At 40.6% G+C, this 143,425-nt stretch overlaps 7 protein-coding genes across 12 annotated transcripts; 4 read left to right on the plus strand and 3 right to left on the minus strand.

Moving 5' to 3' along the window:
• The first annotated feature begins 456 nt into the window (after positions 1–456).
• hacd1 (3-hydroxyacyl-CoA dehydratase 1) lies at positions 457–13,740 on the plus strand. Its single transcript, XM_040043837.1, has 7 exons — positions 457–669; positions 4,109–4,226; positions 5,305–5,323; positions 5,439–5,527; positions 5,786–5,907; positions 10,671–10,849; positions 12,366–13,740. The coding sequence occupies exons 1-7, from the start codon at positions 551–553 to the stop codon at positions 12,446–12,448; spliced, it is 729 nt and encodes a 242-aa protein (XP_039899771.1). The 5' UTR covers positions 457–550; the 3' UTR covers positions 12,449–13,740.
• A 152-nt stretch (positions 13,741–13,892) lies between these two features.
• Positions 13,893–57,540, minus strand: LOC120741123 (collectin-12-like). Its single transcript, XM_040043802.1, has 10 exons — positions 57,242–57,540; positions 56,208–56,258; positions 27,610–27,732; positions 18,271–18,357; positions 17,117–18,160; positions 16,496–16,993; positions 15,638–15,774; positions 15,441–15,550; positions 14,741–14,886; positions 13,893–14,636 (listed from the first exon to the last, which is right to left on the minus strand). Exons 1-10 carry the CDS (start codon positions 57,246–57,248, stop codon positions 14,617–14,619), a joined length of 2,223 nt encoding a protein of 740 aa, XP_039899736.1. The 5' UTR covers positions 57,249–57,540; the 3' UTR covers positions 13,893–14,616.
• A 4,927-nt stretch (positions 57,541–62,467) lies between these two features.
• LOC120741131 (clusterin-like protein 1) lies at positions 62,468–66,772 on the plus strand. Of its 3 annotated transcripts, none has more exons than XM_040043821.1 (8): positions 62,468–62,844; positions 63,502–63,603; positions 63,702–63,850; positions 64,275–64,445; positions 64,540–64,990; positions 65,081–65,209; positions 65,671–65,885; positions 66,026–66,772. In XM_040043821.1, exons 2-8 carry the CDS (start codon positions 63,513–63,515, stop codon positions 66,233–66,235), a joined length of 1,416 nt encoding a protein of 471 aa, XP_039899755.1. In that variant the 5' UTR covers positions 62,468–62,844; positions 63,502–63,512; the 3' UTR covers positions 66,236–66,772. The 3 variants fall into 3 exon arrangements, with proteins under 3 accessions (XP_039899755.1, XP_039899756.1, XP_039899754.1); XM_040043822.1 differs by lacking the exon at positions 62,468–62,844 and having other exon boundaries at positions 63,262–63,603; positions 66,026–66,206; positions 66,531–66,772; XM_040043820.1 differs by lacking the exon at positions 62,468–62,844 and having other exon boundaries at positions 63,262–63,603.
• Positions 66,773–66,905: 133 nt separating this feature from the next.
• tyms (thymidylate synthetase) lies at positions 66,906–70,084 on the plus strand. The gene is made up of 7 exons (XM_040043825.1): positions 66,906–67,447; positions 67,737–67,810; positions 67,902–68,076; positions 68,519–68,620; positions 68,711–68,886; positions 68,988–69,059; positions 69,149–70,084. The coding sequence occupies exons 1-7, from the start codon at positions 67,207–67,209 to the stop codon at positions 69,284–69,286; spliced, it is 978 nt and encodes a 325-aa protein (XP_039899759.1). The 5' UTR covers positions 66,906–67,206; the 3' UTR covers positions 69,287–70,084.
• enosf1 (enolase superfamily member 1) lies at positions 67,723–74,958 on the minus strand. Its single transcript, XM_040043819.1, has 16 exons — positions 74,749–74,958; positions 74,542–74,644; positions 73,059–73,174; positions 72,542–72,628; positions 72,426–72,452; positions 72,268–72,340; positions 72,124–72,162; positions 71,923–72,005; positions 71,716–71,838; positions 71,508–71,642; positions 71,149–71,190; positions 70,938–71,067; positions 70,694–70,793; positions 70,528–70,609; positions 69,124–70,422; positions 67,723–67,816 (listed from the first exon to the last, which is right to left on the minus strand). The coding sequence occupies exons 1-15, from the start codon at positions 74,932–74,934 to the stop codon at positions 70,330–70,332; spliced, it is 1,419 nt and encodes a 472-aa protein (XP_039899753.1). The 5' UTR covers positions 74,935–74,958; the 3' UTR covers positions 67,723–67,816; positions 69,124–70,329.
• A 47-nt stretch (positions 74,959–75,005) lies between these two features.
• On the minus strand, positions 75,006–98,213 carry LOC120741129 (tyrosine-protein kinase yes-like). Its single transcript, XM_040043818.1, has 12 exons — positions 97,592–98,213; positions 87,132–87,435; positions 85,236–85,335; positions 84,607–84,705; positions 84,250–84,353; positions 82,327–82,476; positions 81,653–81,808; positions 81,062–81,241; positions 80,394–80,470; positions 79,922–80,075; positions 78,298–78,429; positions 75,006–76,303 (listed from the first exon to the last, which is right to left on the minus strand). The coding sequence occupies exons 2-12, from the start codon at positions 87,424–87,426 to the stop codon at positions 76,095–76,097; spliced, it is 1,656 nt and encodes a 551-aa protein (XP_039899752.1). The 5' UTR covers positions 87,427–87,435; positions 97,592–98,213; the 3' UTR covers positions 75,006–76,094.
• Positions 98,214–107,058: 8,845 nt separating this feature from the next.
• LOC120741139 (glucagon family neuropeptides-like) lies at positions 107,059–112,708 on the plus strand. 4 transcript variants are annotated; one of them, XM_040043834.1, is made up of 7 exons: positions 107,060–107,376; positions 107,610–107,714; positions 108,273–108,407; positions 109,092–109,196; positions 110,007–110,141; positions 110,707–110,827; positions 112,237–112,708. In XM_040043834.1, exons 2-7 carry the CDS (start codon positions 107,617–107,619, stop codon positions 112,243–112,245), a joined length of 603 nt encoding a protein of 200 aa, XP_039899768.1. In that variant the 5' UTR covers positions 107,060–107,376; positions 107,610–107,616; the 3' UTR covers positions 112,246–112,708. The 4 variants fall into 4 exon arrangements, with proteins under 4 accessions (XP_039899766.1, XP_039899767.1, XP_039899768.1 ...); XM_040043832.1 differs by having other exon boundaries at positions 107,059–107,376; positions 110,707–112,708; XM_040043833.1 differs by lacking the exon at positions 109,092–109,196 and having other exon boundaries at positions 107,059–107,376; positions 110,707–112,708.
• Positions 112,709–143,425: the final 30,717 nt, after the last annotated feature.

Here is a 143,425-nt window from a genome sequence, read left to right on the forward strand (position 1 = left end):
CGGACTTATATTTTTCATAGGTTTTCCTATATTTTCACAGGTTTTACAGCTTTTTCTACTGATAAACACTTTGGCCATGGCCATTTACAACACATTTATAATTACATTATCTATGTCTGCAATTTTACACCTTTACTTCTTGCAGTTTAAGTCCAAACAATCATCCTGACAGGTCTTTTTCATTTGCTACAACATTTCTTCATCGTGTAGAAAAACTGAGACATACTGATGAAATTGCTCTTCTTTGTCTTATGTGATGTTATCTAATTTATAAAAGTTATACCTAAACTTGTTCACGCTGAGCTGAAGATTGGGGTGAAAATGAGCCTGAATTTCTATAGTTGCACCAACTGAGCCGTGACAAGCCGGCTTTATTTCACTAGTCTTTGCCTCACCGGCAGGCCACGCACTTGTTGCACTAGTCCCGCGAGAGGGGGATCCATGGGCGGATAGCTAGATAGATGGATGGATGGATAACCCCGCTGCTCCCCTCCCTACTAGCCCCAGCTGTCAGCTCCCTTCCTGACTTCCCCACCCTGCCCCCGGTACCATGGCGTCCAGCGAGGAGGACGGCACGGTTGAGGAGAAGGAAAACAACAACAAAAAGAGAACGAAAAGCACCCTCGCTACCGCATGGCTCACTTTCTACAACATCGCCATGACCGCCGGGTACGTGCGTTATTCCGCCCCTGTCGCCTATTAATAAGAAAAGCAGTGAAGTTATAGCCGCTCCCTAAAAAACCGTAAGCGTGTGTTGCTGTTTATAGGACTGCGTCTCCGCCGAAAGTGCCTGTTCAGCTCGCTTGGATTTAGCAGTTCGTCGTCGTAATTGAGTTTGAGCAAGCGTTAGCGGTCAGTTTGGTAGTTTCTACGAAGAAACGAGCGACCGTTATTTGTCTCGAGTGTTGGAAAATGAATGAATGGTGTTTGGTGAAAGTGGCAGGCTGGCGCAACAGCCGTGTCCAAATAGGGCTGGCTGCATGGTGTCAGCGTCAAGGCCCACAGTGCGTCCGACAGTTGCAGTGATAAGTATAGCCGGACCGCGCTGACACTGGAGCTCAGGTCTGGGACAGTGAAGTGCTCAATGGGCACATTTTTAATAACAACAACGTTTGTGTGAAGAGAGCTTCCGGTGTTGTGATAAAGGACAAACACATGAGAACTTGAGAATAGCGGAGGTGTCGGGGTCACTGGATCAGTGGTGACTAAGCGCTTCCAGTTTGGCGCATGGCCTCAGGTACTGATCACTTTAATAATAATAATAATAATTATAACACGAAATAAAACAAGAATATATTTGTGCACATCGTTGTGACTCTGTCCAACTTAGTAACTTGTTTTTCATGTGTTAGTCAAAGATAAGTAAAATTGCAGCTGTCCAAATCTACTTGGCCCTATGTGGAAAACATTATATACAACCCCTCCTCCCTCTATTATCCTCTTGATACATTATGAATTAACTGTGAATAACCCCATTTAAAAAAGAAAATCTGAGTTCAGTTTCACTACACAAACTCAGGCCTGATTACTGCTAGATGTGTTGGATCAATAAATCACTTAACTATAAGCTGTCTGACAAAGGGAAATAGGCTAAAAGATCTCAGATAGCAACGAGTAAAGCCACAATCTACAGAAACGACTGACAAACAAAGCAATTGACATCCATCAGTCTGGGATACAAAGTAATTTCTAAGGCCTTCGGCGTGAGAGCCATTATACGCAAATGGAGAAAACTTGAAACAGTTGCAAACCTTCCCAGTAGAGGTCGGCCTACCAACATTACTCTAAGAGCGCACAAGTGACTCATCCATTAGGTCACAAAAGAACCCAAAACATCTACAGAACTGCAGGCATCACTTCAGTTAGGGTCAGAGTTCACGACTGAACAATAACAAAGAGGCTGGTCAAAAATGGCATCCATGGGAGAGTTCAAGGAGAAAACCACTGATGACAAAGAAAGGCTCATCTTGCCTAAAGTAACAGTGCTTTGCATAAAAAGAACATCATAGTAACAGGTGGTGGTAGTGTGATGGTCTGGTGCTGCTCTGTTGTTTCAGCACCAGGACGACTTGGTGTAATTGATGCTTTCTATTAGAAAATCCAGAATGAGAATCTCCAACCATTAGTTCATGGCTGGAAGCTCAAGCACCCTCGGGTTATACAGCAGAAAAATGATCCTGGTTTTGGTGTGGTCTAGTCAAAGCCTGAACTGAAATCAGTTTGAGATAGTTTGGGATCATTATGATACACGGTTTAGGGTCCAGTTACTTTTTCACATAGGGCCGAGCAGATTTGGATAGCTTTTCCCCCTCGTAATAAATAAAATTTCATCATTTAAAAACTGTATTTTGCATCTTCTCTGTGTTTCTTTGTCTAATATTAAAATTTGTGACAAATATGCAAAAAATAGGAAGTCGGGAAATGGGGTGAATTCTTTTTCACAGCACTGGTGTTGGTCTAGAACGTTACAGCTGGTGCGTCCTCAGTGAAAGGTGCATGACATCAGGGAAAGACGTGTACACACAAACATAGGTTTTCCTTATGAGGACATTTAGCGACAATATGCATTAAGAAAGCTTCACTTGTGCTCCGCTTATCAGTATGAGATCCTTTTTATAAATCAACTTAAATGGACTCACTGGTGGCTATAAACAGCTGAGTGAGGATGCTTCTTGGCTGCTCATCCTATCTACTGTGCAGGATTTTTTAAAGTTTTTTTATATAACATTGCAGCTGGATTTATTTTTGATAATATGTTGTTGTTGTTTTTTTAACATGCACATGCAAGACTTGTGAGTTCTTAGAGGTTTTTTATTCAGAACTATTATTAGAACATGTATTATTAGAGCTATTGTGTTCTACAGTTGTCTCATTCCTAAATTAACAAAAAACAAAGCTCATTAAAGTGTGTATCCTGTTTGTTTTTTGTTTTTGTTTTTTTAAATGCCCTAACCCTTGACTGAATTCAAAGATTTAATCCAATATTTTTTTAGATGTTTTTCTTTATTCCAAATTTTATTTGTCGTGGAAAATCTTCTACTCCCTCACATCAGAAAGGAGCCAGTTGGGGTGGTTTGAGCATCTGGCTAGGATGCTTGCTGGTCCTGGTCGAGCTGTTGGAGTCTTGTCCAACTGGGAGGATGCCCTGGGGCAGACTCAGAACATGCAAGGAGAGAAGGGATCAATCAAAGGGACAATCCTGTTTTTCTGTGGTTTTACTTACACATAGAGTAAAGCTGGTGTGTTGCAGAGAGAGTTTGTAGCTGCTGCTATCTTTTAATATTTCACTGAAAGTGCAGTTACAATTGCCTGATGTAAAATGCTGAAGCTTTGGTTTGCTTTCTCAAGCTATTCCATTTTGCCCTCTTTATTATTTTGATTTTAGTTGCCAGTTTGTTTATTCCAGTGCTCACTTTATGTATGGATAACTGTCTGATACATGTATACTTATAAACATAATGTAAATTTGTCTACCATCAGAAATTGTGGCATAGCTGTTGAACTGTGGTTGTGGCCTAGTGAAAAACACAAACAGACCAGTTTTATGACAATGTTAGGTTTTTCGTATTTGTCTGGTGTCTCAGTGGAATAAACAGGTAACACCAGATAAATAGAGGCAGTAATGTCTGTCTGTTACAGAATACCTTTGAAGAAAAGTATTTATTTTACTTTATTACATGACATAGTGATTGATATAGTGAAAAGCAGCATTTAGTGAGAGAATTTTTATCAGCTTTGTAGCCCAGTATGTCAGCATGTACTGGGAATTCCTTGGTTTCAGTGACAAGGTTAGAAAATGTTAATAATTTGTTTTAGTTTCATTCAGTATTTATGTTGTTTAAATTCCTAAGTTTATTTCCTTTAAATTTACATCTCAAATGTGTTATTATAAGTTTCCTGTTCTATTCATATGTTCATCCTCCCTTTGATGTTATTATGAGGTGACTAAATGACTTAAATTAGATTTAAAAGATTAGATTTCCAGTTGTGTCACAGTTATTTTTGTTTGTTTGTTTCCATTGCAGAAAAATGTCTGTCCTTTACACCAATTTTCTCCTTTCACATTTCAGTTGCACTGAGCGGTTGTGTGATTTTTGTTTGTCTGCAGGTGGCTGGTTTTGGCCATGGCAATGACACGCTTCTACATACAGAAAGGCACACACAAGGGTCTGTACAGAAGTATAGCAAGGACACTCAAGTTTTTCCAGACCTTTGCATTAGTTGAGGTAAGACTTTTAAGTCTTAGAGACTGTGTGGAAAAAAAAAAAAAAGAATTTTGGCCTGAAAATTGAAGAAAATGCATAACTTTATAGTTAATGGCCAGCAGGGGGCAACAGGTTGTAAAAAGCTATCGGTCAGTATATAAGTCTATGAGAAAACAACCATACTACTCAATTTTTTTTTTAATGACCTACTTAAACATTTATATCTTGATTTTTATGGTTGTAATCATCAGTTTTAAGGCTTGTCAACAGGGATATTAAGACCGATGCTAGCTCTGATGTTAATATTTGGTTATTTTGATATTTCAATTGATATTTTATACATTAACGGATTACTCTAACAGTTGTTATATGCAGTTATTTATTTGTTCACACTTGTTGTTGCGTTTGTGGCGTTCAAAAAGGGAAGATGGCCCCCTGGTGGACAAACTATGAAATGACAACATCCTTAAGATAATTGAAGGGTGTTTCTCACTATTTTTTTTTTTTGCTTTAAAATTTCTCTGTTATAAATGCCAGTAAAGATAGATTAGTAAGTAGCTTATTTTGGCTGATAATATTATCCTGCCAATAAATCAGCTGAGCTATAATAAATAGACAATAGAGGAGGAGGGTGTATCTTTATTGTCCCAATAGAGCAGGGTATGCTTGAGGGTGTAGCTTAATTGTCCTTGACAAATAGCTACCTAATAGGTGTGCAGTGTTCTTTTTTATATAATGGCAAGTGTATTTTGTCGTAAGCCTGTTTTTCGCTAGCCAAAACTATCATCCCAGTAGGATGAACGTTAGTGAAGGATGCACTTTGCTAACAATGTTTTAGCTGGACAGTTTACCATCTTTTGTTCAAAGATGTTCTTGTCTGGTTTTAAATAGCCGAAATAGCAAATGGAAAGTTTCAGAATTAGTCCACAGACCATTGGGTGACACAATGGTGCCATGTCCATCTTTGATTTACAGTCTATAGCGTTTCCTGTCACAAGTGGGACTTTAGTGAATTAGTGAATTTAAAAAACAAATACTTTTTTCTTAGACTTTAACAAGACAGTCATTTTTACTGCTGTTTGTGTTGCTTGTCTTACAGGTGGGACATTGTGCCATTGGTATGTGACAATTTACATGAAAATATTTGGCTAATTTGTACAGATTCAGATAAATTCCCTCATCTGGCCATGTATTTATTGGTGATTTTTGTTTCTTACTTTGACTGTGTTGCAGGAATCGTGAGGACTTCTGTGATTGTAACTGGGGTTCAAGTGTGTTCGCGGATTTTTATGGTTTGGTTCATCACCAACAGCATCAGACAGGTGACTTTTATGATAAACCGCAACTCCGTGACTTTTTACAATTTATCAGTCTTTAGTTGACAGATTTCACCACAGTACTCTTAACCTCCACACACTGTATGTATTGTCACAACTATTCTGGAACACAGTCTGTCCAGTTGCTTTTTTTCCCCCACATAAAAATCGTACTTTTCTCATCTTTTTGCCTGTAAGAGCTGCACCTGTCAGGTTTGAAGCTTCTTTTAACTCTTTATTTTTTGCCATTTTCCTGACTTAAAGATCCAGAGTGAAGAAAGCGTAATCCTATTTCTGGTTGTGTGGACGATGACAGAGATTACCAGATATTCCTACTACACATTCAAACTGCTCAACCACCTGCCGTACTTCATCAAATGGGCCAGGTGGAGACACCGTTAGCTGGGGCTGGGATGAGTTTGAATTGTCTTTCCTGTTTCGGGACACTGTCTGAGCATGTCGGCCTAATCCGGTGAATTCACCTCTGGCATGCTTCCCTCGCCTTGTAGAGCCGCGCGTGTATTAAGTATCTGTCGTCTAATACAAAGAGGAGTAGCATGTGTGTGTTTATTGATTAGCACCTCATTAGCCATTCTGTTTGTGGTCAGTGAACTAACCACTAACACAGCACTCTGAGGAAACAGGAAAAGGTGAAATGCTTGTTTATCTTTTGGTTTTAACTTCTCCCTAAAACATAAAGAATTTCTGAATAAGTTTAGTTAGTTGCTGAAAGAGGCTGAAACCAGGCATTTTTTGTGAAAGAAATATTCTCAGCTGTAGTGAAATATAATACCCGTCTTGTGTTGAAGGCAGAGTACTTGTGATGTGTCGTTCTGGCCTCGAAGCAGCTCACCTGAAACTGTAGTTGTTAGTAGAAACGTGAGCCGCCCCCGCTGAAGGCTGTCCAGCGCGCAGGCTCGGCATCTTAATTTTATTTATTCTTTCTGCTTCGCTGTGTCACGTGATTCTTCAGGCGGTCCATCTAATGCCAGCCACTCTTTTGTTTCTGCTCTGGATTCTTGTGCTCTTGAATGGCACCCTTCGCCTCCCCGCCCCCACCCTTCACGTCTTTCTTTAAGCACGGAGGAGACGACAGGCCCCTGGCAAGGGGCTCATGTTCAGCTGCTCCTGTTTTTAAGACCATCTGTTTTGGTCACGGAATGTTCACCCAACATTTCTCTCATCCGCTGAGACGCTCCCCCGAGCCTTTGCTGTGGTCCCCACTAAATACAGGAACTCTATAGTCCTGAGTCATGGCATATCATTTGGTCCTGGAGAGAGCTGCCATCATAGGAAGAGGCATGCTGTCTCACTGTTATTTGGGGCGGTGACGAGAAATTAAGTTGGTACTTTGTGATTAACTTAGTTGTGTGCAGGAGTTCTACCGTTGGTTTTTCAAGAACACAGTGTTTCCTTGCTGCTGGGTCTTCTTCCTCTTTTCTCCCATTATCCAAAGGAGTTCTGCAGGGCTCCACATTAGGTCCATTGCTCTTTTCTCTTTACATAAAGAACCTTTGTGATAATTTATCAAATGCTGCTTTCCATCTTTATGCAGATGATACAATTATCTGTTGTTCATCTCCTTCAGTAGCACAAACCCTATAATTCTGCAGTCTGCCTTTGATGTTGTTCAGTCCCATTTAACTCAACTTAAGTTGGTGTTAAATCCAGAGAAATCCAAGTTCATGTTATTCTCAAATGGCAAAGAGTTGTTAGCTACGTCTCCTAAGAGACATAGACTTTGTATATTCGCAGACTCTCCCATTAGCTGATCTTTATCTATAAATCTTTGCTTGGGCTAGTTCCCTCTTATTTATGTGTTTATATGTGTAAAAACCACAACCAGTGCAGCCTTCATTCTCACAATTTAATACAATTGATTGTCCCAAAATTCAGAACAGAATTGGGGAAAAAGGCTTTGAAATACGTTGCCCCTGCTTGCTGGAATAATCTGCAGAAGGAACTGAAATTATCGAGAGAATAACTCTTTTACTTGGTGTAATTGTTTTTAATGTCGCTCTTAATTTGATCTGTTTTTGTATATTTTTCACATGTTCGTATGGGATATTGTATTTTTTTATGTTATATACTTATATACATGTATTTTGACTTTTGTTGCCATGATGTCAGGTCTCTCTTGGAAATGAGATTTTTAATCTCATTGAGATTTTACCTGGATAAATAAAGGACTATTAAGTAATAAAATACAAACAGCCTCTTTCTTAGGCACTAATATCTTTTTTTTCTCAATTTCCAATATATTATGACCAATTTGTCACCACATATTGATGTGGTTACTATTTTTTTTTCCTGTGCATAGATTTAATGTCAGTGTTGTTAAAAAAATCCTCGCACTTTTTCAGTTCTTAATTACTATATCATCACTACTGCAGCCTCTTCCTGATTGGCTGCTTTGCTTCATAAGGTCACAGTTCTGTATACGGTATGCAACTGAAGTTGTAATTAGACGGCATAGAATACATTTTTATTGCTATGAAGATGATACCCAGCTTTATTGATACATGAAGCCAGATGAAACACTCTGACTTAAACACATAAAGACTGATGACCTCTGATTTCCTGCTTCCAAATTCATAAAAACCTGAGGTTATTGTACTCTGTTCTAAAAATCTTAGAAATATCTTAGAAAAAAACAGATGTTTACTCTGGATGCTGTTAGCTTGACCTCTAATAACACTGTGAGGAATCTTGGAGTCGTTTTTGAACAGGATATGTCCTTCACTGAGCATATTAAAGAAATATGAAGGACTGCTTTGTTTCATCTGCACAACATCTCTAAAATTAGAAACGTCCCGTCTCAGAGTAGCGCTAAAAAGCTAGTTCATGCATTTATTACTTCTAGGCTGGACAATTGTAATTCGTTATTATCAGGCTGTCCGAAAAACTCCCTGATACAAAATCAGAATTGGACTACCTTATTAATTGCTTTGAATCTGAAATTTACATTTATTTCAGATAACCTGTTAACAGGCCCCAAAGATAAGTACATTACAGAGATTGATTCATTATTTAATTAATGTATTTTTGTGTTGTGTATCCATGTACATTTTCTGGTGATGGATTCAGTCCTACTGAGCGTGGACAGTGTCGGCATTGAACAGATTTCTTGGGCTGTTCCTTTCTCTTTAATATACCCCAAAGTATTGCATGTTATTTAAGTCTGATGATATCCTTCTCCACTTTAAAGTTTTCCTTTTTCACCTCCTGTAGAGAAAACAGACATTTGTGTGATTTGAGGCGTGAGCGTTGTTTGTATCGTTTCCATATTTCTCTTCTGCCAAGCTTCATCTTGTCTGCCAGTGTTTGCACCATATGTTCCTGTGGATATACCGAATCTATACATTTGTTCATTCCAGCAACTTTTTATTTCAGGACTACTTTCTGGGTGCAGTTCAGTCCATATATGCTGGACCATATTGGAGCCCAACAAATTTGTCTTGGCCTTGTTTGACCATAGAACATGCTCCCAGTAATCGTCAGACTTTGATGATGTTTAACGTTGTTTAAAGTTGACCTGTTAGCCTTTCCTTATTTTCTGCCAGATACATGTTTCAAACTGTTTCAAACAAGCAATTTAGGAAGCTTTTCTCTTCTTGGTTCTTTATGAGAGGGGATATCCCTGATTTGCCTCTGACTGTGAGTGCAGCAGCCCCACCCTCATGCTGCTTAAACTGCTGTTTGTGAGGGGAACCCAATCAGAAGAAAGTTGGTTAAAAGAATTGCTTAAGAGGTAAAATGACTTATTTGCTATTTTGGTGGATAAACTGGAAGTCCTACTATAAGATAAACAACAACTGTGAGCCATGCAAAGCTAGAAACAAAAATGTGGAGCATAAGAGGTCTTTAATCGTTAATCTTGCAATTTTGAGTTGATTTTAGTTGATTAGTCATATTGCATCATTTTCCATCTTTGTGAAATCTCATATGTTTCTTGCACAATTGTTTTGACAATTCCCTCATGTAATTCTAGGATGCAGATAGACACAGCCCATCCAACAAAGAGAACATTTCTGGTGCTTAGATTGTCAAACATCAGATTTAATCAGGACTGTTTTAGTAATAAGTAGTTTTAAGCGTTTAGCAGTGATTGCAGGTATATTCAGGTATATTGCCAGTGAGCTTGAAACAATGCAGTTTTTGAAATTTTATTTAAGATTATTTATTGGAGAGGTTTAACTGACTTCTCTTGTATACCCTCTGTTCTTTGATGACCAGTCTAACCACTAAAATTGAACCTAGTCTTTCTTATTCTTGTCTTTTGAGTTGCTTTAAAGAACTTCAATTGGTTTCTTTTATTTACTATAAATCAGATCTGTGGGAATTCATGCAGTGTATTCCCACATATTTGTGTGGGCTTTCTAATCTTAGAAAATTGGATTCAGTTCAATATTTTGGTCATTTTTGTTTGGTAATGTGCCCACTGCAAACAAACAGTGAGGCAAAAGATGCTGTGTTCCTGGTTGTTCTTAACATACCAGTTCACAAATTATAGTTTGGGAACATTAAAGTCTCAGATGTCAGAAGGTTTTTGCACACATGCCAGTTCAGTGGACCAATGTAATTATGCCTTCAGTTGCAAAACTGTGCACTGGCATGAAATAAGGTGAGGAGCTGCTGGAAAGTAATAATGCATATTTTATATCCAGCAGGCAATGAAACATTATTGTAACAACAAATCAGCTTATTATTTAATGCTGGAATCTGATCTTATTCTTGACTTTCTCTCAATTTAAATGAACTGCATGAACAAAAAGGTTGAAATTTTTTTTTAAACTTTTGCATGTGAACAGCATGAAAGTGTAAAAAGAAAATGATACCTTGGAGTTATCCAGAGCCAAAATCACTCAGAGTTCCTGAAGATGGAAAAAATGTGAAAATATTACTTTTTTACAATGTGCTGCTTGACCACCATATCTCTGGAATACCTCGAGGGAAGTTTTATGTCCACAACTCAAGGCAGCTTTTGTTACAGTGTCTGGCCCCTGTGTCAGTCATCTTCCTGTGTTTTCAATATGCATGTGAGTGTATTAACATCCTCTGACTGTCAACTGTCCCAACTGTGTGAGTGCTAAAGTGATCACGCTGCTGGATTTGAAGACATCCATCCTGCTCTTTCTTCTTCCCACAGATACAACCTCTTCATTGTCTTGTACCCGGTGGGAGTCGTTGGTGAGCTGCTCACCATTTATGCTGCGCTGCCGTTCGTACGCAGGTCTGGAATGTACTCCATGAGGCTCCCAAACAAGTATAACGTGTCGTTTGACTACTACTACTGCCTCATCATCGTCATGCTGTCCTACATCCCATGTAAGAAGCAAATTTCATGCCTACATTGTGCACTTTCAGTTTTGGCATGTAGGTCAGAATCCTGCATGATTTTTAAACTGTATTTTCTCCTGTTGCGGTACAAATAATTCTGCCTGTTCTGCTCAAAAGCAGCTTTTCTGTCCTGTGGTGCAATGTTTGGTGGCATTTTATAATTTGAATAGAATCATCTGTTGTGGTATATCCAATTTTATTTGGAATATACTGTGTGTTCACATGTCGTACATAATTTTAAATATAAAGATTGTTTTTCATAACACAGCTGTCAATGACTCCCTGAAGTCTAGAATCCATAGACATCACCAGATGTTGTTTTCTCTCATTGATTTGTGATGCTACCTTCAGTTGCTGGTTTTTGTCTTTCTGCATTCATTTAATAACTATTGATCTGAGATTGGGTGACTGACTTGGCCACTGAAGAATATCCCTTTTCTTGGGCTTGTGAAACTCTTGGATTGCTTTTGCAGTTTGCTTTGGCTTGTTCTCAATTTGCACAGTGAAGCTCTGTCTGATCGGTTTTGCAGTATTTGGCTGAATCTGAGCAGAGAGTGTAGTCCTGTACACTTATTATTCACAGCGCTGTCACAAGTCACAGATTAGATTTAAATTTTAATCTAGTCCAATCTGGTCTTCTCATTCATGATTATAACAAGTGGGTTGCAACTTGTTGTAAACTCTGTGTTTCCATCCATGAAGCCATCTCTTGTTCATCGACTTTGATAATACTCCTACCTTCTCCACACTCTTGACTGAGCTCAGTGTTGTAAAGGGTTTTTCTTAACCATGGAAATAATTCTGCGATCATCCCCGTTTAGTTGTTTCTTGTGGTCTTCTGGACCTTTTGATGTTAATGAGCTAACCAATTCATTTATTCTTTTTAAGAATTAACCACATTCTTGATTCGGCCACAAGTTTTTGCTGTCTCACTAATGATGGCCTACTTCACTCCCACTGACATGTCTTTGGTCCTCAGGTTGAGAGTTCCAGTGAAAAGATACCGAATGCAAGTTCAACACCTGGAAGCAACTCCAGGTCTCTTGCCTGCATAATTTGTCATGAAATGATGGGAGGGAGTAAGACTCACGTGTTCATTTACTTTTGAGCCCCTGAAAACATACTGCACTGTATGAAAACGGCTGTAACTGCTCAACAGTTCATGCAAAATGCGTGTCAAATCCTTTGAATTAAAGCTGAAATTTTTTACTTAAATCCGATGTTGATTATTTGATACAAAACGACAAAAATTGCCTTTGTTCAAAAATATACGGACCAAATGTCATGGAAAATATGGAAAAGTTGTCAGCTGTAATAGGCTCCAGGCTTTGCCAGACCACCCCAGTGGCTTATGTCTGTGAATGCATGTCTTCCCACTGTGCTGCTTCTTATTCAGAATTGAGACCAAGTTGAGAGTTGTGAATTTGTATTTCACTCTAACTTGCTTTCGTTTGTGTTCATCATAGTCACAGTCACCCTGAACACGTTCTCGTCTTTCTCGCAGTGTTTCCTCAGCTCTACTTCCACATGCTGCGGCAGAGAAGAAGGATGCTTCACGGGGAGGTCATAGTGGAGAAGGACGACTAGACGAGCACCACCTCCCACCTTCATTTGAGCCAGCCTGCCCTCCACTTCACCCTCACCTCCACCACCGCTTCATCTTCATCTCTGTCTCACCTTTTAGCACCATCAGCCATTACATTCTTCATTGCACGGGACCTAAAGAACCACACAGCTGACGATGGTTACCACCCAGTGACAATCAGTAATAACGACAAAGCCACGGAGTAAAACCACAGTAGTAATACCACATCTGGAGTGTTTCTTTGCAGGATTCATTCCTATCTGAATGGTAATATTGGAAACATGTTTACAGTCCCAGTGTTGCTGGAGCTAGAGACAGAAGCCTGTGGCGTCACATCTCAGCACTCAGAGATCACGAGTCCTTTATTCACCCACCAGCCTTACTGCATCTTGTTGCACTGAAGCATCGCAGCCTGAGAGAAACGAGCACTGAGCCACAACACTGCACCCCGAAGAAGGAAGAGCCAAATGAGGGGGAGGGGGGTGTTAAATTAGTCGCCTCAATTAAATTCATCATTCAGCCCATGCAATTGGCAGATTAAGTGTATATTAAGTATTTCATATATAAAATAAGCTTTCAAAGCGAGATTATTCATACCTCAACAATAAATCTACATTTGGACAATATGCTGCTTCTTGTGTGTATGTGTGTAACCCTATGTGTAAACGATGCAATGTGAAATGAGCAGTTAACCCTAATCATATTTCTTAACAGTAATTTATTCGCATACTGTGAGCAAGCACAGCTCCGACTTAACATTGTGTCCGCTTGGCTCAGCTCGTGCTTTCTTTTATGTTGTTCTGATGTTTACTATGTCAAATTAATTTACAAGAGTGCATCTTAAACCAAATTCGAGTCTTCACAAAAGTAGTAACTTCTTTTTTTCTCTATAGGCCGCTGTAGGTATGAGACTACGATTCAAATTTATGTGAGCACTTCAGTCTTCAGTCTCTGTCTTGTTTGTTTTTGAAAATATCCGGTGTCTACATCGATTGGACAGTAGTTAGACTCCCTCCTACCAAAGGTGCTATTGTGAGATCATTTTAGTCTTCTGTGCAGCTGAAGGAGTGACTGTGATTGGAGATGACCTAAAGCAGGAAATCAGGATGTGAAATGACTGAGAGGAAATGTTAGCGAAGAACTGCATAGCCCATGGTTATCAAAGAAAAAAACCTTTTTGCTTGTAATCTGGGTTAGTGGGAAAACAATAAAAGAAAGTTATTTAAGGGAAAAAAAACTATAAAAATGTGAAAATACCTTTTTGTGCAAATTCAATAAACTAAATTCTACAGTACTGAAGAGTTTTGTGATGAACTTCACTCTGGATCTAGAACTCTGAGCCACTGAGTACAACCACCCTGTGGATTTTATCTGTTTATTCGTGAGTTATTCCTTCATTTCTTTCATAGTTCTTTGTTTTGCAGGAAAATACCCAAGTGCAGAAAATGCATGAAGGATCCACAGTTTTATTCATGAACATATTTATGTATGTAATAGCAGAAAGTAAATCATACATAAAGTCTTACTCTGTAAATTCGTTTACTAAAACTCAAGCTGATTGTGGCATTTTTCTAAGTTTATACGTGAGTACTATATTTTTTATTTCCTACTCGTGTTATATAGATGGTCATGAGGTTAGATAACAGTTTCAAGATAGCATATCAGCGACATTATGTTTTTTGCGCATCATTTTGCACACCTTATTCCTTTTTTTTCTTTTTTCTTTTGGAATTATATAAAGAGAAGCATTACCAAAGTCCATTTGGCTTCATAGATTTCATATTTTCCTACAAAAATTGCATAATGAAATATACATTCAGATATTCGGTTGTACATTGAGTACTGTTCTATAAAATGTATTCCAAAAAAATATAAAAATATTTATATATATATATATAAATCAGTTGATTTGGTTATTAAAAAACAGATTCTCTTCCTATCTTGGTCACCCTGCTGTATTGCACTCCTGGTAATGTTGGACTGGCTTTACTTTGGAGGAGAAAGGCATCTCATCAGCACTGGAGAGATGTTTACTGTTGCAGCCGTGGGCTCATTTCAAAATTGTCCCTTTGCTCTCTCCATACGGACTGTCCCATGTGCTGCGTCAGTTGGACCAGTGCCACACGGGTGCAGTCTAGCTGCTCACTGTGCACTCAGACTGAACACGTCACTATGATCCAGGTGATCTTGCTGAGGGAAAGAAAGAAAAGAAAAGGGATCAGCATTAAGGTAGTGAGCAAAATATGATTACAATTACTGTGGAGCGAAAACGGGCAAGACAGATGATGACGCACAGGTCTCCATTTCCTTCTCGCAGATGTAGCTTATGAGATCTTCACAGGAGAAATCGTTCCATAGCGCCTCGTGGGTGAGACCCGCGCAGTCTTCTCCTTCTTCATGGCCGTGGCCCCAGTTGTCGGGCTGACCTGGCTTCCATTTCCTGCAGGCGAACAACAGAGGGCGATCACATGTTAGATTTACTGTGTTTGATCTAAGAGCCTAGGAGAAAAGCAAATAAAATAAATCGCATCCAACAATTTTCCATTGAATATGCCTTTATTTTCGGTGGTTAGATCTGAAGGCAGATCCCTGTGGTTAACTTTTCTCAGTAACGCTGCATTAAACTTTTTCACTGTTCGTCTCATTGTTCTGTTTGCAGTTTTGTACACTTTAGTGTTTATCTCACTGTTCCCAAAAAGCAGTGAAATGCTCTCACTGGACGTGCTTCTATAAACAATGTTAGAATGAATTTGAATGTGTTTCTTTTGTTTAAATAGGCAGCAACGAGGCTTGAGCACTGGAGGTCTACATTCAACTCCGTGCAATCACAAACTTTTCATAAGATTTTCACAGGGTTTTCAAAGTTTATTTTGTAATGTTTCATGTAACTGAAAACCTACAGTTGTTATTATTGTTGGCATTTTTATTGGAAAGAAGTTCTTCTCTGAAACAAATATCCCTCCTGAGCATTTCCTAATTTACTGTAATACTGACGTGAAAGCAGGTTCAGTCCCATCCAGCCAGCGCCACGTGTGCTCCTCTTCCCTGTCGGTCAGACCCATCCAGAAGTAGCCTTTGCCAAAGATCTGCCTCTTCAGCCATTTCTGAGGTCACACGAGGACAGAAAGAAAACTCAGTCAAAACTCACAAATACTAGAGAGCAATGTCAGATTACAAGATGTGCGACTCACCTGTTCCTCCATGTCGTTGATGATTAATAATGAACCAGACATTGATTCACAGGTTGTCTTTGCATGATCAAAGCTCTGCAGGTCTTTGGAGAAAAAATAGCACTTGTCTTTGTAGTTTAGCCATTCCGCAGGGCATCCTGCAAGATATTGAAAAAGCATTGTACAATTTGTTTTTTTCTAAAGTGATGTGAGATGAAGAAAAAAAAAAAGCTCAGTTTAGCAGAAAGTACCACAAACCTGGCTCTGCCTAGCATTCCTGTAAAACATGTAGTTTTAACCACATAGTTATATATCTATATCTATCAAGAAAAAGTATGAAGAGACAGCAAACTAGACCACTCTAGTTGAGTCCCAGAATAAAAATACAGAGCTGTAAAGGAATGTAACAGGTCTCCTGTGACTAAATTGGCTAGTATGCGAGAGGCTAGTTGGTGCTTTTTTAGCCTTTAGACCACAGGTGTCGAAATCCAGGCCCAAGGGCCGGTGTCCTGCAGGTTTTAGATGTGTCCTTGATCCAACACAGCTGATTTAAATGGCTAAATTACCAACATGTCTTCAAGTTCTCCAGAAGTCTGGTAATGAACTAATCATTTGATTCAGGTGTGTTGAAACAGGGTTATATCTAAAACCTGCAGGACACCTGCCCTCGAGGCCTGGAGTTCGACACCCCTTGCAGACCCTAGTTAGCTACACTAACTAGCTGCTAGCAGTAGCTTTATATTTTGCATGGAGGCATGAAAATTGGTAACAAGCTAAACATGATACTAATATGGTGATATTTTAGTTACCAACCAAAGTAAATATATGCTATCTGACTAAGTCAAAATAATCATTCTGAAACTGATTATGAAGTCATACCTGGAGCCCATATGGTAGGACCCACTGCCTCATCCTGCAGAGACACAGGTCCAAAAGGAACTGCAGGGACCCGGATTGGTAGTCCTGGTTGTCCGGGTGGTCCTACTGGCCCTGAGGGCCCTACTGGTCCTGGCAGTCCCCTTGGTCCTTGCTCTCCAGGTGGTCCAATTGGGCCACGGATACCTGGTGGGCCCTGTACACCCTGAGGACCAGGTTGTCCATCTCTTCCAGGCAAACCAGCACTACCTGGTTCTCCTTTAGTACCAGGTGGTCCAGCTCTGCCTCCTGACCCTCTAGGGCCCTTTGACCCGGGGCTGCCAGGTATGCCTGGGAGACCCTTTAACCCTGGAAGGCCCGGTGGTCCTGGACTACCCTGCTCTCCTCTAGGTCCTCGGATCCCAGGAGCTCCCTTGTCTCCTTTCTCTCCCTTCTGGCCTGACTGACCAGGTAGTCCCTGAGGTCCTTTGTCCCCTCTTGGCCCTCTGGGACCAGGGGGACCTGAAACAAAAGAACATTCTCTAACTTTCTCAATTTAATCTTAGCAAGAAAGTTAAAATAAAATGTAAAATTTATAACACGCATTGATTCATATAATAAATTTTGCAGGCACACTTCTCATACCCTTTAAAATAGTAAAGTTGGTTATTAGTTGTGAATGCTTGGTGTCCACCAGCTTCATCTCCTCCATGACAATAGAGAGGCTTGTGACCTCCTTGTCCATACGCGCTGCCAGCTCTTCCTGCTGTGACCTCAGACTCGTTGCGTCTGTCCTCACGTCAGCCAAGCTGTTGTTGAGGTGTAGCAGGAAGTCTGAATGACGGCCAACTGTCTCTGAACAAGTGCGTAAATCATTCAGGTTTAGATTGATTGCACCAAGAAGCTGTGTGGTGAAGCTGATGTTGCCGGTCACACGATCAATACTCTGCTCCGACTCATCCAGTCGCACCTCTAGGCGGTCAAACTTTGTAGATGTGAGGTTGCCGAAGTCCCTCTGCTGATCCATGATCTCTCTCAGAGTCTGGTCATGAACCTCTGCCAGGCTGCTGGTGTTCTGGAGCTGGTTAGCAATAAAAGTGAGCTGTGTCCCCACATCCTCCAGGCTGTCATTGTTGGACTTAGCTAGAGCTGAGGTATTACTGGCCAAGATCTGCAGGTTTTCCACTTTGCTACGAAGCCACTCTGTATCAGAGCGGGTCTGTCGGGTGTTCTGTTCAAGGCTCTGAAAGTCATTGCGCATCTTATGAATAGCCTGGCTGGTGTCATCGACTGAGCGTTGCAGAGCAGCAATGAGGCCTCTCTGCTGGTCCTGAGTGAGGTTGAGACTGCTAATGCTGAGCAGCGCCTGATTTTGGAGTTTTACCTGCTGTTGGAGTTCTCTTTGCAACCTAGCTGTGTCTTCCTGTAGACCCCCAATGATGCTGCCGTACGACTGCAGACTGCCATTTACAGAGCGCAAGGTGGCTGTGTTAATGTTCAGCAGTCCTTGAATGGAGCCCTGGCTGCTCTGGATGTCTGAGCCAATGTTCTGCAGCTGATTCAGCTTAACTTGATCACTGCGGATGCGCTCTTCCACCGCAGACAGCTGCCTCTGGAGGGTCCAGATGTTGTTCTTAAAAGCCTGGATCTCTGTGGTGGTATTCTCCGACTTCTCTCCGGTCTGATCATCTGAAGATGCAGATTTGTACAGTAAATGATAAAAAAAAAAAAAATGTCGATGATTTACTGTAGCTTTTAGTTACAGCTTTTGACTTCAACGTGTGAGCCTAGATACATACCTAGCTTTTTCAAATCAGTCTCAACAGCAATGATCTTTCCTCCATAGTTTGCAATACCTTCAGACACACTGTCAACTCTTTGCACCACTGTAAAGAAAACAGGGCAGGCAAGACAAAGGTTAGCTTCACAGGCTCTGTCTTTCATTAACAGACAAAACAGGTATGACAGAACTGCCTGCAACCACAGACACCGTATATAAATGGGATCAGAGAGGAAACCAATTAAAGTCTCTGACATACACTATAGGGGAGATGTGTCCACATCTCTTGGAGGCATGTAATAATGACAAACCCTGAGTAATGTAATCCCTTCGGTTACACCAGATTCAGACGTAAAGTGATATGGAGTTGCTGTGCATTGAAAAGGAAAAAGGCATTAATAAAGAGCGAGAGAGAGGGAGGAAGACACGCTGATTCAGCAATGATGGTGTGGGTGGTCACTGACCAATGCTTAGATGTTAGGTGCATAGGAGGACATTGCAGAGGGCCTTAGGGGACAGGAAGTGACCTGAGGGGGGGGGGCTTCAGTAAACAAGCGGATCAAAGATGACCAGTGGAGACAGACTCTGTGGCAGGGAGGCTCTTCACGCCCCCACAGGCGACACAGGCATTCATTTCCTCTGGAATGTGTCTGGGATTCCAGGGATGCATCCCGCTTCTACCTCCAGTCTCACCAGGGGGACACATCCTGTAAGTGGGAACAGCATTGGCTCCTCTGCTGTGAAGCTGCATCTGAACTGTTTACTTCAGGATAACGGCTGAATCCAAGGGGTTTAATTATTGACCAGAAACTAAATATATCTTTTCCCCTGAATGGGAGCAAGCATCAAAATGCTTTAGATTAATGTTAGCATGAAGTGTGTCTCTGTTTAGTTTTGAATATTTTTTAAAAAAGATGTACAGACTAAACTAGGACGTACAACTTTTTAATTGGTGAGTTCTAGAAATCGTGGTAGGCTGATTTTGTGGTTTGAACTGAGTTACAATAGCTGTTTTCATCTGTTTTCAGATTGTATGCTAAAAAAAACGTCTGGAAATTTAATTCTGAAAATGTTTCCCATCTTTGGCTTTTTAACCCTCTCCAAAACCCACCTAAACTTGTTTCTGGGAATAAGCAAACCAGTAAAACTGTCTTGCGATGCAACTGTACCACATAATTTTTTAGTTATGAATCTAAAAGGTCAGTTGGATAGGAAATACTGCACACACAGAAAATTAAATGTAACGCATTTCCAGTAACCAGATGTACAATGAAGCTTCACAAACACCTAAAAAAAGCATATAAACTTTAAGCTCTGCAGACCTATCATAATCTACACCTATGGCACATTGTTTCATTAGCACACACACACACACACACACACACACACACACACACACACACACACACTAACCTCGAAACTAAAGCTAAACATGAGCAGAAGCTTCTGGAACTTTTCCACATGTTCTGTTCATGGGCTGGCCTCGGGAGAGGATCATTGCATCACACAGTGGTAAAATTAACCATAAAACACACATGCAAAAAGCTGAAATTACAACAAGGCTGCAGAGTAAAGCATTATTTTGCCTCATAGGCCCAAATGTTGTAGAAATGAGCTGTTTTGTACTCAGTTTGAACTCTTTCCAAGATTTTGTGTGGACGGGTTCTGAAACTGTGTGTCGGCTCTGTCCGGGCTGTCTTGTAAAATCAAACTCTCTTATGCAACTTTTTAATGAAGTGAGTGAACTCCAGGGTGGGATTGCGCTGAATCTAAGAAGGCCAGCACATTAGCTAAAAGGACAGCGACAGTTTAGCATTAGCTGTCAACTGCAGTAAATTTCACTAGTTAAAACAGGTAGAACAGGAAACAAAAAACACATCTGCATAGGGACTCTGTCTGCAGCAGAAATGATGAATTGATCACTGAAATGTTTTTTGCTCATGAACCGAAAGTTATTTAAAGTTAATTTATAGAGAAATGTCAGTATTTCACTCTTTGGTGTTTTATGCTTGGAATTCAGAAAGAGAGTCGCAGGCTTCTGGTCCTTTTTCTTTGAGGAAAATTAATGGGACGTGAACCCATGAGCTCTGAGAATAACCTCATTTTGCTTTTGGTCCTGTCAATTGAGAAAACAAGCTGCAGGAGAAAAGAGTGGGGTCACTGCCTCCCAATTACACTTCTGTGATTAAACTGCATCAGAACAAAAGAGCCACATACAGGACGTTTCTGTGGGTCAGTGATGGAGGACAGAGAGAGACACACAAGTTTATTGCGTAGAAGACTCTGGGTCTCACTACATAACCATCTGGAGCTGGGAGTGTGTTTAGGCTGAGCTGTGGTTCCCTTGACAGAGGAGTGCTTCAGTGCCAGTAAAAACCCAGTTTCAGTGGGTTCTGCTGGAGTTGCACTGAGTTCACTCACTTCTCATCTGGGATCAATTAGGCCTGCCTGAAAACATGCAGCGAGGAACAAGAAAGACCGGCTGAGCTCACAGCGTAAGGGGACATCATTGTTCGTGTACTCAAGGCACACAGATAAGCCCCGAACATGTTAACTTCACGCCATTTTCACCAATTGAAAATAAGACGGGGACATAGAGCAGTCACATATGGGAATGTTTAAGACAATTATAGCAGGAACATTCAGAGTTCAATCCTCCAAAAGACGGCGGGACTGCTTCCCGACCTGGAAAAAATTAGAAAAAAAAAAGCCAACCAGGAAGTTCAGCTCCACAAAGCCTGAAGAACTTCTCCGGAGGTGTGAGCTTTGGGGGAGTTGGTAAAATAAACTGAGAGAAGGTTGCGGGGTGGAGAGAGAAAAGAGAGAAGGCAGACAGACAGTCAGATGAAGTTGAAATTTAAAGGGTACTTTCACCCAAATTACATGGACAAATACTGTACATGCTCACGACTGATGTTTGTAGTCATGCATACCATGGCTACTTCACCTGTCCCTCCTGCACTTTCTTGCTCATTGTGTCAGATGTTTAGTTACTCCTCGGCCTCCTTTAGCAGTAATGATACTTGTAACAAATGTAGCATATTTGCAGCTCTGGAGGCCAGGATTACTGAATTGGAGACTCTGCTTCGCACCCTTCATTCACCCGTAGCTAGCCAGGCCCCTGTAGCTGGTGCAGCCGAAGATAGCGTAGGCCCTGCTAGGCTTTCCCCGGCAGACCCCAAGCAGCTGGGGAAAGAGGGCGGCTGGGTAACGGTGAGGAGGAAGCATAGTCCTAAACAGAAGCCCCAGGGACACCCGTTTTTCCCCACTCGGCGACACACCCGCCGGGGGTCAAACTCTGGTAATTGGTGATTCTGTTCTCAGACATGTGAAGCTAGAGACACCGGCAACCATAGTCAATTGTCTTCCAGGGGCCAGAGCAGGCGACATTGAAGGAAATTTAAAACTGCTGCCTAAGGGTAAACGTAAATTCAGTAAAATCATAATTCACGTCGGCAGTAATGACACCCGGTTACGCCAATCGGAGGTCACTAAAATCAATATTGAATCGGTGTGCAACTTTGCCAAAACAATGTCGGACTCTGTAGTTTTCTCTGGTCCCTCCCCAATCAGACCAGGAGTGACATGTTTAGCCGCATGTTCTCCTTAAATTGCTGGCTGTCTGATGTGGTGTCCCAGAAACGATGTGGGCTTCATAGATAATTGGCAAACCTTCTGGCCTATTAATTAACGAAAGACCAAGACAGACTTTTAATTCATTTGAAAGCCTGATGCTTAGCCTCGTCCACCCCAGCTGTAAAACTCAGAAACCAGTCTTACTTGTTATCATCTATCGTCCACCTGGGCCTTACACAGAGTTTCTCTCTGATTTCTCAGACTTTTTATCTGATTTAGTTCTCAGCTCAGATAAAATAATTATTGTGGGTGATTTTAACATCCATGTAGATGCTAAGAATGACAGCCTCAACATGGCATTTAATCTGTTATTAGACTCAATTGGCTTCTCTCAAAATGTAAAAGAACCCACCCACCACTTTAATCACACTCTAGATCTTGTTTTAACATATGGCATAGAAACTGAACATTTAACAGTGTTTCCTGAAAACCCTCTCCTGTCTGATCATTTCCTGATAACATTTACATTTACAATAATTGATTACACAGCAGTGGAGAGTAGACTTTATCACAGTAGATGTCTTTCAGAAAGCGCTGTAACTAAGTTTAAGAATGTAATCCACCCACTGTTATCATCTTCAATGCCCTGTACCAACACAGAGCAGAGCAGCTATCTGAACGCTACTCCAACAGAGGTCGATTATCTTGTTAATAATTTTACCTCCTCACTACGTACGACTCTGGATACTGTAGCTCCTGTGAAAACTAAGGTCTCTAATCAGAAGTACCTGACTCCATGGTATAATTCTCAAACAAGTACCCTAAAGCAGATGACTCGTAAGCTGGAGAGGAAATGGCGTGTCACAAATTTAGAGGATCATCATTTAGCCTGGAGAAATAGTTTGTTGCTTTATAAGAAAGTCCTCCGGAAAGCCAGAACATCTTACTATTCATCACTGATTGAAGAAAATAAGAACAACCCCAGGTTTCTCTTCAGCTCTGTAGCCAGGCTGACAAAAAGTCAGAGCTCTATTGAGCCAACCATCCCTTTAACGTTAACCAGTAATGACTTCATGAACTTCTTCACAAATAAAATTTTTATCATTAGAGAAAAAATTACCAGTAATCATCCCACAGATGTAATATCGTCTACAGCTACTCTTAGTACCATTGATGTTAAGTTAGACTCTTTTTCTCCAGTTGATCTTTCTGAGTTAACTTCAATAATTACTTTCTCCAAACCATCAACGTGTCTTTTAGACCCCATTCCTACAAAACTGCTCAAAGAAGTCCTGCCATTAATTAATTCTTTGATCTTAAATATGATCAACCTATCTCTAATAATCGGCTATGTACCACAGGCCTTCAAGGTGGCTGTAGTTAAACCTTTACTCAAAAAGCCATCTCTAGACCCAGCAGTCTTAGCTAATTATAGGCCAATCTCCAACTTTCCTTTCATATCAAACATCCTTGAAAGAGTAGTTGTCAAACAGCTATCAGATCATCTGTAGAGGAATGGCTTATCTGAAGAGTTTCAGTCAGGTTTCAGAGCTCATCACAGCACAGAAACAGCTTTAGTGAAGATTACAAATGATCTTCTTATGGCCTCTGACAGTGGACTCATCTCTGTGCTTGTCCTGCTAGACCTTAGTGCTGCGTTCGATACTGTTGACCATAATATCCTATTAGAGCGATTAGAACATGCTGTAGGTATTACAGGTACTGCACTGCAGTGGTTTGTATCATATCTATCTAATAGACTCCAATTTGTACATGTAAATGGAGAGTCCTCTTCACACACTGAGGTTAATTATGGAGTTCCACAGGGTTCAGTGCTAGGACCAATTCTGTTTACACTATACATGCTTCCCCTAGGCAGCATCATTAGAAGACATAGCATAATTTTTCACTGCTATGCAGATGACACCCAGCTCTATCTATCCATAAAGCATATAATAAGGGCTGGACCAGGTGACCCTGAATCCTCCCTTAGTTATGCTGCTATAGACGTAGGCTGCCGGGGGATTCCCATGATGCATTGAGTTTTTCCTTTCCAGTCACCTTTCTCACTCAATATGTGTTAATCGACCTCTCTGCATTGAATCATATCTGTTATTAACCTCTGTCTCTCTTCCACAGCATGTCTTTATCCTGTTTTCCTTCTCTCACCCCAACCGGTCGCAGCAGATGGCCCCGCCCCTCCCTGAGCCTGGTTCTGTCGGAGGTTTCTTCCTGTTAAAAGGGAGTTTTTCCTTCCCACTGTCGCCAAAGTGCTTGCTCATAGGGGTTCATATGATTGTTGGATTTTTCTCTGTATCTATTATTGTGCGATCTACTGTACAATATAAAACGCCTTGAGGCGACTTTTGTTGTGATTTGGCGCTATATAAATAAAATTGAATTGAATTGAATACTGTATAGTTTTAGCCAATAATGTGGGGCTTATACTAAAAAGTGAGTAAAATTTAATTTCAGTCAGAACTCATATGGACAAAAGAGGCTTGTGATTTCCATTAGCATTACATTTATATTTGGTAGCATTGCTCTGTTTAGGGACACCCTCCTGTGTCCATACATGGAAAGCTAGAAGCAGGAAGTGCTAACAGCGACAACAGATATGCCATTGATTAAGTCAGACAGAGAATTACAGAAAGGGGGTTGCAGAGAGGCTTGCATAAGCACAGTGGCATGCCTGACCGAACAAGATTTGTGGTACTCAAGACCATGAAATTGAAATGAAATTGAAATTAATTTGACTAAGATTACTTTATGTTTATGACAGTTACTGAAAAACACTGGCAAGAAGCACTATAAAAAAATGAAAATGACATTGGTTCAATGAAGTGACTTCATTGAACCAACAACCAGAATCTCACAAACAGAGATCTGTCAGCACAAGGAAATTGAAACAAAGACAGTGTTTGCCGAAAGGTAAAGAAAGAAAATCCAATTTTGGAGAAAAAACACATATTATGACAATGACAATGTTTCGAATTGCTTGTTGAAGCAACCAATGGATATTAGTACAGTATAGTACTGTGGAAAAGTCTTCAGCTACCCATTATTTCTTTAGATATTTCTTTAACAGCATCTTGAGCAATATTTTTCAGAGGAATTTTAGGACTACTGGAGGACAAAAAACCTAAAAAAAAAACACCCACAGTATCTACATGAACAGTATGCAAAAGTTACATCAGTTACATCTGGCCCTTCAGTTGATCCATCAACGGTTTGCTGAAGCCTCATCAGAAATGGTCTCAGTGGAAGGGTGGCTGTCAAACAGCCATTGGTAAGGAAGGGAAACAGAGAGAAAAGACTGAGGTCTGCCAAATTACACAAGAACTGGATTGAAAATCAGTGGCAACAGGTCTTATGGAATGATGAATCCAAATGTAAATTTTTTGGTTTAAATCATCAGTATATACAGAGGAGATCAGGAGAGAGTGTGTTACTGTTACAGTCATATACTATCAGTCATGGCTAGGGATGGGTACCGGTTCTGACATAAACGGTAGTAACCACACCTTTGTCTGAATGTCCTATGAACATTACCTGTCTTGTTCTCATGTTGTTGCTAAGGATTGTCTCATTGCACTGAAGTCACACTGGGTTAAATATTTACACTTGGGTTTTAAGGGGTATTTTTTTTTACGGGTTGTACGGAAGCCCCAAACGCAATTTCATTGTTCTTTGACAATGACAATAAATAAATACTTGACTACTTGACTTGACTTGAAAAGCAGCGCACATTTCGGTGCTTTATTTTGGTGCTTTTTTTTCGTGAGCTGTGATACACTTTAGATTCTAGCCAATCATTTTACGTTTCCGAGGATAGTAGGCGGGTCCAGGTTCGTACGTTCTTTTAGAGCAGAGCTACAGATTAAAAATGCGAAGCGGTCAAAGTCTGGCTGTACTTCACAGCAAAATATGCAAACTCAGCAGCCTGCAACAAGTGCTTTAAGCTGATACTGTGATACTGTCAAAGGAGGTAACACCTCAAATCCGATGAAACACCTGGCAACGCATAGGGTTTTTTTTAAAAGCCGCAAAATGCGCTGTATTTGATAGCTTGCTGCGAGACCTCACAACGTGCACATCTACTGCGGGTGTGGTGCCTGTTATCGGACGCGGAGTTAGCAACATCCCCCAAAAACCCGAAGAGGAGAGTCCTGGCCCGTAGCCCTGCCATTGTAGCAGAAATGATGACGGATGATGATGGCAGCAGCAGCCGTTCTTCTCTGCATGAGTAGCTTAATGTTGTTCGTGTGTAATTTACGTTGAGTAGGCTAACCACGTTATTACCTTGATGCATGTAAGGTGAACTAGCAAACATCATCATAGCTACATGCGGCTGTCTTCTTGTTTGATGGCAGATACTCCCTTCACCCTGGCCAAAAAGGCTAAAATGACCAAAGAAAAAGTGGAAAACAGTTAAACATGAGAGGTTTTTGGACAAAGTTTGTGTTTTTTCCATTGTTTAAGCACTGCTTCCAGCCAAGAGTGATACCATATATGCCCCATAGCGGCAGAAAAGGCTAGCATTGTTATCCTTTTACAAAAAAACAGCTGAACACAAGAGGTTTTTGGACCAATTTTTGCGTTCTCCATTCTTTAAGCACCGGTTTGAGCACCGTTTAAGCACCGGCACCGTTTCAAAAGTACCGGTTTGGCACCGGTATCGGATAAAACCTAAACGATACCCATCCCTAGTGATGGATTAGCCTCCCCGTAACCTAGATCTCAACATTATTAAAGCAGGTGGGATCGTCTTGACAACAAACAATACAAAAGGCAGAAACATTGAAAGTAGAGCTTTGGATGTCCTTCAAGAAGTCTGCAAAACTATTCCTGAAGACGACTTAAAGAAATGACAAGAAAGCTGATTAAGAGAGTTCAGGCTATGTTGAAGAATAAAGATGGTCACACTAAATATTGACTTTCAAGCTCATTTTTGTTTTATATACTGTGTATGTTTGTACATTTATATATGTTTTGATTTCTATATGCACCTATTTCCTGTTTTCCTATCAAAATATAAAGGAATGGGGATTGGATAAAGCCTTTCACAGTACTGTATCATCTTCTCTGGCTATTTTCCGTTTCCATTCACAATATATAGAGTATTTGGAGTCAACCCCGCATGTGAAATGCACTGCCAGGCATATTTGTTTTGTTAGCTGTTTCTCTTGAGTTCAATCACTGTTTGTTTTTGGTGACTTCATATTTACACATGAAGGTGAAATCTCTCACGTGACTCTGCAAGAAAGTAAACACGCATTTTTTTAAAATCTAAAACTCCTTGAGTAATGTTTTTGGGGTTTTTTGGCGGGGGGGGGGGGGGGATTTGGTTTAACAGGGCGTTTATCTGTAACAGGAAATGTAGAGAGAGTAAATTGAGGGTAAAACTGCTAAGTTTTCCTCGTGGATGTGGCAGAAGTGTTGTCATACTTTCCATTACTGAAACATTGAATAATGACAATGAAGCATTGCAAAAGAACATTCATGTCATACTTGAGCATGCTGAAGTCCACTCAAGGGACAGAGAGCTGTTTGCCTCACGCACAGGAGGTCTCATACGGTCATGAAACAGTGAAGCTCTTGGCAGCACAAAGAGAAAACTAATGATATGTTTGGATGGTTACTCCATCAACATAATGTAAGTGAATCATTTCAACATTTCAGAAAACAACGGGCGTCATTGTGGAAGTGTTTGCCATCCTCTAATTTATTCTGTTAGATTACAGTGATAGTGGAAAGGAGCGTGGCGGGCAGCTTGTTTTACCTTTATATCCAAGTATAGCAACAGCGATGGTGAGGAGTGTACACAGCACATAGAGCAGAGCTATGGAGGTCTTCAGTGCCCATTCATTCTTACACTTCGTGCACTGGGTGCCCTCCTGGATTCCTGTGTAAAAACATGAAAGAATACCAAATGAGTCAATACACTTTGCTTCCTATGGAGCATTTTTCTGAATCAGAAATGCCTAAAGTGTGTAGGTGGAGTTTGGTGTTCGCTAAGGACTCCAGGAGGCCCACATCTGGATAAACAGCACTGGAGACTACATTAAAGAGGCCAGCTCTTCCCTCGGGGGTCCTGGTGGAGAAGCGACACAAAAACAATCCCCCCCACTGACTTGTTTAGACTCAGCGACATGCTTATTTTCCTGAACTTAGTCTTCTCTCAGCAAACTGCCTCTCTTTCAGTCGCCTTGTGTGAAAAGATTTCTTCCCAGAGAAACGGAGGCAAACGGTGTGTAGGTTTTTTTTTTTTAATGCAGTGTCAGGACTGTGGAATGAAATTAGGGGCCCTTAGCGTGTGGGGACACTTTTGGAATATTCCTTTTCAAGGATATTTTTCATGACAGATGAGTGGTGAGCTCTACAGTGCTGACGGGAACACAGCTGCATTTCATTTTCAGTTCAGGCAGTGTGTGTGTGTGTGTGTGTGTGTAAAGGTTGGGAATGTAGTGTGTGAGTGTGTGTGAATTTTGTGTTTTTTTTGGGGGGGGGGTATTTGCTTTTCATGTACCTGGAATAAAATTTTTTATAAAGGAATACAAGATATATTCAGATTAACAGGAGCCAGTCAGTTCCCATCATACGTGGACCTGTAAAGTGCAAGAATCACTTAGTGCCAAAGGTTTAACCACACATTGCGCTCGAGTGTGTTTTATATGGTGAGGTAATTCTTAAATAAACTAAAAATCCAGCGCCGATTGGATCCTCAGTGTCCCACTGGGAGTTTCGATGCCAAAGTTAACAACATCATTTATTCTTATTGGTGTGAAGGGATTTTTTGTAAGATCACTGATTGTTAGACCTCAGTCAAAGACCGTGTCAAGTTGGAGAGGAGGTGGAACACCTGGTCAACCTCAACAGGAGATTTACTGTAAAGAGTACAAGCAAGTGATGGATGAAACTGAAAAAGGGGGTTCTAGATGTAATCGTTCCATGCGATTGATTCTGTGCAAACTCAAATGACACCACCATTACCTCACTGACCAGCAAGAAGACCTACTTTACTTCATATGCCTTAAGGTGCACTCAGTGTATCGGGCCAGTACCCACACTGTTAAAAGCATGTCTTCAGTGGAGGTAAACCAACAAATCAGCCAAGCTGTTTTAACCTGTTGTAGAGTTTGGGATGTTCGCGGTAGATCTTTTGGATCCCGATGGTTGCAAATTGGGAGGTCCATGAATTGGACTTGACTGGAATTTGTCAACTATTACAAACCTTTGGGTTCTGGCATTTATGATGATGTAATGATACAATGACACATGCCACCTACCAAAAAATTGCCACCCCCAGTGGCCCTTAATGAAGGCCTCCCCTAGCAGGACCCCTTCCCACTGCAAAATCTGCTCAGGAAAGGTTTGAGGGACGGATCAAAGAAGCCAAGTATTCATACAGCCTCCACATTTCCCACATCACAATGTACTCACATAGCACTGAGGCCTCACGTAGCAACCTACAGCAACCAGGATCCACTGCCAACATCCTGGTACCTAATACCAGAGAACACCCACAGAGATTTCCTTTCTGAGTCAGGGCTGTTTAGGCAGTACAAGGTGACTTATACATTAAAAAGTAAGAGGCTGACTGGTGTATGACTTATCATACATTGTCATTTCAACCATGTACAGTGGTACAGTACAGAGTGAAACGAGACAGCATTCCTCTGAGATCCTGGTGTTACACATGACATGCCCCGCAGGGGACATGGGAGAAAAAAAAAATTAGGGAGAAAAAAAAAAAAATTAAGACGGATTTTTGCGAGATCTCGCAAAAGTATTGCGAGATCTCGCAATAGTTTTAGCCGCATTCTTCGGAGGCCGCCAGCTTGAAGCCGACCGGGAGGTCGAGGCACGATGTGCCGGGAAAGCGGTGTTCCTCCCGGCTGTAGTAGGTCTCGACCTCCCGTTAGCTTCGAGCTAGTGGGTGTCAGATCTCCAAAAACGTCGGAGCACTTTTGCAAATATGTGATGGTCGTTGTAAACCGAGGCAGGGGTATTTGACGTTTACACAACTACATTCACAGCCTCAAAATATCTTAAAAAGTGTTTTTGTGAACCCGCATAAAGAGTAATATTAACACTAAGTAGCTGCCGCCATTGTTGGACTTTTGCGAGATTCTCGCAAAAGTCCGTCTTAATTTTTTTTTTTCTCCCTAATTTTTTTTTTCTCCCATGTCCCCTGCGGGGCTCCGTATCTGTCTGATTTCATGCGGTAGCTTTTGGATTTTTTTTTTGCAGGAAACGATACAGGTGAGAACAATTAGTCTGAATAAAATCAGTGAAGTTGCATCATAGTAAAACTGCTAACACAGAAGAGTCTGTAAATGTGAAGCAAACGATAGAGATTTGGCAGTTTTTAAAATGCTTTTGTTCCTGATCCAAACTTTACTCTCTCAACTTAAACAGAGAAGATTTATGTTTTCAACTCAAAACTGTACTATAAAAAAAATGGCCTTGAGCATTTGTTTCCAACGATGACAACACAGAAGCCCATAAATCTTATCAAAGTGTTTCAAAGCAAGACGTTTTTAAGCAAAATCAGTAACTTGTGACTCTCGTCTTGCCAAAATATTCACTTCTTTTCATTCTGTGGCCACAGAAAGATTAGGAAAGTGTGACATGAGTCAAAGAAATGAGAGAAAACTGTGGAAACTGCAGTACTCAGGCAGGTTAAGAGCCTTATTTGCCTTCTTATGTGTATTAACAGGTTTTCATGCCTGAAACATGTTAATCTTTTCAAAAACACAGGTCCAGTTCAGGGCACGGAGCGAAAGTGATTACCGCATCAGGAGTTACCAAAGTCTTTCCTCGGCTTGGTTTAACTGTAAGCAGAGAAGTGCACTCTGGGAATATGGCCATGATAAATGATTGCCTTTTCTGAATCATTCATAACTGCTGGCATGTTTGAAGTGTCAGCTCGTGCAAACTTCCCCAATGAAGTGAGCACATCAGTTCATCAGCTCACAGTAATCAAAGTGCTGCTGTTCCAATCCAAACAAGCTGACAGTGTTTACAAATCTGCTGCGCTGAAATGATACCAAAACACTTTGTAAGTGTATGAACTATTGCACAGGCTAAACTCTTTTCCATCTCAGTGCACCCCTGATTGATGAGCTTCAGATGCTCCGTGGATTAAGTGGAGAATTTCAAATTTGACAGCTGCCGTGACACAAAACACGTGGCAAACATCACAATAGGAAAGGAGAGACTTCGGTTCCACAGCTAATTTACAAGAACAAAGAGAAAAGACATCAGATGGAAAAGCTTAAACCTGAGTGTCCACACATGAGTGGACTGTCCAGTTCAGAGGTCATAGCGTGCCTGCTGATTATTTTCCAGTGGGTCACTTCCTGGATAATCGGCTTGTTTTTTTCTTTTTATTTGTGTGTCAACTGTCCATCTTTTTTTACAGCTGGATTCCATAAACGTGAATCATCAGCACAGGACAAACTAAAGCAGATACACTTCTAACTGGCTTGTGTTGACTCAGTAGCAGAAGCTACATTACCCTCAGGGCTAGAAGTAAAATCTTTCACTTTCCTAAGAACTCAGAGATTTCACATTTGACAACCACAGTTTTTTTTTTAGTTCAACCCAACCAAATGGCCAACGTGCAACTGAGACAAAATTACAAGTTTACCTTGTGACAGGCTATGTTTAATGTGAAACACAAATCCTACCATCAGTATCCACTTTCCCTCCAAAGGCTATGACTACATTGGCCAGCTGCAACATCACCACCAAGGTGTGTCCACCATAACATATCTAGTTTCTATTGTCACAGTTTCCATTGGGTCTGCACATAAATTGGTCACATTGCACGCCAGCTCTGTGTCCTCAGAGGTCATGGCCACTTTGCACACTTTATGAGATCAGGACAATTTGAAGAAGCATTTAATTGGATAATTCCAAATAAATGCAAGGACAAGTTTCTTATTAATTAAAGAGCTCCGCTTTCTTTCATTTATTTTCTCTGAAGATAATGCGTGTGTTGTCTTACTGTTGCAAGCAAATAAAACCAGCTGTTCACCTCACAGCAGCTCTTTGTGAAGTTTTCTGAGGCATACCGCTCCTTGAATCGAGGTAGATGTTAGGGTTTTTACAATAGTCAAATCAAGGACAAGAAAACTCGGTTTCCTTTAGAAAAGGCATTGTTTTGTTAACTACAAATAACTGCCTGGAGGCATTTTTGCAATGGTCACAAGTGACAAAACAAAAAGGACTGTGTATGCTAAGTATGTGGCAATCTGATATTTGGATCAGATATTAATACTGATACCGATACTGATCTAAAGGCTGGATCAGATAACGATTACATATCGATATTTCTGACTGATATCGGTGATGATATCTGATCCAGGTATCGATCAGATATTGCTAGTCTATTCAGTTCAGTTTGATGGTTTTGTGTTTAATTAATCATGGGACAGCGACAGCCAGTAACAGACCTAATATAGCGCGATAGAAGCTGTGTATATAGTCTGTACATAGCCCAACCATCAAGGCAAAAAGCCACCCTCCATGGGTTCTTTTGGGGTCTTATTCCTGATTTAAAAAAAAAACAAAACGGAATTGTTGATTTTTGCTCCACAATATTGAAAGATCTTGCAATTTAGCGTAAAAGGTTTCCTAAAGACAAAGAGTCATATCCACACTTTACCCAAATGAATAAAGTCTAAAGTATAACAACTGTCTGTTTGTGTGACAAGCAGACACAGGGAAATGAGTCAGTCACTACAAACAAGCTTTCACACGTTCTCAAATGTCTGACACACTAACACAGCCCAGATGCACGAAACCTAACAAATAAATAAAATATGGAGAGGTTTGCAGCTCAGCAAGCTTGTCTGTGCATGTAGTCGGATCAGACCTGATAAATAGAAAAGTTTCTGGAGTGACAAATTTCTCAGTATGAGAGGAAGATGAACTTTCACGAGACAGTGGAAAAACACCACGAGCGTCAGGCTCCTTGACCACAGTTTACCATCAGAGACTCCTTTAGTTTGGTTCCTCATCATTAAAGCGGACACCAGTTCGTCATCTTTCCCACTCGCCTACACAGTTAGACGCAGTCGGATCATACTGACCACAACCACAAAAACAACCATCGGCCAGGATGCTCAGACCACAGGCTGACACCAACACTTTTACTGCTCATAGCAAAATATAAAGAATGGTGCTCCAAACACAAAGGGCCTTACCAAAACAGGAAAAATACACTAGTGGGTTTTCAATGAGAAAGGATTCCCTTTGTCATCCTGTATGTTTCCAACAAAGTCATCCATTGTTTCTGTAAAACCTCTGAATTGGAACAATGTCCAGACAGTGTCCACCTTGGTGATAAAAAAATGTATCCAAGCCTGCATCTTTCATCAGCCTCATTTCCTGAAACAAAGGATTACACAAACATCGTCTTTTTCATCTCAACATGGGCTCTGAAATGACAAAATAATGTCCAGGAGGCCACAGCTGATGCATGTGCCTTGTTCATTAAAACACCATGTTTATTTACTGTAAATAGCAGCAGGGACGCTATAGTAACGGCTGAGAACACAAAGCTGTGAGCTGAGGTCACACAAACTGTGATTTGGATCCCTGCCTTGCTTAACATGCTCTCAAGCCCTTTCCAGGAACCAGAGTGCAGATCTACTCCAAAAGGGTAATCAGTGAATTATACCTGGCACCAAAGACAAAGAAAGGAGTTCAAGACAAACTTCAGCTTCAGTGGAAGAAGCCTTCAAAGAAAAAAGGAGTTTTTTCACAAGACTGCATAGAGTCCTGCGAAAAACTAAGTGCATCCTTACTTCTTCCAAAGGAATTAAGAGGACAGTCAAATACACTTGATTAACATATCATCTGTAAGTGTGACCACCTCAATAAAAGCAAAGGTTTTGGCAGTTTGCTGGAAATTGTGGTGAAGATAAAGACTGAGCCTCAAATGGAGCTCTGGCTGAGGTGTCTGAGATTGAAATGGGGAGTTGGTGGGTTGCACGAAGGAGAGTCTGAAAGGGAGAATGATGGAGAGCACAGATTTTAAACCATGTAAAGCATAGGCTGATTGGCTCAAAGAAGGCAGGCAAGAAGATGATTAGACTAGAGCAATGATGTCAGTACTGAGATTGACAGCATGGGAAAGCAGTAGACGTGTAAAGAACAGAAAAGCAGCTTACGCAGAAGCTTCATATTCTACAGGCCTCAGTTAGCATGTTAAATGTTAAGGTTCATAAAGATACAACTAGAAAAGACAAAGCAAGGGCAGTTTATTTGGAAGGGGTGCCAGGAGAATATGGCATCACAGGTTAGTTTTGCAAAGCTGCATCTGTACACACCACAAGACCTCTAAAACAACAGATTTAATGGATTAACTCTTAGTTTAGGACAATGCATCAGTTTGTTAAAGGACATAAATACACACTAACCAATGTATATCTATGAGTACAATATTGCTTCTGCTAGTTAAAAGTTTGCATGGACACCAGTGGATGTTGGATAAATTCAAACTTAAATGACAAAGCCATTTCTCAAGAGTGTTTTCACTACCAACTTTTTATATACAGATGCTTGTTCAAGCTCCATGGTCGTTATATTTTAAACACACCGCTAACTAAGACAATTCACTCCTTTTCCACACACACACACACACACACACACACACACACACACACACACACACACACACACACACACACACATGATTTCAATTTACTGATGAGCCATGAAAAACTGTAAAGTATTTTTCACTGCGTGCCAATACGTGTGTTTCCTGTTTTTTTTGTTTCTTCTAATCTGCCCTTCATTACTCAAACAGAAATAAGATGTTTTACAAGATCTCTGATACACTGTAATCTAAGCCAAGTTGTTTTACAGTCAGGAGGGAGATGATGGCCCAATGAATGAGTCATGCACTGCTCAGATTTCTCAGTGGCAAAGTGAGGGGGCCTGGACTGAATCATGTGTGTAATGTGTGTTTGTGTGTGTGTGTGTGTGTGCACGCGCTAACAAGTGCACTGGTGCATGACTTTCAGCTTTTGTAGCCATAACTGACTTTCAGGTACGTATAGCTGCAGAAGAATCCCTGCTTGATGTACATACTTGCATATAAACAAATCAGCTTTAAACAGTTGCCTTCAACTTTGGAGATTTTGGAGGGGTTTGATGAGCTACCAAACAAAAGAATATTCACAAAAAAGCTTTTTTTCCTTTTGTTTCTACACCTAATACCACACTGTTAAAGGCACAGAGAACACCTTATGTCCTCCAACATGTCCACTGTGCGTACTTTGAGGCTTTACCTGCCAATGATGCAATCAGAGGAAGTGCAGAATTAGGGCCAAAGGGTTGTGAGTTCATGGGATGGCTCTGGGGCCCAGCAGGAAACCAACACCATCCCAGCTTCATGTGTGGCCTGATTTAGGCTCCATCTCTTTTATTACATGTGATGGAAACCATACGGGAAAGGCGCTCACAGTTGTCAGTGACTGGGTGAACAGCAAAAGGAGAAGTAAAGACAATGAGGACAAGGCCAACGCTTCGTCACGGGAGGCTGAAATTGGAGAAAAGGTGAAATGTGAGGGAAAAAAGAGCAAGAGAGAGAGTGAGAGAGGAGGCAGATGATTTAAAGATTTGAGAGGTGGAGAGAAAGCACTGATGGATGGCCTTTAAAAGCCAATAAATCCATGTTAGATTCAATCACCATGAGCCAAGAACCTCTCAGGGACCATGACACCGGCCACATCATCCACGTAAAAACTGGAGGAGAGGGGAAAAAGTGGTGCCTTTGTGGCAGGATATCGCTCACTGAGCTTTGTTTCACATCTAACCAAAAACACTGTCAAAATATGAGGCAACCAAGATTACATCACCCAGCAGCTCTCTGAGGCTCCATCAGTCTGTTGCCTCACCATGGGGGTGTGACAGGGAACTATTTTTTTCCACATAATCATCTAATTCATCTGTCAGACCTGCTCTTATGCAGAGACGTATTTAAAAGGAAACAGACACGATGCATTTTGCTGATAGCTAGTTGTATTTTGGCTTAATATGAGAAAAATACCAATAACATCAAGTCCACGCTTTTGAGAGAAAACATTTCAGTTTCAGAAAATGTCTCAATGTTTCTGAAAGAAACGTGTCTCAAGGGACTGCGAGACAGAATGAAAAGCAGAATCAATTCATGCAGCTGAAATGATTGATTTTCTGGCCATTTGGTGGCAGCTGAAAACAATAAAATCTGAAATTATCCAATTTGAAAGTTGCTATGTAGAAGTGTTTACACACTCGACGGACACGGAATAAGAGCATTGGTGCTCAACAATCTACTTTGATCTTTACCTTCTCCCGAAAGTCACACTCAAAGAAAGTGAAAAATTGATGGTTGCTCAGTAATTGCAATGAATTTTTTCCACTTTTGGCAACCAAAAGCAAGTAGTTGCAGCAATCGGCTGGAGTTTATACACACAAACAGATGGGCAACATGTTGTAAGTATAGTTAAGGTCAGTCTGCACCAAATAATGCAACTTGTCTGTGAGATATCGTTGTGCAACAGGAGACTCGACTTGACTAGTTGCATTCTTGTTATATTCCTGTAAAGGCAAAAAGATCCATGCCGTTTTGTAGTTAAATGTATGCAACTATTTGTGGTGGGATTTTTGAATTACTGCTGTATGTACACAACAACAGATTTACAATCAATGGCAAAAATTGTGTGATATTTGCTGATTGATCACAAGCAGATTCCATGCAATTTCCAATTTGACCCCATTTAATCACAAACTGATTGCAGACTTTTAGCCATTTTATCGCCATCTTCATGCATGCAAGACAGTGACTGAATACGAGTGGTTGCAGATCTGGTCCCTGTTTTTGAAGCAACCATTCTAAAGGCAATGAGAAGTCAGTTTTGCAATCATTTTGGTTGTGCCAAGGTCTCCACCCACTGTTTTTCTTTTAAGTGACATTAGCATTAGCCGCTAAATGGTCATCAGTGTTCACTAGATAGAAACTCACCTTGTGTGGTTGCTACTTTGGTTGTTGGCTTGGTTTAATACAGCTTAATAACAGCAATATCTGGAGTAATGCTTTGCATGTTTAACACGGTCGGCATTTGAATATATTCAATATTAGTCAAATTGGAGATTTCACTAAATGCTTGTCTGATATTTTAGGACGGCTGTCCCTATGAAACAGATTTCAGCTCAACTTTATTGCTGCTTCTTTTTCTTTTATTGCAAGTTCTTTACAGAGCAAGAGCCACATTTGGATTAAAAAAACTGTACAAGAGCTTATGAGTGGCAACAGTGTTTGCTTGTTCTACCTCCGTCTGCCTGATGATGAGTGTCTAGTGAGGTCATAGACTACGTATACAAGATTAATGTCACCCACTGGTTAGTACAGAACTTGATATTTTAAAACCTGATGTCACAAGCAAGAGGTGGATCTAAAGAAAGCAGAATACCGCTGTACACTTATATGGTAGAACTTGCCAATGACCAGGTAGGTCTTCCCTAAATTATACCCTCCTTTGTTGTTTATTTAACCCTAGAAGAGGCCATAATTACCAAAATGAACATCGTGCTCTATTCTGTGAGACTTAAAATCAGAGATTGAGATGATAAAATCCTCAGGAAAGGGTTTCCCCAGGTCATAGATGAAGTGAGCAGTGATTTTCCATCAAACTCCCAGAGAAGCCCCCCTGCTGGCTATTAAAAGGAATGCAGTTTTAAGACTTCCCTTTCAGACCCAGTCTTACAAGCGTATAGAGGTAAAAGGCATCAAAATCCCTGCTGAAGCTGAGTTTATTATTATAAGTGACTTCTCTGCCAGTACATATAGACTAATTTATAATCCAAAAATACTCATTAGTGCAACTTCAGTGCAAAAGTAAGCTCATTCACTCAACAGAGCTTAAAAAATGAGCATGCCAAACTGGTCTTTACCCATCCTACGATAATGATGCCTCACCAACTGATAGTAAAGGTAGAGAAATAAACACTTCCAAAATGTTTTCAGATGAGCTGCGGTCAGACAGGCACGCAGGCTGCGGCACCATCCACGGCCTCTCCTACTCACCCCCTCCCACGAACCCAGAGGCCCCACTCAGCTCTGCAGAGACTCAGCACTCGCTGCAGTTACACAAACAGGTTGTCTTTCCAGAAATTTCATCAACAATGGAGTGGGGAGTGGGTATGGACTTACTCGGCTCCAGGATTTGGGGCCCACGGAGTGACTTGGGTTCTAGTTACAAAGCAAAACATCAGAGCTTAAGCACTCCAAACACTGCAACTCACTAGTAAGTTTTATGAGTGTGTGTCTGTGTGTGTGGCCCACTGGTTAATGATCATCACATTAGCATCCAGAATTTGATAGCCTTCCTACGCTCAACTTTGAAAGAAATACAACACGATCAGCAAAAAGAGGAGCGACTTCAAAGTATGAATGCAGGAAAGCAGGACAAGAATAACACAGGAATCACTTTATTCAGCGAAAGATTCAAAGGCTGTCTGTGTTCAGTCAGCTGCCATTCAGCTGTCAGAAGTGAAGCAATTAATATCACCATGAAGCATTTATTTCTGCATCATATTCCCTTTTGCAATAGAGGGAAAACTGAGAATCTGTTATTCACTTTCAGTCAGCATTTTCCATTTTGATGGAAGTTTGTAGATCTGAGTTGCCCTCAGCTGCAAAGACTAGGAACTCAATTTCTGCCTGCAAAATCCTCATCGATCAATGCTGAGGTCCCCTGCTGGCTGATTCAGGTGCCACTCAAAACCCCACTACAAAGACCCTCCGTGCTGACGGAGCGCTGGCAAGCACTTCAAAGAAAAATACACAGCTAAATGTCACGAGTCTGAGAAAAACCGAAATAAAATAAATAACACAATGGTGTTCCTCTCATGAGCAGCTGGGATAATAAACCACGACATGGTATTTGTGGCATGCCCTGGTGGTTTTTGTGGACAGAGTTTTTGGCATGGGATATAAAAGCATCTTACACAGCACATTTACTACTTTAATACGTCTATATATTTAAATCTACTCTCTCTTTTTTAACTATGTATTCTCTTTGTTGTTTAGATATGATACATTTACTTGATATCAAAACATACATGTTTATATGAAACTTAATATTATTATAAACAATGCAGGTTCCTAAATCATCAAAAATCAGCTTTGCAAATATTTCATGAGGAAAAAAGCAAATTTAGACCCAAAGGATGCACACAAAGAGAGTTACACTAAAAATGTCATAAGAACAAAACTCCACAGGGCATTAAAACAAATTAAGCTGCAACCTTCACAGCCTTACTGTGGCTTAAAGATGCGATTCCTCTAATGGGCACTAGATGCCCTCTTTCAGAGAAGAGTCAAAAAATATTTGGAATAAATCTTTTCTTCAAAGTAGAAGAAGAATTTGTGCCATTGTGCTGTGGCTGCTCATCCCACCTTAATGATAACGGTAATAACAACAACGGGAAAGTGAATTACACTCCACACAAAATACTAAAAAAATAACCCAAAACAACTATGTTGTTTATATCAGACATTATGATGTCACATTGCCTAGCAACCGCACACAGCTGGCTAAAATAATTCGTTTTTATGCATGTCTAACACCCTTTTAAAGCATCATTTGTATTTAGCAACAGTTACATTTAATTTATATTAGCAAAACTTTAATTATACAAGCACGCCATCAGGTTGCTTGGCAACCATCCATCAATGGGCTAAAAATATTCAGTTCTTTTTTTGCCTTCAAAGAAAATCTGAAAGCATTCTCAAAGCATTTAATTTCATGACAGTAACATCACATTTAGCAAGGGAGTTCAAATATCTTAGGATTTTATTCATGAGGAAGTTGCGGCAACAAAATGAAGAGAGAGCTGAGCTAAAAGGCAAAGCTTTCGATTAATCAGATGATCCCAATCCTCACCTGTGATCATCAAGTCTGGGTAATTACTGAAAGAAGGCTGTGAATACAAGTGGCCAAAATGAGTTTCCTCTGTGGTGTTTCTCAGCCTGGTGAAGGCCTGGTGAAGAGATGAAACATCTGGAGGGATCTCTGAGTAAACCCACTATGCCCCACTATTCCTGCATGTTGACAGGAGCCTGTTGACATGGCATTTGGTTAGGATGCCACAAGGCTCTTGGGTGCCTCCCATTGTAGGAGGCCCCAGAATATATATCCAACACCCACATGAGAGATTATATATCTCATCTAGCCAGGAAACACTTCTGGATTACCCAGGACTAACTGGAAGGTTTTTTTAAGGGAGAAGGACATCTGGAACACCAAACGTTTGCCTGTTGCTTGTTTTTTCATTTCATGGCCAGCAGCACAAACAGGTTGAACAATACTGCAGCATGTGCAAGCAGCAGTATTAAAAATAGGTGATAGAGTAATAAATAAATGCGCTGCAGCACAATAACATTAACCAGTGCATAACACAGCTTAACAGACAGCTAAAAATAATCACCATGATGTTGTGCTTTATGTTCATCCACCTATAAATGCACTGAACTACACTTCCTTTTCTGCTGGGGCACTGACAGACCAAACTTTAAAGGACTGAATTCTGGACACTTGACAGAAACTGCATTTGAGGGAAAATCTCTCTGGGACAGTTTTATTACATACATAAGCCATGCTCATCACCACACTGGCCACATCCACCACTGACTTCACCATACGTACAGAGGACAGGTTTTAATTGACACATGTCATGCTTCCTCTCCTGCTGGACTCAGATTTTCTATCCAGATGGTTTCTGCTTGCAGCCACTAGTGTAGCTTGTGGGTAACGTCTGTATAACATTATGGTCATCGTGGAAGAAGCTGGTCTGTGATTGTAGGGTTTTGTGTAACTAGAATCTCTATCATTTAACAGTGGCTTTGAGGGAACATGGGGGGGCTGTAAAATATAAGCTGATCTGTGGTCTGTGTATTGTCAGGTGGTTAGAGTTTAAAGGAACTTCCATTGTTTTAATTCAGAAGCAGATGGTACAGTTTGACTTGCATGCAAGTGAGTGTGTCATGTAGTTGATGGTTATGTTATCTTTTAGTTTAATATATTTTAAACTAGTATTACAATTATATTAAGCAGTATCTGAGGACAAAAGAATACCTGATCAAAATATGAATTTCCCAAATGGAAAACTCACAATTACAATCACATATGTGAACTTCTCACCACAACAGTTAATTTATAAGAGAAAGAGAAAACCACAAGCTGAATGATCAATTACATGGTTGTACACTTTTACTCCAAAGCCTGACAAAGCTCCAAAGTCAACATTTCAAAGAGGAGCCGGTCTAAGAACTGATAGTTTGCTATGAGAAGTGGAAATGGAATGGAAATGCCTTCTGTTAATGCTGCTTCGTGAGTGTTGGGGTGTCTTCTGGGTGGCCTGCAACATCTGTGGTCGGATGCTGGTGTGTGGTATGTCAATCCGAATGACAGCAAGCCATCCTGGTCAGGAGGAAGAGCTACTTTTTTTCTGCTGAACCCTGTTTAGACAGACACACTCCAGACATGAGGGTGGCACTCTTTTAATTCTGAGTAGCCTGCAGTTATGACGAAACATCACGAGGCAGGAGGAGCTGTCTGACATCTGGGCGATACTATTTGCTGAATGCAGTAATCAACACCAGACAATGGTTTTAAATTGCTTGACAAAACTGTTTGTTTAGAGCAATTAAGAAGAAGTGCTGCGAGGAATGTCTACTCTGTAGGATAAAGGAACCGATCCCCAGGAACCAAAGTGTCTATTTTATTACTCCAAACAGTAAAATGTGATGACCAAAAGCAATTTATAATCAACCTACCTAATCATTTAATCTTTTTGAGTTCCAGCAGCAGACAATGCTAATGCTTCCAGGGTTTTGAGTGTCATCCATTCTTTTAAACTAAGCCTATTATTCTTTTCCCTTTTCTCTGTTTTGCCTGCTAGCAATGGGTTGGACCTCCCTTTACGTTCAGATTGGCTCAGATTCAACAAGGTGCTGGAAACATTCCTCAGAGTTTTTGGATCATGTTAACATGATTGCATCACACAGTTGTTGCAGATTTGTCAGCTGCACATCCATGATGTGAATTTTCTGTTTTACCAAATCTGTGCTGGACTGAATTGACTGCCTGGTAATTAGATGACTGTGGAGACCATCTAAGTACAGTGAATTCATTGTCATGTTTAAGAAACCAGTTTGAGATAATCTGAGCTTTATGACATGGCATTATACCTCGATGGAAGCAGCTATCACAAGATGGATACACTGTGATCACACAATAATGGACATGGCCAGCAACAATGCTCAGTTGGTACTAAGGGGTAGAAAGTGAGCCAATATGATGACATTACCACCAGCAGCCTGAACCGCAGATAAAAAGTAGGATAAGTTCCAATCCTGGGTGAACTGTAGCCTCAATTTGCTGTTCTAAACTGACAGGAGCAGTGCCTGGCATGGTCTTCTGCTGCTGTAGCCCATTTGTCTTCAAAGTTCAACATGTCATGCATTCTTCTGCATATCTTGGTTGTATATTGTTGTATTGTTACCATCAGCTTGAAGAAAGTTTGTCATTTGCCTCTGAACTGATATCAACAACACATTTTTGTCCACTGAACTTCTTCTCACTGGATGATTTTAATTTTTAATTTTTTTACTATTACACTGGTCAATGTTGGCTAAATTTTCACATATTATATACAAATGCTTTCACCCTCAGGTTTCAGACTGCTCTAAAGACTTTCCTGCTCTCGATCTGTATTATCTTAAAGAGATGTTGAGCCTCAATATGGCCACACGGTATGACTTTAAGCGGGCAAGCTCTACCCACCTGTTTGACTCATAGTGTGTCCTGAAGCTGAAACTGAAGCTGAGTACTCAACAAGTTTTGAAGTTGACCAAAAGTGCAGTTTTCCGTTTTGTAGGAAAGTTAAATTTGCTAAATCCTTCAACATATGACACATGACATTGATATTATTTCTTTTCTGTGCACTAAACAGCTACAAGTAAACATTTGTTTTTTGCCTCACCACTTGACAGAGGAGTCTTTCATCCAGCAAGCCCTTTATGCATAAACCCTTGGTCTATGCTTGCAGACACTGTCCAGCTGCAAGTAACATTACATTTCCCTCATGTACTGGTCTTAGACAGTATTTTATACATGCTTGTGATTGCAATGCGAGGTGCAGACAATCAGCAAAAATCTAGAGAGCTAAAACATCTTGTTTCGGACAATTGGATAAACTGAGGGGCTGCATCAAGGTATACAACACTTAAGCCAAATGTAAGATAATTAAGGGTTATTTTAAACTTTAAATCATGCGAGGATACTCCAGAATCCAAGAATGAAAATACAGAAATGAAAATCGGCATAATAGGTCTACTTTCAAGGAAATGAAAACAAGTTCAGAGGACTTTAGTTGGTACACAGCAAAATCTCCAGTGTTAAATTAACACTGGAGATTTTGCTGTGTAGCAGCAAGAGATGATTTGGATGAATTTATTAGTCTCTGTAGAGACTGCTTGGCTGGACTTAGAGGGGAACTGGCACTCCTTTCATACTGCGATACAAACGTCAAATATTCAACACAAAAAGCATACATGAGTAATATATACTCAGTGTCTACCAGCTACACCAGTATAGCACTCAGCAATGCCTGTATAATTGAGCTAACACCTGTCTGTCAAGCCAAAGGGAAGATTACAATCTTCCTAAGTTTAGAATATTAGGTGGATGTACTGCGTGGGGTTGCAATAAATTGCGTAGATGTTAAATTCAATTCAGACATGAGCTGGAGATCCTTGAAGCAGCAGCAGTCCTGAGAATTAACAGGTCAAGTCTGGATTCAACTTGCTTTTGAAGCACCCATTTCAAGTAGGATGTGGAAAATCTGAAGGATCTTAAATACAATTATTTGATGATTTGGTGATAAAAATTCACCTGCTGAAAGAGGCCCATCGCCTGCTGCCATGAAGGTCTGTAACAATACATAGATAGGCAGCATGTGTCAAACTCAAGGTTTCCAAGCAGAATGTGACTCAGAGCATCAACCCACCTCCACCAGTTTGCCATCTTCCCATCCAGCAATTATCTCAGCTCACACATCAGGATGTCAATGTGATTTTATATCAGAACAGACCATCTTCTTCCACTGGTCCATTGAGTATTTGTGCTGTTTCTCTTTTGGTGGGGTTTCCATCATAGTCAGCAAGTATCTTGAAGGTTCGCCATTTTTACTGATTCAGACAGATCATCTTCAATAGTTGACAGTTCGAATGACTCTTCAGTGGAAAGGTGGAAATCTAGAAGCCATTCTTAAAGTAGAGAGATGGGAAGAAAAGGCTGAGGTTTGCCAAATTACACTAGAACTGGACAGAAAATCAGTGCCAAAATGTTTTATTGAGTGATGAATCCAGTGATTGAGGAGGAGCTCAGGAAAGAAGTACAACACAGCATTTACAGCCATCTGTAAAACATGGTGGAGGTCCTGTCATATTTTGGGGTTGCATTTCAGCCATTGGCGATCTTGCCAAAAATTGACTGAATTACGAACACAGAAAAGTAATGTCAAATTTTGATCCACCACGAAATACCATCTGGAAAGTGTCTGATTGGCAACAGCTCCATTTTTTAACATGACAATGATCCCAAACCCACTGCCAATACAGTAAAAGCAAACCTGGATCGAAAAACACACAATGGAGCACTATCAGTCATGGACTGAGCAAAAGGGAGCCAGCATCCAAAGAAGAGCTTTGAATGTCCTTCAAGAAGCCTGGAGAACTTTTCCTGAAGACGACTTAAAGAAATGACAAGAAGACTCACCTAAAAGAGTTCAGACTGTGCTGAAGAATTAAGATGGTCATACCAAATATTATAAAAACGCCTTTTTTGCCTTACATTCTATGTTTTCACAGGTTTCAATTTCCCATTTTTTCTGTCAAAATATGAAGAAATGAGGGGACAGCTCAAGACTTTTTCACAGTACTACAAACATCATTTCTGCACACTCAGAGACATACCTAGATTGGCTTTGTTTTCAACGAAGCCAATCTAAGTGCACTCAACTGTATCAGCTGTGTGATCTGTAGAATAACAGAAAACGCACTGCAGCATATAGCACACACCATACATCCATAATGTATTCAAAGATGCATGCATGATAAGCATTTGGCAAAGGTGCCAGAAAATGAATTTAGTGAATTCCATCTGTCTGCAGTCTTCTTCACACATGGAAAATGTGAAAGCCATTATGGATCTGACAGGGCTTTGGAGCTGAACACTGTTCCTCTCTGCTTCAACTCCCTTTTGCAAACCAGGAAGCTGTGGGTTGATCTTGGCACCCTTCACGGTCATTTCTCCCTCCTTTCATTAACATTTTGGACTGAGAGTAAGAGCTTTAGGGGGCTTTATTACTTACACTAAAAGAGGAGAAATTAGAATTCCCAAATTCCTTGTAAAAGTGTGCCTGTGTGTTCTGCTGCCGGAGGTGCTGGAGAAATCTTAGTGTTTGTGGACACAGGGGACTGGAGCACATAAAACAGTTTGTAGTGCAAAAGTGAGATATTGTGTGTTATTCTAGGAGTGAAATCACATATGCACAGACAAATGCACACACACGCACACGAAAGGGAATACGAATGTAAAACCTTATGTACAAGTACGGCTCTTGCAGAACAAAGAACTGCAGCATGCCAAATTTTAACATAAGTCTTTTCACTGGAGGCGTTATAGGAACACACAGGTGTTTTGGAAAGCCTTCTCTCTGCGCTTTTTTATTTAATTACAAAATTTGTGACTCAGACCCTCAGTATAAATACCCCTTAAAGGCACAGAAAACAGGCCGTGCTGGACTCCAGAGACCCTCCCTTGACATCTGCGTATGGGTCACCTCAAGGACACCAGGCTTATTATGGTGTGTGAGAGCTGGAGCTAGGGGAACACGGTGGGGTTTGCTGCTTTTCCTCACTCTTAAAGGTGAGTCAGAAAAGTCACTGACACTCAGATGATCACAGTCCAGATTGAAAATAGCAGCTAACTACCCGCACATGTGTTGCTCTGGCAAAAACATCACAGAATGACGCCTGCACTTTATATCCAATGCACTGAGTCATGTTACTGCTGTTTTATTCAAGCTAATGAAGGTGCAACAGAGAGAGAAAGAGGAGGTGGAACAAGAGTTTACAGGATCTCTTGGAACCAATTGTTATTTCTAGAAAAAGATATTCAAGACGCTTTTTGAGGGTACTGTGACCTTAATCACAGTTCAGGGGATCAACTGATGAGGCAGGTCAACCAAAGTCTGACCAGCTTAGTCAAAACCGAATATATGTATTGCATTTACAGACCCCAGAGGGCCAAATCTGCAATTAGAGGGAATCTGACCCATTTTCAGCACAGAAGCGACATATCAATACATAACACAAGGTGCAATAAGGTCCTTTAGTTATGTTAAAAAAGGAATTGAGCCCAATTAATATTTAGAAATAAAAACAGCAAACAAAACACAGAGATCACTATTTCACTATCACTGTGGTAAGCTACTAAGGTGTCAGAAAAGCACATCAAGTTCAATCAAAGCAACTTCCAATTCAACATCTGTTGAATGTAATTGCAGTTACTCTCTGTTTTAGCTCTCTTTTGGTTTCCATCAGTACTTGAGGCTGCTGGCCCTTGAGCTCTCTGACTCATTCTATATTCCTCAGCTAGATCCTGACTTTGTAGGTTGTTGCTGGGCACTAAGCTAGCACTAGATCAAATGAGTTTTGCGGCATTAAAACAGCTGCTTAATGAAAAAGTGGCAGGCTCTACAACCTAAATGCATGAGGCTGGATCGGTGCTTGCTTTCATGTTCTTTACACCAAATTCTGACTCGACCATCTGAAAGTTGCAGCACAATTCAAAACTCGTCAGACCTGCCAAAGCTTTTCCAATGTTTTGTTTATGAATTGTGGCCTCAGTTTCCTGTTCTTAGCAGACAGGAGTGACACCTGATGTGGTCTTCTGCTGCTGTAGCCCATCTGCTTACACTGGTGTAAACAGGTGTGGTTATTTGATTGTTTGAGTTACTGTCGCCTTCCTATCAAGCCATCTAGTCATTCTCCTCTGACCTCTTTCATTAAGACGCTCATTGGATAGTTTCTCTTTGTCAGACCGCTCTGGTTGTGCAGGAAAATCCCAGCAGATCAGCAGTTTCTGAAATAGTCAGACCATGCTGTCTGGCACAAGTCACTTAAATCACCTTTCTTCCTGATTCTCAGTTTAAACTTCAGCAGTTATTTTGAATGCTTTCAGTTGCTGCCATGTGATTGGCTGATTAGATATTTGAGTTAACAAGATGACCTGTGAGTGCACATCCTTGTGTAGTCCTGCTAATAAGATGTTTATTAAGATGTAATATCAGTAGTTGAAGAGGTAGTTGAAATGTGACTAATTTAAAATGATTTTTTAACACTTAAATCATTTAAAAACAATCAAGTTCTTTTTTGTAAAATCCTATTCTGAAAGTAGGTAGAACGTATACTGGTGTAGCAGTGGAGTATAAGTAGCATAAAACTGACATACTCAGTTGTGGCATGTGTGTAAATGCACTGCTGTCTTGAGAAAATGTACTGTTGAAAGCTCAAGGCAAAAGAAAAATGATGTGTTCATAAAATTCCTCTGTGGTTGGCTGCCATTCCCTCTTTCAGCTGCTTTTCTTCAAATTCAGATGGTTCAGTGAGTTTCCAGGTTGAAAGGTTTGAATCATAACAGAGATAAGATGAAGTGTAAATGTCAGAGAGTGGATTTGTAGAAAAAAACTACAGCAATTTTTTTTTTCATTTTACTTTGCGCTTTTATTTCAAAAAGGTGCGCGTGTGTTACAGACAAACGGTCCAGATGGATCTCATACTGTCACAACTCCCACCCCTTCTATTATCTACTACCATCACATACTAACAAACCCTTATCTCCAGACACAGAGCTCCTCTCATTCTTCTCCAAACACATCCATCCTCTTTCTGCGCTTCACTTTCAACCAGCTGCATCACCTCCACCCTCCTCCCTTTTTTCCTCCAGCACCCGCTGTTCTCGCCGCTTAGTCAGCATTAAGTGTTATCCCTCCTCCCGTCTGTCCTGTGGTATGAGTTTCTCCCTAAACCAGATACAAGGAAATCCCTTACCCTGGTCTATAAATCATCTCTCTGTTTACACCCTCCTCTCCCTGCACAAAGAAAATGAGAAGAAATGCAACAGAGATCCAATTCTGTTTTAAAAGTCACTGGCTGACATTTGACTTTAAAAAAAAAATCACATTATACGGGATTATTTATGGATTTTGTTTTGGGAGTCATAATTTGTAGCATCTGCCTTCATTTTTCTTGCCCTTAGAACATAGGTGTCAAACTCTGGCCCGCGAAGCCATACCAAATTACTATCAGAGCTGGCCTACTGGTATTATACAGCTAATATATATATTGTTTAGTATTAAGCTTTGCTTGTTCCATATTCAGTTTTTTAGCAAAACGTGTTTGAGTCCATAAGAAAAGATTCATTCTTATATCTGGAGGAATAAATATATTTCAATAAATATTAACGTTAGCCCGCGACTTTGTTCCAGTTTTGAATTTTGGCCCACTGTGTATTTGAGTTTGACACCCCTGCCTTAGAACAATACAAACACTTCATTCTCACCTTCTTGTCACGACAGGAATTTCTCTCTGAAAGCTTTTCAAGCTTTCGGGGCAATCCGGGACTTTTAAAATAACTTGAAAACTTTCATGTATAAACACATAAAGAAGTGAGGCTACCCCACTTAAAATAATGATGAAGAATGAGCTAAATTAGCCAACAAACAGCATCAGTGTTACTGCATATCACAATTAGTCATAAACAGGTAGCAAAAATCATGTGAATTAGAATTCAATTCAATTCAATTTTATCGCCAAATCACAACAACAGTCGCATCAAGGCGCTTTATATGTTAAGGTAGACCCTACAATAATACATAGAGATAAAAACCCAACAATCACATGACCCCCTATTAGCAAGCACTTTGGTGACAGTGGAAAGGAAAAACTCCCTTTTAACAGGAAGAAACCTCCAGCAGAACCAAGCTCAGGGAGCTGCGGTCATCTGCCACAACTGGTTGGGGGGAGATTTAAACTCTCAAAAATGTTTTCTATTTTAATACTGAGCCAGTCTGCCTCCAGTCTGGGATATGAAATCTGGAATTTAAAATGAGTGATTTCACATCTGTGAAGTCAAAGCTGGCTTTAAAACACAGGCCAATACTGACTTCCTGATTTTTACTAGACAAGCCCTTGAAAGTCAAAGAAAAGCCCAGTGTTTTATAGCTTGGTTTTCCCACTCTAAGTAAGTAGTTTCCCATCTTTGTCTTCTCTCTACAGCAGGTGTTAGCACACTGCATGCTTGACAACGCACTTAACCTGCTTGAGTAGTTTTTGGTCTTTCAGAAGCTGAAGGAACACAGTAAACACACTCTTTTTTTGTTTGATTTACTAATCATTTAAACTAAATGAACTTAAACAGCATACAAAAAAAACAAATGTTGAAACTAAGAAGTTGTTTTGTTTCTTGAAAAAAGTATAGGCCTACTCATGATCTTCATGGCAGAAATACACTGTAAAAATAGTTGTGATGGTCACGTTTTCTTCAAACAACAGCTGCTGTAGTTTTAAAAGTGAAGTGTTTTCACTCGGGCTTGATTTAGATTTCTGCAGCGTGACAGTTTGGAGCCAACTTTCTTCTACTTTTCATGTTGTAATGCACCAAATGTTTTAGTGGGTCACAGGTCTGGATTGCAGGCCAGTTTAGCACCTGGACTCTAACAATGGAGTCATGCACTGGAATAAGGCCAGAATGTTGTTTGGCACAGCCATTCCCTGAAAAATATGTTGTTCAGATACATATGTTGCTTCAAAGTTTGTATACACTCATTTTATTAGGTACACCTTGCTAGTACTGAGTTGGACCTGCTTTTGTCTTCATGGCACAGATTCAACAAGGCGCTGAAAACATGCTTCAGAGATTTTGGTCCATATTGACATGATAGCATCACACATATGCCGCTGATTTTTTGGCTGCACATCCATGATGTGAACCTCCTGTTTCTATCCGCAAGTTTTCTGCTCCTTATGAGATACTAAATACACCATTATGTTCACCAGCTAGTGTCTGCTGGTATTTCAGAGCTGTGCAGGTAGTTTCATTGCTCGAAACAGTTGCCTTCTTCAAAACAGAAGCAAACAGTCATTTAATCCATGTAGTGTGAATGTGGAATTTTGGCAACAGGAAAAAAAAACACTGAAAACTGGTGAGCTGGTGATCATCATATGAGAGAAAATGCAAACATTATGGCAATAAAAAGAAAAGCACAGGGAAAGTCAAACACAGATGCTCACCCACACACATAATAAATGTTTGCAAAGGCAAGCTGACTCTAAAGTATCAAAGCCAAAGGAAAAATCTGAAAGTGGTATGGCAGACAATGAAAAAACATTAAGACTTCATAAAAGTATTAAGTGATCAAAAGCTGCCACGTCATTTTGAAACAGAACTAAGAAGCAGAATCTGAGAATCCCACAACACAACCCTGCAAAAGAGGAGAAACCACAGCAAAGTTCATAAAATTCCCCATCAGACATTCTGACAAATGCACTGCAAAGTATCACATGACAGTATATATTAAATGTGTCAAGCACCCATGTTAACATAGGACGTCTGATACCCTGCTAACCAGGATGGATGAGGTGTTATTAAGACTACAGCTAAAGGTGGCTGAGAAGCCAGGGGATACTCTGCCAGAGAAACCCACCGAACTGAACCGAGCCCTGCCCATGCTGACACAGCTGCTTCCAGGCAAAGATACCCCGACACCATGCTCAGCCAGGAACGTTCTGGGCCTTTGCTGGAGAAACCATAACAAGTGCAGGAAATGGATTAGTGCATTCTGGGTTCCACACCGGCCACAAACCTCCTGAGCCTGGCCTCTCCAAACCCACATGCGTGGGAACAGGAGTCACAGCAGCACAGGGCGTATGACCCCCATCCAGATATCAGTGCTTGTCCCAAGAGGATGTCCTCCCTTTTTTTTTATCCTCAACTTGTGGAGGAAGTCTTGCATTTTACGCTTTGTTGTATTAACTTTGCACACTGTTTCATGTAATTCTACCTCTTTCATCGATATACTGTGCTGCTGGGATAAAACTCATTGTACGTGACTATATCACAATGTATTGTAGTGCAGTTACATTCTGTCAGAGTTTGTTATTGCTACAACATAACCTAAAGATAATGTTTCAAAATCATTTCCACTGTTTTGTATGTTTCCTTACGCCGTTTCCAGTTGGTGCTATTTAGGTGGTAACCAACAAAAGGCTGCAGTTCCCTCAATGACCACTTGAGGCTGCTTCCAAAAACTAATCAGTCCTACTGACTGTCATGCTAAGATGCCCAATTTTATACATGCAATAATGTTTACAGTCTGATATAGTTCTGGTCTCTATATATAATAATTCACTCATTAATTATTATAATTAGTAATAATTAGTAATTATTAATTACTCATTAATTCACTCATTTAAACTGGTTCAAATTATCCATAGTTAACTTTTTTCTTGAGGGAAACTTAATTATGATACCTGCTAATTAATAAATGTCTGGTTCTGTGAGATACAAATATATACAAGAAGTCTAGTCATGAAAACTAGAGCACAGACTTCTTGGGCAACAATGCTTTATCAGCATCAACTTGGCAGTCAAAGCAGCCACGTTGTTAAAATGCATACCTTTAAGGCTAGATGCAACAGGTGAATAAAAAATCCATACACTTGCTACAGAGAACATATTCAATTCAATTCAGTCTTATTTATATCGTTTCATATCACAAAAGCAGGTAAAGATAAAGATGCTACAATAGTACAGAAAAAAAATCTAAAATCAAATAAACCCCTTTGAGTAGGCACTTGGCGAGAGTGGGAAGGAAAAACTCCCTTTTAACAGGAAGAAACCTCAAGCAGAACCAGGCTCAGAGAGGGGCGGTCCTTTCTGTATCCAACTGAAAGAAGATGGTTTTTCTACCCCTGCTAATGTGCTTGGCATATTAACACAGGAGTTTTCAAGGCTTCAAGTCTGAAGAGCTGCAGTATTTGGCACTTGCACAGGTTGTTGTTAGTTATTTACAAGGTAACTACAAGGTAACTTTTTAGAAATATGAAGTAAACTCTTTCATCTACAATAGATGGAAGCTTTGTGACAAGGTGGCTCTTTCTCTGTTCTTCTTTCTCTTTGTTTTCACAATTGCATGTTTTTTTGTGTGACTTGAAGGTTCATGCTTTGAATCAGGCCAAGGGCAGCTGCTGACTTCCATTGACCGATGATTATACTAGTCCTAATGGGGCTGTGAGAGTTCAGCCAAAGCTCAGGTAGATTTTGTTTTTGTTCTGATGGCCTTCTTGTGTCAGCCCCCCACAGTAAAATAAATACGTTTAAACCTTGAGCACTGTGAAAGCAATTCCGGCCCAGCTTCAGCTTGGCAGGGAGGGAGATGGGATCACCATATGAATTTACTTTGAGTATGCGCTGATAACTGTGTGTGTGTGTGTGCCTGAGTGGTGTACATTTACACTTGTATACAAGCGAGTGGAAAATGCATGTCTATATTTGTATTTGTGTAAATATACATGACATATCCATGCCTTATGGATGATGCTTAAGTAAAGAAAAGAATTAGAAACAGCTCACTCTGTTTAAAAAGTGTATGTCTGTGCTTGCAAGTGTGTATCTTTGTATAAAGCCGACTTCTTACTTTGCACGTCAGCAAAAGCACAAACATCACCAAATGTACTTTTAAAGATATTTCAGCATGTGGTCACTTCCCATTACTGGTTCACATGTGTTCATATTACACATTGCACTTTTTAATGCAAACCTTATATACTTATATGCAGAAAAGAGGGAGCCCGGACTTTGCTGGTTTGTATATGAATTGCAGCCAAAACAGTGAAGAAAGTGAATGAAACCAGTGTCGAGTTTCCTTACAGTTATATATCTGCACTTTATCACAAAACCGAGGTGAACACATCAAATCCTGGAATTTCAGGAATTGGACGAGCGCTTCATAAACAACCATCTGGAAAGATGAAGCCAAAAATTAAACCATGTGGAATTTTACTGGTTATCTTTTCTATTGCTTCCTTGATAGAGAGAGAAAAGAAAATCACACAAGTAAGTGGTCCCCTTGGTCCTTTATCCTACAGTTGTGCAGCGGACTGCATTCAAAAGCATTCTTTACAATTAACTCAAAGCATGGACAATTTATTTTAAGACTAATTTCTTCAACCAGCACGGGCGTGAAACATCTTGTTCTAATCATGTTTGATTTCTTATGCAACAAGAAATATCGCTTCTACCCAGAAATATGGAGCCACCAGCCACCTCTCATGCATTCATTCACAAATGCTAATGGGTCTCGACATATGGAAAGCATGATCTACCTGCTGACAGCTGCTCATTCCTCACATCTCTATGTTTCACGTCTCCCTAAGATGATTTTCTTTGCGTTCAGGAATTTTATGGGAGCCCGTCGCTCTCTGCAAAAACTTCTGGAGCACTTTGGGAATTGGCCAGTAGCAATGCAAAGTATGTGAAATGTGTATATGAAAGGATGCCAAAGCCCACTCGTATTATAGGTGTCGTTTCTTGTTCACAGTGACTTTGAAAAACCAGCGGGTTTGAGTGTTCTTTCTTTCCCGTGTTAACTCGCCCCGTGTTATTTTTTTTAAGCTCAGTGGCGACTTTATAAACTGGGCAGATATTCACACAACATTCACAGCTTTGACATGTCACGACAGTTTAAACACTATCAGTCTCCCGGGAGACCGCAGTGAATTAAAGCAAAACATGCAGGGAGGAAATAACTGTTTGTTCCCTTCTGTGAACTGACATTATAGCACTAATAGTGGTAGAATGAGGGCTCGGGAGGGTTTGCATGAATGCGGTTCTATTGCACAACAAAGGCTCTGGAGGGGTGAAGCAGACCCCCGGAGCCGGCCCCTCAGAACAGCTGCCGTGTCCCAGCAGGACCAATTTCACTCAGAAGTTCAGCAGCTTTCTTGTCCTACTCATCCACATGTCAAAAGTTCATTTGAATAAAGTTAAAAGTGAGCTGGATTTGACTTCCCCACCCCACCCTCCCCACGGCTCTCTACTGTAATATATGAGCGGGGACTTGCACGCGCTCACAGAGAAAGACAAACAGGATGCTTCTACTCGGGTGACTGGGATGAAAGGGACCGTGTGCTTGGACGCAGCTTGAATTCGTCTCCGCTGGTCCTGAGTTAGACAGCGTAGCCCGCTGCCTCCTTTTCACTCTCACGGACTTCGGCCAAACTGTGTGTGAATGAGTCATACTCCAGTAACACCCTGAATACAGCGACTCTGAGACTCCTGATCGCAATTCGATGAGCAGTTATGGGGCATGTGCTCATGCCTGCAGTGAGAATAATAATGATAATGCTCTTTAGCGTGTGTGACAGAGAGTTGGTCCCTTGGTTTGGTTTTTAAGCATTATCCAAAAGCATGAATAGCGAATATGCTGAAGCAGTGAACCCAACAGCACATCAGCAGCAAGTACAGAAAAACAACTGAAAGCAGATCCTGTTTTTAAAAAAGTGCTTGTGATGGAGAGACTGTACATCATTAAACATATATTATGTATGGGCAAGAGTGGAAAAAATGCATTACTGGAGCAGAGTGGATGGTATTAAAGCTGGCTTTGAGGGAAAACACTGAGCAGAGGTGTTGTGTAAAACACTCAATTTGCCCAAATTACTAAAAATTAGGATGCATTAGTCATGGGAACTATTTGTTTGGCAGAAAAACACTTCAAAACTGCAGAGAGTCACAAGGATACTTTCCCCGAAGCTACTGCTGACTTTCACAATCATTACAGAATGTAGTGCAGTGATAAGTGGAAATGGACTGCCTGTTGTTACAGAGAGCAATCTTTAGAGGGCAAGAATAGTCTGCGTTAAACACTTAGTGTGTCGGGAAACTGAAATTTCAGCAATTTGTAACCAAATTTTATAAGACAGAGGGTGACAGTGATGGATTAACTTCAGTAGGATACCAGCTTTGATGTATTTAGACTGTAGACTGGTAAAAACCTTCTGGATAGTCAGCTGCTGTTCCTCTGTTTGCTTTTGGGTTACAACCGCATCGGTGGTCATAACAGCTGGAGGACATATCGTGGAAACAAGATCCTGCTGCAACAGCTCAACTGGATGTTCTGCTTTGTCGTCTAGTTTTTCACTGTTTACTTTCATGTATTTTAATCTCTATTCAGCCTTTTTAGTTACTGTAAGATGTTGCAAGTCTGATCACTAATGACTTTTGCTTTAAAGTGGATCTATTGTGCTTTTGCTTATTAGCTGTGACTAAAGTTTTAAATAATGAGGTCAGACTGTATTGAAGTAATTCCTCTGAGCCTAAGATTCAGGCTTCAGACTGATCCAAATGATCCAAATCTCAGGCACACAGCTCTGACTGTGAGCATAGAAACCCCACCCACATGGTATTTAAACCATCTGTTTTTCAGGGGCAGCCAATCAGCACAAAGTTGGCTTAAAGGGAAAGAAGCTAAAAGAAGAAGCTTGCTTCAGACAGTGAATAAGTTGCAGGTATGTACCAGAGCCCAGCATGAAAATAAAAGAGTGTGTAAGTCATGTAAAGCTTCTCTTGCAGAGTGGAAATGAGGATAAAAGGGGCCTTCAAATAATTCATAATGTATAGATCTGTAAAGAAAGCCTCTGTAAACTGGGCAAAAAAAACCATATGTTGCCTGTGCATGAACACACTTCTATACACACACAAAAATGCATGTACCACAACAGACGGACATGCATTGACTACAGTCTGAGTTTGAGTAGCCACATTTTTGAGGTTCTCAGCATGTTTGTGTGAGTCAACATGTTTAAGTGACTCGGTTTAAGTGGATAAAGGGGAGGTTTTGAAACTTCTTGATCTGGAGAGCTCTGTCGGCAGTCGTTGAGCCTGCGGCAAGCTGGACCTCACAGACTGTCAGCCACATTTATGTTCAGCCTAAAATCCTGCCATCAGAGGCAAAACCATTAGCGATGACTATCGGGACAGATGAGGTTCAGGCAGCCAGCTGTCTGTCCTGACATAGAATGATTCAATTAGAGCAACATGCTTGTAAATATCCAGGTAATTGTAGGTATGCAGCAACAGAAAGAGAGAAGGAGTTGGGCCCACACACTAAGGCCCTTTAATTCATGGCTTTTTATTCACACAAAAAAGGAGTTTTGTGATTAAAAAGAAGAAAAGGTCACGTCTCACTCACCGAACCTCTTGTATCCAAAAGACTGTACTTCCTCCTCGTCTGCAAAGTCGTCTGCGTGACATAATCAGAAACATATGACATAAATAGGTCACACAACTAGGGGTACACTGTATCTGAGACAGTTGTTAGGACTCCATAAATAACATAAAAGTGATAGAGACACTACCGGGCTGCTGCGTAGAGTCAAAAATGTATAAAGGATGAGGATTTGTATGAGGATTTATGCTAGAGATAATAGAGTATCATCTCCTCTGTGTATGTGTGAGTGTGAGTTTAGAGATAGGAGGTCCACAGAACTGTAAAAACCACAGGCTGCGGTTTCTCTGGGTTGTTGACAGTAAACCCTAATTACACTGCTACACTGCACTGAAGACTGGAGCGGAGCACAGAGAACATCACTGGTAATGGTTAACAGATGGGGCCAGGAGGAGGGTGACATGGGTAAGGGGGAGTGATGGGGGAGCCAGGGAGGGATGACTTTCACGAAGGGGGGGCGTTTAGACTAGATCAGGAGCCACTGTTGCATAGTGGATCACACATTCCTGAGTGCTAATTCCCCTCCAGTTCACTCTACATGAGGAAGATGCTGATGAATTAGAACGCCTGCAGATTGTTGTCTTTAATCGGCTACTTGTTGGAGTTTAAGCACAAACACAGCAGTCAGTGATGAAGCTCTGCAGGTGGTGCTCACTGGTCATCATCAGTCATACCCTTCTCTTTCTCATGCTTAAAATCAAGTGCATCTAAAGCCTCTCTTTTCTCTCGTTTGTTAGATCTGGGCTTTTTTTAAATTCTCACATTATCAGTTTAGCAGCCAAATTGCGCAAACATTATTTGGTGTTTTAATTCTTTCAATAGGATGAAACTGGTGGTGGAAAAAACTGCATTTTACAACTTCTGCTGCGCAGTAGCGTAATGTCATCCAGATGTGCGCACTCGCAGAACACAAAGAAACACTTACATGTTAAATCAATGCAATATTTGAATGAAAGTAAAGGTCTTGCACTTTTTTTTCTGCAGCAACAGTTACGTACCTTTCATGGCGTTTTATCACTCGTTGAGAACTGTAGAAGAGATGAGGACCGCTGTCACTTTATGCGCATCTCACCATCCAGTGCAGAAGTGTAAACTTGTTCCAACACACTATAATTAAAGGATTTTTTTTAAAGCTACAAGTCTGCATTGACTTTCATGACTCTCAGTTTAAATTCCCATCGTTTCTGCTTTCTTGCTCGCTGTGGCTCAGAAGAGTGTTTGCGGGAGAGCTCAGATGATCCCAGAGCGCTGAGCTAAAGGAGAGTTGAGCTGAGACTTAGACCAGTGTTAAGTTACACAAAGCAGCAAGTTGTGTTTCCGGTGGTCCTTTCAGAATAAATTGTAGTCGCCCCACCTCTTTTCCACCCCTTAAACCACAGAAAATACAACCTATTTCAGGAAGATGAAATAGATGCCTAATAGATGAAGATGCCTTTCACATAATTTGTTCCCATTTCTTCTTTCTATGAAAAAATACCAAACATATCTCAGTTTATCAAATATAACAATGCAAATGATCAAAAGATATTACTGAAAACCTGGCACCTCTTGTCAAGTCGTAGCCCTAAATTCTATCTACAGGATAGGATTTCGCATGGCACTCGTTCCAAACAAGCTGCTGATGCAATAAAAGCATATCTGAATTAAAAACACACACAATAGAACACTCTCTGCCGGGCACTGGCTTTCCTACAGCTCGAACCTCAACATTATTGAAGCAGTGTCGGATCATCCTAAGCAGGGAACAGAACAAAAGGCAGCCAACATTTTCCTGAAGCCTGCTTAAAGAAATTACAAGAAGCCCTGCCTAAGAGAGTTCAGGCTGTGTTTATAAAAAAAAAAAAAAAAAAGATCACACTAAATATTGACTTTTCACCTTTTTGCACAAGCTGTGTTTCTGCCTTATACTGTATTTCCATGTGTGTATATATTTTTCAACAAGTAACTGCACATATTTTCCTAGTAAAATATAAAGATATGAAGGATGCCTCGGGTCTTTTGCACAGTTCTTGGTTTCAAGACATCAGAAAAAAACTTCTGTGTCAAGCTCAAAATCTTTGCTTTGACACATTTAGGGGGAAAGCAAAGCATTTGTAACAACATATAGATGACATTTTCTGCCCTCTCTTTTAGATTTTCTAAGCGCTTTTAAGGTATCTAAATTTAATTTAGGCACGCTTTTATTGTGAAAGCTAAGATACTTCATTTCCGGCACTGGACTCAATTTCTGCATAACTTTCAACATAACTTGACAACCAAACTTGTTACTACATCTGTGCTGCACAGCCTTTCAAAACAGTTACGGTCCCCGGCCCTCCTGCTGAGCCTCCTCCTGTGGGGACAGAGGAGGTGCGGACTGCTTTCAGCACTACAGACCGCGAGACGTCGCCCGACGCTGCAGTAATCCAGCCGGAGATGAGATTAGGTTACAGGGGGTTGATAGCAATCTCGTCCCCCGGGTAAAAATCTGGTACCCATTAGAGATAATTTCAAAGGTTGGAGAAGGTGGAGGGGAGCACCGCGACATTTCTGCCCAGTTTCTGTTTTGCATATTTAGGCTCATATCTCATGTCCTTCAAGGATTTAAAAATCATTTTAATATCAGCCTCCCTGCGGTAATAGATTAAACATGCTGTTTGGTGACGTGTTATCATCTGATTTATCACGGCAGCCCCACAATCCTGCAAAACACCGCAGAGTATTTTCCATTGCTTCCACAGAACAGGAGAGAATCCTGCAGGAAAAAATAGCAGGCATACAAAAACTAAAATCAAAAACTTATAGATTCAAGAAAAAGTCTTACGGCTGCGTGAGAGCTGTACTTCAAAGGTATAAAAAAAAGTTTGCATGTTCCAGCTGCATGCATAAATTAGTGAAAAACTATAACTATGCATTTTTATTGCCACGATGTCTAAATGAGCTCTGTTTGATAAAGCACAATAACATCCTCATGACAACATGGCTATATAGATGGTTGCACTTCCTCTAGAAATAACTTATTTTGCTGAGAAGTGTCCGCTGTTTATCCATATTAGACTGTAAGGTTCACTGGGCGCCATTTTTCTTTAACTCTTCCAGGTGTTGTGATAATTCCTGGACACTTCCTGTATCCACAGTCTTCAGATCACTGATCAAACACAGAGCTCCAGCTGCATCCTCCCAGACTAACAAGGAACATCAAAGAAATGAGACAGGCCCACTCTTGCATCTTCACAGTCCAGGTTAGTGTCACTGGGTTACATGATGCTAATCTTTTTACACTCGTTCACTTCATGCCAGTAAATTTTCCAGAAACGGATGCAGACAACATCAAGTGTCTCAGCACTGGAATCCTCTGGGCTTGGAAGGAAAGCAGCACACATGTCCAGCTCAGATCTGTTTGTTCTTCTTTCTTTGGATAACACAGCCTTCTAACTCTGGCTCAGCACTAATAGCTTGAGTTTGACCCAGTGTGCCACATAACATACTTCAGACCAAGTTGAGATGATCAAGCAACTAATTACTTGTTTTACTAAAGGCTTCAAAACTGTTATTTTACTGTCGGCTATGATTGGAGCAGCAGGCTAGTATTGGGGCGCAGAGAGAGATCGTGGTGAGCTAATAAAAAGCAGCTGAGGGTCAGGTAGCTTACTACCAAGCTCCTGCTGGTCCTTATTCAGGGGTTGGGACCTCATTTGCTGGGTCAAGGCTTTCTGCAGTGGGTTCAGATTAGCAGGAGATTTAGAAAGCATACAGGAATTCCACATTTGCCACGGTGCCGCCATGTAGTGATTAGAAAAATGGCAACTCAAATCATTCAATTGCTGCAGGAGAGATTCACTGTTGGCAGACTAGAGAAAGTACTTTTCCATAGACTGCTGAGATAGTTTAATAACTTTTTAGTTTATTAAAACTGTACCTTAACATAACCGTTCATGCCCTAAAAAAAGAAAGAAAATTTTGATCACTTGGGGGCAGCAGTGACAAGCTCTAAAAAATGATGAATTCTTACTGTAAAATCCTGTTTTTAAAAATAGTCTTAAATCTTCCGCAGCTTAACTTACCAACAGGATTTTAAAATGCAACCACTATGACTTTATGCCTGAAAAAGAGATATAAAAATAAGGTGAAAGAGGGCTGGGCTGTACTTTTATGTAATACCACATTGTACCACAAGAGGGGGCAGTGAGTCAATGTAACCTTTATCCAACTAGTAAATGATTAAACATTTTTATTTAGAATGGCAGCCTGCAAATTCCAAAGCATCTTAAATAAATATATATACTTTAAAAAAAAAAGAAGCAGCTGCAAACATCTGGAAAAATTTAAACAAACTCATTAGACCAACACTGCCTCCTGGTAGTAAAGTTTTCAGTTAAAGTTTTTAAGATTAATTAAAAAATAGTGTCTTTAATACAGCTCCAGGTGTGCGGCTGGAATTTTCCATCAGGATCCTGAGTCTACCTGGTATCGCCCCTGGGCAGGGCCATCTTCTCCTCTGCAGTTCTACAAACCTGGAGCTGATTGCAGGCAATCAAGCCAGAGTGATTTAGGCCTCACGCTGACGTTCATTCACCGCCAGTTCATCATCAACTCATGTTGGTAGCCAGCTTACATGGTTCAGGCGCTCCTTGTGATTTTACTCTGCTAACCTTGTTTTCTTGTGACACAGTTCCAGGACTCACCTTGACTCAAACCTCAAGCTTAAGCTCCTCTTTTGGACTCAGGAATCCTGAGTCCAAAAGATTTCAAAGATTGGGTAAGGTATCCTGAGTCAGGATACCTTACCCAATCTTTGAAATCACTCTGTGCCTCATCTGCCTGCCCTTCCGCTATTGCACATCATCAGAAACCTTCAGATCTCAGGTCAGCCATCCCACACCGTCCAGCTCACTCTGGATTCACGTCACCCCTCCCTCATTGCTTACTCACTCCACCTGCAAGTAAGAAAAGTTGTAAAACATACTAACCATCTACAGAGCTCCTCTCCACTACCCTTCCCTAATTCAGTTGTCCTCTCTCCTCAGTGTGACTGCTAAACTGCTACGTTCCAGTGTACATCAATTCCCCCCTCTCAATCCATGTCAAGCTAGCCACGTAAACTAGGCCTCGCCACGTCAAGTCCTGTGTTTTATTGCCTCTGTCCTTATCATATTTTGAGTTTAACCAATAAACATCGTAAAACGTTCTGCTGTCTCTGCTCTGGGTTCCTACACAGTCCAGTTTTTGGACCAAGCTTTCGGTCTTATGACACACTATTTCTAAGTATGATGACTTCCAGGATCAGATAGTTTCCAGTTTTCTCTGTGTGGATTTACAAGGCCCTGCTTGGACAAATGCCCACCTATATTTGCGATCTGCTCACATGGAGGAGTACTGTTTCTTATAGCCTGCGTTCAAGCGATCTTCTTCTGCTCAATGTTCCATTTGCCAGAACTGAACTGGGAAAGAGGGCTTTTACCTATGCTGCCCCTTTTACATGGAACATGATGCAAAAAGACTGGAAGATAGCAGATCTTATTTCATTAAATGCTTTTAAGTCCAAATTGAGAGAGCCAGAGAAAAATGTTTTATAAAATGTAATTGTTATTTATAACATGTATGTAACTTTGTAATTTTAACATGTTGTCGCCTCTTGGCCAGGACTCCCTTGAAAAAGAGGTTTTTAATCTCAATGGGACTTTTCCTGGTAAAATAAAGGTTAAATAAAAAAATACAGTCACAATATCATTCTCCATAACCGGAAGAGTTTCAGACAGAGTGCCAGAAAGCTTTGTAGCTGTTCTGGTTACTCATGATGACAGATGGGTTTCAGTAAGACACAAGAGCCTAAAGGATTACATGCAGTTTCTTTTGGCTGTTTATCACCAGCTAGTACATTTACAGCACAGGTAACCATATCACAAGGCATACAGCTGTATTACGTGAAGTTGAAATGACAGTGCACATTGTAGAGTCAGGGTTCTTATCGATCTAAACCATATTTCGTGTTCCCTGGACTGGATTATACAGCTGTCTTCTACTGATTTTTTTTTGATACCCTACAGAAATGAATGGCTGCCTGGAATGGTAGAAAAACGGAAAACAAGCAACATAAACTGAAAGTCTACACAGTTTGTTGTTAAAGCTTAAACTAAGAGCAGCCGTATATCCTCTTTTCAGTTACCCTGTTTTGTGTACAGTGTGCACGTGTGCATGTGCAGTCCTCCTGCTCCTGTTGTGGCCTGCAGTGCAGAGCTTAACCCATGATTGAGACCATGCCAGTGTGTGTGCCAATTCTCTGCAGGGGGCTCAGGCTTACTGTCAGTCTGATAGAGATTAAAGCATAAAGTTTTACCTAAGGAGGGCTCTGGACTATGTTAGAGACCATTAAGTGCGTGAGACAGACAAACAACTGAGCACGTTATATTTACAGAGCATTAAAGTTGATCTGCAGGTATGCAGCGCGCATAAGGCTTAATAACCAATAATGCAAACACACTAATAGGATCTGTACTGCTGAGTAGATCCATAAAAATAGAACAATCCTCGGAGGAACCAGACTGTGTCAGTCTCATCCTTCCATAAGCACAAGCTGCTGCTTTTTTTTTTTCGGGAGTCGGATATTTTCAGAGCTCTCAAGGTAAAAGCTTGTTCTACATTTCTTCGGTTTGTGTTTTGCACAGAATGGCACAGTTGCAGTGCAACAGCAGGCTTGGATGAGATATTGGAGGAGACTTGCAATACAGCTGTTGTTTTTTTTAAACTAGATATTTTAAATGTTTGCAACCTGGAAGACATCTTACTCTGTGTTCACTGAAGGTTAATGGGAATAATTTGCATTGATAAGATGCCATAAACTAAATAAATATGCAGTATTCAGAGCAAAAACACACAGTTATGGTTGTTTCCTGTTATTTACTATTTACTTGCTGTTGCTTTCAGCTTATTTAAGAAAAAAATTGTGTAGTAATTTGAGGTTTTGTTGTGTACATTTTTTGGATATTCACCTTTATGTATAATTCATCTGCACTTTATGGTAGTAAGCCATCATATTTCCTAATGTGATACTAATGAACAAATCCAAAAAGATTAACTGACAGCTGCCTTAGTGGATCTGTTCAGCTCATCATGTTTATTGGTTTGACATTGATTTCATATTGGATACTAATGAACTGACATTTTATCCACTCCCCTTCATCCTGTAAATATTATATATAAATTTGCTTGTGAGCTGGCACCACCATGTGGTCGTTGTTTCTTTTTGCTAGAAAAAAAAAATTCTTCTCCTGTTCTGAAGCTTGAGGCAGGATGTGGAGGTTTCTTGCTCAGATTCTCTTCATCGCTGAAGTCATGCTCTGTGCCGCCGACTCTCCTCCGATCAGCGAGGAAACACTGAAAAGTAAGGCCTTCGCTGACAGAAAAGAAAAGCGAAAAACAAGACACCAGTGATTACTGTTGCAGAGCTTAAAGTATTGTGTGTTCCATGGGTGTGTGCAGGGCTTTCCGCAGCGGGAGAGCAGTATGTTGATGAGGAACTAAAGGAAACTTTGCTCGGAGTGAAGCAGGTGAAGGAAATGATGGAGAAGAAAGAAGAGAAGCACAGGCACCTGATGGATGCACTGAGGCACAGCAGTGATAAGAAGAAGGTGAATTCTGTTCGTTTTGCACTGTGCTGATCGTCCAGTTTCAAAAATCCTGCACAGCATTTGTGGCTGGTTAAGATGTACCCGCAATTAAAACCGTGTTTAAACGGTTTCATGCCAGTCCTTGTGCATTTTTCTGAAACCCACCACATATTTTCTGCTTCACAAAGACAAAGTCACATGGAGAGACCTCAAAGCAGACAGTGAAAAATGAGTGTGGGAGTGCAGCTGGTTAAGTGAGTCTGGGGTGTAGTTTTACTACAGTCAGGATAAATTAACTGTCTCGAGATTATTATATTTTCTGAGTGTTTTCAGAACGCAGGGCAGGGCAGAGTGCCGGAGCCTCAGACTTCATCTTATCCTCTGTGGTTTATTAAAAGGGAATGTATCTGTGACAGAGTTTTCTGTTTTTTGGGTTGGGTTTTAGGGGGTGATGCAGCTGGCCAAAGAAACACAGCAAAAAGTCGAGGAAGCCGAACAACAATGTCAAGATTTAACCAAATCTTCCTTTGGGGAGTGCCGACCATGTTTGGAAGATTCTTGTAAGGCCTTCTATACATCTACGTGTCGCCGCGGCTTCGCCTCTTTCTCGTTCAAGGTTTGACTTCAGCACATTCCAACAAAAGGAATCTCTTTAGGACTGATGTTTAAGGTGCAAACATATCTCTGTGAATCTCTCTCCCTCCCTTCAGGTAGAGGAGTTTTTCAGGAAAATGGCCACTAAGTTGGAAGATGCCGAGCAGGTCCACAATAAAAATCAGGAGAATTCAGGTGAAAATGTCGCAGCTGAAAAGCAGGTCACAGAGGACAAATCCAATATGGAGCTGCTGCAGGCTGAAGCATCGTTCAGCGACCTGTTGTCAAACATCAGCCTTTTGTACAACCAGAGCATTGGTCTGGCCAAGAAGATGCAACCCGTGTTTGGTCACGCCTTTCTAGAAACCTTTGCCACTGAGCTGCAGTCCAGCACACTTTCGACCAGAGGGTCAAGCTCTGGCTTCCTTGGGTCGGTGGGTTTGGAGCACGTTCTTCACTCAGTGCTTGACTTTGGGAAGAGCGTGCTGGAAGGCTTCAGTGCCCCAGTGGCTGATTTGTTTGAGGAAATAAAAGAAGCTGAAGAGTACGTTCAGCAATCAAGTCGAGGTATCTGATGCACAACGCTGCACTCTTAAATGTGTGTGTTTGTAGACAATGGTTGTTTGTGTGTAACATAATTCATGTCCACCTACAAAGATACAGGCTTGTTTTCTGCAATGGGACCGCTGCAGAGCAGATATATGTGCAGAAGACTCCGCAGACAAGCATCAGAGTGCTGGAAGCTTCAAGACCTGTGTGAGACATGCAGGGATTATCTGTTAAAGGGTAAATCCAGATTTATTTTGCCGCTCTTCCCACACAGACACATATAAACAGTTTAAAACTGGTTTTATTTGACGTTAAAAAGAAGGAAAACTATGGAAAACAAAAAATGTCTGTCACAATTTCCTAGAGTCTCAATGCCACATAGCTTGTTGGGTCTGGAAAACTGTCCAAACCCAACAATATGGTCAGATTAAAATGATTTAGCAGACATAAAAACAGAACATTCACATCTGAGAAATGGGAATCAACTTGTTTAGGGCATTTTTGAGGCTTTACTTAAATGGTTAATTCGTTGTTAAAATAGTTGTTGATTAATTTTCTCTTGACTGAGAGGATTTTTAAAAATGGTTTTAACGCTTTTTAGATAGATGCTTAAAATTCTTTCATCAGGAATAATGCAAAAAAAAAAAAAAAGTCCTTTAGTTCAACATGAACATCTGGATTTCTGCCTCCTCGTACAGCATGCCCCAGTGTGCAGCAGTTGCACTCTGAGATGGAGGAGATGTACATGCTGCTGAACGCCTCCCGTCAGCAGTATGACGGCAGGCTGCAGCTGGTCCACAGACACACAGCAGACACTCAGATGTGGCTCAGCAGCATGCATGACAAGTATGGCTGGGTCAGCCAGCTGTCCAACAGCACAGTGGACCCACACAGCATCTTCAGTGTGATATTGGTATGTGGCTAGTGATGCTGCATCTGTAGACATTATCTTTGCTGTATAAATTGGGAAGCTTTTATTAAGGTTGCAACAAGCCAAGGTTGCAATTTTGAGTCAGACGGCTACTTTCATTTTCATCTCTTTTCATCTTTTAGGTGAGTCCACAGCAACAGATAAAGAATAACAAGCCTAAAGCAGACAGCAGTGTCACTGTCTCCATAATGGATTCAGCCCCAGTAACCATACTGGTCCCAGCAGATCTGGAGGTGGATGACCCTGCTTTCATCCAAAATGTTGCTCAAGAGGCTCTGACACTATATAAACGGAAGATAAAAGGTATTGATCCCACGATTGTGGTCCCTTAGTGCAGTATTTGGCTACCAGCATCACCTGGCAGAGTTCAAAATTGAATTTAACCCAGATGAACTGCAATCATTTGAAAGCGCTTTACACTGCGATCGCTACAGATTGGATAGTATGTTGCAATCCAAGATGATAATGTGACTAGAAAAACAATCATACATTCCTCTTTTTATTGACTTGTTTAAAAAGATTAATTGGATCCACATGAAATCAATCTCTAATTACATTATATTTTTTGTTTTTTAATGGTCTGTACACTTACATAATGTAAAACTTAATAGTTTTTTTTCTGCACAGGAATGGAGTAATGTGATCACACCACCATGGGAACAGTTTCTTTATGCAGAGTGAAGAGTCCAGGACATTCAGGTTTTCTCGTGCACAATTAAGCTGATCTGTATAATACTTGAAAATGCACCGCATAGACCTCTAAACCTTCATATGCACAGTTTATGTTGTTCTTATTTATGTATTTTGATGCTTAGATTTTTAAACGTCTACGCAATAAAACAGTGTACACTCCTCAACCTCTATTTTGTTTGTTATTTATGTCACGAGTACTTTTGAATTTAGTTTTTGAATCGTACTTCATAGTATGTTTTGTTTACAGTTTTAACTAAATGCAAACCGTGGTTTGCATCTCGTAAATCTGTAAGAACAGTGAAGGGGTGACTTTTGTTCGTATGCATTTCTCTTATCAATTCATAGTTTTCAATCACGTGATCGACTCACTAATTTGGCGGTAAAGGGGCGCAGTGGTGTTTTGCCCACGTGAACCTTGCTTTGTTGCACATGCGGAAGAGGTCCATATAAGAAAAATCTTCTCCTTCTATGATTGGCCGTTCTATCGCTGTACCCAGAACAGCCAACCAGAGAAGCAGTTTGACTGGGAGCGCAACAAAATGCAAAAAGTGAGCGGGAGTTCTTCAGTTGATTCTGAGGCTGGAAACACTGAAACAGTTTATTTACAAAAATGCCCGCAACTTCTGAAATACACGTCGGGGAGCTGCCGAAGCAGGGCAGCTGTGAGAAAGAGGAAAAGCAGCGGCTGACGACGGCGGCCGAGAAGCAGAAAAACTCTGGATTTTTCTGTGATGAACAAGGATATCTGAGTCTGGTGGGGCACATCTTGGAGAACGGCCGCTTAAAGGGGGACCGAACCAACACTGGAGTCCTGTCCCTGTTTGGCGCTCAAGTCAGATACAGCCTGAGAGGTACAGTTTACAGCTAGCATGGCATTGTATCTGTGTGTTAAAAGTACTGAAAACAGAAGGACTGCATGAAGTAATATGAAAAAGTCTTCCTAAAACAAAGTAATCTGCACCTTTTAGTCTGCTAACCACTGTAATTGACTTACAAGTATAAAGTGGCATAACATTAAAATATAAAATAAAGGTAGTCGTTGCATAAATACCTATCTGCAAATGACAGCTGCTTCCTACTTCCTCAGCAACATCACGTAACGTTTTTTTTTTTGTTTTTTTTTTGCGCAATCTTTCACAGACCAGTTTCCCCTGTTGACAACAAAGAGAGTGTTCTGGAGAGGGATCCTTGAGGAGCTGCTGTGGTTCATCAGGGTGAGCCTGGCAGGAAAACAAAAGAAACACAAGTCAATGAAAATCTTGCCAGTGTATAAATTAGATCTGATATTTTTGCAATCTGTCACAGGGATCAACAAATTCCAAGGAGCTGTCAGAAAAAGGAGTGAAGATCTGGGATGCCAACGGGTCTCGGGACTTCCTGGACAACCTTGGGTTCACTGACAGAGAAGAGGGTGACTTAGGACCTGTGTATGGTTTCCAGTGGAGGCACTTTGGTGCAGAATACACAGACATGCATGCAGGTACAGTTTTCACCCAGTTGAATGAAGCTGTGAAGTCATTTGTCAGGATCAGATCTGCTCACCAAACTGTAGCCATGCATATAATTTTTCCTTTATTTGTCCATATTTTTATCCCAGTAGAAGAAAAGCAATGCAGGTTTGTTTGTGGTTGGTGCAGCAGCTATACAAGTAACTGTCTGAATTACTACATATAACTGGAAGTGCATGAGGAAACATCCACCTTTGGACTTTATAGTTAATTTGTTCACTCAAAGGTATTTGAGGGCCACCCTTTATTTAGTCATTCTGAATATTTCATAAAGATGCACAGAAATTCTGTAAAACATACAGCAGGCTGTGGGTTTTTACAGGTGTTATCTTATATGGAAATGCTGCTGTAAATGAAAATCATTTGTAGAGATGTCAAGTTTTCATGTTTTTTCCTGGTTTCATCTTTGGACAGATTACACAGGACAAGGTGTTGACCAGCTGCAGAAAGTCATTGACACCATCAAAACGAATCCAGAGGACCGGCGCATCATCATGTGTGCCTGGAACCCCAAAGGTGAGGCCAACGGAGACCTTTTGCTTTAAGTCGCATTTGGTGAAGAATTATACAGAAGGTAAATCTTTGTCGTGTCTTGTGGTGTTGCAGACCTTCCTAGGATGGCGCTGCCCCCCTGCCACGCACTCTGCCAGTTCTACGTGTGCGACGGCGAGCTGTCGTGTCAGCTGTACCAGCGCTCATCTGATATGGGATTAGGGGTGCCTTTCAACATCGCCAGCTATTCACTTCTTACCTACATGATTGCACACATTACAGGACTCAAAGTATGGCCAGTGCATTCTTGTCATATTTGATACCTGTTTGGTCCAGCAGTGTCCCCTCTATCGCATCACCTGATATGTATTTTTTTAATCTGTCCATTCAGCCGGGCGACTTTGTTCACACCCTGGGAGATGCTCATGTTTACCTCAACCATACTGAACCTCTCAAAGGGCAGGTGGGTTAGTTAAATGTGCTTCTTGCATGTCTCATTGCTTTTTTTTATAAAATTTCAAACTTACACGTTTGTTTGTGTTTCATGTGCAGCTTCAGCGAGAGATCCGACCATTCCCCAAACTGAGGATCCTGAGAAAAGTGGAGAAAATCGATGATTTCCGCACGGAGGACTTTGAGATCTACGACTACAACCCACATCCCACAATCAAAATGAAGATGGCTGTGTAAACTCAAGTCACAACGTTGTTATGAATGAACAGTATGCTCTCCACTGTAATGTATGCCTGCTTCACTCATGCTAAAAGTTCAGTTTTTTTCTGTCTGATTTGGGTGAACTCTCTTTTAAGCCTTAAGCACTTCAAAGTGTTTTTTTCCTCTCTCTTCAAGTTCTTTGTTTTGCGTTTTAAATGAATAATTATCTAAGTCTGTAAATAAAGATGTTAACTTTGTCAGCTTGAGCGCAATCTAGTTGTACATTCAGTACAAAATATGACACTGGTGGGTAAGTGGAGAGTTTGCTTTGATTTTTAGTTTATTTAAAGAGTTTGAAGATGCCAGTTGTGACTTTGCAAGACGTCACAAAAGTTAAAAGATATGTTCATATATCCTAATAAAGGACGGGTTTACCAATTAAAACTAAGTAAAGGGTGTCACATACAGTGAGCCCAGGTTGCCTACTTTACAGCTTTGTCCACAAGCCTTTAATTTCATGTATTTGCAACTTCCTATATGCTAACTGATGAACTGGAGTTGTACACCCATGAACTGTTTGGCTTAAACAGGGTAGCAGCCTTCAGATATCTTGTTAATGGGTTTCTGCTGCAAAGCACTGCATAGGAGGGAAATTCTTCAGAAGACAGAATTTAGAGGATTTACATGACAAGTGCTTATGAAGGAAAGATGACCACAATCTGATTACTTAAGAGGACAAGGTTTACAGCTTGACTTGTAATTTTTCAAGTTTCATTAATATAGTTCTATTTCACAGCAGCAGTTTTCTCACAGCACTTTACATTATAAAGGAAAGACCAAAGAGTATTAAAAAAAAATCAAATGATTCACTAAAACTTGGCACTTTGATCAGTAAGAAGAAAAATATTCTATTTAACAGAAAAAGAGCTCTGGAGAAAGTTAATTTCAGTTCCCCAGGCTTTCTGAAAGACTTTTTCTTTGGACATTTTCAGTCCAGTCCTTTTATGTGACAATTTCAGAATGTTTATTCCCCTCCAATGTTTGTACTGTACAAATGTAAAATGTTTAAAATACAGTCCCTATTTCTGTATTTCCTGTTTCCATATGTCTCCTTCAGGGTACTCATGTCGGTTCACAGATTCCTCCAGCATCTCACAAGAATAGCCTGGATCCTGAAATCAAAGAGCAGAACGATCTATACCAGCAGCTGTAAACAACGCAAAGTTTTGTTTTGTTTTTCAGAGTAATGCAGATTGACTTCCTAATCAGTTTCTTGCCTTCGGTGGCATATAGTGGGCGTCTTGAATCACTACAGGACTAGTGAAGTGCTCGTGGAGGTGGTCTACATATTCACACATTCTGGGGGGAAAACAAATCAAAAAGTCAGTGTTTGGTTATAATCACTGAGATCAAACTGTTGATAAAAATAAACGCTGCTCCTACCGGTTCCTGAGATCCGCAGACACGCAGATGTAATCAAACAGAATCAGATGCTGGACGAGCTCACAGAGCCCGACTCCACCGGCATGAGGACACACAGGCACTGAGAAAGAAGAAACGCAAACCCACGAGTTTCCTCTGTGTAGGCAGTATTTGTCTAATAACCTTTGACGGCCTTTGGCAACTTTTGAAAAAACATGCCTTGGGGATCTGTATGATTCATGATTGTTATTCCTTGAACTTTTACCTTGGAACTTGTAAGCCATCAGCAGCACGGCCAGGTTCTCGTTGACACTGCCCAGCCTACAGCTGTCTATCTGGACAAACTGCAGTGCAGAGGCCTGCAGGAACTGCTTAAACATCACCCTGTTGTGACACTGGAGAGAAAACTCAACTCAACTCAACTAAAAATATAACCCATCAAAGATATGCTTGTTGGAACAGACCTGAGCTCTGACCTGCTCGCCTGTTGCCACTCCAATCCCCAGTGGAGCCAATGCCTGCAACAAGAAAGTTGTTTATCACTCAACAGCCCTGGATGGATGACTGAATGTACCTAAGAGACAGAAAAAGGGTCCTGTTCTTGTGTTTATTGTTACCCTTAATATTATTCATTAGAAATCAATGATACAACCATATAGAGGTTTAAAACGACTGCCAAGGGATGCAAAATAGCCACAGAAAGACATAAAATGTATCTGATGGTTGCTTTGTTTTGATGATTTTTCAACCTTTCTGTTGTCCCGTATACTTACTGTATCACAGAAATGCCTTTCATACACATAAACAAGCTGAAAACTAGAAATTATTCTCTTACCTTGGAAATAGCAGCATGACCCAGGATGTCATCTGGAGACGTGGGCTCCTCGATCCAAAGGGGTTTGACCTCAGCCAGTCTGGACACCCAACTTATGGCCTCGGCTACGTCCCATCTCTGGTTGGCGTCGATCATCTAACAGAAACATAAACCCCTTTGGTATAATTTCCTAATGCCATTACACATGCAGGTGCAAGAACAGGCTTACCAATGTGCTGCTGGGTCCAATCATTTTCCTTATGAGGCGGCACCGGCGTATGTCGTCCTCTAGATCAGCGCCAACCTTCACCTTAAATCTGGTCCATCCGCTTTTAAGAGCATCCGAGCAGAGCTTAACAGAAACATGACTGTCATTGTAGTTAGTAGTATGCCTAACTAGGCACACTGTTTGCTGAGCGATTTATACAACAGAGACCTGCTTGAGCTGCTGGTCTGAGTATCCGAGCCAAGCACAGGAGGTGGTATATGCAGGATAACCCTCTTTCAGCATCTGATCCTCTGATAGAAAAAAGATATGTACTGAATTCAATTGTGTTTAAATGGAATAAATTGTCCTTTTATGGTGGCTGAAAGGGCTCTGGTTGGTTTCTAAAGAGGCAGTAATTAGTGTGCTCACCTCTCTGCTTCTTGCCCTCCTGTGCTTTCACAAGTATGTCTAAGAAAAGAATGAAGACAGAAGGAGTGTGACACAGCGTTTTGGTAACACTGCATTTCTCAAACTGTACTGGACACACTCAATGACGTCGAAAACCAGTCTCACCCAGAGCTTCTTCCTCTGTAAGCACATCAGTGATGTATCTGAAGTCGATGCACGACACAATCTGCTTCGGGTCCTGAATTGACAAATATATAGCATGATATTTCCCTTGTGATTACATCCCGGACATAAATCGGTGGAGTAAATTATCTCTGACTCACCATGTCCACGAGCAGCTTCCACAGCGGCTGTGGAAAAAGTCTGTGAGCCATGATGTGTCATGCTTTATGAAAGAAACAAAGTTTTACTTATTAAGCTTCATCTGAGATTTCCCCACCTTGCCTTCAGCTCTTGCCCAGAGGTCCCACACAGCATTCAGGACTGCAGCAGTGGCCAGGTGGATCACTCCTTTCTCTGGGCCTAACTGTACCAGACGAGAGTCATAATTACATCTAGCAAAACTGGAGAGTACACCGCCGTTTGTTAATAGACACATTTTTCATCATGCATTTATTAACTAGGTCTCTTTTTATAGTTAATTATTGTTGGAGGCTTTTTTGGCATGAAAAAACAAGCATACATTATTCAACAACACTGGCAAAGCCACCAGTCTGAATAAGCTGTCTCGTATGGATACAAAAGTGTGGGCACCGCTAGATAAATGACATATTTTATAAATATAAAATATGTCATTTAACATTTATTCAATAATCATATTGATATTAACCCATAAGTGTTAAACACCGAGTGAATATCAGCAGATTCCATCAGTCAAGTGAAACTGATATTAGCTTGAAATCTAAAGAAATGACTGTAATCTGGTCATGTTTGTTATGTTATGTTTGTACTCTCACCCATCTCATCTGGCCATCACTGGTCAGGAGGCGGTAAAATCCACGGAAGTTACTCACAATCTCCTGCAAAGATTTGCCGATAACTAGTCCTGCAAGGGCCTTGACAGCGCACAGCACTGTGGGGTTTCAACCAGCAACAAAAACAAAGAAAAACTGGATGAAGATCCAAACTTCAACAAAGATCTATAATTTTAATAAACCTCATTTAAACAGATACAGGGACTGTGGAGTCTGAGATGACAGCCCTGCAACAGCCAAGTTATGATGTTCGGTGTTTTGTCCAGTTTATCTCCCTGTTGCTCTGTGCCACCCTACACAAAGGCGTCTCGCTCATAAGCCTGCACTCTTTGATATCCACTGTGACTAATTGAGGGTGAGTGGGAAGAGAAGAGAACAGAGAGAGACAGAGTAACAGTTACACTATGTTAGACAGAGATGAATAATTACTAATGAATATTTTTCAGTTTCAACAGTAGTTTCCTGTTTTATTTTGATAGTCTCTTGCCTTGACAATATTTTCTGTTGCTGCAGCGTCAAGAGGACTTGAGTCATGAACTCAAGTCCTCTTGATGCTTTATAACCAGCTACTTTGCACGTACAGCGAGTGAAAGCATTGGGTGAACCGAATCAGGCGAAATTAAATTGAGCTATTAGAACTGAGTCGACTCATATTGATCAGAGAGTTAAAACAACAAGTAAAATAAACTTAGATTAACCTGAAAGGAACTAATATAGGTTAAGCGGTAGTTGATACAAATCAGGATTTAAAACCAAACCTGGGAAGGGGGAGAAATATATCTTTGTTTTGCTTTTGTTTGTTTGTTTTTTATCTTCTTGTTTTATTTAAGATAACTAATGCCATATATACACACCATATACACATTTTTATAGTCAATCCTCATGTATTTACTGTGTGCATATTAACTAGTAATCCATCCTTATTCCAGCATCTATGAACCACCATACATGTTATAAATGTTATCGTTTTTGTCATGTTCATATCATGTCAGTATTCTCTGTAATGTAACTGAAATCCATTGACTAAAACTACCACACGATGGCAGTGCAGGGCTTGGAAATTAAAAAGAGAAAAATCATCCAAGATCGGACATTTTCTCTGCAACTTTTTAATCATTAAGGAGCATGTAGGCCATAGAAACACCGACAATAAACCATAATGTGGCTGATTTCTGCATTGTTAATGTTTTTTTTAAACAATTTGGTGGTGTAAGTTATGAGACGTTGTATTCATGTAAAAATCTACATCGCAGTTGTAATTTTGCTCAATAAAAAAACAGCAGCGTTTTCACATTTACTCTATATAGCTGAGATTTTTTTCCCCTACCGAAAACCTTTTGATAAAATTCACACTGTTCAAGAGCCAGAAATTCCGAGCTCACTGCGTGCACTTGAATGCAACAGCAAGTTTGTTGTGGTGGCTTCGTCAAAGTGGGTCTTTAAGGCCGCCCCGCGTGGATCTTACCGATCTCGGTGCCTTTTCCCAACGTGAACGTGAGGCCGAAACCTTTGAGGCCGCTGTCCGTGTCGAGGACCACATAGGCGGCCGAGTAGTCCGGGTCGGTGTGCTGCAGCGTGGACATGAGAGGGGGGGGAAGGTCTCATTCTTGTGACTGTGTCTGTGAATGCGAACATGCACGCGCGTGGAGAACGAGCTGCACAAACTTCTTACCATCGCGTCTGAGCCGTGCTGCTCCAGGGACGTCGGGAACCTCACATCCCTCACTCTCAAATTAACAATTTTGTGCGACATCTCTGCGCACAGATTAAGTCTGTCATGTGATCGAAGCGGTTTCTGCTGTTGTGACCTCTGTAAACTTACCCCACCCACTTCACCGTGTCGTGCCGGTTTAAACATTAAAGATGAGGCTTAAAGAGACAAATCAAAGCGTCTGGTCTCTAAGTGAATAATAAAAATATAAAAATACACTGTGTAAAATCGCGTTTTATTGTACAAATTCCCCAGGTGAGTCTCCACCCACAACCTGCCTCCCCGGTAAACTTTGCAGTCTTGTCAATTTTATCAATAATCATACAAAATGAGGAGTTTATAAAGCCCTTCATTACAAGCTCGGTCATCAACTGGCATTAATAACAATATAATACTGTCCTGTCGAGTCCATACAGGAGCAAAGAGAAGAGCTATCATACACATCACTGCCATACAAACAACAGTTTTTGCAGAGTCACCATAAAACACGAGAGTCTGAGTTTCATCCCATCCCTGTTTAAACCGTTAAATAGACCCAGTGACACACTATACAAACGTCTTTCATGTAAGCATGTCTCTGCAGCGATTACAGTGGGATTATAGTAACCGGGGCAGTGAGGGACACAAAGAATTATGGCATTGTAATCACAAAGTCTCTTCTGGAGGATGATGGACAGCGAGGGGAAGTCTTCAAATGAAGCTTTAAATCAATGTCCGTGAGATTATAAATTCTAGGAACATATTTGTTTTTTTTAATAAAAGACAGAGTTTATCACAATCTTAATCATGTCTACTGCAACTGATGACGTGAATAAAGATAAGCCGTGTGGAATTTGGACCATCAACCTCACCCTGAGAATGTCTCCCTGTTAGGAAAATATATTATTTCTTATCAACAATTAATCATTATGTTGCATAATTTATTGTTACAGCACAAATTTGGAGGCAAATGAGTGCGACGGCCGGCTTTTCTCAGTGGGTTTTTCGTCCGCGAGGCTTCGTCACAGCTTATTTCACAGGAGTAAGAATCCCACGTGGAGTGTATCTGAAACATATCTCTGAAATCGGAAACCACAGTCATATTCAGAAATTCACACATCTAAGACTTGTGTAGTACCGTAGGTTAACACAAAATTATGAAATGCAACAAAATCTTGTGTGGACACTGGAAACAGAAAAAAAGGGAGAGAGAAAATGTAGAGCAAGTAGTGGTTTGTGTGACTGGCAGTTTCCGGTCAACTTTTTCTGGACTTGTCATTAAACAAGCTTCCTCTGGGTGCAGGGATACACAGAAGAGTCCAGTCTGGCTATAGGTTTTCTCCAGGTTGATACTGTGGCTCTGTGGCGGTGAAATAGTCCTCCAGGAAGGACTGCAGGTACTCGAAGGTTGGCCTCTCGTCGGGCTCCTTCTTCCAGCACAGCTTCATCATCTCATGAAGGGACTCGGGACAACCCTGCGGGCAGGGCATGCGGTAGCCTCTCTCCACCTGCTCCAACACCTCCCGGTTCACCATACCTGAGGTGGAGATGGAGTGGAGACAGAGAGGGCTGTAAGAGCTTTTGTTCAAGCCTTTTTTTTCCCAAATGGAAAAAGAAGAGATAAGAGGGCTCAGGAGGCTGCATGTTCCACAGAAAATCCAGAGTGCATCATTAAAATCACAGCCACCATCAACAGAAAGGATTGAAAGCCTAGCAAATCCCCTCCCTGCTGAATATCAATCTACAGCAGCAAGTCGTGATTAAAAAAAAACTATTTGAGTGTCACAATATAATGGTGCTGATGATATCCATGCTGTATGTAAAATAAATAAATAAATTAAGTAGTAATAGGCAAATCATATATCTGTACTGCAGGTGGACCCCAATACTATAAGAAATTCAGCTTGAAATTCTTCACTTGCATTTTAATATTAATTGATTTATTTATGTTAAAAGTCAATTAAAACTAAGCACCTTCTGTTACCACTTTGTGATATTACTCTTTACGCTGACCTAAATTTACTGCTCTTGTATTGACGCATTGGATCCCAGTGGCAGGAGGCTTTAACGCTTTGCACATGACTGGGTAGCATTAGTAATTTATAACCAACAGTCCATGTGGTTTATGTTTTTAAATAAACATTTTAAGGAAAAATATCACTCACTCTTTTATATTTTGATTTCAAGACAAGATTTGGGATTGCTTGGGCTCCATGGGAGTTTGTCCTATAGACTTGTGAACTGATTTGCCTATCATAAAAGTGTATTTAAAACAGAATAGATAAAGAATATTGTGACAGACCTGCCAATCGTGTAATCATTTAGCACCTTTAAACTGAGAAAAATCAGTCACAAATTTCCATCCCTAATTTTTCAATCCCAACATTACTGAAGCTGCACATTTGCTCAAATTAAAAGGCTTCATATAATTCATTTGAAATGAAATACAATCTTTTTGTTTGATTTATTACTAAAGACACCAACCTGTTAGTTAAGCTTAGCTTATAGACTTTGTCCAAAAGTAATAAACTAACTAACCCTAACCCTTGGAAGGATCCTAATTTTATATATTTTTTCCTAACACCGAGCCGGGTCTGAGTCTTTCTCAATGACAACAAACATGTTACTGATTGTTTTATGGTCTAAACTGTTTATTAATCCATGTCATGTACAGATTGCTTGAGAGTTGTCCGCCCTTTTAAACGTGATACAGCAGTCGGGCAGTGGATGACTTGGGCCTTATTTACTTGATCCTACATGCTCACCAAGGGTGTAACACATCCACAATGGCAGACAAATGAACATCAAATGGTTAGTAAATGTGTGTTTGCAAAAACCTCAACAGAATATATTGTTACATTTGAGAATTGTTCCTGTGAGGTAAGAATATGGCTACCTTGAGCTGCTACCATACCTGCAATTTCAAACATATAATTGCAAATGTATAAAATCCAGTGGTGTTTGTTCACAGAGCCCAGTGAGCTGTTTCCCCAGGTTTACCATAAATATGTGTCTATTTCTCAAAATGTCAACTTACTTCTATAATCAATTATCAGATTCTCTTCAGCCACACACCTCTAATATTAGTTTCAAGGCTACGTCACATATAAACCTGATCTGTGTGAAGGTAGCACAGAAGGCTACGGGCACTGCTCCCTGGGGCAGAATCGGTCTGGCAGATGGTTATAAACAAGAGTTGTGTTCAATCTCCTGATCGTCCCCCACCAGATGGTCTCATCTAATCTCAAATGTGCCACAGAGTCTGTGTATGTGTGTGTGTAAGGCTATCTGTGTGTGCATGTGTGTACATGTCAATACTCCCCCTACAGAGCCATAAACAACCAGCGCAGACAATGTCAGACAGCTTCACTTCATCCTCTGATATTAACAAGCACACCAGCTCAACGTCTGCTGACAGACTGCAGGCTGATCGCTCTGGTCATTAATCACTGCGCTCTGTTGGTGCACTACACCTTTTCTTCACACCAGGTATGTGTATATCTGTGTGCTAGTGTTGACCCTGTCACTTACCTGGATAGGGCACTCTGCCTTTGGTGACAAGCTCAGTGAGCAGGATGCCAAAGGACCAGACGTCTGACTTGATGGTGAAACGGCCGTACAGCGCAGCTTCTGGGGCCGTCCATTTAATAGGGAATTTGGCTCCTGCGTGTGATGGAGGAGACAGGAGAGAGGGTTAGGTGAAGTGCTGCCACTAGAGGGCATATGGGCTAATTTCTGTCTTCATTTCCAGGAAGTCACAGGAAGGTCAGTTAACCATAGTCATATAATTTGGAGCACATTATATTTTCCTACTCAGTCATACAGATTTTTTAAATAGACCTCAGAGAAAACAGGTTTAAGGGGTAACAACGAATATAAACAATACAATAAAGAACGCTGCATTTGAATAATTAAAAAAAGATATCTAAAGTATTAAAAGTATTTATTAATATATATTTCAAAAAGCAGTTTCATTTGAACGACTCTCTACCTGAGAAACAGTCCTTATGGAAATTGTGTCATGTGCACCACAAACAAAAGTTCATTGATCTCTGCCACAGTCATGAACTTATATATAGACTGTACATAAAAGATGGACACAGACACGGTAGCATCATCTAGCGTAGTAAAGTCTCAATGTGATGTTTCCCTGTCACCATCACAGTGTTTTAAAACACATGGATGTGACAGAGAAACAAAAACAAACACTGCCCTCTTATGTGTTATTAAGAACAGTATGCTCTATTGTTTATTTCACTGTAAACAGGACTATAATTTACCAAATGAATGTAATGTTGTATTCAAGTGTCTTAAAAGTAGCTGTTAACAGAATAAACCCATCTGAAAAGTGTTTACTGAGGTCATAGAGAACCCAGCGCAGTTTCTCCAGGCACGGGAGTTACATCTTTTATATACAGTCTATGAGATTAAGTGAATTTTTTTACAGCCACCATGTTTTCAGATCTTTGACCAAGCAGATGCTCACAGGTATCTTTTTAGTCTTCTGTCCCAGGTATTTAGTTTTTCTGCTCTTAAGCAGGCTATCAACTGTGCCCCACTTCCCTCAGCTAATATGCTGCTAATGCAACATTTTAGCATATTTTTGAGGACTGTGTGTTTATAAGATTATTTTTTCATCCATCTCATGATATATCGATTAGCTTCAGCTCTAATTTAGTGATTAATTACTAAATCCCAAACTAAAAATGTGAGCATATTTAGTAATTAACTCCTTTCTTTCTTTATAGCATCACTGGCAACTGTCTCTTGTTTCTACGCCACTGGTCTTCAGACTGTAATTAAATTTGTAGAGCAGTACTGTTCCCTAAGTTTCACAGATGCTTCTAAAACAAACTTCAGAAGGAAACTGCAGTCTTCAGCCTTCACTGGAAGCGTCTAAAGCTTGCTCCACTTTCTCATGAGGGTAAGACACTGCTTGCGAAGCAGAAATAGCAGAGATAAATTCTTCCAACATGTGAAGGGCAAAGCTAATAAGAGATCAAAAGAAGCATCTGGTTTTTCTTATGTTAGCCTAATTCATCATGAGGTGAGACAACCGGGAGTCGTCATAGCTGTAAGGCTCTCTCTGTTTCTGCCCTGACACCTCATTCACCTGTGACTCACACAGCCTGTGTTTAAGTGTGCGTGTACCCACCTTGCCTCGCCGTGTACTCGTTGTCCTCTATCAGCCTGGCCAAACCGAAGTCGGCAATCTTACACACCAGGTTCTCGCCCACGAGGATGTTGGCGGCACGCAGGTCCCTGTGAATGTAGTTCATCCTCTCGATGAAAGCCATGCCATCAGCGATCTTTAAAATAAACACACAAAAAAAGAAACCCAAAATGGTTAGACAGCATCTCACGTTCGCCACTTCAGCTAATAATTTTCAGCTTCTCGTACTTTCCATCACCTCTTCATGTCTGATTGATTTTCAAAGAGTAAGAATAAAAGCAAAGTGTGCCAAATCTGGGAGAGGAGGACTTGTTTACCTGAGGCTGTGATTCTTCTTCTTCTTTTTTTTTTTTTTTTAAATGTCAGAAGCTTAAAATAGAGCTCTATACTTGGCAGTGCACTGAGGTGAATTCTGCACTAGTGGAGAAAAAAAAGATACAGGTACTGGTCTCACCTTTGCAGCCATGTCCACCAGCATGACAAGATTCAAATGTCTGCCATCTCCTTCTTTGAGGAAGTCTAGCAGGCTTCCTATTAAAAGCAAGTGTGAGAAGTCATAATGGATGTGAGGGAGCTGCATAACGACATACTGCTACAGAGTGCGGAATAATAGCTTAAAGTGAATAATGCATTAAGTTGGACGGTAATTAATTTTGCGATTCACAGTGTTAGCTGATCCATGTTTCTTGTTTGGAGTTAAAGTATGGAAAGGTCAGTGTCAGTGTCTTTGTGAAATCACTGCACCCGAGTGCATCAAAGACTGCAGACACGTAGGCATGCATCTGTCACCGAGTAACCTCAGAAAATTTTTTTCTATGAAAACCTGCTGCAGCTTTCAATTACCCATTCCACTTTCCCGCATCAGGGACCCACCAGGGACCCTGAGGGACTTTCAATTTTTAAAGCATATTAATTAAAAAGCCTATAAAATTTACATTTTTCCTTCAAGGAAATCACCATGTGTAAATTAAAGAGGAAAAAAAGCAAGGGCATGTGATCCACCTGAAAAATCTACAGGCTCACACCTGATGTTGTTTTTCCTTCTCTCTAAAAATAGACCTCAGGAGTGTCGTGTAACAGGAAAACAGCTGAGTACTGTTATTCTCCAGGGATTGGCGGTACCTTTGGACATGTACTCTGTGACAATATAGATGGGTTCCTCAGACACCACTGCATACAGAGGCACCAGTTTGTCATGCCTGAGCTTCTTCATAATCTGAGCCTCTTGGAGGAAGGCCTCAGGCGACATGGTCCCCGGCTTCAGCGTCTTTATGGCTACCTTAGTTGTACCATTCCACGTGCCTGCGGAGATGGAGATGCGGGGGAGAGAAAAGCCCACAGGCAACAGGGGTAATCAGTGTTGTTAATGGGCTGGGAGCGAGACAATATCATTAATTAGGTCTTGTAATTGCTCAGACATGTGCTGTCATGCATGCGATTCTCGCAAAATATCCCTGGGATGAGCGGATACGGGCTCACGGCAAATAAATCCAGCTCGCTCTCTCCTCCTGAGAGATACGATCTCTAGAGATAAAGATGATATAACAAAAAGAGGAAGCAACTGAAGGAAGTGGATAAGTCCCCAGCTCTGACAGAGACAATAAACATAGATGGACAATGACATTTTCTATATAAACTGGGGCTTATTCTGTATTTCCCAATGTACATAAATATAGATAATTACTAAACAACATGTGGCTGCTTTGGCCTTACCCATCCAAACCTCTCCAAAGCAGCCCTGGCCCAGTTTGAGCTCCAGCTGCAGTGACTCCCGGGGAATCTCCCAGGCATCTTTAGCAAGGCCCTGGGTCTGAGGCTTGACTGTGGGGCAAACTGTGGTCAGCTTGTGGCAGAGCCCGTCAGCATGCTCTGTGACAGAGACAGCGAGAGAGATCAAAATGACACATTACACCCAGCAGTGCCACACACCAATACACACAAGTCTTTTAACCAGCAGGATTCAGTGTCGTAAAGTTTCATCCATCAGTTCGTTCCATTTGATGTGGATGACTTTAGATGCACTCATCCCAGCTGCGATGAAATATAAATGAGATGAAGTGGCTTTTTAACACACCAGAGCGCTCTCGAGAGCCAAGCTGAAATGGAGTGGGATCACAGAGACTTAACCTCAGCTCTCTTCGGGCTAAGGAGGAGGTGTGAGTTTCAAAATTATAACAGCACCATCAATTGTTATTAAAATTAAAGGCCATTCATCTCCTGTGGTAACCCTAAAGGAAGCATGGCAAACTGCGTGGCACAGAGCAGCAGCTGTGAGTAAGAGTAATTTTCAGGATAATTCCTCGAGGTATGAAGAACGACTGTGATGAATAATGAATGAGATGACACAGAAAAAGCGAGTGAGCAGGGAGTGCTGCCTGTGTACATACCTGTATAATGTTTCACAAGCTTCTGTAATGTGTCAAATTGTGCTCTGGTAGTGATGTAGTACCCCCCATTATCAAGCTTGCGGATCTTGTAGTGTTTCACATTATCTCCTTTGGATTCGTCCCAGTCCCGTATGGAAAGAGAATAAGCACCTGGAGGACATACAGGAAGTGGTTTTCATTTTTTAAGCACAACTGTGAGTGATTTGGCTTTGTTGTGGTTAAAAAACATGGCTTCCAAACTAGGATAAAGCTCTGGTTTCCTCAGACTTTTTTTTTCTTTTTTTACAGCTGTGAATTTATGTTTTCTTAGCACAAAAAAGTATCCTCCACTGCTTTGGAGACTTATGTTTCTTCCATCAGTTTCTGATGCTAAATACATCAATACCACAACAGCCTGAACACTGAAGTCAAACAAAGGGCAATTATTTTTTACAGAGAGTTCTTACCATTGCTGGCTGCTTCATTCTTTTAAAGCAGCTGCATGCTGTTATTAGTCTTCCTCATGGCTTTATGCAGATCAAATTGTGCAACTGTTGTAGGTTTTGTTCTCTTTACTATTTTAACAGTACCAGGATCTATGCATCCGTACGCGCTACAGGGTGCTGCAGAAAATGATTGCTGCCCCCACCCTTCTCACACACAGGCTAAGAGAACGCTCACTCATCTAGACGAGGAACAGCAAATATGAATCATACTTTAATCTTATTGCAAATTAGAGTTGGTGAGAAGGATTTTTTTTAAAGATTTAGCTGTGACACAAGCAGTGTTAAACTTGTGCATCCATTAATGTGACAGCATGAATTCAAATGTACTGTAGTCAAAGTCATCAGTAAGTGACCTCCGTTGCAATTCCCGAGCATGCCATGAACTGAAAACTGCTATAACACCTGCATCACTGTCCACAGTGAAGCCAGTTTTACATTGCCCCTGACCAGAATCAGCACCTTCGTGCATGACTGAAATGTACACCTGTGCACAGGGACAAACCAAATGCCTTTGGAAGAAAAATCTTACGGTCAGACGAGACAAAGAATTAGCTATTTGACAACAATAACTAGAGGTATCTTTGGAGGGGTAAAGGTAAGGCTTTCAGATCTAAGAACACTGACAGCTGTGTTCTTAGACTATCTCAAAACCCCAACTTCACTCCAAACAATAATTTATGGACTATATTTTAAAGCCGGGTCTGTGCCAGCAAATCAACCAATTTAAATAAAGAGTGGTCAAATATCCAACCAGGTTTATACAAGGATACTAAAGGCATCTGGCTGAGGTACTACTAAGGGGCTTTTGGGGTCAGTAGAGGCCATGGTAGCAACCTAAATGCTAATGTTGAAGCTTTAAAATGCTAAAATCAACAGGTAACATTGATATAGATACGTCCATCTTTTTTTAAAGACTCACTAATACTAACACTAACAACTATAACAGTCTCATTGTATCATGTCATTATAGTTGACCTACTCACCTTCCACCCAGAATCTGAAAGTGGAGTGATTTAATGTGGTGAATGTATTTCAGATAAGCACTTTTTTTAGCATTGCAAAATTATTACTTATGTCATTGTTTATATTTGCCACGAAGTCATGAAAGTGCTTCAGTTGCTATGGACTAGCATGATCCATGCAGCAACAGGATTTTCAGCCTGGACCACTTTAGTCAAAAGAACATTTCTATTTCCATTTGCAGTAGTTTATATTTGGCGATAAGTATCTGTCTTGGGTCTTCCCTGCTTTTCCCCACTTACATGTGGAAAGCTGAAGGTGGGGAAAACAGCAGCAAGAAGCAAAACCCCAGCACGACAGAGATCAATGACAATAGAAAAAACAATGAACCTGAAATGATACATCTGCAGTGACCATGCTAGATTGTAATCCATCCACGCCCGGAAACGACTCCTCCCACTTTGCTGAATATAATCACCTTTAGTAGTTTCACTTTCTCGCACCAAGAAAGTTCCTCGATGATTCCCTGGATTCAGCAGCAACCTCTCAGCATCTTTGCGTCCCATTTTACCAAAGTACCACCTGCAAAGAAAGAGCATTTGAATAAAATGCTCAGACGTGACTAAGGACTTGAATGGTTAAAAACACAAAAAACAAAAAAGCAGGAACGCATTTAATGCATTCCCTTCTTTTGAATGTCACAATCACATCATAAAGCTTTTTAAAGGCTGTTAATGTTGGATAGCGTGCTTTGTGCAATATGAGGTCATAGCTTCTTGGTGCAGCTGTCATAGCTGGAGTAATGAGGTTATAAGAAGCAGCAACAAGGTCTTACTCTTCAGCCTGGATGGAGTCAGCAGGAGCCACATAATTACTTGGGATGTAGCCTTTCTTTCCTGTGTTGATGGAGCGAGCCTCCCACCAGTCTCCTTCTCTGCAGTGTGACAGCGACACAGGAGATGAGATAAATGACTTGTTCAGTTAACACTCAACCAAAGACTGATCATCAAATAATAGTGTCACTGATACCTGGAACAGAAAAAAACTGTAAATGATTGCTTATAATTTTTGGGTAAGCCCTGTGGAAATACTTCGAAATTCTTTTCAATCTTGTTTGCACTTGTAAACCTCATTATTTGATTCAAAATCAGTCTTTAAAATGTGTTTAACACTAAATGCTAACGTCTAAATGGGACTGAATGAGACTAATCTATTTTACATTACAATAATATAACCCGGGGCAACATTTCTGCCAGAGCAGACGTGCACAGTTCCCAGTAGAAAGCTGGCATTAGGAGACAAGTGGCAATCTAAGTCATTCATTGAGGCCGACACACGGCGAACAGGTGCAGCTGTGCATTGCTGCGACAAAGAAAGGCATCTGGTAATCGCAGCAGTACTCACGAGGAAGCATTTTCATACAGGCGCTTCATAAACTGAGAGAGAAACTGGAGCGATTCTTACGTATTGTTGATGATCTGGAAACGATCTCCTTTTTTAAAGGTGAGGTCATCTGACGTTCTGGCTTCGTAGTCGTACAAGGCCACAAAGAATGTAACGCCACCTAACAACATAAAAAGAGACAAAGAATTGAAAAGAATAACATCACAGCGATGCGACAATGTTTGTGTCTTACCAGCATGGAAATATGACTGAGAATAGATGCTGTCAAGACAGACAGTGAAATTTACACACATGGTAAACAACTGCCACCGTATAAAACTGGTTTTATTTGATAGTGTTGCTTTCCATGTAATAATAAAGTTTATTAGTATATCACTTTTGAGAACACAGGTGCTCTATCTTTCCATGCAATATTTTGCCTACTGTGTAGCCATATGCCCAGACATGATATTCATATACCTACCACTGACAACAATGCTGTCAACAGTAATTCTATTATCACCTGCAGAAAGCAAATACCATGGCAGTGCCACCTTTATCCCCCTCTGAGAGCAGATAATCCATCATGGAGGAGGATTACAACCTAAATCCCACCTAAACAGGAGGGCTCTCAGGATCGCTGTAAGCTGTGTGATCAGAGCCGATAGTTGTTATCGCCAACAACTTCAAATAACAACGACCGGCATTAGCTGTGACACCGTAAAGCCAGATCAGCATGCTGACCAGGCTAAGCCTAATATTAATAATGTTTGCATGTTTTATCCCATTTATGTTTTACTGTAATACAAATTATGTTTACTTTGCATTTCAGCTCCTGACCGTCTCAGCATATGTGATGGGAATTTTCTATTTCATAAAGCTCTTTCAGTTTATGTCACTGTAACATTCAAATCAATATTCAGGACATCGAACTTGGGCCAGCGATGTGACAGCTAAAAGTGGACTGCATTAGTACAAAACAAAGAGGACGTAATGTTGATGAAATAAAACTAAAGCCTGATTTAAGGCAGATTTATGATCCCATGTTGGTGTCTGTTTGCTTAACTCTTCAGTTACACAGTCAAGGATTATGAGACGCATCTACCAAAAAGCCAACAGTGAAAGATCTGTTCTCCATTTACGAGAATATACATAAACATATATCTATATACATGTCAAAAGCTGATTGATTGAAGGTGGACTGAACTGAAAACATCAGGATTTCTATCTTCTCTTCTGCAGGGAATAAGCAGAAGGACCAACATCAACATAGGCAAGAGCCACTACAGACAGTATAAAACATGGAAACTGGTTCTGAATTGGAAAAATTGAGTCAATGCAGGAATTACTTAAAACTGCACTCTATCTGAAGATCACTAGATGGTGACAGGCCATAAAAAGACTTCCAGTCCTATTGAGGTTTGCAGACACGTGACTGCTAACCACATGACATTAACTTGTCCACCATTTTGGACACATAGCAATCATGGTGACAATGTAGGATCAAGTGAATAAGTGCAACACAAACTGCAAACGTGGATCATTTTGCTTCAAAGTAAAGCTTGCACCTTTTGAAATACGCTAGCTTTAGTGTTGAGGCACAACTTTTATTTTTAAGGTTAATTTTCTTCATTTTTGGTTTGTGGTGCACTTTTTTGAGTTTTTCTAACACTCGGCTAGTAGTTAGCGAGCATTTGCAGAGAAATGCGATCACCAAAATGTGCTTCTATACCAATAAATATTTCCCTAGCAACCGGGTCTAATACAGTGGACACATTTTGATGTGCGCATGACATCAAATGAATGTCTGCAGTTGGTGTTAGACAGAAGCAACATGTAGACATCTGTCTGCAAAGCTCTCCATAGGATGTACATGTTGAGCTTTAAATAATAAAGATATAAGTAAACAGTGGTTTCATTTTGCATGAACACCATTATCAGTGCAGTATTGACATCACGCAGTAAAACTCTACTCACTGGGGACGGAACCAGAGAATGAGTTGGACACAGGACCGGAGAAAGAAGATGACGTTCCTCCAAAGGGAGTAATGGCAGATGAAGAGCCACCAAACGGCGTGAGGGTGTGGTTGAAATTTACTGCCCCCGAGCCAGAGGAAGATGAGGGAATTTGACTCTGCTGCAGCTGGGTGGGTTCTGGTCCGTAGTGACCGACGTGAGGCGTGGTGGCGGTATTGGTGTCAGATGCCTGGGAGTTCTCTGGCTGATACTTCATCGTCTGGCCTTTGTCCTCTTTGCTCTTTATGCACCCCATCTTCTCACCCTTGAGAAAGAACACACAACAAGAAGATATTATTTCAGTGTAAACAGAGGAAGAGGATGAGACAGTATAGATGGAGGGGCTGAGGGGCATATAGGATTACTGACTACAACATAAGGTCTGCAGGAACTGGAACAAGCATTATGAAATAAAAATGTATTGACCTGATATGATTATGTGAATCATTTTATTGTTGTTAAAACCTCTAAGACTATAAGCCATGTGGTAACTGGGACATATGGATAAATGTAAAATCCGATTTGAATCACTCAAACAAGGCCATGTAGATAAAACTGTGCAGTTGTGTCATTTTCACTATTACCATCTATTACTTGATGCTCCTGTTCCATCAAGAGACTCTGTAAACAAATAACAGATTTTATGCTATTTAAATCTACTCCACATTATATAGGGAAATGCATATTTCTTTGGAGTATCTACATTTATGCCTTGCTGCAATTCAGACAAGTCTGTATGGGGCCCTCCATCCATGGATGGTTACCAAATGGGTTCAACATGCCAAAGATCCAGAGGGCCAAAGTGTCACAGTCCTAGGCATTTCTATGAAGTGACAGTTCATGCCTTTTATTAAAAATCAATCAAATTACAGCAAAGAGTAGCAGAAGTATCATAAGACACAAAATGACCACATAAGACCTCAGGCATCCTAATCGGGTGCCCGAACCACCTGATATTTTTCGTTTCGATGTGGAGTAAAGTCTCTACTCTGAGTCCCCAATCAACCCTTGGTGGAAACTCATTTCTGCCCCGTGTATCTGCAATCTCACTTTTTGATTAATTGAGGTTAAGAATGTAGACTGACATATCATAGCTTTGGGTTAATCAAACCCCTCACTTCTGAACCAAACCCCAAGATATTTGTGGCAACAACTTGTCCCTGACTTGCAGTGGGCACTTAAATCTTTTCTGGCCAAGAAACATGGCCTTAGACTTGGAGGTGCTGATTTCCATTCCTTGGCTAAGAACTACTCCAGAGCAAGTTGGAGGTCACCACCTGATGAAGCCAACAGAACCACATCATGCGCAAAAAGCTGAGATGTGACCTTGAGGCCAGATAGGGAAAGTGGAAATCTTCTGCTACTTGGCTATGTCACAGATTATGTTCATAAAAGCTACGTACAGATAAAGGCAGCCTTGTTGGAGGCCCAATAGCCACTATAAAGAAAATTAAAGAAACCATAAAGAGACATCGTCGGATAATCACAAAACAGACGTAAAAATTAAAAGAATAAAATGATTGCAAAGAGAAAAAGCAACCAACAAATACTTACAGCGACACAGAAAACAGCATAAACTGACCAGAAACAAAATGCAACAAAACCACTAAGAAACACTCAAAGCCACACAATCATATTACAAAGTGATACAAAATGACAGCAAAAGGAAATTACTACAAATTTGATTATAAATGAGCGACACAATAATCTGTGTCGGACAAAACTGTGAGTCATTTTCGTGTCCGAGCCTGAGATTCCTGGATTTTGTGTCTTTGTCCGGGCATCTTGGTCCTCTGCTTTTTACACGTCTCTGCCAAGTCGTCTACCATTTCACAATCTATCAATGCCTCAGCCTGACCACGCTGGAAGATTTAAAGCATTGATGTGTCTCTATCGGCGTGGTTGTCATTCCTCTTCCTAACATAATTTGGATGGAGTCACACTGAGGCATTCTTTTGTGGAGTGAAGGCCTGGAAAATGTGGAGACAATCAGATACGCTCGTAAAGAAGTCTGAGCGCTGGGAGATCAGAACGGTTTCATTTGCCAAGAACAACGGCTGAACGCAGAGTAGGAGCTGGTTTACTGACACTCCAAGACAGTAAAACAAAAGAGGTAAAAGATTTTTATAAAGAGCTGATATGTTCAGCGTGGAAGTAGACTAAACACAGCGCTACTGAGCAATACGGCGGCACAGTTGGTTACAGCAGCGCACTGAATTACAGGGCAGTGATTGTACAATCATCAGTGAAAGAGGATCTACTGGTGCAGTAATACATCTCTCTTTGATTTTGTAACAGTGGCCTTGATGTTGGGAGGTGGGAGGGATTTGTCCTCATCGTAGAGGGAGGTTCATAATCAAGAGTTCATCGAGTTCTTCAGCTAAACTGCCAAAGAAATCAACAAAACGGGGACAAACCGCAGAAACCTTCCAAAGATTCAGAACACTTTGCTTAAATAAAACTGTGCAAATTGCAGGTTGCAAGTCATGCTGGGTACTGGTCGTCTTCCACAAAACATTTTTTATGGGTGGTCAGTTAGTGGAGTTGTGTCAGAAAGACGGATTTCTTAAAAACTGCTTCAAATGAATATGTCGGTAAATCTGATCTCAGATTTTAGATCTGCAGCTGACATGCTGAGAATGTTGGCATGGAAAAAAAAAAAAACACTTTTCTGAACCAAACTTTCCTTTAACCTCGAGACAAAACCAGTGTCACGGAAAGCAGAGGGCTTTGCTCAGTGGTCGACTCGGGTGGCCTTGTATTTCACATTTAGACAGATGGGTGCCTGGCCCGCCCGGTCAGCAGTTAAGCTATCACGCCGTAAAATACTGGCCGGCATCCCGGGAATATCTGCACTTTAGAAATGTTTTTCCTTCCAAAAATAAGGCCTCAGTCATTTCATAAAAGTGACGTCAGTCTCCCAAAATTATCATAAATACTGAAGTTGAGAGATTTAAAAATAAAGTATGTCTCTTTTATTTTTATACTATACCAGAATGCTGTTAAATAATTACACATCACAGTTTTTTTGGTCAGTGTAGTAATGTAGTGAGATAATGGATTAATAACTTATTTGTTAAGATGATTTCTTTTCTGCTTTGGAAAAATCAATTTTGTAGAAGGAAAGAGGAACCAAGAATCGGCCATAAACGCGATGCCTTCAGTTCACATGTGATCTTTGTTTAACATTTTCACCATCCCTCTGATAAAGCTACAAAAAAATGCTCCTAAAAGTGATTTTAAAAAAATCAGTGTGTTCAAAGTTTAGTCTTTTTAATCAATGCTACAAGACTTATTTTTTAGCATTGAAGGGTTTCAGTGCTGGTCTGACAGCTGTTGAATTTGTCTTTCAGTTGCTGGGTGGATGCTTTGATCTCTCTGACTACATCTGATCAGATATCTGATCAGATATCTGATCAGATGTAGTCAGAGAGATCAAAGCATCCACCCAGCAACTGAAAGACAAATTCAACAGCTGTCAGATGTCTCACAGATGCTGTTTACGCCACAGTTCATGCGTGAAAGTGGTCACAGCTTTTGTATTTGGGCTTTGATGATAAACTGGATATTTTAAACTACATTGTTGCACACACGTATGATATATGATATTCTCATATGATAATATCATATAATTGTTCTTTTTGTAGGATTTTACACAATATTGGGGAAAAAAACCTACACCTTCCTGAACCTGGATTTTGAGTGAAATTAATTTGTCAAAAATGAGACAAAACTCACAATAAACAAAGTCAAAAATTAGTTTTTTTAAATATAGCATGTTCATTTCATTTTATTTTTTATTAATATAGCACAAATACTGACTCAAATCCGGCATTGTGGCAGCCAAGTTCTGTAAGTATGCACTTTCTTGTTTTTTGTTAAGGGTTAGGAAACATTAGCATGCTTTAACAATAAACTAAGATACCAAACATAGAAAATATTTCTTGCAAAATACCAACATGGACTATTTGGTTAGCAATTAGATTAAATCACAGTGGTTGATAAGCATGGCTTCACAGTGCTTTAGTCTTCATAAAAAGAAAGATACTGAGTTCATTAGGTAATTGTTAAAGTTAGCATGCTGTTTGCTTTTCGATACAATGATCAATAAGCTGATCAAAAATGAAAAGTGTTAACAATAATCCTAAATTTGATTTATGCTGTTAAAAGTTTAACAACAAAGCTATCAGCCTGTTGACAGTACATTTAAGGTTCTGTACTTTAAGCTAGCAAGTTAAATTCACTGAAATTCCCATCGGATACTGAAAGGAGTTTATCTGTCAGCACACACTCACTTCCTCATCCTATTTGTATTAATACAGAAGCAATAACTATGATATATGGTGTTTAACTGAAGGCTGGGCTATAACTGCAGTGGAGCATACTAAACAGATAGATTCCTATCTCAGTGTCACAATATCCTTCCAAAACCCCAATGATAAAAACTCAGATACGATTCCTGTTACTGGTTGTGTGAAGAAAGAAATGTTATGAAATGTAGGGTACAGGGAGAGTTTTGCTGAATGCTTGTGCTGAATGAGGAGGGGGCCAAACGGGCTCATAGCCAGCTTTACCAGCTTAAATTACTAGGAGGATTATGAGGATGGTGGATTTAACTTAAGAGGATAATAACAGAAAACAAAAAAAAGAGGAGTGACCACCGGTGGCAGTAGCTGAAACACTGAAGACTTCTGACTCTACAGTCACTTTGGCCTATTAAATATTTGTTGCGTTCATGGGCTTCTCACATGAGCAGAATTATGAGGGCTATCAGCTGAAGAGGAGGCTCTTAAGGGCTCTTTGCTGTGACGATACAAAGAGGACTGGCTTTGCCTGAAGCCTCTAAATCAGCTCAGTTAGCTCTCTGTCAGTCTGCCAGTCATCACATACTGACACCACAGGCTTTGTCTACACTGAAAATCGAGAGCTTTAGGAGAAAATATGGCACAAAAATAAAAGATGCAACAGCAACAATGTTAAGGCCAGTGAGCATGCATAGCTGTCATGAACCCCCCCCCCAAACCTCCACAATCACAAGAAAAATCACACTAACATCAAAATGCCTCACTCTCTCTTGCACTCAGCGCAACACAAGATCTGTAGCAGAATCATGAAGCCAGAAGGAAAATCTGCCTTGCTGCTAATTATAGTAACTTACTCTAATTGCGGACAACATCCCACTGCCCCCAGGATGCTAACATGACCTACAACAGCATGCAAACACGAGAAGACTCCCAGTAGCACCAGTCGGAGCCATAAAGGAACAATGAGAGAGGAAGGTGAAGGGTTTAAAAATGGGGAAGCTTACATGTCAGCACATGCACATATAAACCAAGGCCCCTTTTACTATCTGATTGGAAAGGTTTGGTGCTATTGTCTAAGGACTGCTATGTTCTGACAGACAGCCAGAAGATCAGTAAGTAAGAAAGCTTGACATATCACTAGATGCGGGCGGATAGACCCAAATATCGACAGTATCGATACCAATGCTGGTACTGGATTGATACTAGTACGATAGGACTGATACTTTGTTTTTATCCTCTGAGTTCAATATCTAGCTGACTGAATTGTGCTAAATAAGTGAGAAATAAAAAAAATGCACCTCGAAAACACGTCAGAACCTTTTTGCGTTGACTTTCACATCTATTTTATTTACAGCATGTACACATTTAAACAACAGAAGCTGACCCAAAGTGCTTCAGAGACAGCCACGTTAACCTGGCTTTATTAGTAAAAAGTATCAGTGTCGCTATTGGTGTTGATATGGAATAAAAGCTTTTTCATTTGGTACAAAAATGCTCTGCTCAGATTAAAGATTGTCATTTTCCAGCCCAACAAACTGAGAAATTATCTATATATCACTTGTATATCACCAGCAGAAGCCTTTTCTGTAGCGTGAACGACAGAGAGGTGAAAAATACCTGCAACACAGAAACATAAATATGTTTTCCATCACTGCTGAGCTTCCTTCTGTTTCCACAGAGTCTCAAAAGACCCAAAGACTAGACACTATCTCTGTTTAATATTCCTCTTCCAGCGAGGTCAGATTGCCAAGTGAGCTACTGTGGCACAGACAGCTGACAGGGGATTCGGTGAGTTGCTCAAGGACACATCAACAAAGCTGATACTTGCCGAAACCTGCCTGCCTGCATGTGAGAGCTTCTCGGCGCTCCCTTAGACTGTCAAGTATTACAGGAAATACATAATAAACCAAAAAAACGACTATTTTTGGACATCTGAGGCAGCTCCAGATGTTCCCCCGAGGGACTGCATCCCTCCATAAACATCTGAGATTCAGACAGCAACTCAGACCCTTAACCTTTTGTATTTAGCGTTTTCAAGCTTTCACTCTTTTCTCGAAGAACTCTTTTGCCTGCTTTGTTTCATTTGTGTATTTACGTAAGCTAACGTGATCTGAGTTTCAGTTAAAACCCATCTCCTGTTTTTTCCATGATCTCTTGTAAGACTGATAATTCAAACCTGAACATTTCTTATCAGCGACCTTCTTTTGGCTTCCTTCCCTGACTCTGACCACAAAGTGATAATTCCACAGAGGCTTCACAAAACGCTGATAAGACAGAGAGGAGAGCATTTTTCCGTCACTCTCTTGGATTATACTGAAGAGTTTTACAGGGATCACAGTTCAGAGTGTTTAAGAAGGCTGCAGAGACAATGTTTAGATGAGTAAGCTGAATGTGGAGGAGTCCCATGATCAGAAACCAGAACAAAATCTGATTTTTACCTATTACTGCTACAGTAATGCCTGGATTTGCTGTTTTTTTATGCTTTTATATGAATTTTAACTTGTTTCTTTTGGTTTTTGTATTGTTAAATAGACCAAAGAGTCACTCTGAAAAGAACTGATTGCTTGCAAAGAATAACCTGCAGCATTACACAAACTTTTATGAGACATCCCCATCAAAAATCCAATTCAGAACTTATAATCGGACAAATTGTTTCATGTTTTTTTTTAATTTTATTTAATGTGAGAGCTGCAGTTGTTGCTAGTTTTTACCCATGCTAATTCAATTCACTGTTATATGCACATTCCTGAAGCAACCGGTATGATAATAAGGTACAGCTTAACAACTTGCACATATAAAACACATTGAACATAAAACATGCTGTAAATAAAATTCAGTGAAAACGCAGCGCTTCTAGTCAATTTTAAAACATTTTAAACCAAACACATAACCAACCAGGTTAGGTTAGGTTACCATGGTGATTTAGCCACTTTAGTGACACAGAAAACTCCGACTTTAACCCCGACATAGCTCGCTATCACACTAATCTTGCTTTGTAGTACAGACCTCACAACTGTGTTGGTGTTTCATCTTTTGGATTATGTTTAAAGCCATTATCTTACCGTAACATGACTGCGTGTGTTTATTTAACAAAGAGTCCGTCCAAGAAGTGTGTGTTGTAGTTTTTGAGTGATACTAGTAGTTTAGCAGCCAGTACCTCTCAGTATGAATAGATAATGTTTGCTGATAACCTAACACTCAAGATTCCCATCTAAATATGGTCACTTCTGACTCCAAAAAGCAAACAAACAATATGGTGGGAGTCAAAATGCTGAAACTCAAAAGAGGAATCCTCAAACCACTGCATACATATTTAATATATGGCTACAAAAGGAGTGTCTGCCTGCTACCGTGGCAATAAATAGAAATAAATCTGGATTTACCTCTTTCATTAGATGTTTTTTTCTTTTAATTTTCAACTTTTTGAAGTATTTGCATATGCAGATATGATACATGAAAGTGTTGCTAGCCTGATAAGTTACCCAAGATAAAGCTGTGCTAGTGAAGTATAAATTATTACATCTTCCTTTTGCATGCCATGCATTATACATGAATTGAAGCCTGATTCTAAGATATTCTAAGATACAGTAAGACTCTCAGTAGTTTGAACAGGCTCAAATCCTCTGAGATTTAGATTAACTAGATCTTGATAGTTGGCTGGGTGAGAGCTTGGCAGCTTAGCTGAAGGGTAGTATGGTGGCGTTTTCCTCCTCCATCAGTCATCAGAGGTCTTACTGAAATACTGCCCAGCATCTTGCCGGGCAGCTGTTAGCTACTGTCGCTGCGGATGCAGACTGGGCGGGTCTGTGGAGCTTTAATGGGCTTCAGATCTTCAACAGATGCAGCCTGCGACATTCCTCTGATGCCAAAGAGTTAAATCTGGGTCTGGAGAAACGTCATGTGACGGTGGAGATCTGAAGCCCCGCAGCATCAAGAGAAACATCAATAAATGGTTCATAATGAGATTTACTCTGCACTGGGTGTCGAGTTCTGTTGCAAGCGTGCTCACAGTAAGCTGATCCTGAGGCTTACAACACTTTGACATCGATCTGAGAACAAGTTTAGCTTGAAGAGCCTCCTCGCTCAGCAGTGTTTGACTTCAGTCCAACAGAAAAAAGGAAAAAGATCAGTTTTGGTTATTTACATTATTATCATAACTGACTTTATTTAACCTGTCTCAAAACTTCACTGAACAGCTTGTGGTTGTGCTCATGTCAGTTACTGTGCTGCCAGAGAATAGACATCACACATTTTTCAGAATAAAAGCTCTCATGAGAAATCCTGAATGGCGTGCTATTTTTGGGAATCATCCTTTTGCCAGCACATAACAGGACAGATTGTTTTAAGTGTCAACATCGAAAAACAAAGGGTGACTCCAAAACCCCCAATACAGCCTAGGTTAGAGTCTTCTTCACTGAGATAGAAACAAAAGCTGTATTTGACATGTGGACTGTGGCATTAGCAGAGTTTAGGAAACACTGGAGCGCTTTGTTCGCAATATCAGAACTCACTCTCCCTTACAGACTGCTGATAAGAGGGTAACTCTTAGATATTTGTTCATGCGCCTTCTTTTTTCACGCATGGAGAGCACTGCTCTGATTTCACTCCCTCACATGCTGGAGAAAGAAGCGAGTGAAGTGCTGAGTTTGAAAAAGAAAAAAAATAATGAAAAGAAACATTCTTAGAGTGGTGAACTGATTTGACACGCTAGAAGATGACCTTATTAACCAATCATGTGATGAAATTCCAAAATTTCACATCTTCTACTATTAGTATCTTCGTTCAGTGAAGACCTTAAAGAAGGGGAAGTTTCATGTCAGTCAAAAGAAGAAATGGCATCACTTCAGGTATCCTGAGCTATAAAGAAAACAATATTTTGCTGTTAAGCCCAACATCAGTCTAAAAACACACAAACTAAATGATCCACTGAGTATTTTCTCTACAAACAGATCAGCCTGGAAACTGTCAACTGTCTTTTTAACCCTCTGACATCCAACCCATCCTAGGTGTTCCGAGAACGCTGATGCTGTTGCATCACCACTGATGACTCAGACCATCAAACTGTAGGAATTGTGCATTAAAAACATCAAAACAACAGCTGCAAACTTCAACAAATGAATCAATTCAATAAGTACTTCTAGCAGCTTCGGTGGTAACATTAAAAGCTGTAACTTTTTAATGTCTTCACAGGAACCTTCCAGGGGTGAAAGATCACACTCCAAAGCCCGAATAACAACACAACTGCCTTCTCTCCAACCTCGCCAGACCTTATAAGGATTCAGAGCTGCTATGATTCACTTACATAGTTGTGCAAAAGTGCAGAGCTGTTCAGGATATGACACCACACCGAGTCACTTGAAGTCTTAACAGTTTACAGACTTCAAAGAACATGTGTGCAAGTAAAGCCCGTGTCCTAAAAGTGGAGACTGAAAGGTCGGAGTGAGAGAAGAATAAGCAACCCCTCAAAGTGTGACTCAGCTGTTAAATGAGTGACTCTGCATCACAAAAAGAACCCAAACCTCTTCCTCTTCCTCCTCTTCTTCTTCTTTCTCTTTAAACCCATCTTTATCCGAATCCAGCACTGTGGAATCAACTTTTCTCAGTTATTTAATCTAATTAACACGCTGACAAGTGAACACATAGAAAATGGGAGAAAATAAGGATTTAATCCATTTTTTCTCACACGGGTTTTTGGCAATTAATCTCTAATTTACCACTATAATCCCACGATGACAATTTAAGACTCGTGTTTATGATAATTAAACCGTGAAATGATCATTAGACCCCTGCTATTTTATCAAACTGCAGAACACTCAGCTTGTGTTACTTTGATTATTCATCTGCAATCCAGTATACTTATACCGTATTCCTCTGGGACTGAAAGCATGCCGACTGCTCGCTGATGTCCTATAAAATGACACAAAGCGGCTGGTTTGCAGGATAAAGGAACATTCACACACTACATAGAAAATCTACAAGCATGTCTGTGTTATTATTGGACATCTAATTTCCTTTGTTGACAGCCCAGACAGGCGAGCAGCTGCGCTTCGGCCCATCTTTATCTGATCCCGCTGCTCTGACAAAGACCACTTTTCTTTTTTTCCCCTTTTCATTTACCTTCTCAAATCCGAGTCCTCGGTGGGTGTTTTCTCTTTCCCCCCTCTGTTCCCCTCGAGTCAGATCAGCAAAAAGCAAAAGAAAAATATCCGAGTTATTTCAAACGGAACCGAGTCGCCTTCATCCCCACTTTACGCATCCAGCAGAGTCAACTGTGGTCAGATTTTTTTTCTTTTTCTTTTTTTTGTGAAGTTAAATCAAAGCAGCTTAAGTGTTGCAGTCTTGGAGAGGATGGCGGGGGCGATGGAGGAGACGGTCATTGTTATCAGAGCGGACGGGTCAGCGAGGATGAGTCCTGCATCGGCATGACAGTGATTTAAAAAAAAAAAAGCAAAGAAAAAAAAAAGTGAGACCCTGAAGTATCCCAGCGCTTTGTAGCCTCCACTTCCTACTACTAAACTTCCATCAACCCCCACACAACAACATGGCCGACCCAGCCTGCGGGACTGGAGCCACACAGCTGGAGTTATAGACAGAGATCCGTCTGCTGCAGCTGGTCTGAGATCAGCCAAGACAAGAGATGATGACTGAGGGAGAGACGAGAGAGGAAATAAGAATAGAAAGAAAAGAAAGACACAAAATCAGGCGACTAAGAACAGACCGGTCCGTGAAGTGAAGGAAGGCTTCCTTTACAAAAGGGACTAAATGTGCAGCGCTTTCAATCACAAATACAGGTCTTGGACCCCCCCTGCTGGTTGATCATCTCTTATTACAGTTCAGGGGGAGAACTGCTCGGCGTATCACACCCGTTGTATCACGCTTAACTTTCACAGGGATGCATTTCACATAATATGGTGTTACGATAAGCTAATTTGTATCACTTGCCTCCCACCATGTTTACGCTTTAACCCTAAAAAACGTTTATCGTTTAAAGTTCGCTCAACGTTTTACTGAATGTATTTTTTTTAATTAATTGCATTTTGTTCTTTATATTCTTTTCTTAATGACGCAGAAAGACAATCGTCAATGCAAAACTACAGTGTCAGTATGGCTAATAGAAATATTCTACGTGGTTCTGTGCAGTGTTGCACTCAACCTTGCCACATTTATATGATCTAGGTTTAAAATGTTAATATAACTCAGTTTATACCAAAGACAGAAGTGAGGATGTTGATTAATTCGTTGTGATTCAAATAATAAAATTAGCTACATTTAATCTGCGGAAACAGGATCTTATTTGTTCCATTCCTACTGATTAAAAAAAAGTTTTAAGGTGAAATGTTTCTGTTTATTTGAATCCTTTTAACAGTACTTAGTGAAACATTTCGGCATACGTTTGTGATTTTCACATGGTTTGTCTGTAAAATGTGAAGCTCTTGTATTGCAGTGGTAATTCTATCCACTTTAATGGACTATTGTTATCAATGTTCCCTCTAAACTGCGCGCGTGCGCAATTGCGCACTACTGGCACGGTCTCTGCGCACAGAAAATTTGTGTTGCGCACAGAAAAAAAAATCTAACCTGATTTGAAATTAAAATTAAAACTTTAACAATTCTGTTTTGCAGTGTTAGTCAGTGAGTGACTGGCTGCTCCCGTATGGGATTAGAAAGGTGCCACCTTATCCCATAGTCCAGCCAATAATGCGATTCACGTTCATCTATAGGCAGCTAATCAACGTCGTTGACAGGCTATGACAGCGTCCTTATGTGCTGACACCGGTGTTTTAGCTAGCAAAGCGGCTGATGTGGAGTGAAGCCACGTTGATGACGTGTACAACCATTGGAGATGTGAGCAGGACAGACGGAACAATTGACGGAAAAAGTGTGGACTTTATACCAGTTTTTAAATTGTGTTGATAGGCCACGTAACACCAGAGTTATGATTAAAAAAAATATGCAATGTTTGGTTTTCTTCCTGAATACTATTGTTGTTTATATTTACTGCGGGAAGAAACGGTAAAAACGGCGTTTTATAAGGAAAACCTCGAAAGCACTCTCTGCCTGTGAGCAAACCCCTGCCCTCAGCCTTTCCTATTGGTGGAAAAATGTACCATGTCGACCAATCAAAAAATGATATGGCAACATGGTATTTAGTTGTTTAGGAAGGGGGGAAGTTTTAGGAGTGACAGCGGTGTTTTGAGCTGTGACAGATTTGCGACGTTTAGCACAAATCTTGTGTAGTTAGTGTGTAGTGTAGTCAGTAGTTTTGTTGTGTGTGTCAGAACAATGAGGCGACTGCTGAATGTTACAGGTGTTACAGGAGTGATACATCTCCTGTTGTCAGGCCTGCAGGTACCAGGCTGTTGTTCTCCTTTATCTCATAGTGGACAGAAATTATTTTTTGGAGTGACACAAATAATTTGTGTGGCATCAAATTTGATGCAGAACAGCTGATTGTTCTGTAAATAGTTTGAAATGCTTATTTAAAAAACCGCTTTGGCTGCATTTTTAGGTAAACAGCTGCAAAAAACGTTGTTGTTTGCAAAACTCAGTTACTTTTTTGAAGAAGTAACTATATAATTAATTGCCCAACATTGGTCATTATTTACTGTATTTTGCAGACAGAGAGTTACAGGACTCTCTCCCAGACCCACAGACTCAACCTCATAATACAAGTCAGAGCTTTATAAAAAAAATAAATAAATAAATAAATAAATAAAGTTTTGTTTTCAAAATTTTCATTTTTTTTTACATTTTCATTGTAAGTGGGCTAAAGCAGTTAATTAAAAGTCTAACATAAATGTAAATACTGTAATCTGATTATTTTAATAAACCATGTGACTTGGATGGATGTGATGCTGGCGTGACCACAGTGCACACGTCTGCTGTTGCTCAGTTTGTGTGTTCGCTCAGACACATGAAAAATTAGAGGGAACATTGATTGTTATTATAATGAACACTCCTGCCTCCTTTTTTACACCATTAAATTAACCACAGGATGTCCTTTCTCTTCAGTTTTGGACTCCTCTATCTTTGCCTCCTACATATGGTACATTCCTATTTTTAACACTTTTATAATGTAGTACAAATCCTATATTAATTAGGTTTGGCAAGAAAAGCAACAGCACCTTGCGATTAACCTAAAGATAAGGTGATTAAATATTAATATACTTAATTAGTAATGATACTTATGAATGTCTTTTTCTGCATAACAGCTTTACTTTTTGAGTTTTTTCATGTTGAACCTTCTAATTACTGCTTTTTGGTGGTTAATACAAGGAATACAAACCATCCTGCTTTGGTTAGTCTATAGTCATTCTATCTTAATAACCCAAAATATATTTTTTTGTGTGAGAAAAATTACAAGTGTTGATAGTATTCAAATCAAACCTAACTCTTTATATGTTCCTATTTTAAGTCTTATTATCACTGATTCATTAGAGGGTTGATGATTCACGCCTCACACAGGTTCCCAGTCCTGAAATTGCTTCCTCGTCACACTTTGTAAATTCATTATATCACTCAGCTACTTCAGTTAAATGTTTTTTTTTTTGTTGTTGTTGTTTTTACTGGAAGTCAGTTGAGGCAGATAGTTTTTGAACTCATTTAGGCATACAGGAAGACATTCAGCAGTAGTAGAACTACCACCATTATTCATTAACCATGTTTCCAAGATTATCACATGTTTCTATTAAAGAGTTTTTCAAACTTCTTGAAGGTTAAGAACAAATGTACTGCATAAACCTGAGAGGTATTTTTGGTGCGTTTCATCTTTTATTCATTATTTATTCATTATTTATCCTTTATCCATTATTGATAAGCAGTAATTAGTGTTTATTGGTGGAGATCTTTGTTAATAGTCTAATAGTTAAAGAATATGATCATGCAGAAATAGGCATTAATATGGGATTAATGATTGCAAATAAAATGTGAGTGTACTACTACTGTGTGTGAAAACAAGCAACTCGATACCTGATTTTCTGCTTAAAAAGTAAAAGTAAACATAGCTGTTCCTGATAAGTGCAACTGGAAATAGACGGTGCATAAATTATACTCGTGTCTGCTCACAAGCATCACTGTTCTTTGCTATGAAGTGAGAGAGATGCTTCTCCTGAAGTAGTGAAAGATATGATTTCTATTTCATTTTTGGTTTAGAAATTATAAAAATAAATCAAAATGTTGTTTCGTGTATGTAAACCACACAGTGATTAGCGCTGCTGTCTCACAGCAAGAAGGTCCCAAGTTCAACTCCACCAGCAGGCCGGAGCCTGTCTGTGAGGAGTTTACATGTTGTCCTCGTGTTTACGTGGGTACTCTGGTTTCCTCCCACAGTCCAAAGATATGCAGTTAATGAGGTTAGGTTAACTTGTGATTCTGAACTGCCCATAAGTGTGAACATGTACAACACCTCTTGCCCTATGGAAGCTGGAAAATTTCCATTTCCTTCATGGGAAATTGACTTGATCCTGCATTTAACTACTATTAGCCTGAACTTACTGAGGTCATGACCTCTTGATCCCCAAAACACTGCGATTGCAGTAAAAATAAACCTGATTAGAAAAATTCTGTTTAATTCCATTTTATTAATATAGCACCTAATCACAACAACACCCGTCACAAGGTCAAGACCCTACAATAATCGAGAGAACCCCTAGCAATCAAGCGACCCCATATGAGCAAGCATTTGGGGACAGTGGAAAGGAAAAACTCCCTTTTAACAGGAAGAAACCACTGGTGGAACCAGGCTAAGGGAGGCATGTAATCATTTAATTATAAATCTGTGAGATGGATATGAATATTTTTTTTCTCTAATGGTTACATTTTTATTTGTGATGAAATTGATGTCGTTACTAGTTATGGTTATGGTTAAACCATTAAAGCCAAGCGTATCGTATTTGATACATGTGTTTTTGTGAGTTTTTGAGTCTTCTACATCATCATTGTGACTTTTTTTTACCCTCAAAAAATGAAATAAATTGCATGACACATTTATAATGACTAAATTGCAAAAATATGGCTTATGTAGCAAATGGGATACAAATTAAAACTTGTATATGCGGATTAAAATTTGATATATTTTCATATATTTTGTCTAAAGGTTCAACAAACCCTCTATGATCAAAAAAATAAAGATATACTTTTTTGTCAGCCCGGCTATAGTGCTGAAGAGAAACCCAGGGCTGTTATTATCTTAATCAGTGATGAATAGTAAGTAAGGACGGGGCTGTGGCTCCCCACACCCTCTAGCAGATCATTACATGAAGGAACCTTTTAAATACAAGCACGCTCATGCTCACAGGTGTACACACGGGTGCTCACACACACAAACTACACCCTTTTTGGCTCCTACCTGAAAGCACACTGTGCGCTGTCAATCTTACGTGCTGCACAATAATGTTTAGTATTTAGTATTTACTGTTATATTCCCATATATCATTGCAATGATGTTGTTTATTATATTGCTCTTTTTTTCTGCTTGTTTTCTCTTTTTTCTTTCTCAACAGGTGATCCAGCTGATTGATATGTGTATTTTTTGTCTTCTTATTTTGTTGGTTTTTGTTTTTTGCCCTTTATCCCCATCCCTCTTCCCCGCTGTTTTTCTTTCCCTCTTTCTTTCTCCCCTTACTTTTCCCCAGTCAAGTCTTTCCCGTATTTAGCAGGTTCAAATAAAATAAACAATAAAAGGCGAATCAAATAGACCAATACGGCCAAGGCTGGGTTGGTCGATTTGGTAAAGTAAATCCGTTGGGCATCTTTCTTTGCCTTTAGACAATAATTCTGATGGCAAAAGAGCCAAACGGGACAGGCAAAAAAAATAAATCAAAAAAAAAATAAAGAAATGTCATTTTTTAAAATGTTTGAAATGTTAATACCTAAATATTTAATATTGCCAGTATGAAGCGGGAGGGAGGGGTGCTGAGCTGCAGAATCCCAGGCCTCCTCAAAAAGCATCAGAATGGACGATTTATCCCAGTTTATTGTGTAATTAGAGATTTTTGAGAAGTTGATAATTATATTGAAAGTTTCCTGTAATGAGTTATGTGGGTCTTGTAGATAGAGTAATTTTGGCATATTGGCATATTTTGGCATATTGCCGCATAAATGGATCAATGAAAATGGTGAATAAAGATGGAGAGAGTGGACAACCTTGTCTGGTTCCCCAGTGAAGAGTGAAATTTGTGATGTGACCCCATTTGTAGCGATTGTTCTTTTGGGTGAAGTGTAAATATTTTTATCCAGTCGATGAACTACTCTCCAAAACCCAGTCTGTGTAGAGTGCTGAATAGAAATGTCCAGTTAACTTTATCAGATGCCTTTTCTGCCTCTGATGATAGAATTTTTTATATGGTGTTTAGAGGTGAGACTTACTAAGTTTTCTGGTTTTGATGAAACCGGATCGGTCTGGGTGGATTAAAACTTTTTCTATTCTAGTAGCTAGGGTTTGCTAATGGAGTCAAGTACTTCTGATTTAAAGCTTTCTTTTTCAGAGTTCAGGCTGTATTGAAGAATAAAAGTGGTAATTGACTTCCAAGCTCATTAGAACTGTGTAATATCTTTTTTGTTTTTGCATTATATACTATATTTCCATGTAGAGTGGCACATCCCTGCACCCATTTCCCATTTTCCTTGCAAAAAATAAAGAAATGAGGGATAACTCATTACCCCTTTAGTTGGAACTATAGCCCATGCATAAGGACATGTCTAAGGAATGAACCTTACATTTTTATGGTTTACAGTATTAGGATCAGCTTTTGTTAACATAAGGAAGTTGAATGTGTACAGTGTGTCTGTTGATACAGACATGTACACCTTACAAATAAGATTTTCAAAAGCCACGTCTGCCACATTCTGTCAACACTTGTCATTGTAAAAGCTGAGTACTGCCTACTTGAACTGTGAGACTGTAACATTAATAAAACTCTTTCAACACAACATGTCAGCACCAGAAGGCGCTATAAAAAGCTAACAGTGCTAAAATTAGAATGAGTCATATGTTCCTCTCTTGTCTTGTTTGGGGTGATAAAGCTCATCGTGGTCCGCTGTGATTGTTCAGATCTCTCTTTCCAAGCAGGAGATATTAAACAGTGTGAAGGGAAGCTCCTGTTTGCTGACCCTTCTAATCAAACAAGAGCATATTTTCTTTTACTGTAACTTCGTTCGCTACTTACAGTATATAAAATATAATATGTGCTATCTGAATACTGGAAACTGGGTTTAATGATTGTTTGCTACAATAAAATCTGGACCAAAAGAAAACAATAATTTTAAACAGGTTACAGTTGAACATAAAATACGGACAGTAAAGAATTAAATGACTGTTCAGGGTAGCAAGTTTATTAATATTCCACCGTGTTTATGACAGGAAGGAGCTTCAAAGGATCTTAACTGTTAAAGGTTAGAAAGGCAGGTGATCCACTATTAAACCCCTCAAAAGCAAACAGGAATACAGTAAAACAATTGCTTAAAGTAAGATTGAAACAACATTACAAATAATTGCAATGACACGTCTGCATTTATGTTGAGATTTCTTGTGCATTTGACTTTTTGTGCCAATCTACCAGCAGTTTATGGTTATAATCACTGGGGCCCCTAATATGACACAGTGCACTGTCTTTTCATAGCCACTGGGGCGCAGTGCTCACCAAGAACAAGAAGAAAACCCGGCTCCAATAGGTATTTTCAGATAAAATGGGGGTTTTTTTGCTATAAATTTTATGTATTCATTGTGTTATTTTTGCACTAAGCCCACCGTCACATGACGTCAAGAGCATCGACTGGTCTGAATCACCCAATACAGATTCAACACGTTTCTGATTCCTCTGCGGACAGCGGACACAGCTGACTCTAAATGAATAGTGCCCAAACGGTAAAAGTAGTCTCAATGAGTAGAAAACCACAAATCTCTTATAGAGTTGCACATTTAAGGACTTTTAACACTTCAGCAACTTTACATTTCACAGAAAATTATTCTAAATTTTTAATTCTCTGACAGCTGTAGTCAGTTTTAAATTTTCAGATGAAGACTTTACCCAAAAAAGTAATGTTTTTGTCTTTAAAATTCAGATGCTGTTGTAGATTCACCCTCTTTATGTCACACGTTTCTCATTCATTGAATACAGATTGAATACAGTATATCAGAAAGACATTTTTAGGGTGTATGTTTGTCAGATGATCTCATTAAAATAACCCTTAAAGCCCTAAATAGATAAAAGGATCAAATGTGTGACCACAAAAGGAACAGTTAGAATAAAGCAGAGCAGAACTCTGTATTTTCTTCTTTCCTGCCTCATTATCTTCTGACCTTTTGGAGTGTCTTTTCCTCTAGGCTGAGAACCACTCAACCAAATTCCTTTACACAGAGTAGCTCCACGCTGACAAGCTTCAACAGTATGGTGTTGCATCAATATTGTTGTTTTGTAATTATATTTTTAAGTGGAGAATATAAGCAGTTTATTTTCTCTCCACAATCAGGTTTTTCACTTATGACTTAAACAATTTCAAGTAACTGTATCAAGCAAAGCCAAAGCTCTGCTTCAACAATGTGACTCTGACTCAAATGCTTATTAAAATGTCTGATATTGTGAGTGCAAAGTGAAATAAGTAAAGAGTTAAGCATCATTTTCTGTGCAGTTAGGTAGCTTTCTCAACAGAGTCGTGAAGCCATATTTCAGCACCGGATAGCTCCCAAAGACAATAGTTAATGAAACTTAATGTAACATGTATAAAAAGTGCTCATAGTACACAGTTTTGCTGATCAGTGAAACCCCAAGTTGTCATTAAGGGTCCCTGAATTGTAAGTTTTCAGATATCCCGTGTCTTTGCACCAGTGGTTTATTTGTGGTTGAGGAAACTTCCAATTGATTATCTGTAATATGTGTTAAATAACCCCCTTTAGAAAGTTTATGAGTAAAAATAAGAAACACTGTCACAAAAATCTATCTATCTATCTATAGAAGTGTGCTATTATTCTGTAGAGGTCAGATTGTGGGGCAAAAAACTAAAATTATGAGTACAACCCAAAACGTCCATTCAGTATGGATCCTTCAGCAAGTTCACGTTCAGGCTCTGAACAATACTTAGATATGTGGTTGTGTAACTGAGCCTCATCTCCTCTGCAGAGGCGGACATTTGAAAAACAGGAAGGAAAAACGATTAGCACATAGCAGCTTTTTAAGTCCTTGAAACATCTCTTTGTTGCCTCTAGAGAAACGATCCATTTTTTTTCTAGAAGAAAGCATGACTGTCATATTTCAGCACCCCCAACACAAACTTCAGCACTGGACAGCTCCCCACCACCTCCACCTCCACAAGGCCCGTCATGTGATCCTATTTATGGCATGACGTCAAATATTGACATTAATTCACTGTTTAATGAATTATAATGTTTGAATTCAAACTTCTTTTTTTATGGCGTGGCTGGGGGGGGGGGGGGGGGGGGTCTTTCATTGACGCGAAAGAGTGATGTACTCTAATGGGACTGGTGAGGTGGGTGGGGGGGATGACGCAGCCGCCCACCTACCCCCACCACTCCCCCCTTCCCCCCCCTTCCCTACGTGACAAGTGAAAAAGGCATGCTTTCGGAATTATGCATAAAAAAACCCAAAGGGAGTACAGTTCGCAGGACGCAGGAAAGTTTTCTGCAGACAAATGTTTGCCGCTTTTCTTCTCCACCGCGACCGAGTCCGCTTAGAAACTCCCCGAAACTGAGCCGCAGGTGCACAGCGGGCTACGCACACTCCGACCAAGCACAAGGGCACCGAAGAAGCTCTTCGCTGAGTAACAGAGGAAGAGAGGAGGAAGGGAGAGAGAGTGTGTGTGTGTGAGAGAGAGAGACTGAGATAGAGATCCTATCTCACTCTCCCAGTTGAGGTTTTCAGCGGATCGCGTCCAGCGTCTCGCAACTGGTAAGAGGAGCCACTTTTGGGGAGTTTTTTCTTCTTCTTTTCTTTCTTTTTATTCTGGGTAAAAGTGAGGCGAGTTTAGATGAAAGTCCTGGTGTGTGGTTGTCTGTTTGCTTTGAAACTCAGGTGTGGTGTGAAAGCAGCTAAAGTGAACCTACCTGATCGTAGAACTGTGCTGTGAGTAGATTCGTTTAACTGTTGCCTGACTTGATGCCGCTTTTTTTTTTCTTTTGCAGCAGGACAATGTCTAGTAAAGCGACTTTAGCACTATTCATCTATGGAATCATAATGCATTACAGCGTCAACAGCTCACCTGTGGGGCTTAGCTTTCCCAGTCTTAGGTATGTATGCTCTTATCCGTCTTTAAGTTTCCCTTTTCAGTCGCTGATTTGTCGTTCATGTGCAGCTCCTGGTGGGCACCGAGCACCCGCAGGGCACAGGCTAACGAGCTTATCTGCTTTAGAGTTAGTTATGTCTGGGAGTATAATAGCCGATTGGATTACTGGATAACATCATCTGACAGCCAATCCATAGGGCTGAGAAACATTCACCAGGGAGCGGCGGTAATGAAATTTAAGCTACTGAGGCAGTGAACTACGGCGTCTCAACCTGACCTGCAGCCATTAATACACCGGATGTATGTGATTGAATGATTAATAGAAACGAGTTTACTGGGTTTAAACAAGTTTAAATCCCAATTAGTTAAGAGAATTTCGTGTGACTAATCCTTATAATTCCAACATTTTAAAAACAAATGTTGTGAAAAGAGTTCCTGAAACTCCTGATGTCTGATCTTCTTTCTGAGTTAGAATTTCATGTGAATATGCGACTAATATGCTACATGAAGTGCAGATGTGAAGAGAAACTGGGAAAAACTGTCCATTCTTACTTTTATTCAGACTTGATGGCGATGTTTATGATGAGGACGGCAATTCCTTGCCGTCCCTGGATTACGACAGAGATCAAATTGAGGCGAGGAGCGCTCCGTCTGTCGCTGACGACGTCTACACTTTGTACTACCCTCCGGAAAAAAGGTGACTTTCATATCGGCTACGAAAAACTCCCCCCCACCCCTTCTCTCTTTTCTCTCTCTCTCTCGCTCAACGTTGCAGACATCCATGTTGAACATCTCATCGCCGTACAGTCCCTATTTATGTCCATGTATGTGTATGTTACGTGTTAATCAATGTATTGTCGAGATTTTGCAACTTCAAACACGAAGGTTTTATTTTAATCATTTTTTTTGTTTTGAAGCTTTAACAAAAACAAAAAAAAAACAGTCTGCTTTGAAACGAGGGAAAAGTCATTGATTAAAGTCATTAAAATTTAATGAAAGAATAGAGATGATGATGAATATCTTCACTTTCCAAGAAAAAGGGTGGGGGGAAAAATCAGCAACGTCTCTCTGCGTCAGGATGCGCTGAATTTATCTCCCGTGAAGACTCAAAAGCTTGTTTTTCTTTAAATAAGCTAAAAAAAATTAGTTATTTTGAAGCAAGAGGAATGTCTTGGGGAAAATAATGCTTTTTACGGATTCACTGTAAATCACAAAGGAAATGATCTCATAGTGACTCGTAGAGTTTTTACTTAAAGGGTGGAGGGAGGTTTAAAAAAAAGCCCGTTTTAGGCCTAAATAATCGATTTAAGGTGGATATTTTTGCAGTGTAGCGACTTGACATTGTGTGGTGATTTTACTGTGTGGCTATCTATCATCCCAGAACGGAAAGACATGCAGACGGCATGTTTAATAAAGCCTACAGGAAAGCGCTGGGTCAGTTATCAGCAAGGAAATACCTTCATTCTCTGATGGCAAAACGTGTAGGGTAAGAGCTTCTTCTTGGTTGTCACCTCTTCTTTTCTTATATTAAATGTGGTCTGTCCTATGTGCGTTTTTCCCCCGTTGGTTTTCTTTAAAAACTCATAATTCACGCTGTTATACGTATTGTATATGTCTGTGGTCCCATTATCTCCCAGCGTGCTGCTAAATAAATCGCCCTCGCCCTCTGAATCAGCCTTTATTAATGCTATAAAAAATCGTCAGGGGGAACACAAATGGGCACTTGATTGATTTGGGAAGTGTCATTTTCTGAGCTGGCTGCAATCTAAAGGCGCAAAGGGAAGAATTAAGCCGCACAAGTTTAAATTTATCTCCAAATGAATTATTTATGGGGACTGAGTCCCAGTGGTTCCCGGTGGAAGGAGGGGTGGGGGGTGATGGAGGGGGTTGCAGTTCCTCTATAGCCTTATGAGCAGGCCCATCACATCTCAGTGCAGGCATGAAAAATAGTGAAGGGGTGGGTTAAAAGTTAAGCAGAGGGAACATGAATCAGTGTGGAAAAAGCCTTTGTGAGATCATTCTTGTGCTCACTACCATGCTGCCTGTTTTTGTCAGTAAATCTCCAACAAATGTTTTAAACTGAGGATGCAGAGTGAGTGTATCCACAGCTCTCCTGGCTGGTGATCAAAAAGGAGGAATGTGGTTATCCAATGATTTTCCTTTTTAAGGAAAAACACAAACAAAATAGATTTAGCACCACAGGCTGTACATATGGGTGGGTTGCGTGGGTGGGTCTTGTGAATGCATCATGTATCCGTGTGCTGGTAGTGAGACCCGCCTCTCGTCTCTCCCACAGCGGGGGGAAAATGTTGGATGACAGCTCAGAGCCCCTCTCCAAGCGACACTCAGATGGGATCTTCACAGACAGCTACAGCCGCTACAGAAAGCAAATGGCAGTCAAGAAATACCTGGCGGCGGTCCTTGGGAAAAGGTATAGACAGAGAATTAGAAACAAAGGACGGCGGCTGGCATATTTGTAGCATCTTCCTCCTCCTCTCCTGAAAAACAAAACAAAAACAAAAACAAAAAAAAAACAAAATCAAAGTGTGTGCAGCCCCAGATGAAGTCATTTTGAAATCTGACCAATCAGTGGATCGCTTTTGTGTTCTTAAACATGTATTTATGTATGAAGTAAGCCATTAAAATGAATATTTTGATAATAATATTGTTTTTTATTTTGTACTTAAAGCACTTGAGAACGCACATATCTACTTTGTGGACCAATTTTTCTTTGTTTGTTTGTTTGTTTTGTTGTTGTTGATTTAAGAAAATTTAGCCTCTATTTCTGTATTCATTGATTTACTTATTTTAGGCTAATTTATTGAGGGGACACAGTTGTCTGACGTGACTCATATGCTCCAACAGCCCTGTCTTTTAAAAAATTAGCAAAGAGACATGAATGTGAGGAAAATAAATAGTTTAAAAGACAATCAATGTATTGAATGCTGCTTTTTGTGACGTGACATTAAGAGTTTAGTTCTCTTTATTCACAACAGCCTTGAAGACATAGGTTTTCACCATATCCTACAAGAAATAGACTTTGATGCCCTCCCGGACGGGGATGAGTTTGAGGCTTTTTTGGGAGAATGGCTGAAACAGTTCTCTCCCGAAATCCCGGTGAGTTTCAGGCTCTTTCCTGAGGCCGTGTCCTTGCAAGGGGCTTCTTACGCCCCTCCTTTTTTCCCCTCCTCACCTTCAGCTCTCGTTTCAAACACTCAAAACTCAACCTCTTCTTCCACCTCATCTGTGCTCCTGTCTCTCTAGACTCTCACAGATTTTTACTTTTAATTAACCCATCTATCCACAAAAAAGTGTGGAGAGATGGAAAAAAAGTAATTTTAGTTGGCTGGAAAAAATGCCAGTTTTGTTTAAGTAAATTTGAGAGGCTTGTCAAAATAAAAGCCTCCAAATCTGAGATGAAGACCAGAGTACTTTTGAGGTTTTTCTTGCCCTTTTTCTTCCTTGGTGTTTACAAAGTGAGCACACACACACACACACACACACACACACACACACACACACACACACACACACACACACACACACACACACACACACACACACACACATACCTTTGACTCGTGTAAAGTGCCAATCTTGTGTTTTCTGGATTCTGTGTTTTGGAAACCTCTTATCCTGCTAAAGGTTTTCTCACGCCTCTCTGCCCATTTAATAAGTATCACGAACATCTCAAGCACCATCAGGCAAATTTAAAAGAAAAAAAAAAAAAAGAAATGATACTTGTTACATGGTAACTTATTCATCAGTTTGTTCTTTGTGAGAGACATAACAAGGCAGTTTGAAGCTTTGTGTTTGAACCTTCTGGGTCTATTGTGCTTCCATTCTCTGTCATGTGAACCGATGTAAAAACTACAGTAGATTGCATGATTAAAGTAATTGCACTAGCCACCGCATCTGTGCAGACGACTCCAACTAGATGGTTTTGCTTGCTTTCTGACTACTACAAACATACACGCCTTTCATTTCTGGATGTTGTTTTGTGTTCTTTTCTCTTCACTTTCCCCTCACATTTCTACACAAAGCTGTATGTCCTCTCTGAATGCACTGGCGAGAGTTTCCCAATCTAATGTCATACTTTATGGGTTTGTTACTTAGGCAAGGGAGATTTTTGTAATCTACTGTTGAATTGTGTGCGAGAAAAAATAACTGTGGACGATTCATTTTCTAGTATCTTTATACGGCAAAAGCCACAATGATTGATTATATTAAAAAAAAAGAGAGTGAGGATATGATGTAAGCAGGGTTAGAAACACACAAAGAGAACTGAAGTAAGGGAAGCAGGGGTGGGTCAAATGACAAAGAACATGCTGATTTTGAAAGGGATCAGGGCAAGTTTATACAACCAGCATGGTTAGACCAAAAACTCAAAGTCTTAGTGGTCCCCCGCCGCCCCTACAATCTGCACACTTCTTACCAAATGTGTTAGGAAAGAATAACAGCAGGGTAAACGTTTCCAATTTGTGTTTACTGTATCAATCTTTCTTTAATTTTGCATTCCCCTCTAGGGTTTGTGACGCAGGAAGCAGTTTGCGGCTGTGGTGCCTTGCATCGACTTTAAAATCGCCATGAATCCTAGATGGCTATTTAGTGGCCCTACAATGCTGCACATCATCAGCTTACATTTCACCCTTTTGTTGTTGTTGTTGTTGCTGTTGTTTTTGTGTTGCACAGATGTTTGATATAGTCTTAAGCATCATTCATCTTAGACGTCAAGCACTGTTGCTTGCGCTGCTTTCTTTTTGTACTTTGTGTTTAGAGCACTAGATGTGGATTTTTGTGAAAATAAAGCGAAGAAGCAGTTTTCCGCACTCCATAAAACATTATATGTATGGTAATTCAAAGCGCCAATAGCCTTACGAAAATGAAATAATCTTCAAAGATATATATATAAATATATATATATATATATTTACTGTGTGGAAAGTGAATATTAGACTACTTCTTCGAATGGCCGTCTGCAAGGGTCAAGTCAATAAATGTTTAAAAAAAAAAAACGTGTTGTAAGATTTGTATGAATAAATTTTTGTAAACAACAAAAAATTTCGTCTAATCTTTGAAGCCAGTATCAACAGAACTCATAACGTTTGAGAGGACGCTAACTAGTGATGAAAACCTAAATCACCACATTCTTTCAAAGGAAAGAGACTATCCGCTCGACAGTTTTGAAGGGATGTTACGGTACATGAGAAAGGACATACAAATTAAAAGAAAAAAAATCTGGTCAAAGAACAATGGCGAAATATTAACAGCATGAAATATCAAATAAACTGCACATAGCCAGATAAGACAAAACGACATCATGCAAATGAACCAAAGAGTGGAATTTATGTTGGAATAACCAAAATAGGAAACAGACATTGCTTCTTTATCAACAGTGGGTTTAATTTTGTTGTGAAAAACCCCACCAAACTGCAGAAACAAAGGAAAGCTGGTGAAAGGGAGACCAAAAGATCCAAGTCTCTGCCCCATTTTCACCGTGACTCAGTCAGTTTGGCGGAGGAACTGTGACACCAGTTGGCCGGGTGACTACCTCCCCTTGGGAGAGCATGAGTAAAGAGACGTGGGAGGGATCACCCAGCCTGCGCCACACACTGCTTCGCTGCACTTTACACCTCTCTGGGACTTCAGCAGTTGCGACCAAAGGCCTGCAGGACTGGTGGAACAGTTGGGCTGTCTGAACACTGGTACTGGCACTCTGTGAAAGGAAGAACTGGTGTGGGCTGGTTTTGAACAGAAAGTACGGGGTACATGCATACATCCACATGTTTTTAAAAAAAATGAAATGTCCAAACCTATATGGGAGGTGCTTCCTTTTATATCCCTAAAAATCTTCTTCCTTGTAACATAAAGGTGAAGGAATCCTCGAAATAGCTGCAGGCCAGGGTGATGCAATAATTTTCAATCTGTAAAAGACTATAAAAAAAAACCCAAAATGAGACTCCGACATAAAATTTGCACAATTATATGGCATTTGATATGCATATATATTCACACAGTGTATCATTAGAATGTATATGGACCAGTGCTTTTGGTTAAACATTGCTAACAACTCTTCCAATACTTGCTCACATTTTCCAGTAGCTATACATGTTAGCAGATGTGGACTTCACAGTTTATCTTCAGTACCCCTTCCTGGCCAAATGTAGACCTTGTTTAGGTCCTAACACTTTTTCTGAGCTTTGCAAAGTGCAGTTTGAGTTGTTAAAGTTTTCAATATCTGCTGCGAAAGACGTCTGTTGTTTCCGGTAAACTTTAATAAAGGCGTCAGCAGGATGCTACTGTAAATCTACAAAATGCCCATGTTTATGATCTATGTGGTGACTATCACTATAACCACTACATGCATGAATGATAAAAATAGTACGATGTGAATCTCTATCAGCCCAGTGTGTCTCCCTCCCGCTGAGACTCCTGCGTTGTTGGAGCAGCCGATGGCATTTGGAATACCACCACCCACCCTGTAGCCCTCATCTCTCGTCTTTTCCTCACAAGTGACACCCTTTAAAACTTGTGTGTCTGTCTCAATTCCAGCTAATGACCTTAAATAGATCCCCATATTTCATAATACCTGATAATAGGGCAGAAGAGAGAAGGACCTTTTCTATAGATTGAAGGCTTGTCTGCACGTCCCCCGCTCTCCAGACCGGCCCTCTGTATTGTCTGAAATCTCTTTAAAGGGCATCAATTACAATCACATCACTTGCGACAGTGAGTAGTTGCAGCAGGACACCGCCTTGCGCGTTATGGGATGTTAGACTGTGCGACCACACAAAGCCTGCTGTGTCTCTCTCGGCTCCCCTGTGTGCGTAATAACCCCCTCTCAGACATGAAGGCAGGGCTTTGATTTTCATGGCTGCGGCCTCAGCTCTCAGCGGAGCGCAGAGAGAGGATGATCAATGGGAGTGATCTGATTCCTTTGGCCCGTGCCAGACCCTTTCTTAACCCTGCTAACCCAATCAGCCAGTGTTGCCAGGCAACCAGTCCCAGGAGGATGCGTTGCAAGTGGGTGGGGTGCCAGTGGCTTTCCTGAGTACCAAAAGATCACAGTGGATATATTTCACTCAAATGGCACCAGTCTCAGCTATGTTGTCTTCTACAGGCTGAAATTGCAAGGCGCAGGGAGGGGCTGATAAACAGGCTCTCATACAGGCGAGCAGAGGTTGAGTAATGGGTAGTGATTCATAACGGGCACTCACACAAATAAATCACAAAAGCAAAACACGTAAATATGTGGTAAAGTAGCAACACTGTAGGAGCAAATAAGAAAATGAAAGTGAAAATGCATCTTATATGAAAAACTTGAGTCCTGAATAAGTTAAGGATATGACAGGTAATAAGAATAAAGCACCAGGAATAAGTTTGCAGCCATACTAAGACTCTGTGTGGTTGTATTTAATTGTGTAAGAAAGTCACTGTCACTCACTGGTCAGTGGACTCCTACTACTCTTGGCATTTGATTTTGAAGAAGATGTTGGCATAATGGAGAGGGTGATAGCACCAGGGAGATAAACTGCATTCTTAACAGTCAGTCATGTTACCAGTGCAAAGCTCTGGAGGGCAAAACATAATTTAAATATCCTGAACATAGAACGTCAGTACACGACTGCCACTTTCCATCTGTTTCAAGCAACAGGCAACCTCCAGAGCTGAAAGGGAGCCAAAAGATAAGTGGCAGAAACTGCAGTTCCTCTAGTGACCACTCGAGGCTGCCTCCAAACAGTTAATCCCTATTGTGTTACGCATTAAAATGTCCAACTTTACAGCATTAAAAAGGACATCTACAGCCTGTCTTCTATGATTAGTTTTGTCATTCGTGATTACTCTACGTGGGGTTATTTATATATTTTTATAAGTCATCCACTTGGATAGTTGAGTTAGGCGTGTGGACACATTAATGGACACACATCCCACACAGACACATGGAGCTGATTGTAGTTTGCTAGGCTTCATCCACTATTTCAAGTTGTTGAACTGAGTCTGTTCACAGTGTAGACGCTTGTGTTGTGTGGTACTGACCATCCAAAAAGTTTTGGTGACTGAGATTCATGAAAGCAATGGGTAGCATCAACCTTACGACATCCATCTTTCACACTGTCTTTGGTTTCAAGCTATGAAAACTGAGCTCCTCTCTCCAAAGAGACAAAAAACAACCAAGTCAGGAAAGTGCAAGGAAAATGTTCAGAAGAACAAATAAGCCTATGCATTTCTGTATTGTCTACTTGTATATATGAGGGTTTAAAGAAGTGTTTTTGCATGTAATCCTTGAATCTATGTTATGCTAGTAGCTGTCAAAAAACTGAGAGACTTGTTAGTACATCCAGTTTAGAAACTAGCTTTCATTTTGTCAAAGCAAAGGCGAGATAGCTTGCTATGGAACACTGATCTATCAGCTGTTAGTTTTCAGGGTCATTGTTGGCAGTGTTCTGGGGCAGTAGTAATAGGAGTAATATTTTTGAAAAGTCTTTTTGACATAAATCGAATTAACACTTTGAGTCACGTGAAAAAGAAACTTTTCACCCCGAGGTCAGAATGTCTAATAGAGAAACTGCAAAAACCCAAGAGCTCTATCTCAGACTCTACAGGCCTCAATTAGCATGTTAAAACTTCTCAACATGCATGGCTTGTCAAGGGAAATTCTCTTCTCTCTGAAACAAACATGGCAGCACAGCTTGGGTTTGCAAAGTTGCATCTGAGTAAATCACAAGACTTCTGGACCAATGTTCTTTGGACAGAAGACCAACCCAAGATGTTTGGTCAAGATGTTTTCGCAACTGTGCTTGTTTGTCAGGGTTAGGGAAAGTGTGATTGCAAGCTGTTCTATACTCTACTCTTCAAGATGAAGAATCCAGAACAATAAACATATATGTATATATAAACATATATATACATATGTACATATATATATATATATATATATATATATATATATATATATATATACATATATATATAGATAGATATATATCCTGTTCCCAGGACTGCGCTCTTCTGGACAGAGATCTCCGATGTTGTTCCCGGGATCTGCTGGAGCCACTCGCCTAGCTTGGGAGTCACCGCACCTAGTGCTCCGATTACCACGGGGACCACCGTTACCTTCACCCTCCACATCCTCTCGAGCTCTTCTCTGAGCCCTTGGTATTTCTCCAGCTTCTCGTGTTCCTTCTTCCTGATATTGCTGTCATTCAGAACCGCTACATCGATCACTACAGCCGTCTTCTTCTGTTTGTCTACCACTACTATGTCCGGTTGGTTAGCCACCACCATTTTGTCCACCTGTATCTGGAAGTCCCACAGGATCTTAGCTCGGTCATTCTCCACCACCCTTGGGGGCATCTCCCATTTTGACCTCGGGACTTCCAGGTTATACTCGGCACAGATGTTCCTGTACACTATGCCGGCCACTTGGTTATGGCGTTCCATGTATGCCTTGCCTGCTAGCATCTTGCACCCTGCTGTTATGTGCTGGATTGTCTCTGGGGCATCTTTACACAGCCTGCACCTGGGGTCTTGCCTGGTGTGATAGACCCCAGCCTCTATGGATCTTGTACTCAGAGCTTGTTCTTGTGCTGCCATGATTAGTGCCTCTGTGCTGTCTTTCAGTCCAGCTTTGTCCAGCCACTGGTAGGATTTCTGGATATCAGCCACCTCCTCTATCTGCCGGTGGTACATACCGTGCAGGGGCTTGTCCTTCCATGATGGTTCCTCGTCTCCCTCCTCTTTTTTGGGTTTCTGCTGCCTGAGGTATTCACTGAGCACTCGGTCAGTTGGGGCCATCTTCCCAATGTATTCTTGGATGTTCGTTGTCTCATCCTGGACTGTGGTGCTGACACTCACCAGTCCCCGGCCCCCTTCCTTCCGCTTAGCGTACAGCCTCAGGGTGCTGGACTTGGGGTGAAACCCTCCATGCATGGTAAGGAGCTTTCTTGTCTTTATGTCAGTGGCTTCTATCTCCTCCTTTGGCCAGCCTATTACCCCAGCAGGGTACCTGATCGCGGGCAGGGCGTACGTGTTGATGGCCCGGATCTTGTTCTTACCATTCAGCTGACTCCTTAGGACTTGCCTGACCCTCTGCAGGTACTTGGTGGTTGCAGCTTTTCTAGCGGCCTCTTCATTGTTCCCATTCGCCTGTGGGATCCCCAGGTACTTGTAACTGTCCTCTATGTCTGCAATGTTGCCTTCTGGTAGTTCAATCCCCTCAGTTCTGACTACCTTCCCTCTCTTTGTTACCATCCGACTACACTTCTCCAGTCCGAACGACATTCCAATGTCATTGCTGTATAGCCTGGTAGTGTGGATCAGTGAATCGATGTCTCGTTCACTCTTGGCAAACAGCTTGATGTCATCCATGTACAGGAGGTGGCTGACAACTGCTCCGTTCCGTAGTCGGTATCCGTAGCCAGTCTTGTTAATGATCTCACTGAGGGGGTTCAGGCCTATGCAGAACAGCAGTGGGGACAGAGCATCTCCTTGGTAGATCCCGCACTTGATGGTGACTTGTGCTATGGGCTTGGAGTTGGCCTCTAGTGTTGTATGCCACATCCCCATTGAGTTCCTGATGAAGGCTCTTAGGGTCCCATTGATCTTGTACAATTCTAGGCATTCCAGTATCCAGCTGTGGGGCATTGAGTCATAGGCCTTCTTGTAATCAATCCAGGCAGTGCACAGGTTGGTCAGTCTGGTCTTGCAGTCTCGGCTGACTGTTCTGTCTACCAGTAGCTGGTGTTTTGCGCCTCTGGTATTCTTGCCAATTCCTTTCTGTGTCCCGCTCATGTATTGACCCATGTGCCTGTTCATCTTAGCCGATATGATGCCTGACAGGAGCTTCCATGTAGTACTGAGGCAGGTTATTGGTCGGTAGTTGGAGGGGACCGGTCCCTTCTTGGGGTCCTTCGGTTAGCCATTCCGGGTGTCTCTCGTTAACTAGCAGCTGGTTCATTTGTGCTGCCAGACGCTCGTGGAGTGCAGTCAGCTTCTTTAGCCAGTAGGCGTGAACCATGTCGGGCCCTAGGTGCTGTCCAACTCTTCATACTGGAGACCCTTTCTTGGATATCTGCCACTGTGATGGTTACTGGACCCTGTTCAGGGAGGTCGCTATGGTCTGCCCTCAGATCCACTAGCCACTGAGCATTGTCGTTATGGGTTGCGTCCTTCTCCCATATGCTCTTCCAGTATTGCTCCGTCTCCAGCCTTGGTGGTGCTGTTCTCTTATTATTATTGTTCCCTTGCCACTGAGAGTACACCTTTGCTGGTTCTGTGGAGAACAGCTGGTTTATTCTCCTGCCTTCTATCTCTCTGGTGTACCTCCTCAAGCGGCTGGCCAAGGCTGTGAGTCTTTGCTTGGCAGTTTCCAGGGCCTCAGGTATGGACAGCTTGCTGTATTTCTTATGCACCTTCTTTGTCGCACCTTTCTGCACCTCCGTTAGTTGGCTAACCTCCCTCCGTGCTACTTTGATCTTGCCCTCTAGCCTCCTTCTCTATGGAGGGTACTGCCCCTTGTGGCTGTTCAACTTGTAGCCAAGCATCTCACTGATCACTGCTGCTGTATTGTAGATCAGCTTGTTAGTGTCGGTAATCGTGGTTGTAGGTATTGTCCGTAGTGCTGCATTAACATCATCTAGCAGACCTTCTGAGGGTACTTCACGTAATCTTGGTAACCGGCTACGGGGGATCCAGGTTTCAAGCTTGGCCATGATCCTATTTTTCAGGTCAGTTCCTCTCGCACTCAATGATCCTTCTCCTATTGCACTTGGGGCTATGTACCCAATCTCGGGTGGGGGTGATGATATCTCCCCCCTGACCTGGCGTCCTGACTCCTCCTTGCCGTAGCATTTGTGTTGTACCTCGTCAATCTCTAGCTGTGAGAGCAGTCCCTTCTTTCGAATGTTGGAACACTGAGCTACTAGTTGTTTCGCCGTCATTATGGATGTTGGGTATCGAAGAATCCATAGGTCCCTCATCCTATTCATGTAGCCCCTTCCGCCGGGGTTACTTGCGTAGTAGCATTCCAACAACACCCTGTTTTCGTCTCTTGCCCACCGATGCCTTCTTGTTCCAGTAGCCCACTTTTCGTCAGGGTGCCCTGGTTCCTCAACACCTGACGCGGACCTTGTTGATCCGGGCGACGTCCGAGCTGGCATGCCTTCATATTTATCTGTCTCGCTCATGTCTGCGGTAGGCTCGCTTAGCATAGGGGGTCAAGCCTTAGGACCCTTACTGGATACAGACGCCCCAGGCAGGAATCGAACTTGCGATCCTCTGTTCCAAAGGCGTGTAGTCTAACCACTACGCACACACACACACACATATATGTGTGTATATATATATATATATATATATGTGTGTATATATATATATATATATATATTAGGGGTGCAACGATACACAAAATTCACGGTTCGGTTCGGTTCGATACTTTGGTGTCACGGTTCGATATTTTTTCGATACAAAAAAATGTTCATGCCTTTTTAATCTGTCATTTATTAAAATTATAAATATATATTTTAACTCAAAAGTACAGTTTTTAAATTTAACCCTAACCCTTGTGCGTGTTTTTTATTTTGACAGCGAGTGCGCACCTGCGGACCACTTATGTGCAGCCCTGGTTATTTAGCTCGTCATATTGCAGCCACAGAAATTCTTTTGTCCATGAAACCATAAAGCTGCACTTTCTTTTTGCCTTATAGTCTGATTTGTCATAACTTCTCCGTTTTGTGGTAAGCTTTTCTTTGGCTGTCACTTCTTCACCCTGACCTCTCTTATTTGGCTCAGCAGAACTAAAATATATATGCTGCTGCTTTTACACACGCACTCACATAAGCTCAGCGATTCTCTGCGCGATCAACCTCTCACATGTTTAAGCTTGCTGCGGGAGATTTCACTTGTCATGTTTGCATAGTAAGCTAACGATTAATAAGACGATGTCAGAGGAATTGGTGCACAAATTATCATCACTCACAGATCAGTGCTGTCGCTCTCTATACACAGTTCGCACGATTGCAAAGTGAAAGCAAAAAAAACAAGCGCAAATTCAAACGCGATTACAATATGTCACATATTGACAGTGGCTCACCGATGCCAATGACATAATTACCCAGCTACATTTCTGAAAGAATGCAAAAGCATTGACATATATTTTTCCTTCCTACAATAGCCCGACGGGCAGGGCAGAGATAGATTTTGGTAGCCCGACTGGAAAAATCGCTAGCTCCAGGACGTCGGGCTAGTGATATTGCAAGCCCTGTATCTGATTGAGGAATCACTCATCTTTGGAAAAGAGAGTTTATTACAGAGAAATGTCTCTTTCCAAAATAAAAGCTATACTATCCGCTTCTTCTGGGCTATATTCTCAGCAGCATAAGGAGAATCATGTGCTAACAGCTGTCTAAATGACTCGGCTAAAGTTAGTAGCATGCTTGTTGTTTTTGTCTTTGCACTAGGATGATGTCGGCGTAAATGTGCAGTAATATTCGTTGTGTTCCCACTAGTGCTTTCAGGTTGATCTCGTTGAAATGACCTTAACGCCACAACACGGCAAATCTCCGTTAACGAGCTACCGCCGATCGCCCCGTGCATGGGGCTAGACGGCCAACACGTTAACGAGCTAACTGCGCTAACACACTAGTTCCCACCCATGTAATTGAGCATTGCATGGCACATCCAACATACTGTTTTACTTTAGTCCATGACTCGCTTACCTTCAGGGTCATACGTCACATGAAAACCAAAATAATTCCAAACGCCAGATCTGAATGTTGCAAGGAGAGCTTAACTTCTGTCTTGTTAGCTTGCCCTGCGCTCTTCCTTCTGACTATGCTGTCTGTGTTGAGCGCTCAGTGAATCTGCGCTCGACAGTGCAGCCTAGGCGGAGTAGTCGAACGCAGATTCACTGAGCGCTCAACACAGACAGCATCGTCAGAAGGAAAGTTGATAAAATAAATTACAAATGTTGTATTGTTCGATACATATGCGTACCGAACCGAAAGCACTGTATCGAACGGTTCAATATCGATACGAATATCGTTGCACCCCTAATATATATATATATATATGTATATATATATATATATATATATATATATATAATATATATATATATATATAATATATATTATATATGTGTGTGTGTGTGTGTGTGTGTGTGTGTGTGTGTGTGTGTGTGTATATATAAAAAAAAAAAAAAAAAACACCCAGCACGCCCCTGCGGGCGGTTTATCCTTCAAGCTCGGGTCCTCTACCAGAGGCCTGGGAGCTTGAGGGTCCTGCGCAGTATCTTAGCTGTTCCCAGGACTGCGCTCTTCTGGACAGAGATCTCTGATGTTGTTCCCGGGATCTGCTGGAGCCACTCGCCTAGCTTGGGAGTCACCGCACCTAGTGCTCCGATTACCACGGGGACCACCGTTACCTTCACCCTCCACATCCTCTCGAGCTCTTCTCTGAGCCCTTGGTATTTCTCCAGCTTCTCGTGTTCCTTCTTCCTGATATTGCTGTCATTCGGAACCGCTACATCGATCACTACGGCCGTCTTCTTCTGTTTGTCTACCACCACTATGTCCGGTTGGTTAGCCACCACCATTTTGTCCGTCTGTATCTGGAAGTCCCACAGGATCTTAGCTCGGTCATTCTCCACCACCCTTGGAGGCATCTCCCATTTTGACCTCGGGACTTCCAGGTTATACTCGGCACAGTATGTATATATATATATATATATATATATATATATATATATATATACACACACACACACACACATATATATATATGTGTATATTTATATATATATATATATATATATATATATACTGTGCCGAGTATAACCTGGAAGTCCCGAGGTCAAAATGGGAGATGCCTCCAAGGGTGGTGGAGGCATGCAAGCTCCTTACCATGCATGGAGGGTTTCACCCCAAGTCCAGCACCCTGAGGCTGTACGCTAAGCGGAAGGAAGGGGGCCGGGGACTGGTGAGTGTCAGCACCACAGTCCAGGATGAGACAACGAACATCCAAGAATACATTGGGAAGATGGCCCCAACTGACCGAGTGCTCAGTGAATACCTCAGGCAGCAGAAACCCAAGAAAGAGGAGGGAGACGAGGAACCATCATGGAAGGACAGGCCCCTGCACGGTATGTACCACCGGCAGATAGAGGAGGTGGCTGATATCCAGAAATCCTAACAGTGGCTGGACAAAGCTGGACTGAAAGACAGCACAGAGGCACTAATCATGGCAGCACAAGAACAAGCTCTGAGTACAAGATCCATAGAGGCTGGGGTCTATCACACCAGGCAAGACCCCAGGTGCAGGCTGTGTAAAGATGCCCCAGAGACAATCCAGCACATAACAGCAGGGTGCAAGATGCTAGCAGGCAAGGCATACATGGAACGCCATAACCAAGTGGCCGGCATAGTGTACAGGAACATCTGTGCCGAGTATAACCTGGAAGTCCCGAGGTCAAAATGGGAGATGCCCCCAAGGGTGGTGGAGAATGACCAAGCTAAGATCCTGTGGGACTTCCAGATACAGACGGACAAAATGGTGGTGGCTAACCAACCGGACATAGTGGTGGTAGACAAACAGAAGAAGACGGCCGTAGTGATCGATGTAGCGGTTCCGAATGACAGCAATATCAGGAAGAAGGAACACGAGAAGCTGGAGAAATACCAAGGGCTCAGAGAAGAGCTCGAGAGGATGTGGAGGGTGAAGGTAACGGTGGTCCCCGTGGTAATCGGAGCACTAGGTGCAGTGACTCCCAAGCTAGGCGAGTGGCTCCAGCAGATCCCGGGAATAACATCGGAGATCTCTGTCCAGAAGAGCGCAGTCCTGGGAACAGCTAAGATACTGTGCAGGACCCTCAAGCTCACAGGCCTCTGGTAGAGGACCCGAGCTTGAAGGATAAACCGCCCACAGGGGCGTGCTGGGTGTTTTTTTTTTATTTTATATATATATATATATATATATATTCACACATATATATATATGTGTGTGTGTGTGTGTGTGTGTGTGTGTGTGTGTGTGTGTGTGTGTGTGTGTGTGTGTGTATATATATATATATGTGTGTGTATGTATGTATGTATGTATGTATGTATGTATGTATGTATGTATGTATTGTATTGCTTGGTGCCCATGTGGCACCAACAAGCATTCCACATTCAATATCACTTAAATCACCTTTCTTTTAAAGTTCCTGCCATGAGTAGTTGAACACATATACCCATATAAGGCGGTTGGAGAGTGTTCTTACCACAGTACCACCAACAAAAATATATTTTTTCTGGGAAGTTTATAAATAGGAGCACCCTCAAAAACTAGTCACTTTATGAGCTTCTCGTTCTCCTCCCTTCAAAAGACAGATGATGATTAACTTGAGATTGAATTAACTTTCCAGTCTCAAGACTAATTTCTCTTCTGTGAAATTGGGTTGTGAACATTTTATTTCTGATAGAAGCAAAGGTAGGAGAAGCAAAGGTAGGAGAAGCAAAGGTAGGAGAAGCAAAGGTAGGAATTTGTTTGCGTTGAGTCCCAGTGTGCATGCATATGGGTGTCTGTGTGGTATCTTAGTTCTGCTCTGTGTGTAGTAACGAAGGAATAGACAGCGCTGACAGCAGTTCACAGCTCACCTTGTTAAGTGGTTGGAATTTCTGCTTTTCATCCCACCTTTCTAGCAGAAGCATTAAGTGCTGGAGGCAAGTCATTTTTTTTACTAACCACTGTATCTATAAGAACCCGTCAGAACAAAGATTCATATCGCAATCGCAACTTCACAATATTTTACGTCCATATTGTTAATTTAAACCTGCATCTGGAGCACGCACCCAGCCCATTTCCCACGTTTCTCCCCTACCCTCCACCTCACTAACTCTCCATAGACCCTTACAGTACATCACAGCCCAATTAGCGTTCTTCTGCCTCAGACGTCATGGCAGTCTAGGTTCAGAGGCTGGAGGTTGGAGAGCATGTTCCCTGGATTTGGACTGAACGCTGTACTCATTACTGGACTTGTCAGCTGACCTCTGATGTGATTTTCCTCACATCATTAGAGATGCTGCAGATCTCAGAGCTAAACCGGACTTATCCACACTCACGTCACAGCGCCATTATCTACTGCCGTCACGCTATCGATCTATGTATTAGCAGACAGTATAACCTCATGAAATCATCCGTGTGCAGGACAGTGGTTGTAACTTTGCAAGCAGACAGGGTGAAGGAGGTTGCAGACACTGGGCAAATGTGTACACAATTAACAATTCCATCCTACTATGGTGATTCAACCTTGTGTTGGGAGGTCATTGACAACGATGAAAGCGATAAAAGTCCTTTTTGTAGTAGTTTTCATATCTGGATGCTCATCATTCATCCACCACCAGAAAGATAGTGGTAATAAATCAGTTTCTCTAAATCCTGCTAAAGATAGAGGGAGAGTTAATTTATCTCACTTGTGCTGACGTGGATGTACCCGTATTCTGTTGTTGCAAAAAAAAATGTACCTGGTGAGCATATATAAATCATTCACTACCAGAATAGTACATCCAGTCATCTCTTAGAAAAGCAACATCAAATACTTACGTACACAAGCTATTTTAGCCTTGCTCTTTTTTTTCCTCCTGCAGCTCAATGAAAACACATTTTTACTCAAAGAAATAAATAATCAGAGAAAAGGGTGCAAGAGAAAATAAGGTTTTGCTTTGTAGATGCAACTTTGAGTCAGTTTGTTTCTTAACATGTATAATGAATAGAAATACAAAAAAATGTACTTATGTATCAACTTAAAATAGTAAATAGAAAGTTAAAGCTTGCCACACTTTGTGTGTATTTGGAGCTTCTTGTCTGCTTTATTTTGGCTTTCTTGGTGATGCACCACACAAAAGAACAAAGATAAAAGGAGCAAAGAAGAGTCTTCAATGATATATCATTCATGAGGAATTTCAAGTGAAACACTTTAAGCTCTGTCCTACAGGACCAATGAAGCTATGAAGGAAAGTTAGAAAAGTTTATACAGACAGCAACTAGAATATAACGAGAATTTTGTTCCTGTCATTCATGTCAAACCTACACTATTAGCTAGATATCTTTTAGGTTCTAACATCAGTACGCATTGGTCTGATTTGCAGAGCTGAGGTGTCCGAGGGGAAAAGAGAACCAGTCAGGAACAACTTACTAATTTGCAAAATCTTGCAGGTCATAGTGTTGACTGCACAGAGCCTCGTATTTACTAACTTTTACATCATTCAAATCCAAGTAGAACCTCATAAACTCACCGACACAGAAACTATAACTCTGCTCTTGGTGCTACGCTCACATCTATCACAACATATTTGCTGAGCTAAGTTGTGTTGAAATATAGATAAACATGTCCTAGATACCCAAAACATAAAAGAAAGAACTACTGAACTGAAGAAGTTCTATATAAATTATTTGAGAGATTTGTTATATTCTTTGGCTGTGTGTTCTTTATCAGAAAATATCTGCCTATTGCTGCTGGACTCAAAATATGTAGTAGTAGAATCACTACTGTAAATATAAAAATATTGATTAGAGCTTTAATGGTAGAATGCAGCTTTCATCATCAAAATTTAATTTGTGCAATGTTTGTATTTTCACTATGATGAGTCCATTCATTCATTTTGCTCCACAGCAGCAGATGCTCAGGGCTGTCATATATATATATATATATATATATATATATATCAACTTCCTCTTATCCATCTTTACTGGAAATTTCCTTCATCGGTCTTCCTGGTTGTGGGACATCCTAATAAGATTTAATGGATTCCTTTAAACCATTTAGTGACCACCTTCTTTATGACACACAGATAAACAGGTGATGAATAGGAAAGGTAATTAGATGCAACTCCAGCTGAAAACATGTTTGTAAATTAGCTGAGCATTCGCTGCGTGACCATTTCAATCTGGTTTGCGGAAGAAATTAATTTTCTGTCATATGCGATTAGACAGCTTGCTTTGGATGTTATCCTGTTAACGCTTGAGTAAATGATTCATTCATCGTGTTTGGATTTTATAGACCATCAACATTCTTTTTACAATGTTGCCAAACATTTGTTTTAATATATTTTACAGTCCTTTAGAGTACATTTCTTGGGCCGTGCAGGTTTTAGAGGTCTTATTCACAACATGCCAAGTTGTTTGATGTCCTTACATAAAGAGTAAGTAGGTTAATGACCTAAAACAGAGGTTGACCTAATTTTCACCTGATCCCTAATCTGCAACTTAGTAACCACGGTAAGTTAAATACCTTAATTACGCTGGTGGTCACTGACTGAAGATAACCTTTGGGTGGTTCATTAGAGTTAGCTACTACAAGAATGAGCTCACTATCATTCTTGTCTTCTCTGCTCCCTGTTTCATATGTATCTTTAATATCTTCAGTTACTAAAATAGAGCCTCTATCTTTAGCTGTTCACAGTTCATCTTAGCAGACAGTGACTGCTCCTGAAATAAAGCGTCCTGTCTAGTCAGACTCCTCCCGAGGTAACGCTGCCGGGTGGAAGTGTTGATGAAGCAGCAGGGAGCGAATCACAGAAATTCAATTCAATTCAGGTTTATTTATATAACACCAAATCACAACAGCAGTCGACTCAAGCTGCTTTCTACTGTAAGGTAAAGAGCCTCAAAATTATATAGAAAAAATCCCAACACTGAAAAGTGGGAAGGAAAAACTCCCTTGTAACAGGAAGAAACCTGAAGGGAAAGAGAAAATTGAAAAGATAAAATTCCCATTTTGATTTAAGAAACTCTAGGAACCACAGCTAAGACTGCAGTCTGAGAGAGAAGAGCTCTATTAAAATAATACGGTACGATGAGGTCTTTAAGATAAGATGGGGATTATTCAATATTTGTATGTGAGGAGAAGGACTTTAAATTTGATTCTGGATTTAACAGGGAGCCAGTGAAGCCTGGGAGAAATGTGATCTCTCTCTCGTCCCTGTTAGTCTCCTTAGAAAAAACAGAAGACTTTCAGGAACTGAAAAACAATGACATCATCATTTTGTAGCTGTTTAATAATTCCAGAGTAAGAAAATAGAAAAGGAAGAAAATGCAAAAAACACAGCAACACAGCTGCTGTAAACTTTAAAATGTGCAAGGATGGAAAAAGTTACGGTCTACGGTCTTCCTCGTGTCTTGAAAAATGCATGATACTCGTTTATTTGTCCCTTGCACATGCTGAAAAATCTCTGCTGAGCAGCAAACAGCCTCCTCTGTCAGAATCAGCACCATTACTGTCTAACAGTGAACTGTAGTGTTAAGCTCAGAGCTTATTAAAAAAGACTGAGCACACCGCATCTTCAGACAGCCCAGAATCCTTCATTTTTCTTAGTGTTTAGGAACACATGAAGGGGCTGTGCACCTGGGTGTCATCCAGTGTACATTCTGGTCTTTCATTGGCCCTTATGTCTTTGTTGGTGTCCTCTTTGAAGGAATTGAATTATGTCATTAGGTTTTTTTATCCAATAACATCATCAACCACACTGAGCGTTAGGAAATCCAACAAATTATTCTTAACTAGGACACGTACATGTGTACGTCACATGCTACATGCTTGTTTCATGTTGCTTTTAGGTATATGTATCAGCTTGAGCCAAGCCTCATTTCTTTATATTTTGCAAGGAAAATTGGAATATGTTCAAAAATACATAGAAACAGAAATTCTAACAAGCTTGGAAGTCAATTATTGGTAGAGTACGACCACCTTTATTGCTCAAAACATACTAAACTCTCCTAGTTCAGTTCTTTCTTGTCTTTCTTTAAGTAGTCTTTAGAAATAGTTCTTCAGGCTTCTTCAAGGACCAAATATGCCATGTTTTCAGCTAATATTTCTTTGCTAAAATACTATACTATATAAACTGTGTTATTTTTGTGATTTTTAACATTCATCTAAAGAAATGGGAACAAACCATATGTTTTGTGACAGGCTGCAAGTAACAAAAGTCCTCAAAACAAAATTTGAAATTGCTGCTGTGAAAAAAAAAAACCTCTGAAAGACCTTCAGAAAAACTGGAGAAGTGTTGCACAAGAACATTTAGTTTTAAAAAGCTGACAAGAAAGTCTGACTCCTGGAATTTAAATAAAAAGAAATTACAAAGGGCTCAGGACTTACTGTACTGTATTACTCACAGTTATATCAAATAAAACAGCTTCACATAAACGATGCAAACACAATCAGTGGATGTGAGAGGCCTCACTAGTTTCTTTCCTTTGTCTTTATCACTGTTTATGTCTGTGTGTGTTTCACTACACAGAGTTCCGAACAAGCCTCAATCCAACTTCCAAATAATTATTTCACACTCAAAAGTCACATTAATAGCCGATCAGTCATATTTGTGAACAATAATGTAACAGATTATAACCCTGCGGTGGACAGACAACCTGCCTCTTGCCCTAAAACAGGTGGGTAATCTCAATTCCCAGCATGACCCTCAGCTGGATACATAGTTAAGAAAATGGATGGATAAATAACGGATTATATGACATGTCTGAGCTGATTTTCAAAATGTTGCAGAGGATGAAACAGAGTGTCAGTAATTATGAGCCTGTTCCTGCAGTTCATATATCAGGACAGAGTGTACAACAATTGCTAATGGTTCCATTATAGTGGACATTAATGGGTCTCTGGAGGAGCTCTGGTTTGTTGGGCTTACACTGTTTTAGAAATATTACTAAAATGAACTTGAAACTGAAATCTAAAGTCCACCAACTGTGACATGTTTTTTTTCTCCTTTTTTGTAAAAGGTGCACTAAATGTACCTCTAAGCGTGAAAGTTTCACAGTTGCTCAACACATGCTAATATGGAGCCTGCAGTCCACCTTTTACTTATGTATTCACACTGAATTAATATCAGCATTAAATATTATTCAGTGAGAATGCAGGAGGGCACGCTATAGCCCCTTGTGGCCCCTGAGGTTAAAGAATTTCATCATTTTATATCATTTCTGCCAAATATATGTATTGGTTTCATTTAATATTGAAACCTCTGCCCTCTGTATGACTACTGCAGCACTTCGATGTTAACTATGAACGTCCTTAAACACATTCTGCACATGAATATGCAGAAGCTGTATGCAAGGAACATATTTTTGGTATCAAGAAAACTTGTGCTGATATCTGCTGACTACATGAAAAGCCCTACAGGTAAGTCAGCAGACTAGCTAATAGGTTCCCAGAATGAGTGATCTTCTACTGCTTGCGCTGGTGTGAAACTCTCACAGGTTAGTTATCTGTCCAAGAGCTTAGCAAGTTCTCAACAGATATATGGTTCTTTTATAAAATGTCAAAAGGAAAAGCTTGTCTAGTTCCCAAAAGTAAGATTATTTAAAAAAGCAACTAACTCAAACTGAACTAATGCTTAGCCATAGATACTGGTTAAGGTGTTTTTGGATAATATCTACAGGTCCCGTGTTTTCTTTTCAGGAACCAGTGGCTCTGTGTTTCATGCCCTTTAGCTACTTGTGAGTATAAAACAGTAGCTCACAAGAAAACTAAGAATGGAACAAGACATTAGGAGAGAAGACAGAGTTAATACGTACAGAAACAAGACAACGTGGTAAAACGGTAGGACAGGGAGATTTTAGGAAAGAAGCAAAAACTAATAAATAATCATATAGTATTAAATTGGACATCCATCCATCCATCCGTCTTCTTCTGCTTATCCAGGGCTGGGACAAGGGGGCGATGCATTTATAATACATAACATGTAAATATAGATAGGTGATACTAATCAGTAATATCATTATTATAAACTTAGTTACTAACTATTACTGGAAGTAGAATTTGAGGTCATATATATATTAATTAATAGTATATTAATATATGTACACAAATATTTTAAAAAGACACACATTTTCCTAAATATATTTATATATCAAAGCATGATAATTAAAATAAAGTGGAATGCAGATCTAACACTTTACTCAAAGCTGAGGTGTTAAACAATTAACCTCTGGCAACAAGAAAGCATGAAAAAGCCACTCTCTTAAAAGTACGATGAAGCTTAAGTGATCGGTTATAAATAGTCTCACTTTAACTGCAGCTCTGTTGTAATTTTTGAGCTTTAACAAATAATTATCATCACATAAAGGTAACGTTCATATCACAGTAAAGCCCCCCCCCCCACAGGTGATGTGCCATGATCAGAAAGGTGGACGTGCTAATAATAGTGCTCATCAGGGTCTGTGTGTTCTTGGGGACACATTTTCATTTGAGCGTGCTGACGCTTCTCTTATGACAGTCAGGGCACGGCGGCTGAACCCACCCTGAATTTCATCGTCTCATACACCCTGAGGGTATCCAGTCAAACAAAAATCTACCTCCCCAGGAAAAGCCCATTTAACCACCAGCTGTCGTGTTGACCTGTGGTATAAATTGCTCTGCATTATAATGGTTCAAAAAGGACCATGGGAAAATGTCATTAAACGGCTTTTGGAGGAAAAAAAAATCTCACCGAGCTAAATTATATCAAAACCCTTTCTTGAAGTGATTATTAATTGAGAGGCTGCATCGCAAGGATGAGTGTTTCCTCCTCTTGTTTTAGAGGAATACAAGGGCTTTGCTCATTATTGGTCTTTTCAATGCAAGGCTGTTTTAGTGTCAAATGAGATTTGTCTCTCACCATTACAAGAAGTAATTGGCCGAGGCTCTCTCAGTAATTTACTCCCAGCCAGCGCTACTTTGCTTTATGGTGAATAATTGCTCCTGTCTGGCTCACAACTGTTACAGGCAACATGAGCACGGACCCCTGCAGCTGAAGGGACAACCATCCTCAAACCACAGCGCTCAAATTCTCATCTGTTTTGATATGTGGTGATGTCTTGTTTGCGGCCGAATCTCTTTAGAATTGTTTTTTTTTGTCGTTGCTTTTTACAAACTTTGTTTATTTGTCAGTAGGAATGCTTGCAGGTATAAAAGCAAACGTCACAAACTAGTAAATATTTGATGTGGTAATAAGGATTGATGCCGGTTTCGAATGCGCTCTGCCAGGATATTATCTGAAATCAAACTTCACTTCTGGCGAGTTTGTGTTCATGAAGGCAACTCCCAAACCACAGCGCAGCCTCTTGGTGATAAACAATGAAGGGAAATGATTCCACAATCTCATTTAATGGCCATAATGTTTTCATAAGACAACCTCACAGCACTATGGGTAATACAGGCGCACAGACATTTTAATAATATAGAGCCACAGTACTTCCCCCCCCCATAGAGCCCGCTTGAATAACATCACTGTATACTGATGAGGTGATGTGAGCCATATTAAAATGGAAAATATATTTATGCGGTTTCTTCTCGTCTGGAGATCATCATTTATCACCATGTGGGTTGTTACAGTAAATCACAAACTTAGAATATTTGAACCCAAAATTAAAACCTTTGTCATTTTCAGGGTCATTCAGAGAGAGAAAAGGATTAGAGGACCCACAATCCAATAAATAGATATAACTTTTTCAGTTCATACGGACTATTTTTATTCTGCTCAAAAAGTAGCACATTAAAATAACTAATCTGTTGCTACTGATTTAATGTTGAGCTGGAAAGCATCTCATTTTGACCAAGAATTCAATGCTGAATTTGATTAGTGGGACACAGTGGACAGCATAGAGGCACGTAACTCAATAAATAACCCCAAGTTTTCAGTGAAACTCTTCTTATGTTAGGTGGTAACTTTTTCGGGGTCGTCACAGGGGATCATCTGCCTCCATCTCACCCAGTCCCTAGCATCCTCCTGTGTCACACCAGCCTCTGCCTGTTCTCCTTCACCACATCCATGAATATCCTTTGTGGTTTTCCCTCTTTTCCTCCTGCCTGGCAGCTCCATCTTCAATATTCCCCACATAGCAAGCAGGTCTGGCCTGGATCTGGTATCAAGCCGGCACTGCTGGCTGACTTCTGGCATGATAATACGTATGTCATCCAGATATGGACTGGGCCTGGCGTAGATGGACATGTTTATGTGATGGCATGCCACATCTGGCTCGATTGTGGTTTGGTGTATATGACCCAGGCCCATAGAAAACAGGTCTTTCCTGGATCTGGTATCAAGCTGGCACTTCTGACTGACTGGTGTCATGGCAGGGTGTATGTCAACCAGATGTGGGCCAGGTCTGGCAGTAATGGCACTATTTATGTTCCTATTTTCCTATTTTAGTTAGAGCAACCAAATGCCATGTTTCAATACTATACTGCTATGGTAGCCAACATTTCAAATGCAGGTTTGACAGATTTGTGAGTGTACACTTTATCCAAAACCTAGTGAGGGTTTACTCACCGTTACCGGGTGGCTGTAGCTCAGGAGGTAGAGCAGGTCACCTACTAATCAGAAGGTTAGTGGTTCAATCCTTGGCTCCTCCAATCTGCATGGCAACTGTATGAATGTAGTTAGGAAGCACTCAGTTTAGAGACAGTGTGTGATTGGGTGAATATGGCATGCTGTATAGAGCACTTACAGTAATCTGGGATAGTGAAAAGCGTTATATACGAATCAGTCCATTCCCTGTCTGAACAGAGTTTTGTCATGTTACTTTTGCACTATTATGCACATGTTGTTATTACATGGCTTGATTAAGGTGCACATTAGGCTGACATCTGGTGCCAGAGCTGAAACTGTTCTGGAGCTTGGAAAGAAAAGCGTCCGGACGATTTTCTTTCCAAGCTCCTTAGACCTGTCATCAAATAACAATTATTTCTAGGAGTTGTGCCAGCTCACTTATTGTTTTACCCATCATTAGAGAGCAGTTTAATAATAATAAAAAAAAATCTGTAAAATTGGTATTTTTAGGGTTGCTTGTTGCCACTGCTTAAAAGGTTCATTTTCTATAAGGTATTTTGCCTTGTGCCTCCAACTTGTTAAACTACATTCTCTATAGGCAGCACAGAAAATTGTAGCTCACCTGGCAGCGAGCCACAAAGGAAACAGGCCCTCATGGTATATTGATAGCCTTGGCTCACATCAGAGTCCTTCACTGTCTGCTAGCAGTGTCCTGGTTATACATGCCTCACAAATTTTTAGCTTAGGGATAGAATTTGAATAAAAATGTCACAAATGATTTAGCGATAAAAATGTTCCTGTCCTCACGACATTCGTCCTTCACCTTGTGAAATAATTTGGCAGGCATCTAACAATGAGGCTTACTTATGCCATGACCTTGCAGCATTTCAGGAACAGCTTCATACAGAGAAGCGGGCTTGGGAATATAATGTTTAGAAACTGTTTTAAATAGGTTGTGGTTTGTAAAACATGAACTTGTTATAAAAAGAGAAGAATATGCTGATAAGTGCTGACTTCTGCTGCTCTGTTGTTCAATTCTATTTTAGAGGCTACTATAGGTGGACGTTGGCAAATATAACGTGAAACATGAAGACACAAACCAGTTAAACGATGAGAGTTTATTTCTGCGCCGTGAACGACAGTTTTGTCTGTTATTTATGCAAAGCTAACCACAGGAACAGGCCACTCACTATCAAGAGAACAGACTCATCCTGTATATCATTCACCATGCTCTTATTTTTAAAATCTAGCTCCTAGGCTGGTTGTCTTGAAATCTTTGAATCTGTGTTAAAGAATTTAGCAATTGGGAGGTTTGCTAATTTTCTAAACGTGACATGAAATTATGCATCAGCGTTGTTCATTATCTTAAATTATGTTAATAGAAGTCTTTCTCAGAGAAAGACTTTAATTACAGTAACGGCCAACTGGGCAATGATATAGCATCATGTTGTTTTCTTGCCCTGGCTTAAACATTTTTCTCCTTACTTAAAACTTGTTAGTTAAAAAATTTATTATAGTGTATATTATAATGTATTTAAGGCAGTTAAATTACCTTTGGAAGGTGTGATTTGTATAAGAAATTGACAGAGTGAAATGCAATGATTATGTGAACTGCATATCAAAAATCCAAATATAGAGTGTAAAAACTACTTTGAAACTTTTATGGGCAGCATAGCTGTTCACGTTCTGCATGTTTGCAAAGTCCCCCGGGCGATGACTGATGTAACTTATGGATCAGGTGCTTGCAGAGGTTCACGTGTTATAGTGAATTTCCCTGATGGAGATGGAGGGAAAGGGGTGATTGAGCAAAGAGGGCAACAACATGAGAGGGGCGGGATAATTTGCTCGTGTCCATTCATTAGGTACATGCCGACTCTCTGATTTATTTATTCTGTCAATCATGGTAATGATCGGACAGTCCCTCCTCCAATCAGAGTGTAGATCACTGACTCATTTATGCAACAGGGTATCCCATAAACTTTGGGTCTGCTTTGACTTCTTCTGCCTGACATATTTCAGTGCTTTAATTGTTGATTCAGCAGCGCTGTGTTAGAAGATGAGCTACGAATTTTTTTTTTTTTAAAGGCACCGCCTCATCTTTTTGTCCTTGTTCTGTTTTATGGATATTGTTGTATGAAAGACATCTCACTTTTCTTACGTGTCCATCAGCAGCCAGATCCTTTTAACATAACACTGCAACCTCAGTTATCTTTCTGTAGAAAACACTCATAGTGTATGAGCACACAGTTTCTGATGAATGCCGTGTGCCCTGTTGAGTAATACTTCTTCCATTAAATTCTTCTTCCATGTAAGCATAATACTGTGAAGAATAGAAATACAAACACATTGCAGAAACTCACCCAACACACAGCACAGTAGCACTTTTGTGTCTGATGGCCTTGATACTGAGCTGGATGTCAGGCGGAGAGCTTGATTGGAATTAAGGCTCTGCTGGAAGACCCAGCGGTGACGGCCACAGGAGGCTAATTGGTCTTTGGCATTTAGCACATTGTCGGTTGAAGTGAACAGACACATTGCCCCGTGTGCTTTGACTTGCAGGTTTGCATAAAATAGCAGAGAACAGCATGAAAAGAGGAGTGTAATTTATACATCCCAACCAGGGCAATTAGAGGACACCGGACCTATACACATATACTTGATCTTATTAACCATTCATTGTTATGCATTGCTGAAGTAGCTGTGGTTTTTTTTTTATGTTGAAAGAAGCGAAAGATTGATTTTGATAAGGACCACCTCATAAGCTGCTAAAGTGTTTATTTACTAATTTTCAAAGCTATTAAAAACTCTTAATGCATGAAGCTGGAAAGTGTCACAAAAATGCGTTTTTAAATTTTAATCCCAAACAGTCAAGATATGTATTTTCTTAACGAAGCCAAAAAGAGATAATGGCAAAAGGACAATCGGTGGCCACTTTGACTATATTTTTGAATTCAACTCATCTCAAGCTAAAGCAACAACACACAGCTTGTACGATGAGTACCTTTCTTCTTTCACAGTGCACATATCACACAAGATTTCAGTGCCGTTTGGCTTGACCTGCTGGTATTCATGGAGGCAGAGCAGAAGAGATCAGCTCTTTGCAGCCTCCCATGCTGGGCACCAGGGATCTCACTGAGTCATGTGTGTCTGGACTGTAGTTTCCCTCAGTGTCACCACTTTCCACAGAGTCTCTTTAATCAGCTCAGTGTTACTGGGATCATTAACAAGCCCATATCATAGTTTTTTTGTGCGTGTTTAATAGTTTAGGGTTTTGTTTGTTTGTTTTAGCATTTAAAGGCCTGGAAGCATTTTCTCACTAGAACCACTGTTCCTAGGCAGCCTCTCTAATGATACTTATCTATGTAACTGTGTAACACATTTCCATAATAGCTGCTTGGCAGCTAGTTTATCAGTCTGCTGTTTGGTAACTCTTAAATTGTTCTGCAACAAACAAACTGGCGATCACAAGTGACATAAAACATTTCTTGCCTCTGAAGAACTAAAGTTTTGGTTGTAACACTTTGCTACAATCCTGTTACATTTTTACCTCCACCGGCGAGGTTATGGTTTTGGTAGCATTTCCATGTCTTTTGGCCATTCTGTCTGTAAACACGTCAGCTTGAAAAGTTTTGAATGAATTCTGATAAAACTTTGTAGAGGTGTAGAGTAGGGTCATGTTAACAAGCCATTAAAATTTGGCTTACATCCACCAAGGTCCTCAAGGTCAGCTTCATGATATATCTGTCAAATATTGACAAAAAGCCTTGGTGCTTGGTGTGTGTGTGTACTGTCAACATATAGAGAGTATGGCTATAAGGATTTAAAATGTCGTGTCACATTTGACCTCTGACCTTTCCTTCAAGGTCAATATAATGATCTGAAGGTCATAATGATAATAATGTTATATTTTGACAGCATATAGGTATATAGGGAATGATAAGTGGGGATTCTATCATGTTTTGGACCTTAAAGGTCCAAAAGATAAAGTCAAACTCTTACAAAATGTCTCTTCAGTTCTACTGTCTTTGGCTGTATTGGCCTCAAGTAGGAAATGATACTGGTATAAGGGGAATTTAAATGTCACATTATAGTTTGAATTCAAATATCACGTCACATTTTATCTCTGATTTATATTTTGCACCTTGACTTTTATCCCAAAATGTGTTATTTTTACTGCACTACAAACTTTTTAATGTATTTTTTAAAAAGAGTAAGTAAGTAAAATGTATTTATATAGCACTTTTTATCGAAAAAAATCACAAAGTGCTTCATAATAAAGCCAGAAATATAAATAAAATAATATTATAAAACAATGAAAAAATTAATTAAAAGCTCTTTTGTATAGAAATGTCTTCAGCTGCTTTTAAGAATCAGTGGAGTCTACACAGCGTAAAGAAAATGGAAGAGAATTCCACAGCCTTGGTGCCTGAAAAGCCTGATCCCCACGTGTTTTGATCCTAGTACATGGAACTAACAGTAACTTCTGACCTGAAGACCTAAGTGCTCGGGAAGAAGCGTGAGGTTTCAACAGATCAGAGATATACTGGGGAGTTTCACAATGTAGTGTCACGGTTCTGGGTCATGTTGACCCAGCTTTGTTTTTCATGCTTTGGTGTTTTTCTAGATTATGATTTATGATTTGATTAATCAGTGATACTGTTGATTATGATTATTATTTAGTAGGCTTTGGTCAGTGTCAAGTCTGTCTCTCTCTGTCTAGTCCGTGTCTTAGTAAAGTGTGTTTTGTTTCCTGTTTTACTTTGAAGGTTCTTGTTCCTGTCTGATGTCAGTGTTCCGGCTTTGCTCTCCCTGTCTCGTTAGGTCTTATTTCTCCCAGCTGTGTTCCCCTTCTGTCTCTAATTCCTTGATGACTCCCTCAGTGTATTTAAGCCCAGTGTGTCTTTGTGTCAGTGTTGCGTCGTTAACGTCTGTTCACCTTCACTTCCTCTGTGTGTTCATTTGCCAGCCTGTCTATAGTTATTCTCTTCACCCAGTTTAGTTAGTGTTTTTCCTGTTCAGTTTCATATCAGCAATAAAGCTGTGTGCTTTGAGTTACTTCTGCCTCCGTGAGTCCTGCCTGCCTACACACAGACATGACATGTAGAGCTCTAAAAGTTAAAACTAAGATTTTAAAATGAAACCTAAAATTTACAGGCAACCAATGACGAGAAACCAAAACTGGAGCAATATGTGACATTTTGTTAGTGCCAGTTAAAATTCTTGCCGCAGCATTCTGTACAGTCTGAAGGCAATCCAAAGCTGATTTGGTGAAACAAGTAAAAAGACCATTACAATAATATAATAAGAGACGAAAACAGGGCGTTGTTGGAATGCTACTACGCAAGTAACCCTGGCGGAAGGGGTTACATGAATAGGATGAGGGACCTATGGATTCTTCGATACCCAACATCCACAATGATGGCGAAACAACTAGTATCTCAGTGTTCCAACATTCGAAAGAAGGGACTGCTCTCACAGCTAGAGATTGACGAGGTACAACATAAATGCTACGGCAAGGGGGAGCCAGGACGCCAGGTCAGGGGGGAGATATCATCACCCCCGCCCGAGATTGGGTACCAAGCCCCAAGTGCGATAGGAGAAGGATCGTTGAGTGCGAGAGGAACTGACCTGAAAGATAGGATCATGGCCAAGTTTGAAACCTGGACCCCCCGTAGCCGGTTACCAAGATTACGTGAAGTACCCTCAGAAGGTCTGCTAGATGATGTTAATGCAGCACTACGGACGATACCTACAGCCATGATTACCGACACTAACAAGCTGATCTACAATACGGCAGCAGTGATCAGTGAGATGCTTGGAGATGCTACAAGTTGAACATCCACAAGGAGGCTAGAGGCTAAGATCAAGGTAGCACGGAGGGAGGTTAGCCAACTATCGGAGTTGCAGAAAGGTGCGATGAGGAAGGTGCCTAAGAAGTACAGGAAGCTGTCCATACCTGAGGCCATCACAGTGGCAGATATTCAAGAAAGGGTCTCCAGTATGAAGAGTTGGACTACTGGTTGAAGAAGCTGACTGCACTCCACGAGCACCTGGCAGCACAAATGAACCAGCTGCTAGTTGACGAGAGACACCTGGAATGGCCGTCTCTGACTGACCAACCTGTGCACTGCCTGGATTGATTACAAGAAGGCCTATGACTCAATGCCCCACACCTGGATCCTGGGATGCCTAGAACTATATAAGATCAACAGGACCCTGAGAGCCTTCATCAGGAACTCAATGGGGATGTGGCGGACAACACTGGACATGACATCGGAATGTCGTTCGGGAAAGTGGAGGAAGGCGAGGAACCATCATGGAAGGACAGGCCCCTGCACAGTATGTACCACCGGCAGATAGAGGAGGTGGCTGATATCCAGAAATCCTACCAGTGGCTGGACAAAGCTGGACTGAAAGACAGCACGGAAGCACTAATCATGGCAGCACAGGAACAAGCACTAAGCACAAGATCCATTGAGGCTGGGGTCTATCACACCAGGCAAGACCCCAGGTGCAGGCTGTGTAAAGATGCCCCAGAGACAATCCAGCACATAACAGCAGGGTGCTAGCAGGCAAGGCATACATGGAACGCCATAACCAAGTGGCCGGCATAGTGTACAGGAACATCTGTGCCGAGTATAACCTGGAAGTCCCGGGGTCAAAATGGCGGGGTGATGGAGAATGACCGAGCTAAGATCCTGTGGGACTTCCAGATACAGATGGACAAAATGGTGGTGGCTAACCAACCGGACATAGTGGTGGTAGACAAACAGAAGAAGACGGCCGTAGTGATCGATGTAGCGGTTCCGAATGACAGCAACATCAGGAAGAAGGAACATATATAACATATACATAGACAGAAAAAACATCAAGCATGTCTTTTTCTTTTCCTGCCCACTTGCACAACAATCAGCTGATTTAAACTTGTGTGTAGGGAGGAGGAAAATGATAGAAAGGTCTACAGCTTTTTAGCAGTGGAAATGTGGACATTACTTTTATTTTTATTGCATAAAATGGCATTAGTATGATTGAAAAGGGCAGACTGCATCCAGGATAGAAACAACTGCATCTTTGCAAACATATGCACAGACAGCATGCTAACAGAAAGGTAGCAAAGAACCCATTGTGACATCAACACTGAGTGTATTCTTTAAATACATGGTAACATTAATTGCAATGCTTTAAGAAATCCTCTCTTGGATGTAAGCTCCTACATTTCATGACTGTGTGCAATAATACACTGTGAATATAGACCCTAAAGCTAAATGCAATTATTTTTAAAAGTATTATGTATTCTGCAAATGCAGCGCAAAGCATACCACACCATATGTGAGCAACTGCAGACCAAGGACAAGTCTTACATGTTGAATAGACTCTTGGTACAGAGAGAGTTGGGGGGTATGCTCACTTTTGCTATTCAAACCTTTGATAAGAGTCGGAGCAAAAAGAAATATTCATTCTTTTAAGAATCTTAAATCCTCACTTTAATTCAGTCCTCATCACCCATCATGCACTATTTCATCTGAGTTTGCCTTATTTCATCACAGTGATTGTCAATAAATTCGTTAGGGCTGTTTCTCTCATAAAATCTCTTTTGGATCGTTTCATCATTTACTCCAGGGCTCATCAAATATTGAAACACTAACAGACAGGCTTGCTAGTTTAGACTGAAGTCAAAATCATCGAGATGACAAGCTGGACACCCCGAAGTATTTTCATGCTGCATTTTGTTTCATTTTTTTTCCCACCCCAACTATTTTTCTTTTTTCTCCTCATAAAAATCCACTGATCTCTAAGATTTATAGACCATCGTGACGCTTTGCTCATACCAAAATATTTATTGCATGATGCTCACATACATATGTTGATAAAACACCGATAGTTTTATTTGGTTTTAGATAAAACTATCTCATAACAGCGATTTAAAAAAGGCTGTAGCAGAATATACATCATGCCTCATTATGGGTGAAGAGGAATAGATGAGCTAAGCTGGATGTCAGCCTGTCCTTTCTAAAGTTCAAATACCAACATCTTTAATTAAAGGATCAAGTTATTCGGATGGTGGCACTAAGACCTGGAGATTAATGCACATCACAACACCATGAAACCTGTTGAATAACTTAATACGGGCAAACTATAAGGCGTTCTGAGTCATATAAACAAGTAATACATGCAGTATTAAAGGGCATTTCTCAAATTAAAGTTCGCAAAGTGCTGCAAGCATTGTTAGTAATTATATATATATGTTTCCTTTCAATAATATACATTATTTTTTAATATGAGTTAGATTTAGAAACTAAAACTGCGCCGTTCTAATCATCAGCTATTAAATTCAAGAAGGTATCCAGAACAATCTTCAGTGCTTTCCTCGTATTTTGTCTTATTAATCTGTTATTAATAATTTTGTCTTATTAATCTGTGTCCACCTGCTACATTTTCTGGCTCATTAGCAGCTTGTTATTTCGACTTGCTACTTAGCTTGCAATAAGCATAGCACTGTGGCCTCATGGGAGAACGTGTGAACAGTCGGCCCCTGCAAAGTAGACATTGTTGCTTATGGATGAATACAAAATAGCACATATGCAGGAGCATCTTAATGGACCACAATAGAGCTATTCAAAATCTCAAGTATCTGTAAAAAAGATAAATACAAATTAATGCGTCAAAGTACTCAAGTTCATGAGTAAGCCCTACTTGCATGCATATTTAATACCTATCATTGCTATTCCTATCTTTTTCCAGGCTGGCTAACCTCTTAGTCAGTGTCAGGCTCAGTCTTGAGTTTCAACAACCTCTCAAGGAAGACATTAGAAACAACCAATTAGGAAAGAAGTAGATGGCAGCAATTTTCATCAACCCTGAGAAGAAAAGAAGATGCAGCACAGTCAATTAACATGCATTCTGTAATGACAGCATCATCCCACTGAACCCACACACACTCATCCATTCAACCGAGACGTACCGCTCTCTATTGATCAGACCGGTAAAGAATGTTGTGCATTATACGGCTTTGAGCTCACTATTATTCATCGTCACTGAAAAAAAAAGTAAAACGCTGTGGGAGAAATAACGTAAATAGGTGCTCGTAGGAGGTGATGCTCGGGTATAGCTGTCTCTATGCAGGTGTATCGCTTTGGGGTGGTGGCTATTACAAGAAGGAGCAATGGTGCACACCCCAAAATGTCCAAACAAACTCTGTACTCTGTACTGCTTAGTGTGGTGTATAAAATTGCCTCAGTTTGGTATATAGAGATAACGCTAAATGAGGACGTAACTGAGCTAGCCACCTGATATGATCTTAACATTCTAGTAACATCATATTGTTGCTTCAAGGTTAACATCGCAACTGACCATTCATTCTAGCCACCTTTGTAAGGTGGCTATAGTTATCATTGTTCTTTCAGGCGCTCCTTTTAGGGGTCGCCACAACGGATCATCTGCCTCTATCTTACTCTCCCTGTCATTCTCTTGTGGGAACTCCAGGCCTCCTGCAGATTTTAGATCTCACCCTTGGTCAACACACCTGAATTAAATGATTAGTTCATTACCAGGCCTCTGGAGACTTCAAGACATGTTGAGGAGATCATTAGCAATTTGAATCAGCTGTAGTGGATCAAGGACACATCTAAAACCTGCAGGACACCGACACTCGAGGGCTGGAGTTGCCTACCTCTGCTCTAGTGTCACGCCAACCCTCTGCAAGTCCTCTTTCACTGCATCTATAAACCTTTTCTGTGGTCGTCTTTTTCCTCCTGCCTAGTAGTTCCAACTTCAACATCTATTGTCCAGTATATCCAGTATGCGTCCTCTGCACATGTCCAGACCATAATCACTCCCAATGAAAATCTTCCACCCTGCGAACTCAGGCTTGGCCTCCTATACATTTGCTAGTACCAAACCAAACATCGCAGCAGGTCTCACTACCATCGTGCAAACCTTGCTGCTATCCTTCTTCATGGTTCAAATCAGGTATTTAAACTCATCTACTCCTTGCATCTATCCATTTTCTTAAGAACTTATCAAATTCAGGGTCATGGGAGAGATGAAGACCCATATGACCTGTCAAAGGGCAAAAGTTGGGATACACCCTGGACAAGTCTAGTTCCACTTCACTCCTACAGCCAATTTAGAATCACCAGTTAACCTGATATTTGTCTTTGGACTACAAGAGCCAGAGAGCATGGCCCCACAGTTCCACCCGAGCTGGCCAACTGTATAACAGTATTGACCATGTTAACATGTTTGCTAGTTAAGGGGCACAGATTAGTTGGAATGGCTGTATGTGAGTATGATACTGTATCACCATGTTAGTTTTGTTCCTACATCATAATACTGCCTCGTAAATTAACAGAACAAATTGGAACAAGCTCAATAAAGTAAGTGTGTGTGTGTGTGTGTTGGGGGGGGTGCAGTAAGAGGTGGGTGG

The sequence above is a fragment of the Simochromis diagramma genome, unplaced genomic scaffold (genome assembly GCF_900408965.1).
Source record: "Simochromis diagramma unplaced genomic scaffold, fSimDia1.1 OVJJ01000602.1, whole genome shotgun sequence".
Classification (NCBI taxonomy): Eukaryota; Metazoa; Chordata; class Actinopteri; order Cichliformes; family Cichlidae; genus Simochromis; species Simochromis diagramma.

Coding starts and splice junctions, on each gene's coding strand:
- hacd1 (XM_040043837.1), top strand. CDS start 551: ATGGCGTCCAGCGAGGAGGACGGCACGGTTGAGGAGAAGGAAAACAAC. Junction 5,908..10,670: donor TACTTCATCAAATGGGCCAG/GTGGAGACACCG, acceptor TTCTTCCCACAG/ATACAACCTCTTCATTGTCT. Junction 10,850..12,365: donor CATGCTGTCCTACATCCCAT/GTAAGAAGCAAA, acceptor TCTTTCTCGCAG/TGTTTCCTCAGCTCTACTTC.
- LOC120741123 (XM_040043802.1), bottom strand. Junction 27,733..56,207: donor TTTTGGATACAAGAGGTTCG/GTGAGTGAGACG, acceptor GTTTTTACACAG/GAATCCAGGAGGGCACCCAG. Junction 15,775..16,495: donor TCCTACCATATGGGCTCCAG/GTATGACTTCAT, acceptor AATATCTTGCAG/GATGCCCTGCGGAATGGCTA.
- LOC120741131 (XM_040043821.1), top strand. CDS start 63,513: ATGTGGAGGTTTCTTGCTCAGATTCTCTTCATCGCTGAAGTCATGCTC. Junction 63,604..63,701: donor CAGCGAGGAAACACTGAAAA/GTAAGGCCTTCG, acceptor GGGTGTGTGCAG/GGCTTTCCGCAGCGGGAGAG. Junction 63,851..64,274: donor ACAGCAGTGATAAGAAGAAG/GTGAATTCTGTT, acceptor GTTGGGTTTTAG/GGGGTGATGCAGCTGGCCAA.
- tyms (XM_040043825.1), top strand. CDS start 67,207: ATGCCCGCAACTTCTGAAATACACGTCGGGGAGCTGCCGAAGCAGGGC. Junction 68,077..68,518: donor ATACACAGACATGCATGCAG/GTACAGTTTTCA, acceptor ATCTTTGGACAG/ATTACACAGGACAAGGTGTT. Junction 69,060..69,148: donor CTGAACCTCTCAAAGGGCAG/GTGGGTTAGTTA, acceptor TTTCATGTGCAG/CTTCAGCGAGAGATCCGACC.
- enosf1 (XM_040043819.1), bottom strand. CDS start 74,934: ATGTTTAAACCGGCACGACACGGTGAAGTGGGTGGGGTAAGTTTACAG. Junction 72,006..72,123: donor GGAGGGCAAGAAGCAGAGAG/GTGAGCACACTA, acceptor TTTTTCTATCAG/AGGATCAGATGCTGAAAGAG. Junction 71,839..71,922: donor CAGACCAGCAGCTCAAGCAG/GTCTCTGTTGTA, acceptor GTTTCTGTTAAG/CTCTGCTCGGATGCTCTTAA.
- LOC120741129 (XM_040043818.1), bottom strand. CDS start 87,426: ATGGGGTGCATAAAGAGCAAAGAGGACAAAGGCCAGACGATGAAGTAT. Junction 82,477..84,249: donor AGAAAGTGAAACTACTAAAG/GTGATTATATTC, acceptor TATGTCCTCCAG/GTGCTTATTCTCTTTCCATA. Junction 78,430..79,921: donor CGAGTACACGGCGAGGCAAG/GTGGGTACACGC, acceptor CATCACACGCAG/GAGCCAAATTCCCTATTAAA.
- LOC120741139 (XM_040043832.1), top strand. CDS start 107,617: ATGTCTAGTAAAGCGACTTTAGCACTATTCATCTATGGAATCATAATG. Junction 107,715..108,272: donor CTTAGCTTTCCCAGTCTTAG/GTATGTATGCTC, acceptor ACTTTTATTCAG/ACTTGATGGCGATGTTTATG. Junction 109,197..110,006: donor CTGATGGCAAAACGTGTAGG/GTAAGAGCTTCT, acceptor TCTCTCCCACAG/CGGGGGGAAAATGTTGGATG.